The 144,179-nt window shown below is 44.2% G+C and overlaps 1 protein-coding gene across 2 annotated transcripts; it reads right to left on the bottom strand.

Annotated features, from left to right (window-relative positions):
• Nucleotides 1-19,257: 19,257 nt before the first annotated feature.
• On the bottom strand, nucleotides 19,258-79,861 carry LOC129819086 (neurogenic locus notch homolog protein 1-like). 2 transcript variants are annotated; one of them, XM_055875636.1, is made up of 34 exons: nucleotides 79,587-79,861; nucleotides 77,711-77,792; nucleotides 65,873-66,135; nucleotides 55,047-55,385; nucleotides 46,758-46,880; nucleotides 46,379-46,612; nucleotides 45,879-46,034; nucleotides 45,367-45,552; nucleotides 45,011-45,124; nucleotides 43,625-43,738; nucleotides 43,010-43,243; nucleotides 42,615-42,725; nucleotides 41,277-41,469; nucleotides 41,048-41,193; nucleotides 39,090-39,203; nucleotides 38,130-38,249; nucleotides 37,861-38,013; nucleotides 37,530-37,758; nucleotides 36,607-36,808; nucleotides 36,166-36,319; nucleotides 34,194-34,378; nucleotides 31,070-31,202; nucleotides 30,431-30,688; nucleotides 30,161-30,273; nucleotides 29,162-29,733; nucleotides 28,405-28,845; nucleotides 28,003-28,148; nucleotides 25,930-26,143; nucleotides 25,755-25,845; nucleotides 25,428-25,590; nucleotides 23,350-23,648; nucleotides 22,914-23,061; nucleotides 21,914-22,011; nucleotides 19,258-21,636 (listed from the first exon to the last, which is right to left on the bottom strand). In XM_055875636.1, the coding sequence occupies exons 1-34, from the start codon at nucleotides 79,642-79,644 to the stop codon at nucleotides 20,365-20,367; spliced, it is 7,458 nt and encodes a 2,485-aa protein (XP_055731611.1). In that variant the 5' UTR covers nucleotides 79,645-79,861; the 3' UTR covers nucleotides 19,258-20,364. The 2 variants fall into 2 exon arrangements, with proteins under 2 accessions (XP_055731611.1, XP_055731612.1); XM_055875637.1 differs by lacking the exon at nucleotides 39,090-39,203.
• Nucleotides 79,862-144,179: the final 64,318 nt, after the last annotated feature.

Consider the following 144,179-nt stretch of genomic DNA (forward strand, 5'->3'; position numbering starts at 1 on the left):
ATCAGACCAGAGAATCTTATTTCTCATGGTCTGCGAGTCCTTTAGGTGTCTTTCGACAAACTCCAAGCAGGCTGTTGTGTGCCTTTTACTGAGTAGTGGCTTCCGTCTGGCCACTCTACCATAAAGGCCTGATTGGTGGTGCTGCAGAGATGGTTGTCCTTCTGGAAGGTTCTCTCATCTCCGCAGAGGAACTTTGGAGCTTTGTCATAGTGACCATCGGGTTCTTGGTCACCTCCCTGACAAAGGCCCTTCTCCCCTGATTGCTCAGTTTGGCTGGGCGGACAGCTCTAGGGAGAGTCTTAGTGGTTCCAAACTTCTTCCATTTAAGAATGATGGAGGTGACTGTGTTTTTGGGAACCTTTAATGCTGCAGACATTTTTTGGTACCCTTTCCCAGATCTGTGCCTGGACACAATACTGTCTCTGAGCTCTATGGACAATTCCTTGTACCCCATGTTTTTTTTTTGCTCTGACATGAACTGTCAATTGTGGGACCTGATATAGACAGGTGTGTGCCTTTCCAAATCATGTCCGCATGATCAAGGATGATAAATGGAAACAGGATGCACCTGAGCTCAATTAGCAAAGGGGTCTGAATACTTCCACTACCGTTCAAAAGTTTGGGGTCACTTTGAAATTCCCTTGTATTTGAAAGAAAAGAACATTTGTTGTCCATTAAAATAACATCAAATGGATCAGAAATACAGTGTAGAGATTGTTAATGGCACGTTGTGTTAGTGTCACGCCCCTACCTATCTTTTTTATTATTTGTGTTTCTATGTTTTGGCCGGGTAGGGTTCTCAATCAGGGACAGCTGTCTATCGTTGTCTCTGATTGAGAACCATACTTAGGTATCCCTTTTTCCCACCTATCTTTGTGGGAATTTGACTTTGTTTGTGGCACTTAGCCTTAAGCTTCACGGTTTGTTTTGGATTGTTTATTGTTTTTGTCGACGTCATAATAATAAAGTAATATGTACGCTCATCACGCTGCACCTTGGTATACTTCATTCAACAGCCGTGACAGAACTTCCCACCACCAAGGGACCAAGCAGCGTGGTAAGGGGGAGCAGCGCTATCTGGAGAAATGGACAGGGGAGGAGATACTGGACGCTAAGGGACCCTGGAGGCAGGCTGGGGAGTATCGCCGTCCACAGGAGGAACTAGAGGCAGCGAAAGCAGAGCGGCAGCGTTACGAGGGAACATGGCTAGCAAGGAAGCCCGAGAGGCAGCCACCCCCCCCCAAAAAGAATTGGGGGGCACATGGGGAGTTTGGCTGAGTCAGGTTGGAGACCTGAGCCAACTCCCCGTGCTTACCGTGGCGAGCGTTGTACAGGTCAGGCACCGTGTTATGCGGTGGAGCGCACGGTGTCTCCAGTATGCGTTCTTAGCCTGGTGCGCTACATTCCAGCTCCCCGCATCTGCCGGGCTAGGGTCAGCATCCAGCCAGGAGGGGTTGTGCCAGCACTGCTCTCCAGACCTCCAGTGCGCCTCCTCGGCCCAGTATATCCTGCGCCAGGTCTGCGCACTGTGTCTCCGGTATGTCTGCACAGCCCAATGCGTCCTGTGCCAGCGCCCCGCATTTGCAGGGGGAAGATAACCACCCAGCCAGGAAGGGTTGTGCAGTCTCCAAGCTCGAGACCTCCAGTGCGCCTCCACGGCCCAGTGTATCCGGTGCCTCTGCCAAGGACAGGGCCTCCTGTATGTCTCTCCAGCCTGGTGAGTCCTGTGCCTGCGCCCAGAACTAATCCTCCTGTATGTCTCCCCAGCCTGGTGAGCCCTGTGGCAGCTCCACCTACCAGACTACCCATACGTCTCCTCACTCCAGTGATGATCCATGGCAAGAAGCCTCCAGTGATGATCCATGGCACGAAGCCTCCAGTGATGATCCATGGCACGAAGCCTCCAGTGATGATCCATGGCAAGAAGCCTCCAGTGATGATCCATGGCACGAAGCCTCCAGTGATGATCCATGGCAAGAAGCCTCCAGTGATGATCCATGGCACGAAGCCTCCAGTGATGATCCATGGCAAGAAGCCTCCAGTGATGATCCATGGCACGAAGCCTCCAGTGATGATCCATGGCACGAAGCCTCCAGTGGTGATCCATGGCACGAAGCCTCCAGTGATGATCCATGGCAAGAAGCCTCCAGTGATGATCCATGGCAAGAATCATCCAGTGATGATCCATGGCACGAAGCCTCCAGTGAGGAGTCATGGCACGAAGCCTCCAGCGACGGTCCCCTGTCCAGAGCCTCCAGCGACGTTCTCCAGTCTGGAGCCTCCAGCGACGTTCTCCAGTCCGGAGCCTCCGGCGACAGTGCCCAGTCCGGGGACCGCAACGAGGGTGCCCAGTCCGGGGCCCGCAACGAGGGTCCCGGACTGGCGTCCCGCACCTGAGCCGCCACCGCGGATAGATGGCCACCCAGACTCTCCCCTATAGGTTCAGGTTTTGCGGCTGGAGTCCGCACCTTTGGGGAGAGGTACTGTCACGCCCTGACCTTAGAGATCCTTTTTATGTCTCTATTTGGTTTGGTCAGGGTGTGATTTGGGGTGGGTATTCTATGTTCTATTATTTGTATTTCTACGTTTTGGCCGGGTAGGGTTCTCACCACCATTTTTCACCGGATTGGGTCGGCTATGGATCAGATGATGGAGAGGATGGACCGATGGGAGAGGAGTGGCCTTCCCACCTCTCCTCCAGCACCCCTTCCACCAGCACCAACTACCCCTGCTTCTGCGTCCGTCTCCGGTGCCCTGCGTCTGGCACTCCCCAGGGAGTACGATGGGACGGCGGCTTGGTGGCAGGGATTTCTCCTACAACTGAAGTTGTACCTAGCTACCGTTCGTCCGACTCCCTCAGGAGAGGAGAGCGTGAGCGTCCTCGTCTCCTGTCTGACGGGGCGAGCCCTGGAGTGGGCCAACGCAGGGCGGGGTGGAACGACAGGGCTTTGATGAACCACTACCGTTGTAGCCTCAGGGAGGACGTCCGCAGGGAGCTAGCGTGTCGGGACACCACCATCTCCCTGGATGAACTGACTGACATGTCCATTCGTCTGGACAACCTGCTAGCTGCCCGCGGGTGTCCAGAACGGGCCCTGTCAATTCCACTTCCAGGCCCTCCTGCTCCCATCCCCATGGAGTTAGGGGGGGCTGCATCGAGGGGGACCGGATGGGGAGTTTCCTCCTGCACCAGTTGTGGTCAGCGGGGAGTAGGGAAGGCAGGCGGAGCACTACTCGTTCACCCCAGGTGAGTCAGCACCAGACTCACCCAGAGCTTCCTGTCGGCCATATGTTTTTGCTAACTTCTTTTCCTGGGTTTTCTTCCTCTCTACAGCATTAGGCTCTAGTCGATTCAGGCGCAGCTGGGAACTTTATGGATCGTGGGCTCGCGCTAAGGCTAGGGATTCCCCTGGTGTCGTTAGACCAACCTTTCCCCGTGCAGGCCTTAGATAGCCGGCCATTAAGGTCAGGGCTGGTCAGGGAGGCCACGGTTCCACTGGACATGGTAACACAGGGGGATCATAAGGAGCGGATTAGTCTCTTCCTTATTGATTCGCCTGCGTTTCCAGTGGTGCTGGGAATTCCCTGGCTGGCTTATCACAATCCGGTGATTTCATGGAGACAGGGGGCTCTTCGAGGGTGGTCAGAGGAGTGTTCAGGCAGGTGTATAGGAGTTTCCATAGGTGCGACTACGGTGGAGAGTTCAGACCAGGTTTCCACTGTGCGCATTCCCTCTGAATATGCCGATTTGGCTATAAAGGCGACCCAATTACCACCCCATCGACGAGGGGACTGCGTGATAAACCTCCTGGAGTTTGATAAACCTTGTGGTTGGGTTGGTCAGTGTTTTCCGCCCTGTGTTTGGGCATGACCGTTTGTGCCGGAATAAAAGTACCTATTTTTCTTGAACCCTCTGCTCTCTGCACCTGACTCCTACCTTCCACTCCTATTCATCCGTGACAGGCATTGCAACATTTTTTACCAAACATGAAACTTTATTCCGGTATTAATCAATACAGGAAACCAATACTTTCATTGAAAATCCATCTATGGACATTCTCCAAAAAGTAGGATCTTTGTCCCCATGTGTAGTTGCAAACCGTAGTCTGGCTTTTTAATGGTGGTTTTGGAGCAGTGGCTTCTTCCTTGCTGAGCGACCTTTCAGGTTATGTCAATATAGGACTCGTTTTACTGTGGATATAGATACTTTTGTACCTGTTTCCTCTAGCATCTTCACAAGGTCCTTTACTGTTGTTCCGGGATTGATTTGCACTTTTCGCACCAAAGTACATTCATCTCTAGGAGACAGAACGCGTCTCCTTCCTGAGCGGTATGATGGCTGCGTGGTCCCATGGTGTTTATACTTGCGTACAATTATTTGTACAGAAGAACGTGGTACCTTCAGGCGTTTGGAAATTGCTCCCAGGAATGAACCAGACTTGTGGAGGTCTACAATGTTTTTTTCTGAGGTCTTGGCTGATTTCTTTTGATTTTCTCATGATGTCAAGCAAAGAGGCACTGAATTTGAAGTTTGGCCTTGAAATACATCCACAGGTACACCTCAAATGGACTCAAATGATGTCAATTAGCCTTTGAGAAGCTTCTAAAGCCATAACATAATTTTCGGGAATTTTCCAAGCTGTTTAAAGGCAGAGTCAACTTTGTGTATGTAAACTTCTGACCAACTGGAATTGTGAAACAGTGAATTATAACCTAAATAATCTGTCTGTAAACCATTTTTTGAAAAATTACTTGTGTCATGCACAAAGTAGATGTCCTAACCGACTTGCCAAAACTATAGTTTGTTAACAAGAAATTTGTGGAGTGGTTGACATTTTTAGAACTGATAATTGATCGCCTGGTGTAAGAATGAATGCAATTAATTAATTATTGAATGTTATCGATGGACACAATTTTGTAGAATCAAAACATAGGCTACACAGGCTGCCTCTGCTCAACACTCAAAACTCGAGAAGTCTCAGTCACAAATGACAGCTTCAATAAGTCCCCTATGGTGAACCAGAATCATAACTCTTTTGAGTTTTCAATTCATTGTTTGCTGGTAGGCGGTCCTGCATTCTCTGGGCATTACTGAATCAAATTAACGAAATGAGTCGAAATATTCATTATTTTTACTGAACGAGCTGAAAAGATCAGAGTCAGTGAAAAGATGTAATAATGCCTGTGTGTAGCTGGTGTAGAGGAGTCAGGCGCAGGACAGCAGATATGAGTAAAAATCGTATTTACTCAAGATTCCACAAATACAACACAAAATATTCGAGCCCACAATAACGGACCGTATTACAAAACAAACAATCACTCACAAACAAACATGGGGGAACAGAGGGTTAAATAATGAACAAGTAATTGGGGAATTGAAACCAGGTGTGTAAGACAAAGACAAAACAAATGGAAAATGAAAAGTGGATCGGCGATGGCTAGAAGGCCGGTGACGTCGACCGCCGAATGCCGCCCGAACAAGGAGAGGGACCGACTTCGGTAGAAGTCGTGACAAAAGAGCCAATCTTCCCATCCAATGCAGCCTTTGGCTACCTGTTAACTGCAAATGGTGACAAATCTAATTAGGAAATAATTCAATAATTTATTTTTCATAATTGCAGCTATTTCCAACAGCTGTCAATCTTTGTTGTCATTGCCATTGAATTAGATAATCCCAGATTTCTTCGCAGTCCCATTGTAATTCCTTTTCTGTATGGGGAAGTGTGTATAATTTTTTGTCACAACCACTCAGCAGCTGAGGCCCAGGGCCTTTACAAAGTCGTAGAGAGAGAGAGAGAGAGAGAGAGAGAGTGTGTGAGAGACACACAACTATGACAAAACAACCAACAAAAACAGGTCACAACTCCTGCAGCTCTGTTGCATGCTGGGTCTGTACATAGTCAATGGTAGGCTTTAAGGAGACTGGTAGGTACACCTACAGATCATCCCCTGGCAGTAATACTGTGGATTACTTCATCACTGACCTCAACCTAGAGTCTCTTAGAGTGTTCACCGTGCTTCTACACCTGCATTGCTTGCTGTTTGGGGATTTAGGCTGGGTTTCTGTACACCACTTTGAGATATCAGCTGATGTAAGAAGGGCTATATAAATACATTGGATTTGATTTGATTTGAGGATTCACAGTCAGCCCACTGACACCCTTATCAGATCCCAGAAAAATCACAATCTACTTGAACAGAGCAATACTCAATCATGAGGCATCAAAGCTGAAGGAGGTGCATAATATTAAGAAATGCTATAGATGGAAGGAAAGTAGAGTGGAAATCTAGCAAAAAACAATTAGGCAACAACAAATCCAATCCCTTCTAGACAACTTCCTGGACTAAACATTTCACTGTAATAGTAAAGGTGTAAACTTGGCAGTAGAAAGCCTAAACAGTATATTTGACCTTTCAGCTTCTCTATCAAATCTAAAGATTTCAAGCAGACAACCCTAAGAAAATAAAAAACAATGACAAATGGTTTGATAAAGAATGCAAAAACCTAAGAAAGAAATTGAGGAACCTATTCAACCAAAAGACTCAGAAAACCTGAGCCTACGCCTTCACTGTGGTGAATCACTAAAACAATACAGAAATGCAATATTGAAAAAGAAGGAACAGCACATCAGACACCAACTCAATGTAATTGAAGAATCCATAGAATCTAACCACTTCTGGGAAAATTGGAACACACTAAACAAACAACAACACGAAGAGTTACTGTATCTATCCAAAACAGAGATGTATGGATAAACCACTTCTCCAATCTTTTCGGCTCTATAACAAAGAACAAACAGCAAAAGCATACACATGATCATTTAAATCAAATCACAATCAAATTACATTTTATTGGTCGCATACACGTATTTAACAGGTGTTATTGCGGGTGTAGCGAAATGGTTGTGTTCCAGTGCAGTAATATCTAACAATTCACAACAATACACATAAATCTAAAAGTACAAGAATGGAATTAAGAATTAAGAAAACGTACTGAGCAAGTGTCAAATTGGCTCTTTACCAAATTATCGTACGACAGACCACATTTCACCCTGCACACCCTAATTGACAAACAAACAAACCAAAGCAGAGGCAAAGTATTCTCATGCTTTGTTGATTTAAAAAAAGCTTTTGACTTAATTTGGCATGAGGGTATGCTATACAAATTGATGGAAAGCAGTGTTGGGGGAAAAACATACGACATTATAAAATACATGTACACAGTTAAAATTGGCAAAAAACACACATTCCTTTATACAGGGCCGGGGGGTGAGACAGGGATGCAGCTTGAGCCCCACCCTCTTTAACATATATATCAACAAATTGGCGAGGGCACTAGAACAGTCTGCAGCACATGGCCTCACCCTACTAGATTCGGAAGTCAAATGTCTACAGTTTGCTGATGATCTGGTGTTTCTGTCCCCAATCAAGGAGGGCCTACAGCAGCACCTAGATCTTCTGTACAGATTCTGTCAGACCTTGGCCCTGACAGTAAATCTCAGTACGACACAAATAATGGTGTTCCAAAAAAGGTCCAGTTGACAGGACCACAAATACAAATTCAACTTACACACTATTGCCCTAGAGCACAGAAAACTACACCTACCTCGGCCTACACATCAGCGCCACAGGTAACTTCAACAAAGATGTGAAAGACCTGAGATACAAGGCAAGAAGGTCCTTCTATGCCATCAAAAGGAACATAAAATACTTAAATCAGTTAAAGAACCCATTGCCCTTTATGGTTGTGAGGTCTGGGGTCCGCTCACCAACCAAGAATTCACAAAATGGGACAAACACCAAATCGGACTCCGCATGTAGAATTCTGCAAAATATCCTCAGTGTACAACGTAAAACATCCAATAATGCATGCAGAATTAGGCCGATACCGGCTAATTATCAAAATCCAGAAAAGAGCTGTTAAATTCTACAACCACCTAAAAGGAAGCGATTCCCAAACCTTTCCACAACAAAGCCATCCTCTACAGAGAGATTAACCTAGAGAAGAGTCTTGTAAGCAAGCTGGTCCTGGGGCTCTGTTCACAAACACAAACAGACCCTACTGAGCCCCAGGACAGCAACACAATTAGACCCAACCAAATCATGAGAAAACAAAAAGATAATTACTTGACACATTGGAAAGAATTTACCAAAAAACTGAGCAAGCTGTAATGCTATTTCGCCCTAAACAGAGAGTACATAGTGGCAGAATACCTGACCACTGTGGCAGAATACCTTACCACTGTGACAGAATACCTGACCACTGTGGCAGAATACCTGACCACCGTGACAGAATGCCTGACCACTGTGACTTACCCGAAATTAAGGAAAGCTTTGACTATGTACAGACTCAGTGAGCATAGGCTTGCTATTGAGAGAGGCCACCGTATTCAGACCTTGCTCTTAAGAGAGGACAGGCTATGTGCACACTGACCAAAAATTTGGTGGAAACTGAGCTGCACTTCATATCCTTCTGCCAAATGTATGACCATATTAGAGACACATTTCCCTCAGATTACACAGACTAACAAAGAATTTGAAAGCAAATCCAATTTTGATAATCTCTCTGTATTGGGTGAAATACCACAGTGTGCCATCACAGCAGCAAGATTTGTGATAGGTTGCCACAAGAAAATGGCAACCAGTGAAGAACAAACACCACTGTAAATATTACCCATATTTATGTTTATTTACTTTCCCTTTTGTACTTTAACTATTTGCACATTGTTATAACACTGTACATAGCCATAATATGACATTTGAAATGTCTGTATTCCTTTGAAACTTTTCCGAGTGTAATATTTACTGTTCATTTTTGATTGTTTATTTCACTTTTGTTTATCTATTTCACTTGCTTTGGCAAAGTCAACGTACGTTTCTAAGCCCAATAAAGCCCTTTGAATTTAATTGAATTGAGAGAGAGAGGGAGAGAGAGAGGGAGAGAGAGAGAGAGAGAGAAAGAGAGATAAAGAGACATCTATTTGGAGATTTATCTATTTATTTATTTAACCTTTATTTAACTAGGCAAGTCAGTTCAGAACAAATTCTTATTTACAATGACAGCCTACACCGGCCAAACTCTCCCGTAACCCGGACGACGCTGGGCTAATTATGCGCTGCCCTACAGGACTCCCAATCATGGCCGGATGTGTTGTCACTGACAAATACTGTCGGCTGCAACTGTCGGCTGCACGGTTAAAACAGTGCACAGTAGTGGAGGCTCCTCAGAGGAAGAAGGGGAGGACCATCCTCCTCGGTGAATTTCATAAAAATAAGTGGCGCCAACTCCGTAGGTTAGCACCATGGTGTAGCCGGAGGACAGCTAGCTTCAGTCCTCCTCTGCGTACATTGACTTCAATACAAAATCTAGGAGGCTTATGGTTCTCACCCCCTTCCATAGACTTACACAGTAATGACTTCCCGAGGACGTCCTCCAGCCTATCAGAGCTTTTGCAGCATGAACTGACATGTTGTCCACCCAATCAGAATATCAGAGAATGAATCTAGTACTGAAAGCATAAGCTACAGCTAGCTAGCACTGCAGTGCATAAACTGTGGTAAGTAGTTGACTCAGAAAGAACATTTTTGAACAAATTACTCCCTAGATCAGCTAGATGCAGGAAAGACTGTATTGAATGTGTCACTGTCACCTTGAGTACTCAAAATTCTGTTGTAAACTTTTCATAGTTTAGGTTGTAGCAACCACATGATGGGTAGAGGGAACATATTAGTATCATGTAGTGGCCTTAACCTATCGATGTTACATTGAGCTGAGTGAATGGAATATGAATGACTCATCAAAATATGCTGTAATAGAAATAAGGCCATGCTCATAAAAACAAAAATGATCCTCCCTCATCTTAAACGACACTGACCGCCACTGGTATACAGTAAGTGTGTATTTTGCATTTGTGAAAAGTGCTTTATGTTTCTAGAACCGTATTGCAATTGAGAATCAATTCACGTTTAAGCTTTAGGGCCTATCTGTACGAGCGCCAAATACAAGCAAATTATGAAAAGCTTTTGTAATCTTGGGCAGAAAGAGTTAACATCATCCACTCAGGCAAAAAGGACAAAGTCGGAGATCAATTCAATAAGAGAAAAACTGCTAAATGGAGATTTAATGATGGGGCAAGTGTCGGAAGCAGATGCAGGTGAAACATTTTAATAAAACAAAACCAAGAACACGACGCTAACATAAGGGAGAATGCCGATACACAAGAACAATACCACCTGGTGAGTGAACCTGGGAGAGTGACATATAAAGGGGAGGATATTATGAAGGTAATGGAGTCCAGATGTGTATCATAATGATTCACAGGTGCGCGTAATGATGAGTGCCAGGTGTGCGTAATGATGAATCCCAGGATCGGTGGTTAGTACTCCAGCGACGTTGTATGCCGGAGGGGAAGAGCAGGAAAGGACGTGACAGGAGAGTTGAAAATTAAGAGAAGGAAGGGCCAGAACAGTAGCCTAATGTTTGGGAATTATGTTGTGTGATGATTGTGTAGTGCTACACAAATTAGACAGTCACAAGACAGGGACTTCAAATATGTTGCGTCAAGGGAACTGTAGGCTACTGTTCAGATAAGTTAAATGGAATAGTAGCCTAACTGAAAACTGGATACTGACTGTGGTTCTATAATCTCTTACATAGCCTAATATAATATTAACTCTTGTAGAATTAAGCACTTCTTGCAGTAAAATTATAGGCCTACACCAAATGTACATTTTTACTAGGGAACATAATTGATTAATTTACTTCAGCATCTTGAGAGAATGAATGCGTGGTTAGGGACCATCTGTAAAGGTGCTATCTTTATCGGCATCATAAAAGCTGATAAAATATGCATCCAAGCCAACTGAAAGCCAACTGAAATTATATAAGAAACATGTTTGGTCATTTTCACAGCTTTTAGTTCCCTTAAAAATCGGTCAAACTCATTCGGAAATTGTGCACGGAAAATGTTTAAGTTATTGCATTTTCTTCCTGGTCCTTAAACGTCTTTGCTGCAGGAGAACTTTACCAATGAACTTTACCAAGCATTCTTCTAAGGCAACAAGTAGCCTAATAACAGAAGGGAAGGATTATAGACAAGTTGACTAAGAAATGTTGTAAATTATAAGCAGAAACATTCGCCTATCAATTTTTTTTATCCCGCACCTCCTGTCAAGAAATCTTTCTGGCATGTACAGCATTTTCTATAGCGCTATTTGCGGGTTAGGGTCAGGTGCAGGTCTCAGATATCACATACAGTCTGGCGGTTTGGGGTGGGTTATTAGCTTTTACAGCTGACCTGTGCATCACTAGTAAGTGTAGTGAAAGTGTGGCAATAACAGTGTTTGCTTTCAAAGTCGAGTTCACTTCCCCATTTGGACCTTACTCAAAGCATTATCCTCACGTACATGTAGGTGTGTACAGTCGTGGCCAAAATATTTGAGAATGACACGAATATTAATTTTCACAAAGTCTGCTGCCTCAGTTTGTATGATGGCAATTTGCATATAATCCAGAATGTTATGAAGATTGATCAGATGAATTGCAATTAATTCCAAAGTCCCTCTTTGCCATGCAAATGAACTGAATCCCCCAAAAACATTTCCACTGCATTTCAGCCCTGCCACAAAAGGACCAGCTGACATCATGTCAGTGATTCTCTCGTTAACACAGGTGTGAGTGTTGATGAGGACACGGCTGGAAATCCCTCTATCATGCTGATTGAGTTTGAATAACAGACTGGAAGCTTCAAAAGGAGGGTGGTGCTTGGAATCATTGTTCTTCCTCCGTCAACCACGGTTACCTGCAAGGAAACACGTGCCATCATCATTGCTTTGCACAAAAAAGGCTTCACAGGCAAGGATATTGCTGCCAGTAAGATTGCACATAAATAAACCATTTATCGGATCATCAAGAACTTCAAGGAGAGTGGTTCAATTGTTGTGAAGAAGGCTTCAGGGCGCCCAAGAAAGTCCAGCAAGCGCCAGGACCGTCTCTTAAAGTTGATTCAGCTGCGGGATCGGGGCACCACCAGTACAGAGCTTGCTCAGGAATGGCAGCAGGCAGGTGTGAGTGCATTTGCACGCACAGTGAGGCAAAGACTTTTGGAGGATGGCCTGGTGTCAAGAAGGGCAGCAAAGAAGCCACTTCTCTCCAGGAAAAACATCAGGGACAGACTGATATTCAGCAAAAGGTACAGGGATTGGACTGCTGAGGACTGGGTTAAGGTCATTTTCACTGATGAATCCCCTTTCCGATTGTTTGGGGCATCCGGAAAAAAGCTTGTCCGGAGAAGACAAGGTGAGTGCTACCATCAGTCCTGTGTCATGCCAACAGTAAAGCATCCTGAGACCATTCATGTGTGGGGTTGCTTCTCAGCCAAGGGAGTGGGCTCACTCACAATTTTGCCTAAGAACACAGCCATGAATAAAGAATGGTACCAACACATCCTCCGATAGCAACTTCTCCCAACCATCCAGTAACAGTTTGGTGATGAACATTGCCTTTTCCAGCATGATGGAGCACCTGGCCATAAGGCAAAAGTGACTAAGTGAGTAAGGGGCTCGGGGAACAAAACATTGATATTTTGGGTCCATGGCCAGGAAACTCCCCAGATCTTAATTCCATTGAGAACTTGTGATCAATCCTCAAGATTGACACGTATGAAATGCATGTAATTATACTTGAGTATTCCGTAGTAACATCTGACAAAAAATATCTGAAGACACTGAGGCAGCAAACTTTGTGAATATTAATATTTGTGTAATTCTCAAAACTTTTGGCCACAACTGTAGAATGTGGATTGTCAATATAGAAGGGCTCTTGTGATAAGAAAGATACTGTCAGGGTTGGGGCACAGCCTGAGCCAGAACAGGCAAGCTGGGTTTAATTTTTCTCTCTAATGTATTGTATTGGCATTGGTCACAATCATAAGACTAATTTCCATCTCCCCCCACTAGGTGGCACGTGTTTACCACAAATCAAGGCTTTTTTTCTGACACACACAGACACAAAGGATGATAAGCACATGTTTTCGTTCAAGATCCTAATTGATTGTTATAATTACTACACTGTTTGAAGCAGCTGGATAAATGTATATAAGCCATTCATTTGTAAACAGATTCACATTTTCTTAAGGCGTATGCAATCCTGTTTTCTCCACAATGGTCCACACTGCAAAATTCTACTGTCTGTCTGTCAAACTCCCAACATATCTCTCAAAGGACAACACAGAAAAATTGCCAATATTGCATAGCTGTTCAAACAACTACAAAGAGTCACCCCACCTCTGTTTTGATAAAAAGCTGAGGGATCTGGCTGGAGAAATGTAAGCACTCTCAAATGTATAGACAATGCTATGGATGCAAGGACTTACCATCAATTGAGATGATTTGGGATGAGTTGGACCACAGAGTAAAGGAAAAGCAGCCAACAAGTGCACAGCATATGTGAGAAATCCTTCAACACTGTTGGAAAAGCATTCCAGGTGAAGCTGGTTGAGAGAATGCCAAGAGTGTGCAAAGCTTCCATCAAGGCAAAGGGTGGCTACTTTGAAGAATCTCAAGTGTAAAATATATTTTGGTTTGTACAACACTTTTTTGGTTACTACATGATTCCACATGTGTTATTTCATAGTTTTGATGTCTTCACTATTATTCTACAATATAGAAAATAGTAAAAAATTAAGAAAAACCCTTGAATGAGTAGGTGTTCTAAAACTTTTAACCGGTAGTGAGAACACCCTGTTCATGAAAATGTATCATTCCTACCTTTTTTGGGGGGGGGCTTGCCTGTTTTGGATGTTATTTTGGCATTAATGTGTCACATATCAGTTTGCAAATATATATCATTGAGTTAATAAAGTTGCATACAAACACGGTCTCTTTTTTGTTTTCTTGAGTAAAGCATCTCCAAAATGCAGGTGTTTCAGCCTAGCTATAAAAACGTTATATGCACAGTAGTTTTGATTGGACTGACCATGGCAACCACATACTTAAAAAATCTTAGCTAACAGTCATCATCATGTATCAAGTCAACAATCTACTGGCAAATCCTTTTTAATCCTTGTCATATGAAGAGAAATAACGAAGAGAAATTATAGATAAAACGTATTGGTGCTCATCGGCCATTGGACATCAAGTTGGAAATCGCAAATTCAACAATGAGTAGTTTAGAAGGAATCAGTGACAGTGGCTGTGTGGTCCCAAATCGGGGATAAAAAATTTTCTCCCAATTTTAAAATGATAAACATTCAACATTGGCCATGCTGTCAATGAATAATGATTTGTGTCGCGCAGAAAAACAACTGTTAACTTGGAACAGCGTAAACTTGACTTCAGTGAGTTCAAGACAACTGGGAAGACAACTGTGAATAAACGAGCTCTGACTGGGAAATTCAACTCGGAATTGTAAATCCGGCCTCTTTCTAGAGCTATGACCTGAAGATCAATGTCATCATCATGATTCGACGAGTTCCCAGTTGTTTTGAAAGCACCATAAATCCAGAGAATGCCAGGCTTTGATGACAAAATTTGCCCACGAAGGACCACCGCGCCACCTTCCTGATCAAGTGAGCACAGCACAACAAAGTGAGTCCAAAAATGTATTGTATGCTGCGGCATAAATTATATAATATGCCAGGGAGATATGCATACTGTAGATAAGAAAGTAATACGTATGTTGTGTAGTAAGATGTGTAGCCCATATGCCTCACTCTAATAATTTGGTCTATTTACCCCTCTTAATTTCACCTGCTGTTTTGACTTGGTGGTGTACATGTAGCCTATAGGCTGTTTTAGAGAAATGTAATCATCGAATATTGTATGAGCTTTCATTGTCTGCTTATATGCCCCCTTTACTTATCCTACAGTTCTGACTTGGTGTACAGGGAAAACACTGTAAAAACAGCCCATGTTCTGAATTATGTTGCTGTACATTTCAAAAGTGCTATATATATCGTTATATTGACTATGTCCATCCTAGCTCGCTCATTAATGTCTCAATCAAAATGACGGATTGCCTCTTATCCGCTTGTTTAAGCATGTCAGCCATATCAGCTATGTTTTTTTAAAAGGCAGTAAATTAGGCTGAATGAACTGTTAAACTGCCAGACAAGGCTCCGGTGATAGCCAGGTGTAGCAGTGGTAAGATGTTGGGACTGCTGTTGGGACTCTGCTGTTGGGACAGCTTTATGTAGGCCCTAACAGTTTGTGGACACTGTTTGTCACCGTATTAGCGCAATTAATGTATTGTTTAGTGTTGTGTTGTGGCTTTGCTGGCATGCATCCCACTTTTTTTGTTTGTTTGTTGCCCCACAAAGATTTACATGCTAAAATTCCCCCTAGTTCGTACAGACAGTGAGTCCCGTGGCTGCTATAAAAAAGCAGGCAGACAGGCATTTAGGCATTCAGTTACTGTTCGATTGAACGTTAGAATGGGAAAAACAAGTGACCTAAGCGACTTTGAGCGTGGTATGATCGTCAGTGCCAGGCGTGCCCGGATCCAGTATCTGAGAAACGGTCGCCCTCCTTGGCTTTTCACGTACGACAATGTCTAGGATTTACAGAGAATGGTGCGACAAACAAAAAACATCCAGTAAGCGGCAGCCCTGTGGGTGAAAACAGTTTGTTGATGGGAGAAGTCGAAGGAGAATGGCAAGAATCGTGTAAGCTAACAGGCTGGCCACAAACAGACAAATAATGGCACAGTACAACAGTGGTGTGCAGAAGGACATTTCAGAAAGCACAACTCTTCGATCTTTGTCCCGAATGGATATTGCAGCACACAACCACACCGGGTTTCTTTCCTATCAGCTAAAAACAAGAAGCAGCTCCAGTGGCCCCGCGATCACCAACACGACAATTGATGAGTAGAAAAACATTGCCTGGAACCAGTGGCTTGTATTCATGTATACAAAGGGAAGCCAGGCTTCCCCAAATATAAAAAATAAATACAAATAAAAAATGTATTTCGTCTCTCTGTTTTCATCATTTTCTGTCAATTCGCAAGTGACTGAATCTCACCAGAGAAATCATCTGAGCGAGGGAAACAGCGCCTCTCTGTCTCAGTATGTGTAGCCCATGTATCTGATGCTGTGTGGAACAAAAGACTATGACATATGCCAGCAAGCATTTAGCTTCCCTTGATAAAAACAATAAAACAATAATTAGCTAAGCTCAACTGTGGGTTGTCCTGGCACAGCAAAACGCCCACCAAATGCCCCCCCATACACCAATCAAATTGGTGAGCAAAAGGTCATCATTGTCAGAAAAACGTGTCTTAATTATCTGTACTGGCCAATGATTACGATGGCGATTCTGACCTAACCATAAATGAATATGTTGCGCAACTGGCCTGAGACAATTGAAGTTCAATATGTAGCCTAGTAGGCTCACGTTAACTAGCTAGCGAACTTAGCTGATTCATTCTAAGAAGTTAGGCTAGTAAGCATTTTAGCTAGGTAGCCTATGAAAATGAAAAGTAAAAGGGTACAGACCGTTTTGACAACATGAGAGAGGAGGACAGCTTTGTCGTTCAACTAGTCTACAAGTAGGGTGAGTCCCCCCAAAATGGTTTTCACGCACACACACACACACAGATAGACAGAAATCAGTATCATGGACAGCCACATGATATTTAGCAACACCGATTGGGCTAAATTGTTTTTGGTATATTGAAGTTTTTCTGCAGTGTATTAAACTAAGTACACTGCTCAAAAAAATAAAGGGAACACTTAAACAACACAATGTAACTCCAAGTCAATCACACTTCTGTGAAATCAAACTGTCCACTTAGGAAGCAACACTGATTGACAATACATTTCACATGCTGTTGTGCAAATGGAATAGACAACAGGTGGAAATTATAGGCAATTAGCAAGACACCCTCAATAAAGGAGTGGTTCTGCAGGTGGTGACCACAGACCACTTCTCAGTTCCTATGCTTCCTGGCTGATGTTTTGGTCACTTTTGAATGCTGACGGTGCTTTCACTCTAGTGGTAGCATGAGACGGAGTCTACAACCCACACAAGTGGCTCAGGTAGTGCAGCTCATCCAGGATGGCACATCAATGCGAGCTGTGGCAAGAAGGTTTGCTGTGTCTGTCAGCGTAGTGTCCAGAGCATGGAGGCGCTACCAGGAGACGGGCCAGTACATCCGGAGACGTGGAGGAGGCCGTAGGAGGGCAACAACCCAGCAGCAGGACCGCTACCTCTGCCTTTGTGCAAGGAGGAGCAGGCCACAAATGTGCATGTGTCTGCTCAAACAGTCTGCAGAAACAGACTCCATGAGGGTGGTATGAGGGCCCGACGTCCACAGGTGGGGGTTGTGCTTACAGCCCAACACCGTTCAGGACGTTTGGCATTTGCCAGAGAACACCAAGATTGGCAAATTCGCCACTGGCTCTTCACAGATGAAAGCAGCTTCACACTGAGCACATGTGACAGACGTGACAGAGTCTGGAGATGCCGTGGAGAACGTTCTGCTGCCTGCAACATCCTCCAGCATGACCGGTTTGGTGGTGGGTCAGTCATGGTGTGGGGTGGCATTTCTTTGGGGGGCCGCACAGCCCTCCATGTGCTCGCCAGAGGTAGCCTGACTGCCATTAGGTACCGAGATGAGATCCTCAGATCCCTTGTGAGACCATATGCTGGTGCGGTTGGCCCTGGGTTCCTCCTAATGCAAGACAATGCTAGACCTCATGTGGCTGGAGTGTGTCAGCAGTTCCTGCAAGAGGAAGGCATTGATGCTATGGACTGGCCCGCCCGTTCCCCAGACCTGAATCCAATTGAGCACATCTGGGACATCATGTCTCGCTCCATCCACCAACGCCACGTTGCACCACAGACTGTCCAGGAGGTGGCGGATGCTTTAGTCCAGGTCTGGGAGGAGATCCCTCAGGAGACCATTCGCCACCTCATCAGGAGCATGCCCAGGCGTTGTAGGGAGGTCATACAGGCACGTGGAGGCCACACACACTACTGAGCCTCATTTTGACTTGTTTTAAGGACATTACATCAAAGTTGGATCAGCCTGTAGTGTGGTTTTCCACTTTAATTTTGAGTGTGACTCCAAATCCAGACCTCCATGGGTTGATAAATTTGATTTCCATTGATAATTTTTGTGATTTTGTTGTCAGCACATTCACCTATGTAAAGAAAAAAGTATTTAATAAGAATATTTCCTTCATTCAGATCTAGGATGTGTTATTTTAGTGTTCCCTTTATTTTTTTGAGCAGTGTATATAGTCGATTTGATTATGTTTAAGTTGAAATGGTGCTGAAATAGCAGAGGCAGTGCTCCTGTTGTGGTTCTAAATCAGTAGATTTTTGTTGTTGTTGAGTAAACTGTCAAAATCGTTAACTTGACCATGCTGCAGGTCATATAACAGTTTTTTTTACATGCAATATTTGCTTCGTGGACTTCACTGGACAGATGTTGCTCTCCGGTTTTGTCAGGAAACAAACATGTGTACTTTATGTGTCTTGTACATTTCTCTTTTTTTGTCATGGCCTTATTGTATATCACGATGGCGTATGAACGATTGGGTTATAGAGCCAAAAACGGTTTATATCAAAACATAGGCTGTAATATTGCTTTTTATACTGGGATTGGCTTACCTAATGATTTTTACCCACGCACCGTTCTAGCCTGGAACATGACAGCGAGTTCAGTTTACTTGAGTGCCTTGTGCAGTTCCCAGACCTCAACCCAAAAGAGCATCTTTGGGATGAGATGGAACGGGCTGTTCACATCATGAATGTACCGCCATCCAATCTGCAGCAACTGCGTGATGCCATCATGGACCAACATCCCTGTTGAACGTTTCCGAAATCTTGTAGAATGCCCCGAATAATTCAAGCTGTTTATGGAGGCAAAGGTGGGTCCGACCCAGGTACTAGATGGGTGTACTTACTATGACTGTGATATGTGGTTGTCCCCCCTAGCTATCTTAAGATGAATGCACTAACTGTAAGTGACTCTTATACAGAGTGTCTGCTAAATGACTAAAATGTAAAGGTAAAAAAAAAAATCCATAAATTGATTTCATATCTATAGGCTACAATGAGATTTTTCTGCATTTATTAAAGTCCCATCAGGTAGCCTGATTTCAGATGTGTCCATGTAAACAGGATTAATAGGGAAATCATTCCGTTGCAAAGCATGGAAACGATCGAATCAAACTGTAATATTCATCTATTGTGGTTAGTCAATCACATTAGAGTGTGAATGTAACCATTAATAAATCATAAAACATGTAATCCATAACTGCAAGCTTAACAGTGCCCTTTATTGAATCAAGAAGATATTTGACAGGAAATACTTTTTGTTTGCAAACATTGCATGTACATACACCTTTGAATGACATTTCTTAAAACACTTATCTCTGATCTAGTTTATAAAATGTGACATAACAGACACCTATGCCATGCTCCCCACAAAGCGCAGGTGATGTCATCAAACACACAAGAAGAACTTCCTTCTTTCTCTCATACACACACAAAAAGCATCCTCGATTTAGAGGACACTCACTGGGAATCTCACCAAAGATGACATTTTTGCCTTCAAATGAGCAAAATAACAGTGACAACACCATTGTAGAATAAGGCATGTGTAAAATGTAATTTGTCTTTAAGTTTTATCTCATGTCCTGGATGAACTTACCGTTGCACTTTCAGTCAACACAGTTTCCCAGCGGGACTCATCTGGTCCCATTCTAATCCCCCAAACTCATTTTACCGCAGACATCAACCGTTAAACTGACAGGGGTGGCATTTTGGACACACTTTAAGACACAGGTTTGATCATCCATCCTCTAGCGCATACTCAGTGTTAAGACTTAATGAATTGTCGTTCAGTAACAAACTTGCTTCAGTTAAAAAAGATGAGGTTATACATCTAATCCATTAATACTGGAACTTTTACAACAAACATTCCCCTGAAAAATATATTATACAAAACATCATAATGACAATGCACTCCCAAAATAAAACGGTGAAAATTGGTGCACGATCCAGTGATGAGAGCAACATAAGACACCAATAAATAGCCAGTGTTCGCACAGTCAGTAGCCTCTGCGTCACGGTAGATAGACATACTCCTTTCCTGACGCCCTGTCCCCAATCTCCCCGCACACACAGCCCAGGTTCCCTTCCAATAAAATAAAAAAAGCAGAAATATAAAAGCATCTTCTTTATATCATGTCAAAAAAGTACATAAATAAAAAATTTAAAAAACAGTTCTTGTCGTTAGTATAAAAATTGGTAATAAAAAAGGAGAATCTTCCGTCAGGTCAGATGTTCTTGTCCATTGTCCATTTAAAAGTATTTTTGATTTAGTTTTCCTATTGATGAGTTCTTCTGTCCACTCTACTTAAACTGGTTAGGGATAAGGCCCATCTGAGAATGCAAACTCATTGGAGGACTGGAGATGCCCTCTGACCAATCAGACATATTGGAATGTGGAGAGGAGCTGGACCATTGGTCAGGGGATCCGGGGGAGGGAGTTAGAAAGGGGTGGTCAGGCACCTGAAGCTGGTGATTGGGTGTGTTGTCTATTGGGCCGGAATAGCTGTGCTGGGAGGGTGGGGTGAGGAACTGTGTGCCGAGAATCTGGGTCTCCTGGGGGAGGATGGTGTGGATGGGGACCGAGCGACCCGCCCCGTTGCCCTGCTGCAGGTCCGAGCCGCTCAGCTCGCTGCTCAGGAAACTCTGGCTCAGGACCTGGCCGGCCGTGGTGGAGTTGGAGTTCTGGTGCTGGAGCTGTGGGTTCTGCCGGGAGTGCATCTGCTGCATGAGGTGGGGCGGCGTGCCCAGATGGCTGGTCTGCAGGCCCTGGTAGCCCATGATCCGGGACAGGGTGGCAGTGGGGACCCCGCGGAGGGGAGCCATCATACCGTGGGACATGGGAAGACCTTGGTTGAAGCCACCCTGCTGCCCGAGACCCGGGTGCATCCTGGAGTGCCAATCACACTGTCCTCTTCCCCCAGCTCCGCCCATGGCCATAGTGATGGTTCCCTGGCTGCTGGGGCTAGAAACAGGCAGGTGGGACAGGCGGGGAGGGTTCGGGTCAAAGGGCATACGCCCCATGTCCTGCCCCTTGCCCATCTGACCCAGGTGGCTGTCTCCACTGCCTTGCAGGTGGTTGAACGACATGGGCGGAGACTGCTGGAATGGCGATGTCATTGGCGGCGACGCCACGTCGGACAGGTACCCGTGGGGCGACTCCAGGGAGTCGACGGGCGAGAGAACGGCTGAGCTGTCCAGCAGACTGCCCTTCCCGTCCAGGGACTTCTTCTTCCGTATCCTCATATCTTTGCCACCATCCTTCCCTCCAGAGCCTGGCTTGCGGACCTTCTTGCCTGGGGCGGTGGGCTTGAGGCTGCCCAGGTATCCGTTGGGGGAGCACAGAGGAGGGGACAGGCTGGTGGCGCTCAGGGTCCCATTATGGAGCCCTGGGCTCCTCACCAGGTTGTATTCATCGAGCAGACGGATGATGTCATGGTGCATTCGCTCCTGGGCGATGTCCCGGGGCAGCTGGTCCAGGTGGTCGGTGATCTCACGGTTGGCAAAGTGCTCCAGCAGTACCTTGGCCGTCTCATAACTGCCCTCTCTGGCTGCCAGAAAGAGAGGAGTTTCCTCCTAGCGAGACAGAAAACAGTGCGTGAGAAAATGTTTATACAATACTTTATTTTACATTCGATTGTGATTATTCTTCGATCCCTTGAACAATGGTGGCATTTACTGGAATGGCATTGCACAATCAGCGTTTAGTATTTTTTTCTCAACATTTCGAAATACACCATTGCGCATGTAACAATTACACACATAACTACACAAGTTGGCAGATAGTAGTTTCAATAGTGTGTCAACTAGTGTGATATGTAAGAGCCATGTTTGTGTGACCCATGTTTTTCACCTTGTTGTTCTGCATGTCTTTGTTGGCGCCATTCTTCAACAACACCATGGCAGCATCCACGTTGTTGACAGCTGAAGCCCAATGAAGGGCAGATTTACCTGGAGAAAAAAATTGAAAATACATAAAAGGATGATTTAATACAAAAGCAAATAACCTGCACATTCCTAGACCATGAGGGCCATAGTCCATGAAGATGGGTCAGCCGGTTAAGGGCAAATCTCAAATGACACCCATTCCCTTAGTACACTGTGTGGGAGATATGTGAATTTGAATAGAACCAAAGTAAATTCGGTGTAACACGGAACCCAAACCGGCTGCGCGCGTGCGCCATCGTGCATAAATGTATTTTGTCCCCCCACACCAAACGCGATCACGACACGCAGGTTAAAATATCAAAACAAACTCTGAACCAATTATATTAATTTGTGGACAGGTCTAAAAACATTAAACATTAATGGCAATTTAGCTAGCTAGCTTGCACTTGCTAGCTAATTTGTCCTATTTAGCTAGCTTGCTGTTGCTAGCTAATTTGTCCTGGGATATAAACATTGAGTTGTTATTTTACCGGAAATGCACAAGGTCCTCTACTCCACCAATTAATCCACACATAAAACGGTCAACCGAATCGTTTCTAGTCATCTCTCATCCTTCCAGGCTTTCTCTTCTCTTGACTTTATATTGCGATTGGCAACTTTCATAAATTAGGTGCATTACCGCCACTGACCTCGTCCGTCTTCAGTCACCCACGTGGGTTTAACCAATGAGGAGATGGCACGTGGGTACCTGCTTCTATAAACCAATGAGGAGATGGGAGAGGCAGGACTTGCAGCGCGATCTGCATCACAAATAGAACTGACTTCTATTTTAGCCCTTGGCGACGCAGATGCTCGTTGGCACGCGTGAGCAGTGTGGGTGCAATAATTTCATATTATAGATTTCTAAATGTATTTTGCAACGCTCATGCACGCGACGTGAACGGTGTAGTCAGCCTGTAACCTACCAAAGTCATCGATGGCGTTGGCATCAGCATGGCAGTTGATAAGCTCATCCACCATGCCTTCCACAGCCAATCGGGCAGCCAGGATCAGAGGAGTCGTTCCATCATGCATGCGGGCGTCAAGATCAGTTGCCCGGTTCCGGATCAGAATCTGAACGAAAAGACAGACACCTTTAGTGAACATGTACAGTACAGGCTAAATCTGAGAGCAAAGTCCAAATGCTTAACTGGTAATAGGGAATGCTACATATGGCATTGTATATAATAGCATTTTCAATTCACGTAAATGCACCTTTTTGCACACGCTTTAGAAAAGCATTTTGATCGTCCACAAATGAAAAGTGGCATATAAAATGAATGTATTTATTAATTCAGAGTAGCACTATGCTAATTATGTAGCACTACTAGAGTCCTGTAGTAGTTTAGAGAACTCTGGTACCTGGAAGACTCCCTGTGCGTCTGCAGCCACAGCGGCGTGCAGTGGAGTGCGCCCCATGTTGTCCTGGACGTTGGCGTCGGCGGTGGACTCCAGCAGTCGCTTGGCGGCGTCGGAACGGGCGTAGCGGGCGGCAAGGTGAAGAGCGGTCTCGCCTGTGCGGTCCGTCTGGTTGTGCAGGTTGGCTCCCTGGTAGATGAAGTCAGAGATTATCTCAGCCGAAGGGTCCTCCTCCTCCTCACTGTTCCCCATCTCCAAGCCTCCCCCGCTGCACGATGCGATCATTAGAGGAGTGAAACCGTCTGAGAGATGGATAGAGAGAAAAAACATACATTAGGACAAAGGGCAAATACTTGATTTAAACTGAGTGGCACTCCAGTCTCCTTTTCTTCTCATTTAACACCTGGTTTACTTAACAATAAGTGGGCATGGGGGTGTTGGCCTTTGCTTTAGTTATTGCTCCTCTATTGTCCCTCAAGCAAGGGGGTGTTAACTCGAAATGACACAACGACAAGGTTCCAGTTTAACAAAGTTTACTCTACTATATGAACACACTACAAGTAGCCATTACACTCAAGGCCAGGTCCATCAACGACAAGACTTCCTGCGCATGCGCACTCTTGACTGAGTGATAGCCCCGTAATAACAGAAATATAGGGGTACTTAAAACATGAACTTAACAGGGGGGAGGCCAATATCATCACAAATTCCATTTTTTTAATCACTGGAGGACGTCTTTAATGTTACTTCTAAACAAGTCATGTGACAGGGGGGTATGACAGAGACACTATATAGGCCCCCCATATCAGACGTCCTCCAGCTACTCCACCCAAGAGGGGGAGATCAACAATTTGTGATTGTGGAGGCCAGGTCATCTGATGAAGCATTCCATCACTCTCCTTGGTCAAATAGCCCTTACACAGGCTGGAGGTGTGTTTTAGGTCATTGTCCTGTTGACAAACAAAATGGTAGTCCCACTAAGCGCAAACCAGATGGGATGGCATATCGCTGCAGAATGCTGTGGTAGCCATGCTGGTTAAGTGTGCCTTGAATTCTAAATAAATCACTGTCACCAGCATAGCACCCCCACACCATCACACCTCCTCCTCCATGCTTCACGGTGGGAACATCACATGCAGAGAGATCATCCATTCACCTACTCTGTGCCTCACAAAGACACAGCGGTTGGAACCAAAAAATCTGAAATTTGGACTCCAGACCAAAGGACAGATTTCTACCAGTCTAATGTCCATTGATCGTTTTCTTGGCCCAAGCAAGTCTCTTATTCTTATTGTTGTCCTTTAGTAGTGGTTTCTTTGCAGCAATTCGACCATGAAGGCTTGATTGACGTAGTCCCCTCTAAACAGTTGATGTTGAGATGTGTCTGTTACTTGAACTCTGTGAAGCATTTATTTGGGCTGCAATTTCTGAGATTGGTCACTCTTGTGAACTTATCCTCTGCAGCAAAGGTAACTCTGGGTCTTCCTTTCCTGCGGCGGTCCTCATGAGAGCCAGTTTCATCATAGCGCTTGATGGTTTTTGCAACTGTACTTGAAGAAACTTTCAAAGTTCTTGACATTTTCTGGATTTACTGACCTTCATGTCTTAAAGTAAGGACGGACTGTCATTTCTCTTTGCTTATTTGAGCTATTCTTGCCATAATATGCACTTGGTATTTTACAAAATATCTTCTGCATTCCACTCCTACCTTGTCACAACACAACTGATTGGCTCAAACACATTAAGGAAAGAATTTCCACAAATTAACAAGGCACACCTGTTAATTGAAATGCATTCCAGGTGACTACCCCATAAAACTGGTTGAGAGAATGCCAAGAGTGTGCAAAGCTGTCATCAAGGCAAAGGGTGGCTACTTTGAAGAATCTCAAATATATTTTGATTTGTTTAACACTTTTTTGGTTACTACATGATTCCATATGTGTTATTTCATAGTTTTGATGTTTTCACTATTATTATATAGTAGAAATAAAGAAAAACCCTGCAATGAGTAGGTGTGTCCAAACTTTTGACTGGTACTGTATATAGAGAGAAAGAAAGAGCAGAGGGAGATCCTCACACACCTGGGCCTCGGACATTGACGTCCATGCAGTCATTCTCGATCTCTCCCTGGGGAGGCGTGGGGGCGTTGGAAGGGATCCGTAGATCAGCCGCGTCCAGGTGTTGCTGGGTCCACTGTCTGTGGTCAGTGCGGTCATCTAGGTCCAACATTGCCTGCTCCTCAAACTAACACAGAGACAAACATGGTCCATCAACTATCGTACAAAAGATCCAATAAACGAATACAGGGCAACACAATCTCTGTGACCACACAATACACATTATGTGTACACTATTTTATACATTTAGTGGTTGTACATGGTCTGTGTAGGTTTCAGATGCTCTCTTACCCTAAAGCGTCTCGAGTCTGGCTCCTCCTCTCCCCACAATCCATTCTGGCTGTCGTCCATCAGAGAAATGTCCAAAATGTTCTTCAGTGGCCTGATGGACATAGGAAAGACCAGTTAGATAAGCCACACATGAAAAGACACACACACACACATAAACACGCACGCACGCACTTACTTGAGTCCCACAGAGTCCTCTCCTACGGGCTCTCTGCGTTTCTTCTTGCTGGGCTCAGACACTTTGAAGCCCTCAGGGAACCAGAGCTGTCCGTGCTCCCGTCGGCGTTTACGTGACACCAGCACCCCCAGGCAGATGAAGCCCAGTACAGCCAGCCCCAGGAACACCACGTACATGGGGTATAGCTCAGAGGATGCAGGGGTGGGCTGCACACCTGGGAGAGAGGGGCAGGGAGAGTACAGCATGTCAGAATGAGGACACTACCGTTGTACTATGTATGTAATTCTTACAGTTGAAGTCAGAAGTTTACATACACTTAGGCTGGAGTCATTAAAACTCGTTTTTCCAACCACTTCACAAATTTCTTGTTAACAAACTATAGTTTTGGCAAGTCGGTTTGGACATCTACTTTGTGAATGACACAAGTAATTTTTCCAACAATTGTTTAGACAGATTATTTCACTTACAATTCACTGTATCACAATTCCACTGGGTCAGAAGTTTACATTTACTAAATTGACTATGCTTTTAAATAGAAAATTCTGTCATGGCTTTAGAAGCGTCTGATAAGCTAATTTACATAATTTGAGTCAATTGGAGGTGTACCTGTGGATGTATTTCAACGCCCACCTTCAAACTCAGGGCCACTTTGCTTGACATCATGGGAAAACCAAAGAAAAATAGCCAAGTCCTCAGAAAAAAAATTGTTGAACCTCTGGTTCAGCCTTGGGAGCAATTTCCAAACGCCTGAAGGTACCATGTTCATCTGTACAAACAGTAGTATGCAAGTATAAACACCATGGGACCACGAAGCCGTCATACCGCTCAGGAAGGAGACGCGTTCTGTCTCCTAGAGATGAACATACTTTGGTGCGAAAAGTGCAAATCAATCCCAGAACAACAGCAAAGGACCTTGTGAAGATGCTGGAGGAAACAGGTACAAAAGTATTGACATAACCTGAAAGGCCGCTCAGCAAGTAAGAAGCCACTGCTCCAAAACCGTCATCAAAAAGCCAGACTATGGTTTGCAAATGCACATGCGGACAAAGATCGTACTTTTTGGAGAATTGTCCTCTGGTCTGATGAAACAAATGACCATCATTATGTTTGGAGGAAAAAGGTGGACGCTTGCAAACCGAAGAACACCATCCCAAACGTGAAGCACGGGGGTGGCAGCATCATGTTGTGGGGGTGCTTTGCTGCAGGAGGGACTGGTGCACTTCACAAAATAGATGGCATCATGAGGGATGAAAATTATGTGGATATATTGAAGCAACATCTCAAGATCAGTCAGGAAGTTTAAGCTTGGTCGCAAATGGGTCTTCCAAATGGACACTGACCCCAAGCATACTTCCAAAGTTGTGGCAAAATGGCTTAAGGACAACAAAGTCAAGGTATTGGAGTGGCCACCACAAAGCCCCGACCTCAATCCTATAGAAAATTTGTGGGCAGAACTGAAAAAGCGTGTGCGAGCAAGGAGGCCTAGAAACCTGACTCGGTTACACAAGCTCTGTCAGGAGGAACGGGCCAAAAAGTAGGAATGGGCCAAAAAGCTTGCGAAAGGCTACCCGAAACGTTTGACCCAAGTTAAGCAATTTAAAGGCAATGCTACCAAATACTATTTGAGTGGATGTAAACTTCTGACCCATTGGGAATGTGATGAAAGAAAGAAAAGCTGAAAGAAATCACTCTCTCTACTTTTATTCTGACAATTCACATTCTTAAAATAAAGTGGTGATCCTAACTGATCTAAGACAGGGAATATTTACTAGGATTAAATGTCAGGAATTGTGAAAAACTGAGTTTAAATGTATTTGGCTAAGGTGTATGTAAACTTCCGACTTCAACTGTATGTGCCCTACGTCTGTCTATGTGAATATCTGTATATTGGCATGCTGTATGACACCCATTTTTCCTAATGGATGCATATAAAGTCCCCATCATCATCTAAATCACAAGCATTAAAGTAGTTCTTAGCCTATTTTCATCATTTCATAGTCATATTTTATGACGGAGAGACATTTTTTAATGGAGAATATTTCAACTGGAGAGATACTGTATGTTGGTACTTACTGGTGACTGCCTCGATGTAAGGAACATTGAGATTCCCGCTGGAGGCCAGTGCTCCCAGGAACGCGGCGACGTCGGTGGCGCTCTGGAAGCATTCCGTGGACTGCTGGTAACACTGGCGGTTATCAATCTCCAGGTATACCACCGACCTATCAAAGAAGGGGAGAGTTAAGTCAACCAATAATAGGGAAGGAACGGATTCACTTGACCAATCAGGTCAACTTCTGACACTCCTCTCGAATATCAAATCGAAGGAAAATTCTTTGGAAAGACTCAACAAGGAATGTCTGAGTGAGTGTTTTGTGTGAGTGAGCGAGCGAGCGACTATGGGTGCATTCGTGTGTGCATCATTGAATGCGTGTGACTGAGCAATGTATAACAAAATGAACAAGTGTGTGTACCTACCCTTTGACCTGCATGAGGTCCAATTCTCGGCGCTGGCGGGGCAGGTTCACCATGGATCCCACGCTCTCCTTCACCTGGCCCAGCATGTTGGCCGGCACGACCGCCCAGTCGGGCCAGCTGTCGGTGGAACGCTTCACGTTGTGCTTGGCCAGCTCCTGCTCGCTGCCATAGTAGGGGAACACCATGGGCTCTCCGTTTGCGTCGCGCCGGAACACCACGTTGGTGTGCAAAACGCTGCTGAGCTCACGGAGGAACGTGGATAAACCATTTTTTAGCTGCTCGGGGGGGATGTGGACCACAAGGACCAGGTGGCCGTCAGCTAGCTTCTCGGGCATGTTGTTGGCGCAGTCCAGGCCGTCCCACTCGCACTCTGCGTTGTTACAGCCCTGGTCGCAGTGGCCGTCCGCATAGTGGTCCTTACAGTACTGGTCATACAGCGGGCTGGGGAGAGGGAGCATTAACATGGTCAATATTAGGATTAGCACTTAAGTTAACTGAAGACTTGGATGAGGTCGCAATGTAGATAGAAAAGTCGGTAGGTTAGAAAAAATTACTTGCATAGGTAGACTTGAAAGGAGTTGGAAGGTTGGAAGTAGACAATGTTCATTATTCTTACAAACACAACATATCATCCTTCTTACATGGTTGAATATGTTTTAATAATCATCTGAGAGTGAGACAGGTTTGAGACTGGTCATAGTGAGATAGGATGAGATGGAACATAGGATATAGGAATTCGAGCCCGACTGAGACTCACTTGCACTGTCCCTCCTGTCCCTGGCAGTCGAAGCCGTCGTAGAGACACCCGGGGCTTTTGCACTGCTCGTCGCACTTCCCGTCATTGAAGTACCGCCAGCACTGCAGAGCCGCCGAGCAGTTCTGCCACGGGTCATCGAAGTTGAGTGAGCAGTCGCCGCCGTCCCAGCCGCAGGCGTGGTTGTTGCACAGCGAGTCACAGATGTGGTTGCCCGCCCACTCGTCGCACTGCGGGATCTCGCAGCTCACCTCTACCTCGGGTGGTGGTGTGATGTCCCGGCCGAACCCACCGGGAAAGGAGTAATCAAGGATGTGGCAGAGCAGGCCATTGAAGTTGTTCGGGCAGCTGCAGTGGAAGAAGGGTGCATCGGAGGTTCTCTGGCAAGTGCCCCCGTTGTAGCAGTGGTTGACGTTGCAGGGGCTGTTCGTGGGAGTCTGGCACTCGGGGCCGGTAAAAGCCGCGGGGCACAAGCAACGAGGGCTCAGGTGGCCGGAGACACAGGTGCCACCATTTCTGCAGTTGAGGCTACCACAGAAGTGTGAGTCGTATTCGCAGGAGGAGCCTGTGTAACCCTGGATAAGACAGAGATAGGCGAGATGAGGTTGTGCCTCAAAACAGTCTGTTGGCACGTACATTTACTTTGCGTCGGCAAACCGCTCCCTTTCCACAAAGATATACAGAAAAAGAGACTGAAAGTTAATCAAAACACATGAATAATGATGCTTAATTGTGGCTAGAAATACAGAGGGAACTAGGGGCTCTCTAAATGTCTCCCTATTCCCTTTTCTCTATATGGGGAACATGTTGCCATTATGGCCAGGGTGAGGTCCACAGTTTGTGGTTTGGTCAGTGGAGTGTGGCTCAGTCGGTAGAGCAAGGCGCTTGCAACGCCAGGGTTGCAGGTTTGATTTCCACGGGGACCAGTACAAAGATGTAAGCACTCATTTACCGCTCTGGATGAGAGTGTCTGTTAAATGACTAACATGTAAATGTGCTCACCGGTGGGCATTTGCAGATGAATCCGTCGGGGTTGTTACTGGCCACTGCACACATTCCTCCGTTCCTACACGGTCTCCCCTTACAGCCATCAAACACCTTGTCACAGCGCTGGCCTGGAGTTGAGAAGAGAGAGGGAGAACGCTGTGTGTTATTTATGTACATTGCAAATGTGTGGACAATGTTTTTTTGTTTTTTTTGCATTGCTGTGTCAATCGGTCATAAACACAGAACAATCCAATTTATTTGAGGTGCGTAGGGTACGGTCAGTACCTGTGTATCCAGTGCGACACTCGCAGCGGTAGCTGTTGGTGAGCTGAACACAGTTGTAGGAGCCTCGCAGGTCGCAGGGGTCCGACAGGCACTCGTTGACGTCACCCTCGCAGCGCTCCCCTACGTAGCCAGCGGGGCACATGCAGTGGTAGCCCCCCACTCTGTCCACACACTGACCCTTGTTGAAACACTTGGGCTCATTGGTCAGAGGGTCCGTAGAAGGGTTACAGTCATCCAGGTTGATCTCACAGTGAATGCCTGGGGAAAGGGTGGACTGAGGATTAGCATTCAGGATTAGACCCACCCGTTGTATAATATCAAGTGTATGGACCAGTAGGGTTGCGCAATTCTGGAAACTTTCAATATATTTCCAGATTATCTTGACATCCAGGTTGGAGGACTCCCGGGAATCAGGAGGGAATAAGCAGGAAATACGGAAGAACAGTATTACATCTAATTCTATGTAATTTAGCATAGAGCTCCACTTAGTCTACTACTGCATGGTTCTACATGACTAATATGCTGCTACTAACTGTTCTGTGCTTGTTTTTCAGTGGTAGACTGTAGACGGATGAGAGCTTCATAGAGATTTTTTATGAGATGGCTGGTGTGTGTGTGTGTGGGTGTGCTAATGTGTACCTTGTGTTCCTCTGGGACAGGAGCATTTGTAGGTGTTTATGAGGTCGATGCAGGTGCCCCCGTGCTGACAGGGCTGAGACAGACATTCGTTGATCTCCTTGGAGCAGTTCACCCCGTGGTACCCAGGAAGACACTGACAGAGACAAACCGGACCAAAACCATTCAAATACCAGAGAAATTAAGTACTATCTTAAACACGATTCAAGATACCCAGCATTGCTCTACTTTCACACTGTTCTAATATCAAGTGTATGGACCAGGTTTCCCTTGAGTAGGGTTGCACAATTCTGGAAACTTTCAATAAATTCCCAGATTTTCCCAAAATCCTGGTTGGAGGATTCTGGATTTCCAACCTGGATTTCTGGATAATCTGGGAATTTTTTGAACATTTCCAGAATTGTGCAACCCTACTCAAAAGGGAAACCTGGTCCATACACTTGATTTTATACAACGGGTGGGTCTAATCCTGAATGCTGATTGATTAAAATGCCAGCGCATTTCAGCCGGTGTCTATTCCACAAATTACCACTTGCTAAATCTGTGACGTTAAAATGCTTGTCTCATCAGCCCAGCCAGGCAACTTATAAACTTGACCTCCACTATAAAAAGCATCTAGTCATTATCTCACATTTCATTTAAACCAACATTTTGCTAACAACAGCGGATATTTGAATAAACCTTGCTATCTATCTCTCCAACATTTGCAACACTGTTTCAATATTGAAATTCGATCTCCTGCTCTCCCATAGTAATGAACATGTCGGGAGTCAGGACGAGACAGACAGGAAGACAGCTTTTCTCAGCCAGTCAAAATCTGGAATCAGCTGGCATCATTTTTATGGATATATACAAAAAAATATATATTGAAAAAAGTCATTTGCAGTCTTTCCAGCTTCAGTTTGAAGTGATTGTGTTACTGTAGCCTTGTTGTTGGCTAGCTCCTCTGAACAACAGTGTCCTGACAAGGGTTCACATTTTCTAGGCCAGGCGAAATAGTGCCTCATTAGCTCATTGTGATGGATGTATCCAAATAAATGTCAATAGAAAAACAGCTTAAACAACCGCAAATGCAGCTACTTTGCTGTTATTCTGGCTGCACTTCTGACGTGACTGTAAATTAGCCGTAGTTGGCTAGCTAGCAAGTAAGGGATAATAACGTTGCCAGCCAGTATGGCAATGGAACATTTAGAACGAACGACTGGGCCACGTGAATAGATACAGAACAAAAAGACTGAACGACTGGGTCGCGTCTCTAGCAACCCTAGATTTGTGTTGGGACTACAGTTGAAGTCGGAAGTTTACATACACCTTAACCAAATACATTTAAACTCAGTTTTTCACAATTCCTAACATTAATCATAGTAAAAAGTCTCTGTCTTAGGTCAGTTAGGATCACCACTTTATTTTAAGAATGTCAAATGTCAGAATAATACTATAGAGAATTATTTATTTCAGCTTTTATTTTGGTCATCACATTCCCAGTGGGTCAGAAGTTTACATACATTCAATTAGTATTTGGTAGCATTGCCTTTAAATTGTTTAACTTGGGTCAAACGTTTCAGGTAGCCTTCCATAATAAGTTGGGTGAATTTTGGCCCATTCCTCCTGACAGAGCTGGTGTAACTGAGTCAGGTTTGTAGGCCTCCTTGCTCGCACACGCTTTTTCAGTTCTGCCCACACATTTTCTATAGGATTGAGGTCAGGGCTTTGTGATGGCCACTCCAAAACCTTGACTTTGTTGTCCTTAAGCCATTTTGCCACAACTTTGGAAGTATGCTTGGGGTCAATGTCCATTTGGAAGACCCATTTGCGACCAAGCTTTAACTTCCTGACTGATGTCTTGAGATGTTGTTTCAATATATCCACATAATTTTCATCCCCCATGATGCCATCTATTTTGTGAAGTGCACCAGTCCCTCCTGCAGCAAAGCACCCCCACAACATGATGCTGACACCCCCGTTCTTCACGGTTGGGATGGTGTTCTTCGGTTTGCAAGCTCTCCCCTTTTTCCTCCAAACATAACGATGGCCAAACAGTTGTTACTATTTTTGTTTCATCAGACCAGAGGACATTTCTCCAAAAAGTACAATCTTTGTCCCCATGTGCAGTTGCAAACCGTAGTCTGGCTTTTTTATGGCGGTTTTGGAGCAGTGGCTTCTTCCTTGCTGAGCGGCCTTTCAGGTTATGTCGATATAGGACTCGTTTTACTGTGGATATATATACTTTTGTACCCGTTTCCTCCAGCATCTTCACAAGGTCCTTTGCTGTTGTTCTGGGATTGATTTGCACTTTTCGCACCAAAGTACGTTCATCTCAAGGAGACAGAACGCGTCTCCTGCCTGAACGGTATGACGGCTGTGTGGTCCCACGGTGTTTATACTTGCGTACTATTGTTTGTACAGATGAACGTGGTACCTTCAGGCGTTTGGAAATTGCCCCCAAGAATGAACCAGACTTGTGGAGAACCACAATTTTTTTTCTGAGGTCTTGGCTGATTTATTTAGATTTTCCCATGATGTCAAGCAAAGAGGCACTGAGTTTGAAGGTAGGCCTTGAAATACATCCACAGGTACACCTCCAATTAACTAAAATGATGTCAATTAGCCTATCAGAAGCTTCTAAAGCCATGACAGAATTTTCTGGAATTTCCCAAGCTGTTTAAAGGCACAGTCAACGCAGTGTATGTAAACTTCTGACCCAAAGGAATTGTGATACAGTGAATTCTAAGTGAAATAATCTGTCTATAAACAATTGTTGGAAAAATGACTTGTGTCATGCATAAAGTAGATGTCCTAACCGACTTGCCAAAACTATAGTTAATTAACAAGAAATTTGGTTGAAAAACAAGTTTTAATGACTCCAACCTAAGTGTATGTAAACGTCCGACTTCAACTGTATATCTTGTGGAAGGATGAAATAGCAACGGTTTCATCTTGAATTTCGACACCCTACCACCCTTGAAAGAAAGAGAGATTATACTGTAGCTCACCAAGTGGCGGAGTTGTCGTTTTTGTTGTGCTTGGAATTATGGAGTGGGCATTTAACTGCGTAAATGAATGATAACAAACAAATAATAATTGATGTTTTGTGTTGATTCCGTTTTGCTAGCTAGAGCATATATACCTCGCAACTGTACCCTCCCAGGTAGTCTGTGCAGGTGGCACCGTTCTGGCAAGGGTTGGGGGCGCACTCGTCCACCTGTTCCTGGCAGTAGCTGCCCATGTAGCCCGCTTGGCAGCGGCAGTAGTGGGTGTTGCCAGCATCCAGACAATGGCCCGAGTTACGACACAGGAGAGCCACCTCCACACCTTCAGACAAGAGGGGGTGGGGGGGGGGGGGGAGATATTAGCTATACAGTAACATATATACACTCACATAGCATACAAAACACACAAACATGCTCTTACCATCCCCTAACCATTCTGTATTGGTCAATTTTACATGCAAAACTGGATCTTTGTCTGCTTGGCCTAGAGATGGTCATACAGTGTGTGCGCAGAACAATTTGTGCTCTGTCTCGCCTAAATTAACAGTCTAATAGTTACATATAATGTCTTCAGAAAGTATTCATACTCCTTGACTTATTCCACATTTTGTTGTGTGAATAAAAAAGTATATATATTTAAAAAAATACATCTCACATATCTACACACAATACATCTAAAAATGTAATGGATTTTTTTGAAAATGTTTTGAAAATGAAATACAGAAATATTTCATTTACATAAGTATTCACACCAGAGTCAATATACGTTAGAATAATCTTTGGCAGTAATTACAGCTGTGAGGCTTTCTGGATAAGTCTATAAGAGCTTTGCACACCTGGATTGTACAATATTTGCCCATTATTATTTTCAAAATGCTTCAAGCTCTGTCAAATTGAACATTTCTAGACAACCATTTTCAAGTCTTGCCGTAGATTTTCAAGCAGATTTAAGTCTAAACTAACTCTGACACTCAGGAACATTCACTGTCTTCTTGGTAAGCAACTCCAGTATAGTTTGGCCTTGTGTTTAGGTTAATGTCTTGCTGAAAGGTGAATGAATTTCCCAGTGTCTGGTGGAAAGCAGACTGAACCGGGTTTTCCTCTAGGATTTTGTCTGATTAGCTCCATTCCATTTCTTTTTTATCCTGAAAAACTCAGTAGTCTTTAACAATTACATGCATACCCATAACATTATGCAGCCACCACTATGTTTGAAAATATGGAGAGTGGTACTCAGTAATGTGTTGTATTGGATTTGCCCCAAGCATAAAACTTTATATTCAGCACAAAAAGTTAATTGCGTTGCCACATTTTTTGCAGTACATTTAGTGCCGTGTTGCAAAAACAGAATGCATGTTTTGGAATATTTGTATACTGTACAGGCTTCCTTCTTTTCACTCTGTCAATTAGGTTAGCATTGTGGAGTAACTACAATGTTGTTGATCCATCCTCAGTTTTCTCCTATCGCAGCCATTAAACTTTTTTAAAGTCACCATTGGTCTCAAGTTAAAATGCCCGAGCGGTTTCCTTCCACTCTGGCAACTGAGTTAGGAATGACGCCTGTATCTTTGTAGTGACTGGGTGTATTGATACACCATCCAAAGTGTAATTCATATCTTCACCATGCTCAAAGGGATATTTAGTGTCTGCTTTATTATTATATATATTTTTTAACCCATCTACCAATAGGTACTGTTCCTTGCGAGGCATTGGAAAACCTTCTTGCTCTTTGTGGTTGAATCTGTGTTTGAAATTCACTGCTCTACTGAGGGACCTTACAGATAATTGTATGCGTGGGGTACAGAGGTGCAAATATTTTACTTCTGAACTTATTTAGGCTTACCATAACAAAGGGGTTGAATACTTATTGACTCAAAACATTTCAGATGTTCATTTTTTATACATTTGTAAAAATGTCCAAAAACATAATTCCACTTTGACATTAAAGGGTATTGTGTCTAGGCCAGTGACCAACAATCTTAATTTAATCAATTTCAAATTCTGTCTGTAACACAACAACAACAAAAAAGTTAGGGGGGGGGGGGGTGAATACTTTCTGAAGGCACTGTATACTTTGAATTGTTTTTACTCTGTGTGCTTTGTGTTCACCTTGCTGTTTGGCGGCCACCTCGCAGGAGACACTGGGGACATCACAGTAGAGGCCGGTCCATCCCGTCTGACATTGACAGGTGTACGAGGAGCCCTGCTGCCAACACGAGCCTCCGTTCTTACAGGGAGATGAGTCACACCACCGCACCAGGTTCTGCAAGCAGAGCAGGAACACATTAACACACAAATAAACCCATGCGTAACACACACACACACACACCACACGCTGTTGAGCGCACTACCACTATTACGTCTCAGTTGTTTCTAAGATGTTTTTTTAAAATTATATAAATAGAAATAGAGGGAAAATAATTATATACAAACACACACATAGAATTCCATGAAGCTCTGAAAATCAAATGCACTCAGGAGATATGGCAGCCTAGCCAGAACACATAAACCCACAGCCCTTAGTCAAGATGGCTGCCGCTCTGCCCATACCTGGCAGTTGACTCCAGTGTAGCCATGAGGGCAGGTACACTTGTAGGTGCCGTAGCTGTCCAGACAGGTGCCACCGTTGAGGCAGGGCTTGGAGTCACACTCGTTGATGTCGTGCTGGCAGTAGCTGCCTGTGAAGCCTGGCAGACACAGGCAGGTGAAGGTATTGATGCCGTCCACACAGGTGCCACCGTTGAAGCAAGAGCTAGAGAAAACACACACAACAACGGAAGAGTTTTGAGACTATAAGTATAGTAAACAAATGAGTTAAAGGGATGTTAAAAGGATAGTTCCCCTTTTTTAAATTTATTTTTTACTTTAGCTTATTTTAAATGTTTATGTTTCTTCCAATCTGTTTTTAAAATTATTAGCTGGTTATTTAGCAACGTCCAGAATAATCTGGTCAGCATTTTACTTCATATTTTTATTTATTTAACCGTTATTTAACTAGGCAAGTCAGTTACAAACAAATTATTATTTACAATGATGGCCTAGGAACAGTGGGTTAACTGCGGATTAACAGTGGGTTAACTGCAGAACGACATGTTACTTGCCCAACGCTCTAACCACTAGGCTACCCGCCGCCCCGAGCTTGAATCAAGCAATGTGGAAAGGGATTGTTTCTCTTAGGATGTATTCAAAAGCATTTTACATTTACATTGAGTAATTTAGTAGACATTCTTATCCAGAGACACTTAACAATTAGTCCACTCATCTTAAAAGATAGCTGGGCGAGACAACCACAACAGTCGTAGAAATTAAGTTTTCCCTCAAAGTAGTTCAGCAAATTCAGCACGAGTAGGAAAAGACATGGGATTCATTTAAGATACTCTGAAGAGGTATGGTTTCTTGCAAAAAAGGGTCTCTTTCTCCGTGCTCTTGAATTGCAACTAATCAAAACACAGTATGTGAACTGCTCTCTGTACCTCTCTGTGCAGTCGGGGGTGTTATTCTCGCAGTTGATGCCACTGAAACCGGGTGGACAGGTGCAGGTGTAGGAGTTGACACAGTCGGTGCAGTTGGCCCCGTTCTTACACGGGTTGCTCTCGCACTCGTTAATGTCCTGCTCACACCTGCCACCACGGAACCCTGGCAGACAAGTGCACACAAAGCTGTCCACTCCGTCTCTGCACAGACCTCCATTACTGCAGGGGTCTAGAAAGAGAACGCGAGAGAGATATGTAATCAGGTAAGCGATACAGTTGGGCCAAGTTCACTTTACAAGACAGAGGGAAGAGTTGATGTTTAGTTCCTTACTGGGCTTGCAGTCGTCGATGTCCGTCTCACACTTCTGGCCGGTGTAGCCCGGACGGCAGCTGCATCGGTAGCTGCCCACCATGTTGTGGCATGTGGCGCCGCTGCGGCAAGGACTTTTCACACATTCGTTGATGTCTATCTCGCATGTTTGACCTGAGAGAAGAGGGGGGCAGTCAGTCTCTCGAAGAACACCCCTCGATTGGATGGATGGGTGGACAGATGGAGGAATAAGCAGAACAGATGGATGGAGGAAGATATGAGTAGTTTACCTTGCCATCCCTCCGGACAGAGGCAGGAGAAGCTCTGGTAGTCCTCTGACTCATGACACACTCCACCGTTCTTACAGGGCCGGGGGCTGCATGGGGCCAGCAGTGTCTCACACGTCTCACCTGGTAGGGATAGGAACACAACACACCTCAAACAAATGCCCTCAAGTGCTACAGGGAACCCATCACAGATCATTAATATGTCTGTACGCTGTTTGAGTAAGAGCCATAAATGTTTGTTCCATTCATACATGTTTCGTTCATGTTACATTTTTATTTCACTCTCCACTTCCCTTTTGCAGTTAGACAACTTTGGAGAAGTACTACATCACGATTCAATGCTTTTAAACTCTTGGTAGAGTTGACTTCTTCAAAGTTGTTTTACAGCGAAATGAAAATGGCTGCATTGCATGATATTTCCCTTTTCTAGTCACATACGGAGGACTTTCCCCCATCAGTTTTTAAAGCCCACTTTTCCGTCCACTTCCCTATCCATCTCCACAGTAACCAGAGGCCAGGCAGGAAGCTGCTTCCTGTTTCCTGCTATTGTTTAGACCCAAAGACAGGAAGAGGAAGTGGCCACGGGCTCCAGTTCCTAGTCCTCACGGTCTATAGCATGTTATTCCCACACACACACACACACAAGCGTGCATGTGCGTGCAAACACGCACACAGTTATCACAACATGGTAGACAGGGTGGATTTTCCCACAAATGATAGAGAGAAACAAATCATAAGGCCTGTTTCCACATAGTTAGTGGGCACTAGTCAACCTATTTTTTCCTAAAATAACACTAAAAGTCTTCCCGAAATGTATTTTTATACCATTGTTCAAGAAGTCTTCTATTCTGGAGCCCCACAGGGCTTTCTGAGTAGAGGGCCAAACCAAAACCAGCCATAAGGCTACTGTACACATCTCGTTAGGCCTATAATGGCGCCGGGAAAATCCATGCGTTATCGTACCGGTATAGGGCAGTAAGCAGTTGCACTCGTAGCCGGCCACGTCGTCAATGCAGGTGCCCTGGTTCAGGCAGGGGTTGGAGGCACACTCGTTGATGTTAGTTTGGCAGTTAGGTCCTAAGGCATGGCCGGGGATTAGAGAACACACGCGGGTTAGAGTCGCAGGTGTACGAGGGATGATATCCGCCACACACAAACTCAGAGTTGCGGCATTGAGAGGGTTTTTATTTTTTATTTAACTAGGCAAGTCAGTTTAGAACAAATTCCTATTTACAATGACGGCCTACCAAAAAGCAAAAGGCCGCCTGCGGGGACGGGGGCTGGAATATAAAAAATAAATAAAAATATAGAACAAAACACACATCACGACAAGAGACACTACATAAAGAGAGACCTAAGACAACAACATAGCATGGCAGCAACACATAACACAGCATGGTAGCAACACAACATGGCAGCAGCACAAAACATGATACAATATTTCCCTTTTCTAGTCACATACGGGCACAAACAACAGCACAAAGGGCAAGAAGGTAGACACAACAATACATCACACAAAGCAGCCACAACTGTCAGTAAGAGTGTCGATGATTGAGTCTTTGAATGACGAGATTGAGAAAACTGTCCAGTTTGAGTGTTTTTTGCAGCTCGTTCCAGTCGCTAGCTGCAGCGAACTGAAAAGAGGAGTGACCCAGGGATGTGTGTGCTTTGGGGACCTTTAACAGAATGTGACTGGCAGAACGGGTGTTGTATGTGGAGGATGAGGGCTGCAGTAGATATCTCAGATAAGGGGGAGAGTGAGGCCTAAGAGGGTTTTATAAATAAGCATCAACCAGTGGATCTTGCGACAAGTATACAGAGACGCCCAGTTTACAGAGGAGTATAGAGTGCAGTGATGTGTCCTATAAGAAGCATTGGTGGCAAATCTGATGGCCGAATGGTAAAGACAATCTAGCCGCTCGAGAGCACCCTTACCTGCCGATCTATAAATTACGTCTCCGTAATCTAGCATGGGTAAAATAGTAATCTCAATCAAGGTTAGTTTGGCAGCTGGGGTGAAAGAGGAGTGTTTACGATAGAGGAAACCAAGTCTAGATTTAACTTGAGCCTGCAGCTTTGATATGTGCTGAAAGAAGGACAGTGTACCATCTAGCCATACTCCCAAGTACTTGTATGAGGTGACTACCTCAAGCCCAAACACCTGTGGCGAGAGGGGCATTCTTCTTACCAGACCACATGACCTTTGTTTTGGAGGTGTTCAGAACAAGGTTAAGGGCAGAGAAAGCTTGTTGGGCATTAAGAAAGCTTTGTTGTTGAGCGTTTAACACAAAATTCGGGGAGGGGCCAGCTGAGTATAATACTGTTTTATCCGCATATAAATGGATGAGAGAGCTTCCTACTGCCGGAGCGATGTTGTTGATGTAAATTGAGAAGAGTGTGGGGCCTAGGATCGAGCCTTGAGGTACTCCCTTGGTGACAGGCAGTGGCTGAGACATCAGATGTTCTGACTTTATACACTGCACTCTTTGAGAGAGGTAGTTACCAGGACGATAACACCCAGGAACAGTCAACAAGGAGCTATTTGAAAGTTTAATGCTTAAAATTGTTTGGGGACAGACTTGGTAGAGACAACCGAGCACTGAAGGTGTTCCTTGGTAAAGATTGCCACTCCACCACCTTTGGAAGATCTGTCTTGCCGAAGAAGGTTATATCCAGAAAGGTTAACATAAATGTCCAAAACACTCTTCCTTAAGCACGTCTCAGTAATGACCAACACATCTGGATTGGAGCTGTGAACCCACATTTTCAATTGATCCATTTAGGTAATAAGTTTCCAGTGTTAACTTGCAAGGTGTAAGAAGGTAGAGAAGAGCGAGAGAGGGAGGGGGAAAGGGAGAGAGACACGGAGATGATAGGGACAGTGAGAAACAGTAAGGGAAGACACGTTGAATTGAACTGACCACTGAAGCCGGCTCGGCAGCTACAAACATATCCACTGGTCATATCCTTGCAGGTGCCACCGTTCATACACGGGTTGGACTCACACTCGTTGTTGTTGATGTCACAGTTAGGCCCACCCCAGCCAGAGTCACAGAAACACCTGTAGCTGGAATACAGATAGAGAAAGGTGAGTGAGTGAGTGAGTGAGTGAGTGAGTGAGTGTGTGTGTGTGTGTGTGTGCGTGCTCACCCATTGACCAGATCCTGGCAGCGGCCATGGATGCAGGGGTTGCTGCCACACTCGTCCACCTGCAACAGACAGGTGGCATCACTGTAGCCCTCTGGGCACAGGCATGTGAAGCTGTTGATGCTATCGATGCAGGTGCCACCGTTGTGACAGGGGTTGATGGCACACTCGTCGGTATTGATGTTGCACATGGCGCCTAAAAATCCAACACAGCAGGGGGTGAGTTTTGATTCATTTATGGCCATTGTTTAAAGAAACCACAGCTGGACATACTGTTTCCTTCTCCCTCTCTAATCCTTTGTTCGTTGCTGAGGTGATGGGGGGAGTCTGCACAACACACAGGGCCACATTACTAAAGGGTATATAGAGGCCGGGTGAGGCTGCCTGGCTAGCCGCTGGAGATTAGCAGTGAGGCCTTTCCCTCTCCCTACCCATTGAATAATAAGATGTGCTCTGGTGAGGAGGGAGAAGGAATGTTTCAGCTGGATCTGAGGGGGTGTAAGCTCAGATATTTTATACCAGTGACAATGGGACACACAAAGCCTCTCGCCACCCCCTCCTCCTCGCCTCATAGGGGGATCTGTGGAGGAGGGAGGGAGGGCCACCTTAACCCAGGGCTGGTAAGGAGAAACAGAATGGCCAGGCCCCATTTCACACGCCGGTGAGCAACAATTACACCCCCCCCCCCATCAATCAGAAAGGGGAGGGCCCAACTGCCTGCTCTACAACTACAATGGCCCTCTGTCTGTGAGCCCTGCCCCTCGACACTCACACAACAGAGGAAAGAGGACAAAAAGGCAGAGGAGCAAGGGGGCAGCAGCAGCTTGCCGCGACCCTCCCAACCTAAAAGTTTATTAAATATTCACAGACACACACACACACACAAATGTGACACGTACGTGCACACACACACACAAGTAGAGAAAACAGGTCCTACAGGGTTTTGAAACAGGAGCCTCATGGGAAGAAGTGGACTGGAATTGTTATTCCACAAATGGTTTGGGCTAAATAATCCACCTTTTCTTCACTGACACCGGGAAACGTATAACAGGGTCCGCTGCTTAGGTGTAAAAACACACTTCATACAGACCAGGTGCACATGCAGCAGATGTGTGTGTCTGTGTGTGTGTGTCTGTGTGTGTGTCTGTGTGTGTGTGTGAGAGAGAGAGAGAGAGTAGTTGCATGTGTGTGTGTATCAGGTTTGGGGCTGCCTCTCCGTTCTTCCGCCTTGTCCCACACAGGGAATGTGACACCACTCTTCTTTTTCAGTCAGCTCACTGGCCCCCTCCCTTCCCCCTTTCTCCCACCTGCCCCAGATTCTCCCGTCGACCCAGTGCTCACCTGCGTAGCCCGGCTCACATGCACACTCGTAGCTGTTGATCTTGTCAATGCACCTCCCGTAGTCACAGGGCTTGCTCATACAGTCATCCAGATTCACCTCACAGTTAAAGCCTGTCAAACAACCAAAGTAGGGGGGTAACAATGTTAGTAACAATGTTAACAGCTACGAGTCAACAGCTAATCAACAGCTACGAGTAACAATGTTACTAACACTGGAAGAGCTTCGCACATATGCCTGAATGTGGCTGCCTGTGTTGGAAAATGTGTAGGATTGTGGTATGGTGTGTGCATGTGTGTGTCTGCCTGCCTGTGTGGATGCGTATCTCTGTGTGTCTTCCTGCATGCGCGTGCGTGCGTGTGTGTGTGAGTGTGAGAGAGAGTCTGAGTTTTTGTACCTGCAGTGCCTTTGGGGCATGTGCAGATGTAAGTGTTCTCCCTGTCCTGACAGGTGCCTCCGTTCTGACATGGCTGGCTCAGACACTCGTTGATGTTGGTCTCGCACAGGCGGCCCGTGTAACCAGGGTGACAGTAGCAGGTGAAGGTGGCCAGGCCGTCCTTACACGTGCCATAGTGACAGGGGTCCGAGTAACACTCGTTGATGTCAGTCTCACAGTGCTGTCCAGAGTAACCTGGAAAGGAGGAGAAGATAGTTCTAAACCTTTCTCCAGAAGTGTGCCCTCGTTCACTCCCCCCTCGTGCATTTCAAAAGCATTGGATTGGTGCAAGCATAGCTGGAAGGAGTTTCCACCATATTCCTCACACCAATCCATGTATTTTAAATCCATGAAAGGGAGTGTATGAGTGCACATTTCAGAATAAGGGTAGTCAGAACATAGCTTATGTTCTAGGATGAAGAGGTCTTATAGAGGGGGAAATTCCGCCGGACCAAAGGAAGCCTATCGATGAACCTTGGCTTGGCCTTGGTCCATGTAACCACCTTATAAAGTGTATTAATTTAAACACAAGAATTGAGCCTCAAACCGTTCTGACCATGTGCCAGCCGACTGTACCTTCAGTGCATTCACATGAGTATTTGTTAGGGCCGTCGGTACACTTGGCTCCGTTCATGCAGGGCGTGCTGGCACACTCATCGATGTCAACCTGACAAAGACCACCAGAGAAGCCTGGACAGGGAAGAATATATATATAATCAGCCATATACCTTTTTGTTGTCGTTTTCTGTGCTGTTTTGCTATTCTTACAGTTTTGTTATTTGTCTCGTATCGAATCCAAGTTTATGTACATCTAACATGGGTCGGCAGCGTAGCCAAGTGGTTAGAGCGTTCGACTAGTAACCGAAAGGTTGCAAGATCGAATCCCCGAGCTGACAAGGTACAAATCTGTCGTTCTGACCCTGAACAAGGCAGTTAACACACTGTTCCTAGGCTGTCATTGAAAATAAGAATGTGTTCTTAACTGACTTGCCTAGTTAAATAAAGGTAAAATCTAAAAAAAATATTTGTGGGATACACATCTGGGGACAGTTTTATTTATTTTTGTACCCCCTTTTCTCCCCAATTTCGTGATATCCAAATTGGTAGTTACAGTCTTGTCCCATTGCTGCAACTCCCCTACGGACTCGAGAGAGGCGAAGGTCGAGAGCCATGCCGCCTCCGAAACACGACCCTGCCAAGCCGCACTGCTTCTTGACACACTGCTCGCTTAACCCGGAAGCCAGCCGCACCAATGTGTCGGAGGAAACACCATCCAGCTGGCAACCGAAGTCAGCTTGCAGGCGACCGGCCTCTCACAGGAGTCACTAGTGCACGATGGGACAAGGACATCCTGGCCGGCCAAACCCTCGCAAATTGTGCGCTGTCTTATGGGTCTCCCGGTCACGGCCGGCGGTGACACATGCCTCAAGCACTGTGCTGCAGTGCCTTAGACCGTGCATGAGTTAGAGGGGAAAATGGAAAAAGGTTAAACTAATTTGCATCTAAAGTAGGTCTGGAGGACCCTGGACTTTATAACGATACCCCCGCTCAACACACACACAACCCATATAGCAGGAGCTCCAAATACACACTTGCACACCCCACCACCCCTTATACCCCCCCCCTCTTTGGGCGCTAAGGTCTTACGCAAACTGTTTTGCCTGATAATTATGCTGATGTCCAGGTGACCTTGTTATTACCACCCTCCCTGCCCTCATCAGAAATGCCTACACTAGTTAACCTCAGAAAATTATTAATCACACACACACTATGGTAATCATTCACTTTGCTTCACCCTCCAGTGACCCCACTTCCACCCAAACCTATCAGGAGCTGAGGACCCCCACCCTCCATCTACTCTTCCAACTCTCCCCCTCCCTGTACACCTTCCTTCCTCCATTCCTCCTTTCATTCATCAATTCCTTCCTCCCGCCAACTCTCTCTCTGGGCCATCTCTCTCACCTTTGTGGCACTCGCAGTGGAAGGAGTTGATCCTGTCGATGCACTTGCCGTTGTTCAGACAGGGCATGCTGGCACACTCGTCAGTGTTGATCTGGCAAAACACCCCCTCATAACCTGAACACACACGTTTATGACAATATTACAGAAACAGTTTCAGGTAACATTACTTTGAGTTCACAGGCTCAAATATTTTGCAATTTTTAGATAGCCAGTATTGTCTTGTGTAGCAGGGCCAGAGAACTGAACTCCAATCATGAACAATTATTCTTACAACATGTCAAAGTGTCTATGTCAGTAAGACAGTGTTACAAACCGAAATATCCCCCTAAATGGTACATTTCAATGTGTCATCATACCTGGCATGCAGATGCAGTGGAATCCTCCAATCTGGTCCAGGCATGTGGCATCGTTCTGACAGGGGTTGGACATGCACTCGTTGACGTCCATCTCGCACCGCGGGCCCTCGTAACCCTGGAGACACTTGCACTGGAACGAGCCTTTAGTGTTCAGGCAGCGCCCACCGTGCTCGCAAGGGTTGGCGCCTGAAACGTCAAACACAGGATATACATCACCACTTATACCCCCACTTTCACCCTGTGCAATGTCTCTATCGTTAACACACGAGGTAGATATAAAGATCCAGTTCCCATAGAGAGCACTTCAGTGTTCTAATGCCAAAATATTACCAAAATGCATAAACAATTATTTATTTTTATTTCACCTTTATGTATCCAAGTTCGTCTAATTGAAAATCTCTCAAGGGAGTGTTTGGCAAATAGCACATTGGCAGAGTTTGTCATCCTGAATGTTCAGAGACAGGTACCTTTCTATAGAGAATGAGAGAGGGGCAGAGAAAGAAGTCACTCACCTAAGGAACACTCGTCAATGTCCTGGTTGCATGCAGAGCCGGTGTAACCTGGAGGGCAGGTACAGATGGCTTTCCCGTTGACAGGATTGGTGTCACAGTTAGAGCCTTTCTGACACGGGTTACTGATGCAGGCGTCGTCAAGATGGCACAGTAAACCTGAGGAAAGACAAATGATGAGGAATGGGATTTGTATAGGTAGTGCATTTCCAGGGGCACAAAATGCGTTCTATTGTAAAGGGGGAGAATTGACTCCCCTCATCAACTAACATTGTGAAGCACCAACCTGAAAATAGTCTCTCAATATTGTCAAGCAACTATCATGGGGGTGTAACCAGGCCACCTCAGTTCAGCGTGGCCTGGTATGCAAAGCTCTCAACAGTTTCTTATTTTTAATCTTCCTCCAATGTGTGTGTGTGTGTGTGTGTGTGTGTGTGTGTGTGTGTGTGTGTGTGTGTGTGTGTGTGTGTGTGGTTAGTGTGGGACAGGCGAGGTCGTAGTACCTGTGCGCCCATGTGGACACTCGCAGAAGAAGGAGGCGACGCGGTCGTGGCATGTGGCACCGTGATAACAGGCTGCGCTGGCACAGTCGTCGATGTTCTCACTGCAGTCGTCGCCCGTCCAGCCGTTGACACAGACACAGTGGAAGCTGCCATAGGTGTCGTGGCACGTACCGCCGTTCTGGCACGTGTTTGGCATCATCTCACACTCATCCACATTCTCGGTACAGAACTGGCCTGGAGAGCAGAGGGCAAGGATTACATTATGCAGGGGGCCATAAGAGATTGATATAAGGCCAATGTGGGTGGAATCTCAAGTTCATTTTTTTTTTCTAGAGACCATGTCCATCTTGAAGATCGGAGGGTTTGGTATAAAGGTTACCTGTAAAGTGAGGGGGGCACTGGCAGTTGTAGGTGTTGACCCCATCCACACACAAGCCACCATTCTGACAATTGTGGCCTGGGCAGTCATCAATGTTGTGATCACAATTCTGACTTGTAAATCCTGAGAGTGAGTGAGAGAGTGAGTGAGAGTTGAGAGAGGGGCAGAAAGAAGAGGCAATAGGGAAAGAAAAGGGAAAAAAAGACATGTCATTCATAGAAACCAGTAACAATTTCACTACACATAATTCAGACCCACCTGTCTTCTTATTGTTTACAATCCTTTATAACCAGAGATGAGATCAGCATATTCCCCTGGCCATCCGCTTGAATCTACAGCCTACCTCCTTGCACGCTTCAAAGGCTCCCTGCGTAGCGTGTAGCCATTTTACAAATCAAAACTCAAAGCTTAACGATCAACCCAAAGCGGCGTAGGTTTCCTGCTCGCCTCACTCTCTGTCTGCGTTCTATCACAAAGGCACACGAGAGCGGCACGCCGCGGGTTACATTTGAACTCTTAGTTAAATGTTAAAATGCACGCACACACACACACACACACATTTATCCAAACCGTCCTTCACTCAGAACCTTTGGGATTGGTCTACAGGTGACTCAACTTTGATTCCCGCTGAAACCTCAACGTTTAGGCCGACAACACCAACCGCATGCTTCACTATCATCAGGGGGAAGGGATTGATAAGGGCACAAATGAAGGAAAAAATTCGGAGAGTCTGTTTCCGAGCTGCTGGGAATGAGGGAGTCTCGGCAGCTGCGTGCAGAACTCCACAGCAGAGCCACAAACAGACACAACCACCATGCATGAACCGCCATTAGGGATGTGGCGGTCATGACATCTTGTCAGCCGGTGATTGTAATGCAAATAACTGCTGGCCTCGCGGTAATTGACCAATAATTACCATAAACACATTTAGCATCTCGTCTTCCATGCATAGCCTATAAACCACTGATGCAGACCATTGGAACAATTACATGAATCCATTTAATATAGACTACACCGTCACAATAAATCAATGTTTTTTTTTTGACGGATCTAAAGAAACATGAAATGAAGAAAATGGTGTCTATTTCAGAAGAACAGAATATAATATTCTGGGCTGTCCTTATGTTAGGCCCTGATCTGGCTATGCCATATGGCTGTGGGCTAAACAGGTCATTTAACAGACAAGATTTGTTTCGAATTGTATATTATTTTATAGGATGAAGAACACAGTTGAACATAGATGAATAAAATAGAAAGGACATTTTCTACAAAAGATTTCCGAGGGAGTGTTGAGCAGTTAACAAAGAAACAGGTCCTCCTACATGCCTACGTTTTTAATGTGCAAGCATAAGCAGCGAGTCCATAAGGCTAGGGGAATTCAATTGCCAAAATTACAGTGCATTCGGAAAGCATTTAATTTTTCCACATTTTGTTACGTTACAGCCTTTTCTAAAAATGTATTCAATATACAGTTGAAGTTGGAAGTTTACATACACCTTAGCCAAATACATTTGAACTCAGTTTTTCACAATTCCTGACATTTAATCCTAGTAAAAATCCCATGTCTTAAGTCGGTTAGGATCACCACTTTATTTTAAGAATGTGAAATGTCAGAATAATAGTAGAGAGAATGATTTCTTTCAGCTTTTATTTCTTTCATCACATTCCCAGTGGGTCAGAAGTTTACATACATTCAATCAGAATTTGGTAGCATTGACTTTAAATTGTTTAACTTGGGTCAAACATTTTGGGTAGGCTTCCACAAGCTTCCCACAATAGGTTGGGTGAATGTTGGCCCATTCCTCCTGACAGAGCTGGTGTAACTGAGTCAGGTTTGTAGGCCTCCTTGCTCGCACACGCTTTTTCAGTTCTGCCCACAAATTTTCTATAGAATTGAGGTCAGGGCTTTGTGATGGCCACTCCAATACCTTGACTTTGTTGTCCTTAAGCCATTTTGCCACAACTTTGGAAGTATGCTTCCATTTGCGACCAAGCTTTAACTTCCTGACTGATGTCTTGAGATGTTGCTTCAATATATCCACATCATTTTCCTCCCTCATGATACCATCTATTTTGTGAAGTGCACCAGTCCCCTCTGCAGCAAAGCACCCCCACAACATGATGCTACCACCCCTGTGCTTCAAGTTTGGGATGGTATACTTCGGCTTGCAAGCATCCCCTTTTTCCTCCAAACATAACGATGGTCAATATGGCCAAACAGTTCTATTTTTGTTTCATCAGACCAGAGGACATTTCTCCAAAAAGTAAAATGTTTGTCCCCATGTGCAGTTGCAAACCGTAGTCTGGATTTTTTATGGCAGTTTTGGAGCACTGGCCTCTTCCTTGCTGTCGATAAAGAACTTGTTTTACTGTGGATATAGATACTTTTGTTCCGGTTTCCTCCAGCCAGCATCTTCACAAGGTCCTTTGCTGTTGTTCTGGGATTGATTTGCACTTTTCGCACCAAAGTACGTTTATCTCTAGGAGACGGAACGCGTCTCCTTCCTGAGCAATATGACGGCTGCGTGGTCCCATGGTGTTTATACTTGCGTACCATTGTTTGTACAGATGAACGTGGTACATTCAGGCATTTGGAAATTGCTCCCAAGGATGAACCAGACTTGTGGAGGTCTACAATTTTTTTCTGGGGTCTTGGCTGATTTCTTTTGATTTTCCCATGATGTCAAGCAAAGAGACCCTGAGTTTGAAGGTAGGCCTTGAAATACATCCGCAGGTACACCTCCAATTGACTCAAATTATGTCAATTAGCCTATCAGAAGCTTCTAAACTTAGTGTATGTAAACTTTTGACCAACTGAAATTGTGATACAGTGAAATATAAGTTAAATAATCTGTCCTTTAAAATTGTTGGAAAAATGACTTGTGTCATGTACAAAGTAGATAGTTTGTTAACAAGAAATGTGTGGAGTGGTTGAAAAACAAGTTTTAATGACTCCAACCTAAGTGTATGTAAACTTCTGACTTCAACTGTATATTTTTCATCAATCTACACACAATACCCCATACCGACAAAGGAAAAACAGGTTTTTAGAAATGTTTGCAAATGTGTTAATCATAAAAAAACAGAAATACTGTAAGGACTGGGTGTCGGAGTGGAAGTCAAGCGCAGGCAACAGCAGGTGCAATAACCAAATGTTCTTTAATGAACATGAAGAAAACTAGGCCACCCAACTAACACACTGGGTGACCACTTCAATAACCCCAGACACGGGGAATACGAAAACAGTACATTAAATACGATGCACGAAACAAACACCACCACTTACAAACAAACAATCCCGCACAAAGAAACGTGTATGCCGGCTGATTAAATAAGCCCAACTAATTAACCCTCATACAAAACAGGTGCGCCCAATAAACACATAGGGAGGGGGAGAAAAGGATCAGTGGCAGCTAATAGGCCGGTGACGACGACCGCCGAACGCCACCCGAACGGGAAGGAGAGCCTGCCTCGGTCGAAGTCGTGACAAATACCTTATTTACATAAGTATGCAGACCCTTTGTTATGAGACTTGAAATTGAGCTCAGGTGCATCCTGTTTCCATTGATCATCCTTGAGATGTTTCTACAACTTGATTGGAGTCCACCTGTGGTTTATTTAATTGATTGGACATGATTTGGAAAGGCACACACCCGTCTATATAAAGTCCCACAGTTGACAGCGCATGTCCGAGCAAAAACCAAGCCATGAGGTCGAAGGAATTGTCCGTAGAGCTCTGAGACAGGATTGTGTCGAGGCACCGATCTGAGGAAGGGTACCAACACATTTCTGCAGCATTGAAGGTCCCCAAGAACACAGTGGCCTCCATCATTCTTAAATGGAAGAAGTTAGGAACCAGCAAGAATCTTCCTAAAGCTGGCCACCCGGACAAACTGAGCAATCAGGGGAGAAGGACCTTGGTGAGGGAGGTGACCACGAACCCAATGGCCACTGACAGAGCTCTAGAGGTCCCCTGTGGAGATAGGAGAACCTTCCAGAAGGACAACCATCTCTGCAGCACTCCACCAATCAGTCCTTTATGGTAGAGTGGCCAGATGGAAGCCACTCCTTAGGAAAAGGCACGTGATAGCCCACTTGGAGTTTGTCAAAAGGCACCTATAGGACTCTCAGACTGTGAGAAACAAGATTCTCTGGTCTGATGAAACCAATATTGAACTTTTTGTCCTGAATGCCAAGCGTCACATCTGGAGGAAACCTAACACCATCCCCACAGTGAAGCATGTTGGTGGCAGCATCATGCTGTGGGGATGTTTTTCAGCGGCAGGGACCGGGAGTCTAGTCAGTAATCAGGATCGAGGGAAAGATAAACGGAGCAACAGGACAAAGACCCTGAGCACACAGCCAAGACAACGTACGAGTGGCTTCGGGACAAGTCTCTGAATGTCCTTGAGGCCCAGCCGGAGCCTGAACTTGAACCCGATCGAACATCTCTGGAGAGACCTGAAAATAGTTGTGCAGCGACGCTCCCCATCCAACCGGACAGAGCTTGAGAGGATCTGCAGAGAAGAATGGGAAAAAACTCCCCAAATACACGTGGCTAAAATAGGCTACTAAAGCATGATTTGGATCAGTAGCTTCTTAAAAAAATACATAGTGGATTGTTTTAAATCACAGTGCCTACAGTCAGAAGGAAAGGCAGCTCGTGCAATTTGGGAAGATTATTCTTGAGTTGCGTCTGAAAAGTTGAGCGGCAAAGCTCATATCGCAATATTTCATAATACAATGCAGGAAAACATAATTTGGTAAGCAAATGGTTATTGCTGTAAAGAGAACACAATAAAAATACTAATCTGTCTTTTAGTTATCAAAATTCTCAACTTAATTGACCGAACAACAGTATAGCCTATATAATTGGAACAGAACATATTCCCTATCCATCATTGTTGGGTCAGTGCTACTTAAAGGTTTGTCTTTTTACAATTTCCTCCTCCAGTTTAGATGAACGTCATATTCTGTGTCTCGCCTTCTCTTAGGCCTATTATATGGTCGCTTTTATTGTATCTATTTGTCAGTATCAGTCGAGTAGGCTAACTTGTAATTTGTTGAATAAAAAAATATTATGCTAATGTACCCAGTCATATAAGCTATGTGAGAGACTGATCAACAACTACAGGAAACACTGGTAAGCAGTCATTGCAGCTAAAGGTGGAAAAACCAGTTATTGAGTATAAGGGGACAATTACTTTCTCACAAAAGGGGAACTTGATGATGCATAACTTTGTTAATTAAATAAATCAAATAAGTATACTTTGTTATCTCAGGTTCCCTTTATCGAATATGAGGTTTTGGTTGAAGATCTGATAACGTTCAGTATAAAAAAAAAATTGAAAATCAGAAAGGGGGCAAATACTTTTTCATGGCACTGTACATTTGGAGGTATTTTGTCACTTTAGTTGTGATACAAACCTTAATAACACATGGAATCATGTAGTAACCAAAAAAAGTGTTTTTTGAGATTCTTCAAAGTAGCCACCCGTTGCCTTGATGAAAGCTTTGCACACTCTAGGCATTCTCTCTTCATGAGGTAGTCACCTGGAATGCATTTCAATTAACAGGTGTGCCTTGTTAAAAGCTAATTTGTGGAATTTCTTTCCTTCTTAATGTGTTTGAGCCAAATCACTTGTGTTGTGACAAGGTAGGGGTGGTATACAGAATATAGCCCTATTTGATAAAAGACCAAGTCCATATTATGGCAAGACAGTCCATCATTGCTTTACATGAAGGTCAGTCAATTTGGAAAATGTCAAGAACTTTGAAAGTTTCTTCAAGTGCAGACGCAAAACCCATCAGGCACTATGATGAAACTGGCTCTCATGAGGACCGCCCCAGGAAAGGAAGACCGAGAGTTACCTCTGCTGCAGGAGATAAGTACATACGAGTTACCAGCCTCAGAAATTCCAGCCGAAATAAATGCTTCACATAATTCAAGTAACAGACACATCTCAACATCAACTGTTCAGAGGAGAATGCGTGAATCAGGCCTTTATAGTTGAATTGCTGCAAAGAAACCACTACTAAAGGACACCAATAATAAGAAGAGACTTGCTTGGGCCAAGAAACACGAGAAATGGACATTAGACCGGTGGAAATCTGTCCAAATATGAGATTTTTGGTTCCAACCGCCGTGTCTTTGTGAGATGCAGAGAAATTTAACAGATGATCTCCGCATGTGTGGTTCCCACCATGAAGCATGGAGGAGGAGGTGTGAAGGTGCTTTGCTGGTGACACGGTCTGTGATTCATTTAGAATTCATGGCACATTTAAACAGCATGGCTACCACAGCATTCTGCAACATTACGCCATCCCATCTGGTTTGCGCTAAGTGGGACTATCATTTGTTTTTCAACGGGGCAATGACCCAAAACACACCTCCAGGCTGTGTAAGGGCTATTTGTCCAAGAAGGAGAGTGATAGAGTGCTGCATCAGATGACCTGGCCTCCACAATCACCCGACCTCAACCCAATTGAGATGGTTTGGGATGAGTTGGACCACAGAGTGAAGAAAAAGCAGCCAACAAGTGCTCAGCATATGTGGGAACTCCTTCAAGAATGTTGTTAAAGTATTCCTCATTAAGCTGGTTCAGAGAATTCCAAGAGTGTGCAAAGCTGTCATCAAGGCAAAGGGTGGCTACTTTGAAGAATCTCAAATATATTTTCATTTGTTTAACACTTTTTTGGTTACATCATGATTCCATATATGTTATTTCATAGTTTTGATGTCTTCACGATTTTTATACAATGTAAAAAAAGAAAAATAAAGAAAAACCCTTGAATGAGTAGGTTTGTACAAACTTTTGACTGGTACCGTATGCGTGCAATTATTTTTGATTTAGAATAGACCAATATCATGCACCTGTCGGAACAAGGTCAGGAAGAAAAAATGCACTGAAATAGCGAATGGGGGACGCTTTTCCAGTGGTTCCTTTTCATGCCAACCAGGAAGGCTATACTTCTGTTGTAAAGCGAAAGCAATGTGCTTAATATGAGGAAAGTTGAGAAGTAAATATAGAAGGCCTAGCCTGCATAAAGCTGATGGGATCCTCTTATTAGTAGAGGCCATCAAAACTCTGTTCTCACTCAATTGCATAGTCTATATAAATGCTGCGCAACATGAGCTCATGGGCTCTCATGAAGTGTTTGATTTGATTTTCGATTGCATTTGTGTTGCTGTCAGAGTGATTAGAGGGACAATAGATCACGGAGAACCAGGCCATTAGCAACTGGCAGTTAGCAAGCACTAGTAGGCTACTAATGACCACCAGTAGCGTCAGAGCACAGTTTTGGAGAAGCCTAGTTACTGTGACTAAACAGTCAGGTGTAATTTGACTGCGACTTTCACCATAACAGCCCTAACCACCATTAATCACTATCTTACAAAACAGCTCTACAACTGTAGTTCTCCCACCAAGGGGGTATCACAATTGGCTTGTCAACCCGTTTGGAAACAGGAAACCTGTGTGATGTGTGTGTGAGTAGTTATCAGGGGGAACCCAGCTAGCACATAGCGTTCGTAGAACCATATGTTTCTTAGAGATTGGTGAGAGCGTGCTTGTCCTATGATTATTTTGCATACAACCTTTGCACAACTGGGAATGGTGCAGGATAGTTGCATGGCCTTAGAACATTCTCAGCACATTTAAGGAACTTGACAAAAAAAAGAAAAGATTCTCTGTAATTCATTACTTTCGTAAACATTCAAACATGGTTACATTTCATTTAAATTTTGGTAATATTCAAGGAACGTTCTCCAATTGGTATGACTTTGAGAATGTTCTAAAATATTTCAGAGAATTCTGTGGGAATTTCAGTACTTCACCATAACGTTTCCTACAGGTTTCCTCGTGGTTCTACTTAAAGGCATGTTTTCAGAACCTCCCAGCAACTTATAAATTAACATTCCCAGAACAGGCAAAATTTTCCCTTCCGTTTACAGAACATTTTAAAAAGGTTCAGTTTTGCAGGTCAGGAAACTTATAGTTTTGGTCCCAGAACCAATGGGAAACCAAAAACGTACGTTCCCACAACTTCCAAGGAACTAAATGTGTTAGCTGGGAAACGTCTGCGGAATAACATCCTGCCAGCAGAAACCAGAGACTAGCAATGCCCTATATCCACCAATCACATCCAAGCTACAACAGCTCTCTATTAATCAATTCCTTACAGTACCTCTTTGGTATACACAAATGATTGAAAAGTCAACGCCAGGCAGGCTCAAACAGGCACAGATAAAGTATTTTAATAGATTTGAGCAAAGGGGTGAAGGGTTACCTGGCAGGCAGCTGCAGTCATAGGTGGTGTCCCCCTTCTGCACGCAAGTGCCCCCATTGTGGCAGGGAGAGGGGCTGCAGGGCATGTAGGGGGTCTCGCAGTTGGCACCCGTGTACTCCTGGGGGCAGCGGCAGTGGTAGGAGCCCACCTCATTCACACACATGCCCCCGTTGCGACAGGGTGACGACATCTGGGCACACTCATTGACGTCCTGCTTGCAGGTCTGGCCATGAAAGGTGGGCAGGCACGCGCAGATGTAGTGGGACTCGAAGGGTGAGCATTGTCCACCGTTGGCACAGGGGTTGGATGCACAGGGGTTGGCAATCTGGCATGTCTTCCCTAGAGGAGGAGGATAGGATAACAACAAAGAAAAACAAACAATGAAATAACATCAAACATACCTGCATGAACAAGTACTTCATTTGGTTACTTCATTTAGGCCATACCCAGCTAGCACATAATGTTCTGAAAACCATATGTTAGAGCTTGGTGATAGCATGGTTGTCCTATGGTTATTCTGCATAACAACCTTCCCACAACCTCCTGGGAATGGTGCAGGATAGTTGATTGGCTTTTGAACACATTTAAGGAACTTGAAAAAGTATACGTTATTTTCTTGGTATCTCATTAGCCCGGTTGCAGTCTCTGTTCAGCTACTACATTCCACTCATATCATTTCCCAAGGAGACTGGCCTTTCGGCAATCTTCAAATATGAACATTGTATCATTAATGAGCTCGAGGAGATCAGAGGATTTGATCCTGATTCAATAACCCTCACAGCTATCATCCAATCACAATATTTATGCAAAGTCAATTGATAGGAAAACTTAAAAACTTAATTTATACATTTGATTGGAAACATTGTAACATTGGGCATGCTGACAAAATACATGTGTTTGTAAACATAAACATTGGGCGTGTGGAGAACAGAAGATACCAGTTGATTGCATTTTTACCACCAGCCAATGTGATCACATCACACCAGAGAAGCTCTTGCCATTCAAACTTCCCTGACAGTTCATTGGGAAAGCAGTATCCTATTTTATATCCAGCAAGCAAGATGCCTCTTTCCTCAAATCAATTTAATTGCTCAAAATAAGTGACCAAACTATATTGCTACTTCTGGGACAAGAATTGGGCTAGGCTACTGGTTCAATAGCTATAAGGCTAGGCTACTGGTTCAATAGCTATTTGTCTGACGCCCGTTTTGTGCCAATTAATTGATCTCCAAATCATCAGTTTAATTAAATGTGCAATAAAAAAAAGCATAGTGCCTAGGTCTATTTAATGAAACTGGCTGACAGTGGCTGTTGACGTAGGCAACAGATTGCAAAGCAGGGAATCCCCGATTCCTCACTGAGCTCGTCTGATTCAAAAATTGCATATCAAACGCAAGTGCCCTGTCCAGCAGCTCACGTCAGCAGGATCGAGAGCCTTTTGACAAGGAGGGAACGTCTAACGTGGATTGCTAAAATAATTATCATAATCACATGTCCTCAATTTAAATACTAACCCTATGGGGACACCTATACTTTGGCAGCCAAGCACGACTGATCAGTGTAGCCTTTTATCATTTAGACATGATGTTGAAATATCCTTCCGCCTAGAATAAAAAACCACCAGGCTTCCGGCATAGAGCCAGCAGCATACCACCCTGCATACCACTGCTGGCTTGCTTCTGAAGCTAAGCAGGGTTGGTCCTGGTCAGTCCCTGGATGGGAGACCAGATGCTGCTGGAAGTGGTCTTGGAGGGCCAGTAGGAGGCACTCTTTCCTCTGGTCTAAAAAAAATATCCCAATGCCCCAGGGCAGTGATTGGGGACACTGCCCTGTGTAGGGTGCCGTCTTTCGGATGGGACGGTAACACGGGTGTCCTGACTCTCCGAGGTCATTAAAGTTCCCATGGCATTTATCGCAAGAGTAGGGGGTGTTAATCCCGGTGTCCTGGCTAAATTCCCAATCTGGCCCTCAAACCATCACGGTCACCTAATAATCCCCAGTTTACAATTGGCCCCCTCCTCTCCCCTGTAACTATTCCCCAGGTCGTTGCTGTAAATGAGTCAACTTACCTGGTAAAATAACGGATAAAAAAAAATCATAATAAAGAATTACATGAGGCATTTTGGAAAAACTAATCCAATGCAAATCTTCCTCTGGAATAAGGCACATGCTGGGGTAATCATGACATCACTAGTAATACTATAGCTGTCTCTCCATCTCCCACTTCAAACTTTCCGTGTCAATTCATTTGATATGCTACATTATTTAAGCATCACACTATAGGCCTAATCTAAAGTTTCCTAAAATAGCCTGTCTGGACTCCATCTCTTAATAAGAGAGGAAGGACAAATAATAGAACTGACATGAGCATAACTAAATGTTAAAAAAAGTCATGGTGATCAGTATATCATCAGCATATCAAAAGGTTAGCTGGATTTAGCTAAAGACCCATAGATCAACAATTCAAAGTTTACCTAGTAACAGTGCAAATATCACGGTACAGTTTATATGGACACTCAATCATTATGGTACTTTTTAATGGTAAGTTTATAAACATATATAATGATAAATATAATTTCAACTTGTATCTCATTATGGTAAATGGTGAAATAAGCATTGCCATTTATAATTGCAGAAAATAAGAAAAGATGATCATTACCTGGCTAAAAGAGAAGGAATATAATATATTTTGTTTACAGGAAACTCATTCAACAAATTTAGATGAAATTGTGTGGAAAGGGGACTGGGTGGGGGGTGAAATATACGACTACCATTGGAAAAAGGGGTGATGATATTAATGAACAATAATTTTGCAAATTGTTCAAACAGATCCACAAGGTAGATGGTTTTAAATATATTACTGGACTATAAACAGAGTGTTTAGTTTGAGAAACAGACGCCTCACAAGTCCTCAACTGGCAGCTTCATTAAAACTTCTTGTCAATAGGGGGAGCTGTTAGCACTATGTTTTCTTGACGTTCCCAAATTAAACTGCCTCGTACTCAATTCTTGCTCGTACAATATGCATATTATTATTACTATTGGATAGAAAACTCTCTAGTTTCTAAAACCGTTTGAATTATGTCTGTGCGTGAAACAGAACTGGACTTAGAGCAATTTCCCTATGTGGAGTTGAGAATGCAGAATTTTCCAACCTGTTCTCAGACCTGTGTATAACTCTGCCTGTCTTCTATTGGTTGAGATGCACTGCATACGGCTTCCCCTGGGTGTCAGTGAATAGAGGGCCTTGAAATGGAGTCTCTAGGCAGATCCAAAAGTCTATAAATTGATTGGAATCAAAGTGTCCTCTCTTTTGATTCTTCGCTCTGACGCAGGGAGGACCTTGGCATGTCGTTTTAGAAGCTCCCGTTTTAGCTCCTAGATATATCCGGCCCTGTTTTTATTCGATATAGGCTTTAGACATCATAATCTTGTTATTTTAAACCAAGTTATATCAGTTTATGTCAGTATATTGCGATTTTCGGGTATTTCATTTTCTGGCATTGTAGGAAGTTGGGTATCTCTCTCTCGCATGCTATTGTTTACTGCTAATTGCAACGTGGAAGATGACTTTCTCCAACCCAGCAACGATTCTTTTGGACAAAGGACACCTATCCCAAGATTCTGATGAGAGGTCATCAAAAAATAAGAACTATTTATGCTGATAATTCATTGTTCTGTTGAAAAAAGTCAAATGCATAAGACGCCATTACTTGCAGTGTAGCCTTGCTTTATCGCACGTTGTATTGCGCAGTAACGTTAATTTTAAAAATGTAATTCAGCAATTGCATTAAGAACTAATTTGTCTTTCAATTGCTGTCCAACCTGTATTTTTTTAGTCAAGTTTATGAATAGTTTTCGATTAGAATAGGTGCCTCTCCAAGATGGCGCCGGACAGATTGCTTGAGGTTTTGGACACTATTCTCATTGTATAAGCACGATTTGTGCCGCTAAATATGCACATTTTCGAACAAACTCTACATGCATTGTGTAATATGATGTTACAGGACTGTCATCTGAAGAATTCTGAGAAGGTTAGTGAAAAAATTAATATATTTGTGGTTTATACGTTATCGCTATTTTTGCCTTGAATCAATGCTGGTGTGATGTTTGCTATTGTGGTAAGCTAATATAACGCTATATTGTGTTTTCGCTGTAAAACACTTAGAAAATCTGAAATATTGTCTGGATTCACAAGATCTGTGTCTTTCAATTGCTGTATGCTGTGTATTTTTAAGAAATGTTTTATGATGAGTAATTAGGTAATACACGTTGCTCTCTGTAGTTATTCTAGTCGCTTTGGTGAGAGTTGTGATGGTGGCTGCAATGGTAAACTATGATTTATACCTGAAATATGCACATTTTTCTAACAAAACATATGCTATACAATAAATATGTTATCAGACTGTCATCTGATGAAGTTTTTTCTTGGTTAGTGGCTATTTATATCTTTATTTGGTCAAATTTGTGATAGCTACTGATGGAGTAAAAAACTGGTGGAGTAAAAAAAGTGGTGTCTTTTCTAACGTGGTTAGCTAATAGATTTACATATTGTGTCTTCCATGTAAAACATTTTAAAAATCAGAAATGATGGCTGGATTCACAAGATGTGTATCTTTCATCTGGTGTCTTGGACTTGTGATTTAATGATATTTAGATGCTAGTATTTACTTGTGACGCTATGCTAGGCTATGCTAGTAGCTTTTCTACTGATGGGGGTGCTCCCGGATCCGGGTTTGGGAGGTGTTAGAGGTTAAATAGTACCCGCAAAACACCAGTCTCATCGTCAACAGTGAAGAGGCGACTCCGGGATGCTGGTCTTCTAGGCAGTTGAGGTATACCAAACCTTTTTTGATGTACACAGAGCACCATTATAAGCATGTTTTAACCAGTCCATAAAAATGGTAGATTATCAGATTCTCAACAAGAAAGTCTGATTTCATTATTACTGAAACAGGCCCAAGTGTTAAATCTAAAGATCCAGTACATAAAAGAAATAGGGGGCCCCTTACACTTCAGTGTTGTGATGCAAAACTTCTAGCAAAATGCATAGCAGAAAGACAAAAAAAAGTTGTCGGATATTATTCATCCTAATCAGACAGGTTTTTTACATGGACGATACTTTGGAGATAATATAAGACAAGTACTGGAAACAATAGAACACTATGAAAAATCTGTGAAACCAGGCCTGGTATTCACAGCTGACTTTGAAAAGGCTTTTGACAAAGTACGACTGGAATTTATCTATAAATGCCTGGAATATTTCAATGGGTTAAAGTTATGTATAGTAACCCTAGTTGTAAAATAGTAAATAATGGCTACTTCTCAGAAAGTATTAAAACAAGGTTGTCCACTATTGCCATATCTATTTGTTATGACCATCAAAAATGTCAGCTATTCAAATCAGATCCAACAATAATATCAAGGAGCTAGAAATCCAGGGCTTAAAAACAAAAGGTGTCATTGTAGGCTGATGATTCTTTAAAAAAAAAATGTATCCACAATTTGGATCCGTCCACAGCCTTAGAGGATCTACATATTTTTTTAATGATAAGTGTACTATACTACGTATTGGATCACTAAAATATACAGCTTTTACATTACCGTGTAGTTTACCAATAATATCCTGTGTTCATATGCCAAAAATTAACAAATGATCTCAATAAAATACATTTTAATAGAAAGTTAGCAAAAATAGATAAGATCTTGCTACCATGGAAAAGAAAATACTTGTCTACGTGAAAGAAAAATCACCCTGATGAACTCCTTAGTCATATCTTAGTTCACCTACTTGCTTATGGCCTTGCCTACACCTAGCGACTTGTTTATTTATTATATGAGCAAAATATATTCTATTTTATTTGGAATGGCAAGCCAAACAAAATTAAATGGGCCTGTAAATATATACAGTTGAAGTCGGAAGTTTACATACACCTTAGCCAAATACATTTCAACTCAGTTTTTCACAATTCCTGACATTTAATCCTAGTAAAAATTCCCTGTCTTAGGTCAGTTAGGATCACCACTTTATTTTAAGAATGTGAAATGTCAGAATAATAGTAGAGAGAATGATTTATTTCAGCTTTTATTTCTTTCATCACATTCCCAGTGGATCAGAAGTTTACATACAGTCAATTAGTATTTGGTAGCAATGCCTTTAAAATTGCTTACCTTGTGTCAAACATTTTGGGTAGCCTTCCGCAAGCTTCTCACAATAAGTTGGGTGAATTTTGGCCCATTCCTCCTGACAGATCTGGTGTAACTGAGTCAGGTTTGTAGGCCTCCTTGCTCGCACACGCTTTTTCAGTTCTGCCCACAACTTTTCTATAGGTTGAGGTCAGGTCTTTGTGATGGCTACTCCAATACCTTGACTTTGTTGTCCTTAAGCCATTTTGCCACAACTTTGGAAGTATGCTTGGGGTCATTGTCCATTTGGAAGACCCATTTGCTACCAAGCTTTAACTTCCTGACTGATGTCTTGAGATGTTGCTTCAATATATGCACCTAATTTACCTCCCTCATGAAGCCATCTATTTTGTAAAGTGCACCAGTCCCTCCTGCAGCAAAGCACAAAGTAGATGTCCTAACCAACTTGCAAAAACTATAGTTTGTTAACAAGAAATGTGTGGAGTGGTTGAAAAACAACTTCAACTGTATATAATGAATATGAATTCAGAGGGCAGAAATGATTAAATATTAAATCTCTCACTACGGGCTTCAGTCATACAAACGTTATACTTAAATCGAACTGGTTCTCCAGTAGATTAGTAAGAATTTCTCACCCCATGTCCAAGAATGGCCATTTCACCCTTATAATACCCCTCTCACTTTTTTATTTGAAAATGAAATAATCTCCAAAATATAGCTATTTTTGAAACAAGCCATAGAAAGCTGCTTGTAATTTCAGTTTACTCCACCCGAAAATACAGAACAAATATTACAACAAATACTATGGTTAAACTCAAATATACTAAATGATTTTTTTTAAATCATTATTTAAAAAAATAAATAATGGTATAATCTTTGTAAACAATATCATAAACAGGACTAGTGGAGTTGTCACACATGTAGCTAACAAAAATACACTGCTCAAAAAAATAAAGGGAACACTAACATAACAGATCCTAGATCTGAATGAATGAAATATTCTTATTAAATACTTTTTTCTTTACATAGTTGAATGTGTTGACAACAAAATCACAAAAATTATCAATGTAAATCAAATTTATCAACCCATGGAGGTCTGGATTTGGAGTCACACTCAAAATTAAAGTGGAAAACCACACTACAGGCTGATCCAACTTTGATGTAATGTCCTTAGAACAAGTCAAAATGAGGCTCAGTGGTGTGTGTGGCCTCCACGTGCCTGTATGACCTCCCTACAATGCCTGGGCATGCTCCTGATGAGGTGGCGGATGGTCTCCTGAGGGATCTCCTCCCAGACCTGGACTAAAGCATTCGCCAACTCCTGGACAGTCTGTGGTGCAACGTTGCGTTGGTGGATGGAGCGAGACATGATGTCCCAGATGTGCTCAATTGGATTCAGGTCTGGGGAACGGGCGGGCCAGTCCATAGCATCAATGCCTTCCTCTTGCAGGAACTGCTGACACACTCCAGCCACATGAGGTCTAGCATTGTCTTGCATTAGGAGGAACCCAGGGCCTACCGCACTAGCATATGGTCTCACAAGGGGTCTGAGGATCTCATCTCGGTACCTAATGGCAGTCAGGCTACCTCTGGCGAGCACAGAGGGCTGTGCGGCCCCCCAAAGAAATGCCACCCCACACCATGACTGACCCACCGCCAAACCGGTCATGCTGGAGGATGTTGCAGGCAGCAGAATGTTCTCCACGGCGCCTCCAGACTCTGTCACATGTGCTCAGTGTGAACCTGCTTTCATCTGTGAAGAGCACAGGGCGCCAGTGGCGAATTTGCCAATCTTGGTGTTCTCTGGCAAATGCCAAACGTCCTGCACGGTGTTGGGCTGTAAGCACAACCCCCACCTGTGGACGTCGGGCCCTCATACCACCCTCATGGAGTCTCTTTCTGACCGTTTGAGCAGACACATGCACATTTGTGGCCTGCTGGAGGTCATTTTGCAGGGCTCCGGCAGTGCTCCACCTGCTCCTCCTTGCACAAAGGCAGAGGTAGCGGTCCTGCTGCTGGGTTGTTGCCCTCCTACGGCCTCCTCCACGTCTCCTGATGTACTGGCCTGTCTCCTGGTAGCGCCTCCATGCTCTGGACACTACGCTGACAGACACAGCAAACCTTCTTGCAACAGCTCGCATTGATGTGCTATCCTGGATGAGCTGCACTACCTGAGCCACTTGTGTGGGTTGTAGACTCCGTCTCATGCTACCACTAGAGTGAAAGCACCACCAGCATTCAAAAGTGACCAAAACATCAGCCAGGAAGCATAGGAACTGAGAAGTGGTCTGTGGTCACCACCTGCAGAACCACTCCTTTATTGGGGGTGTCTTGCTAATTGCCTATAATTTCCACCTTTTGTCTATTCCATTTGCACAACAGCATGTGAAATGTATTGTCAATCAGTGTTGCTTCCTAAGTGGACAGTCTGATTTCACAGAAGTGTGATTGACTTGGAGTTACATTGTGTTGTTTATAAGTGTTCCCTTTATTTTTTTGAGCAGTGTATATACATTCCCTTCTCAGCATCAACATAACTCTGTCCTGTTAAGTGTTTTCGGGTATGTTGGTCGAGCCCACTAATTGGCCACACCTCATCTTAATGAGTGCTTTTCTCCTTTGAAATGGGGTCTGTTTGAATAGACTAACATTAACAGCTTTGTATGAGTAAAAAAAAAAACATGGCATGCTAGCTCCATCCTGGTACTTCCATTGGATTTGAGAACAGAAGAGGTTAAGGTTTGAATCTCATTGACGGCATGTCACAAAGAATTGTGTGCATGATTAATGTCTAAGCAAAAATAATTTACACATGTCATATCTTCAAAACAACTCAAACTAAGCTAGCAGTGTTATTAAAAGTCTTATTGAAACATTCAGTGGAAGTTAGGGACGTTATTTAAAAACCTACAAATAACCTAAAATATCCATTCTCAGAATGTTAATAAAGCATCCCAGGAAAACTTTCGGGTAGTAAAATATTATCAGAACCTCCCTGCAACTGAAAAATTAAGGTTCCTAGAACAGGAGAAATGTTCATTTCCCATCTCAGAATAAAAAATAAAAAATATCTGTTTTTTGGAAAACCCAAAACGGAAAACCCAAAACGTACATTCCCACAAACTCCAAGGAACCAAATGTGCCAGCTGGGTGCACTCCAACGACGAGCATCAAATTACTCCAGAGGGAATAATCAAGTTGTGAATTCAATACCATGTGATCTGACCATGAAAGTGTCCTGGCCCCTAACACAGCGTCTTAAAACCCTATCTGTCCTGGCTAGACCTAGTGGTAATGCTGCAGCCTCCGGCACGTGTCTACAGTGTCGGCATTAGTTCGAATCCAGCCTATTGCCCTTTGACACAACCTACACTACATTACCAAAAGTATGTAGACACCTGCTCGTCAAACATCTCATTCCAAACTCCTGGGCATTAACAAGGAGCTGGTCCCCCCATTGCTGCTATAATAGCCTTCACTCTTCTGGGAAGGCTTTCCACTAGATGTTGGAACGTGGCTGCGAGGACTTGCTTCCATTCAGCCACAAGAGCATTAGTGAGGTCAGGCATTCATGTTGGACGATTAGGCATGGCTCGCAGTCGGCGTTCCAATTCATCCCAAAGGTGTTTGATGGGGTTGGGGTCAGGGCTCTATGCAGGCCAGTCAAGTTCTTCCACACTGATCTCGACAAACCATTTCTGTATGGATCTCGCTTTGTGCACGGGGGCATTGTCATGCTGTAACAGGAGGGGGGCCTTCTCGAAACTGTTTCCCCCCCCCAAAAAAGGCTGAAGCACCGAATCTTCAAGAATGTCATTGTATATGCTGTGGCGTTAAGATTTCCCTTCACTGGAACTAAGGGGCCTAGCCTGAAGCATGAAAAAGAGCCCCAGACCATTAATCTTCCTCCACCAAACTTTACAGTTGGCACTACGCAGTCGGGAAGGTAGCGTTTTCCTGGCAAATCTGGCCAAACCCAGATTTGTCCATCAGACTGCCAGATGGTGGAGCGTGTTTCATCACTCCAGAGAACGTGTTTCCACTGCTCCAGAGTCCAATGGCGGCAAGCTTTTCAACACTCCAGCCGCTGCTTGGCATTGCACATGGGGATCTTAGGCTTGTGTGCGTGCGGCTGCTCGGCCATCGAAACCCATTTTTATGACTTTCCCGACGAAAAGTTCTTGTGCTGACGTTGCTTCCAGAGGCAGTTTGGAACTCAGTAGTGAGTGTTGTAACCGAGGACAGACGATTTTTACACACTTCAGCACTCAGCGGTCCCGTTCTGTGAGCTGTGTGGCCTACCACTTTGCGGCTGAGCCGTTGTTTCTCCTATACGTTTCCACTTCACAATAACAGCATTTACAGTTGACCGGGGCAGCTCGAGCAGGGCAGAAATTTGACGAACTGATTTGTTGGAAATTTGTCATCCTATGACTGTGCCACGTTGAAAGCCACTAAGCCCTTTAGTAAGGCGATTCTACTGCCAATGTTTGTCTATGGAGATTGCACGAATGTGTGCAAGGGCTGTGGCTGAAATAGCCAAATCCACAAATTTAAAGGGGTGTCCACATATACTTTTGTATATATAGTGTCTCTATCTTTCCCTACTGTCACCGTCTCCCAGTATCTGTTCACTAAAATCAGAAATTACCTTAAAAATATACATCTTAATATTTTACCTGACCATCCGGGCGGGCAGCGGCAGCGGTAGTCGGAGAGCGTGATCAGGTCACAAGTCCCTCCATTGCGACAGGGCGAGCTCATGCAGGCATGGTTGGTAGGCGTCAGGCACAGCTGGTCGGAGAAGCCCAGTCGACATTTGCAGTGGAACTCAAAAGTGTTGCCGTGGGATACGGCGCGGCACTCGCCCCCGTTGCGGCATGGTGAGGGATTGCAGGGGTTGGAGTACTGGCAGCGGCTACCCACGTAGTCACTTGTACACCTGGAGAGAAAGGAGACCAGTGACAGAGGCTGTCGAAACAAGTGGACAGCAGTCTAAAACTGTCTAAAGCAGTCACAAATTGTATAAAGCAGAGGAACCACTTCTTTTATATAGAGAATGAGGATAGAATATGGTGGAATTCCATTGCAGTTTCTCTTGCAGTACAATAGAATTGTATCTCCCCAAACGCTATATCAACACATGATACTAACGAGCCAGGAGTGGAGGGAAGCAAAAGGATGGGTGTGGATAGTGGCCCTATCAGTTTCCCGCTCAGCAGAGGCCCACCGGAGCCCTGCAAGGGAGGGAGGGATGGAGCGAGAGCCAGGCCAGAGTGGGCTGTTTTCCTAGTGTGTCTCCCTGGATTAGATGTCCCTCAGAACTTTGAAAACACACTCTGCTGGGACAACAGACGGCACCAAAAAACAGGCTTTGGGGACAGTCTCGCTGTGCCGTCCCGTTCCCAGCTACCTTTTCTAACCCAGGCTGTCCACCCTCATCCCGTCATGACCCTAGAGATCAAGGGGCCCTGATCGGCCCAGCTGCCCAGACACGGAGCACCACATTAAGGCTACTAAGCCCCTCTGTGCCCCTCCACACTCCCACCACAGACACACAGCAACAGACTCCTAGTCCAACCCCCCCCCCCCCCCCCCACATATCACATCATGAGACACCCTCTTTATTCCCAGAAAGACCCTCACCCCCATCCAAACCATGGCAGCAGATGTGGTTGGCAGGGGGAAACTAGTCTGACTAGGCATCACTGTAATAATCTAACGTTTATACTAAAGAGATCTAGACTGCGATCTAGAGAATCTGTGTGTGTGTGTGAGTGAGAGGGAGAGAGATAGAGAGAGTGTAAGTGTGTCTATGCATGTCAGAGAGGGCATCTGTTGGCCTCGTAGAATCTCCACAGGGAGCAGGTGCGCATGTTAATGAAGGCAGCTGTTAGGCACACCTCCTCCCCCTCTCCCCTCCTCTCTGTCCTCTAGAGGGGGATGCTGTCCTCTAGATGGCGGATGCATTTTGTCACGAAAGGAGGTCTCCTTGCAGTAAGCACAAAAGCAACATATAATTCCTTGCACAACCGTGGGGGCAGTGTTGTGTAGGCAATTAAGCTGTATTTTACCACCAAACTCGCTTGGTTCCTTGATCTGATCTTTATAGGATATGTATTGATAACCAAATATAATCTCTGGGACAGCTCAAATAATAAACCAAACAACATTGTAGCCTTATTACCCCAAAAAGGTATTTTGTTTAGAAGTATAACTACACGATTCCAGGCTATTTTCAAATGGTAAAAACAGCTACTAGCCATGTGCTTTTCTCTGTGACCAAACATGATGACATTCTATGTTTAGCTTATATCAAATTGGGATACTGTTGTAGGTTACACTGGTAAGTATAATCATTTTTGCCAGGGCATATTATTTAATTATAAATCAGATTATTTCACATGTGGGAAGCTAAAAGGCGAGCTTGCGTGCTGTTTTTAGCCAGCTAGCTAGCAAGCTGCTAGAGGAGTAGCCTACAGCCAACTGCCAGGCACAAAAAAAGGTCATGTAAAAAGCAGTGCGACACAAACAGAGTTACACATGGGATAAACAAATGTACAGTCAACAACATAATAGAAAAAAATCTATATACAGTGTGTGCAAATGTAGTAAGATTAGGGAGGGAAGGCAATAAATAGGCCATAGTGGCAAAATAATTACAATTTAGCATTAATACTGGAGTGATAGATGTGCAGATGATGATGTGCAAGTAGAGATACTGGGGTGCAAAGGAGCAAAAAAAAAATATAATATGGGGATGAGGTAACATGATAAGTAAACAAAAAAACTCAATACGTCATGCAGGACAACCAAAAAAGTTGTGTCAGGGGCTTGCTCACACTACAATTGCTACTATATGTTTGGAGAGAGTTGTGTTTGTCCTTCTCTTTCTTTGTCTATTTCACACAGAGGTGGAGTCTGTATGTGCGCGTGTGTCTGCCTATGCGTGTTCCCCATCCCCTCACTGTAATGGATCTTCTTTGTCCTAAAGTCAGTCCCCCCCCCCCCACGCTGTAAAACCATCAGGCCTCAGCAACAGACCCCAGCAACAGGTCTCTCCCAGCAATGCAATGTCCCCTCAGGGCCAGAGCAGATGCTTCCCTGACCCCTGACCCCAAACACATTTGTGACTTTGGGCCAGCCCCCTCTCCTCCCCTCCCCCTATAGGGCCTGATCTGCCATCTGCCACTGAGAGTGACTTCAGCCTCCTACACAAAAACAGCCCCCAACTCCCACCTTTTTTTTCTCTTCTCCTTTACACAACGTAGTGCACTGGGCCTTTACTAGTCCTTTATTAGCGGGCCGATATAGCAGTCTGTAGCGCGGATTTAAAAAACAACAACATTTGGGTGTGTATGCCTAGTTAAATAAAATAAATAAAATAAAAGTACATGTCTGTGCATGAAGAAGTGTGACACTTGTGGCTTTAAACTTCATGCTGTTTGTTGCCACTGCTTAGGTAAACTCCGTCCTTTCCCTCTCCCCACACCACCACCCCCTTTCTTACTTGATCAACCTCTGCTCATATTTTTCTCCGCCCTTTCAGCATTATGTTTGTCTTCAAATAACATTTGATTTGTCATATTTGCCAGCAGCGCACCACCCTGCATCCCACTGCTGGCTTGCTTCTAAAGCTAAGCAGGGTTGGTCCTGGTTGGTCCCTGGATGGGAGACCAGATGCTGCTGGAAGTAGTGTTGAAGGGCCAGTAAGAGGCACCCTTCCTCTGGTCTAAAAAAATATCCCAATACCCCAGGGCAGTGATTGGGGACATAACATTGCCCTGTGTAGGGTGCGGTCTTCCGGATGGGATGTTAAACAGGTGTCCTGACTCTCTGTGTTCACTAAAGATCCCATGGCACTTATCGTAAGAGTAGGGGTGTTAACCCTGGTGTCCTGGCTAAATTCCCAATCTAGCCCTCATATGGTCACCTAATCATCCCCCTTCCTCTCGCCTATATTCCCCAGGACGTTGCTGTAAATGGGGCGCAAGGTAGCCTAGTGGTAAGAGCGTTGGGCCAGTAACCGAAAGGTTGCTAGTTTGAATCCCTGAGCTAATAAGGTAAAAATCTGTTGTTCTGCCCCTGAACAAGGCAGTTAACCCAATGTTCCTAGGCCATCTTTGTAAATAAGAATTTTTTCTTGCCCAGTTAAATAAAGGTTAAAAAAAAAGAGAACGCGTTCAGTCAACTTACATGGTAAAATAAAGAAACATGCGCCGAATACAACAGGTGTAATGCTTACATATGAGCCCTTAACCAACAATGCAGAGTTTTAAAAAAAGTAAGAAACATTTGCTAAACAAATGGAAAAATAGTAACAATAACGAGGCAATATACGACGGGCACCAGTACTGAGACAATGTGCAGGGGTACGGGTTAGTCGAGGTAATATGTAGGTAAGGGTAACGTGACTATACATAATAAACAGTAGCAGCAGCGTGAGTGTACGTCGAGCATGTGCAAGAGAGTTAGTGCAAAAAAAGGTCTGAATTAATCAAGAAATCAGTCATTCATTTTGATTGTTTTTTTCCGCATAGATCTTAGTTTTGAAATTGTACACCTAGCTAAGATGTTTGGTGCAAGTGAAAAAAAATGTGCATGAAATCTAGTTGTCTCTCACTGAATGACAACACTTCATGTTCCCACTGCTACTAGGAGTAGTACTGTTGATCAATCACTGACGACGGGGCGTAGAATAAGCTACCATTTTGAGCGAGCGTTGCTCCTTTTTATTTTCTATTAAAATATTGATTACCTATTTATTTGTCTCCATCTGCAAATCGTCGTTCTAAAAGGCAGGCTATATCCTACATGTAAATGGAGCTCAAGAGAAAGTGCTAGTGTCCGCTCTCATCATTCTTGCTGCTTTAAATTCAGTAGCCATATGGTTATGAATAGCTGCGTGTGGTATTCATTCAAATTGTATTCTATACCTTATGCATGGATGGAGAGCATGGGGCAGCTATCTTTCCAAGGAAATTAACTTCCTCAATATGATTAGGACATAGTTTACTACATCGTCTAGAAATACATATTGATCACTTATATTTGTCTCGGTCTGAAAATCGCCCCACTCCAAAAAAGTTGTCTATAAAATAGCTCAAGAGAAAGTGCAAGATTCCGCTCTCTCATCTTCAAACTACGTCTAGCCTATTGGCTGATATAGCACAGCAATAACCTAATATAAATGGGCAATGTGAAAATCTATGGTAATTTAACCAATGTCTTTGGTTATTTGTGCACATTTTGATATTGCCTATGGGGCACACAATTGCTGGGACCATGGCTGACTAGTGACTGCGATTGAGTTTGGGACCAGTTCTTGTGGTAGTGGGTGGGCGTCGGACAGAAGGTATGAAAAGCTGCGGGTGCAGGCGGGATGAAGAAATCCATCCTGCCCAGACCTCTAGCTCGGGGTAAAACTTGGGGTGAATCTCCAATGGAAATTCAGCACTTGGGAATGGTTCGGGTCGTGAAAGGAGTGCTGGCCCTTGAGACTTAAAAGCCAATAAAAGCCCAACACCTGCCCACACGCTTGGCGCTTGACCCTGGGCCGCACTGGCCGGCTACTGATACGGCCTTAAGCCTCAACTATGAGTTGAGCTTTGCCAGAGAGCACGGAGTAATCCTATAGGAGGACAAATGAAGAGCAGCATTCGCATACATTGCAGGCAGCATTCCTTGAATCGTGGAGGAGCATCGCAGAGGCTAAACACGTTCCTCTGAACTATCTTAGAGGGGGTTTCGCATACTCCCTTAATTAATAGACCTTGGCTTATTTTATTTTTTTATAGAAAAGGCAGCAATAGTACTGCTTGTCCATCTTGAGACACCGTAGCCAGTATACAATTCCTAAAAAAAAGTAAAAGATAACTCAATCTGTAATTCATTTTGATGTTTTTGCCGAGAAGATCTTTGTCGTGCAATTTTATATCTAACAAAGATGTTGGGTGCAGTATTTCTCAAGTGAAAAATTTGCATGAAAACGAATTGAATGACAACAAACACTTCATTGAAGAATCCCTACTGTTGACCAATGAAGGGGCATAGACTTCAGTTTGCATCAATCATTTTTTGTGTGTGCATTAGCAGTCGAAAAACCCTATGACAAAGAACAAAATGAACAAGAACATCAAAATGTCATCATAATAAACTCAGCAAAAAAAGAAACGCCCCTTTTTCAAGACTCTGTCTTTCAAAGATAACCAAATAAATCCAATTAACTTCACAGATCTTCATTGTAAAGGGTTTAAACACTGTTTCCCATGCTTGTTTAATGAACCATAAAAAATGTATGAACATGCACCTGTGGAACTGTGGTTAAGACACTAAAATCTTACAGACAGTAGGCAATTAAGGTCACAGTTATGAAAACGTAGGACACTAAAGAGGCCTTTCTACTGACTCTGAAAAACAACAAAAGATGCCCAGGGTCCATGCTCATCTGCGTGACCGTGCCTTAGACATGCTGCAAGGAGGCATGAGAACTGCAGATGTGGCCGGGGCAATAAATTGCAATGTCCGTACTGTGAGACGCCTAAGACAGTGCTACAAGGAGACAGGACGGACAGCTGATCGTCCTTGCAGTGGCCAACCACATGTTACAACACCTGCACAGGATTGGTACATCCGAACGTCACATCTGCGGGGCAGGTACAGGATGGCAACAACAACTGCCAGAGTTACACCAGGAACGCACAATCCCTCCATCAGTGCACAAAGTGTCCTCAATAGGCTGTTAGAGGCTGGACTGAGGGCTTGTAGGCATGTTGTAAGACAGGTCCTCACCAGACATCACCGGCAACAATGTCGCCTATGGGCACAAACCCACCGTCGCTGGACCAGACAGGACTGGCAGTGTTCATCACTGACGAGTCCCGGTTTTGTCTCACCAGGGGTGATGGACAGATTCGTGTTTATCGTCGAAGGAATGAGCGTTACACCGAAGCCTGTACTCTAGAGCGGGATCGAGGTGGAGGGTCCGTCATTGTCTGGCACGGTGTGTCACAGCATCATCGGACTGAGCTTGTTGTCATTGCAGGCAATCTCAACGCTATGCATTACAGGGAAGACATCCTCCTCCCTCATGTGGCACCCTTCCTGCAGGCTCATCCTGACATGACCCTCCACACAAGGTCTTGAGATAACTGCTCACTTTGCAGAATCCCTGCTACTGAGGCCTTTCCCATGAGGGCACACTGATGTGGTCTGTATGTAGTGCCACAAATGGTAAATTGGCACACCACATTTGAAGAGGTGGAACAAACAAAGAGAGATTCCACTGACTTTCCCTACAATGACTCAGTCACACCTGAGATTGAGTGGAGGCAGTGTGAGTGACCAGGAGCCTCATTCATAAATTGGGTAGCTTTGACAATCAAATGGGTGGGTATAAAAAGGCATGCAATTACAATGTGTAATGATGCACAATGGCTGCTTGGCACTGTTGGAAGAATTGGCAAATGGAAGAATTCGGAGAGAGCGAATTTTCAGAGACCAGACAGTTTTACTGGCCAATGATGAGTGGCTTATGAGTCGGTTCCGATTACCAAGCTCTGTTCTCTTGGATCTCTGTGCTGTAGAGGGCCCAGCTTTACAGAGAAGCACGCGCAGAAACCAAGCCGTGCCTGTCCCACTTCAACTCCTTGGCAACCTTGTTAATAGCGTCGATGGTGTCTCTTTGTGTTTGCGGGACTGCATCTGTGAGGACGCGGCCGATTGGAGGGTTGTGACGCACGAGGTGCACTGGAGACGCCAGGGCTGGGTGCACCCAGCTCCTGCTCAGCTGCAGCACCACCGACCTCGCTGGAACAAGCAGCGACTAAAAACAATAGAAAATATCAAAACGTTTAATCTAAATAATTGTTGAAACAACTTGAATGCATTTGGTTTACTCTTTCCAAAACGAGGGAATACTAATTACATACCTGGATCATCCGGTGTGTCTGCATGTCCGTGTCCCTCTCCGTCACTACTCCACTCAGAAGGGATTCCCCTATAATACCGGCAAGTTGCTCATCACGGGGGTTGAGCTCCGGTGTCCCCTTTCCCCCGCCCCGTGGCACAAACACTGTCTGTGTAAGGCTATGCGCCTTTTGGCCTCCATTTTTATGTCAGACTACTTCTTTTTTTATTTTCCGAGAGGGTCCGACCTTCTGAGCCAGCAGCATTCACAGCGTCCGCCACATGCTGCCACTCTAATGCCTTTTTGGCATTTGTAATGCCCACACTGTCACCCAAACAATATATTTTTTCTTGCTTCAACCTCCCCTACAAGAACTTCCATTTCTTTTTTAGTCTTCCTGTCGGGATTTGCCGTCATTGTCGTTATGCAGTCAGTATGGATGAATATTAATTAGGAGCGTTTCACTGACTATTTATAGGCAACTATGAACATTAAAAAGGTGGGACAAGACGCTCGCTCACGTGCGCCAAATTTCGAGTTGAATGTGATTTATAAAGAGAAACCGTTATGAATGTTATGAATCACAATATTTTTGTGCATAAGCGCCGTCTGTGTTTCGTCCGTACGCCACCTTTTGACGCGAATCCTCCGCGCACAGTTTTATAAATGAGGCACCAGGTGTGCTTCATTCAGACCAAACTCCTTAGTCAGACACAACTCCCTCAGACCAAACTAATATCGATGCAAGTTGAGGGAAGGATGTGAAGCCATAAGGTGAGAATTCTGTTTTGGGGATGATCCATGCCGAAAGGCTTCAAATAAAAGAGCTATTCTTGGAACCTGAGGTGGAGGACAGAACACATGGGCGACCCCCACCCCCAAAAAAGTACTTCCTGTTTTAGAGGAGGTGAGGCAATCCTGCAGGAAGGAGCAGCGTAAACAAGTCAGTAAAACCATGTCCTGTTCTAAACCCAAACCTAATCCCTAATAGTTTGATCCAGATGCGTTTTAGCTTGGTCCTCTAAACCAACCTATATAGAATTTTGACACCAGTTGATCCATCATAAAACACTGACTTGAATGGGAATATGTTCTATTAATTTAGCTGAGAAGTTAGCGGAACTAAAGTATGCATATCTGGACCAGGCTAAGCCCCTATCATGGTCCATTCTAACTCTCTCGAAACCTTTAACCTGTCAGTTCTCAGGCAGATTTGACAGACAGACTCTATCCCAGTATATTTGAGTCAAACTCCACCTCATCATAATTGCCATCTGTGTCATGGGGCCCAATCTCTGGATCACTTTATCTAGAATGACTTGAGTCATTTGTAAATTCCTCAAAATAAGTAAAAAGGTGATCAGATGATGTGCTAAATGCCCTTTGACATTTCTGCTGCTGACACCTGCCCACCTCTGATGGAACTCAGCACCATCACATTAATCAAACCACACACTGAAACTAGGGCACACTTTTCCCAAGACAATCTAGCTACTTTGGGTAATTCCACATAAACAGCTGGGGGTCATTCCATGTCATTTCAGCAAACCATAATACCCACCATTTTGTTCTCTGAAAACATTTCTGTAGTTAAAAAGAGATACGATTAGCATTCGTGCAACATCATTTTGTTGGAATATAATTTGATCTCTGAGAAATTAAACCGAGTTAGACATGAGGAATCCAAAGAAACGGTCAAAAGCCACCCACGCCAATCCTAACCCAACGAGTGTACAGTATTAGTTCTATGTATGGAGTAGTACGGAGCTGCAGCTCTGAGTAGTTCTTCATCCCTTGTAATGTATTCTCAGTGAATTTGGTGATGTTTTTCCCCTGTTCAGAGATATTGGTAATTGAAATTGCTAGGTTTACATCCTGATATTACCAGGTTCTCATTGCATCGATGGTGTCTCTCTGTCAGGTCTCTGAAGGAGTCTATCTGAACTCAATGATATTAATTATACATTCTATGGAAATGGAGCATGAAAATACAAATATAGGTACCACCCCCCCCCCCCCCCCATGTTAAAGGGATAGTTCACTCAAATGACAAAATGTCACATTCGTTTTGTTTACCTAGCCTCTGTTTCAAATGCTAACTTTTTATGTGGAACAAATCCAAAGCAAGTCAGTGGTACCTATATTCATGTTTTTTCAAGCTCCATTTCCAAATAATTTATAATTAATATCACTGAGTTACATAATTTAAATTTGGAGATACTTTAGTATGATTTTAAACAGCACCATCTAGTCGTCCCAATCTGGTAATATCAGGATGTAGGATGGGACATAAAAAAAAACATTTTAAATTGAACCTTTTGTTTAACTAGGCAAGTCAGTTAAGAACAAATTCTTACTTATAATGACGGCCTACACCGGCCAAACCCGGACGACGCTGGGCCAATTGTGCGCCGCCCTATGGGACTCCCAATCACATCCGGTTGTGATACAGTCTGGAATCGAACCAGGGTGTCTGTAGTGACGCCTTAAGCACTGAGATGCAGTGCCCTAGACCGCTGCGCCACTCGGGAGCCCAACATAACTTCAATGACAAAATTCTCTGAGCAGGGTGAAAAAACATAACCAAATTCACTGGGAATACATTACATGCAATGACGAAACAATACTCCAAGCCGCAGTTCTATACTACTTGTTAAACAGACTGATACTATATACCTGTTGTTGGGGTGGGATATGCGTAGGGTGTCCATCAGTGATTTTTGACCATTCCATTGGATTCCTCATATCTAACTCATTGTTAGAAAAAAGTTTAGTCCAAATCGGATGTTAGGTAATATATTTATTGAATACTATAAATAAAATAGACAATTTGGGTTCAATCAATTAGCTTAATTTCTCAGATATCAAATTATATTTAAAAAAATAATAATAATAATCTTGCAGGAATCCGTATCTTTTCTGTTTCTAACATAAACGAATTCAGAACAATCTGAAATGGTGGGGGTCGAAATCCTCTTGTGTTTTTTTGCGGTGGAACGAGATGTGTGCGTGTGTGAATAATAAACTTTATAAATAAACATGAGCTTGATAATCAATACCCTCCCAGATCCTTCCCAGTGACGCTCCACTCGGACCCCTGGATATTGACACTGACACACCTACATGTCGAGTATGATTGATGGTTGTTTGGCTTGGTGAGGAAAGGAGAGATACACGATGAATGAGAGGAAGACTGAAATTGCGTTTTGACAGGCAGCCCAATTCTGATTTTTTTTTGTCACTAATTGGTCATTTGAAAATATCAGAATTGGGCTGCCTGTGTAAATGCAGCTTAAGGAGAGAGTGGACAGAGACATCCGCATCTCTATCTGATGAGGCCCACTAGATGCCCCTATCCTGTGCTGGCAATCCAGTCTCCTTTTAACCTAATTTAACACCTGACTTACTTAACAAAAGGCACTTCTAACTCAGATGTAATTGAGTTGTGGCCCACGGGCTAGCATAGGTCCCTTTGGGGACAGAGTGGGGCCTTCCACAAATGCCTTCAGACCACACCCACCCAGTAGCCCACACCCACCCAGTAGCCCACCACTGAACTCCTTCAGAGGCCACCAGCACCGTGGTGATAAAAATATTTTCAGGGATGAACACAGGTCATGTGTATATTTGTTTTTACAGCAGGTCTTTAAATTCAAATGTAAAAATACTAAGTACATAAATACACAATATTTTGTAACATATACTGCCCATCCGTGCACCAGGCCCAGGCTAGAGAGCCCTCACCTGCTCCACTCACTCCCACTTGTTTGCTTTCAAAATTTCTTCAGTTTACTCCAATTAATCTCACTCCACCAATAACATCCAATCTAATTACATTTCAGCGCCATCTGGCCCTCTACTGGAGGTCATAAGGGGGTAGAATGCCTATTCAGAATTCAGGAGAAGAGCTCTCGAACGGGGTACGGCAAGAGTTTTAGGGTGTGTTGTGGCGGTTTTTTGGGGGGGGGGAGGGGGGTTAGTAGTTGTAGCGTTCTTGGGAAGCCCCACTCTGATTAGTCACACAGCATTGCTCTGACTAAGGGACAATGGTCGCCGGGCGGCAGGCGATCCCCAGCTGTCGCCCCATGAAAGAGCAGAAAAACCAGATTTAGGACTGGGACGCGTCCCTCGCGCCGCCGGGGAAGTGTCCTGCATTCATAAGCGGAGGGGGAGGGGGACTTCTCTTTCAATCTTTTCTTTTGGAGTGCAGACGCGCAGGGCTCTGCGGCTACAGGAAGGACCTTGCTCAGAGGAAAGTTGAGGGCCTCTGGTTGCTGAGCAGAGCTGCCTCTCAAAGGCTGGAATGAGGGGAAACAAGGCCTCTTGCCTCTATAGCCTACCAAAGAACACTCTAATATGTCTAGTACCACACACTATTATCAAAACCTTACAACACCCGTAACACTGCACCATGCACCTTACAAAATACCCACGGATAACTTCAGAGTTCCAATAACCCAACTTTGAACTCCAGTGCTTAGAAACAGCCAAACTCAAAATCCTGATCACGGTTGTAATAATTGGCGTGGTATTGTGGAAAAAGTTCCGAGGTTGATATCAGACAAGAAAAGCCATTCGGCAAAGTGTTATCAATATGTGGACTATTTACCTGCATTCTCCGTTTCTGTCAGAGGAGGCCTCACACCTCCCTCCATTCAGACATGATTCAGTAGTTAGAGAGCATCTTAGACCTGTAGAGACAAATGTGTTATAAAGGAGCAACAAATAACACTCTCACAAAAAACAGTCATTCACACAAAAACACATTCAATTATTGTGTTATTAATTATTATTATTAGGCCCACTGTAAAAACGTTATTTTACCGTAAGACATAGGCTGCAGAAAGTGGAACTTTAAAAGCCAATTCACATTATTAACACTTGCGCGATAACCATTTTTGCTAAATGCCAACTGAGATGTGTGCTTTGAAACGAATCATGTTGTGTGCAAGCTGTGGTTTGGGGGACAATGTAGGCCTAGACGACTTGTTGGCCGATGAGGCTAGCAGCATGCATGGCGGGGGCTAATACTACTTCCTGATGTTGCCCCCACATCAAAGAGGAAGAGAGAGGCCAAACTCATCCAAAAATGTGTCAATTCAATTTAAGGGGCTTGATAGGCATGGGAAACATATGTTTACACTGTCAAAGCCATGTCTGTCTCCCTCCAGCAGGTGGCATGTTTTTTGTTGGTGGCGTTCAAATACATTTTCCCCAGTCGGAACTCGTTTTTTCTCTCGAGTTTCGACTTGTTTTGGACCCACTGAAGTCGGGTGGCGTACATTTCCGAGTTCCCAGTTACTTTGAATGCAGCATCAGCCAGGGGTAAACAATAGACTGCTGCAACCAGATTGACTTAACGCCACACGCAACATCCGTGACTAGCATTCCTAGACATTAGCCACTCTAGCATGGTGGTGGGAAATTGTGTTTCAGAAAGAAAGTATGCATATTTTCCGCCTTCTTGCCATTGAATCGAGTTAAGGAGGAAATCGAAGCCTTTTTGCAGCCTGAATGGAGAGTGCTTTATGCACGAACCAGTCGCCGGGGGGACACGAGTGTATTACCGTCTGGGCACATCAAGCCCAGATGACATTGGAGATCCATAGTACCCACTAGCGGCTCTCAAGGCTAACTTTGCGCGGAAAGCGCAACAGCTGCTGAGCTCAGACGTGTGAACAAAAGAAATCACAGCCCAGCACGAGTCATAAAACAAGCCAGTAACCCCCACCTCCTACGGGACTCACACGCTCTCCCATAGAGAGAGAGTAACACCCTCTCACCAACGCCCCCCCGCAACACACGCCTTCCATACATAGCCTACCACGAAACTATCGCTCCACAGACGAAATACAGTTTAGTCAGGCCCAGGCTAACCTTAGCCAACTTCATGAGAAATAAAACAAAATGGATCTAATTTTAAATCTAGATATAGCCTAACTAGACGAAATCAAGTGCACGTTTAAAAAAAAAAAAAAAAAAAAAGGGGACACATCAACAATTGCCTACATGCTCAGTGGGATAAACGTTTTACATTGCAAATATGCTGAAGTCTACTAGTCTAGAGTCTATACAGTTTAAGTTATCGTCATCACTTCGAGTTGTGAAGTGTGTAAGACCGATGTGCCAAGGCACAGGGGGATGAGTTCCCATGATTTGTTCGCACTGAGAAAGACGCAGAAGATCAGAGATCCGTAATAAAGCAAATCAAATAGCCAACACGACTTCTAAATCCTATTACAGTACCACTTCACATCCCTAGACTACAGAGGCAGAGCACCAGTAGCCTATTTTTCAAACATTAAAGCCTCGTTTACTGAAATGAACGAAACGTGATCTTGCAGCACTCAACAAAATCAAACTCAACGTAACAGTCATTCAACTCAACTTAATAATATTGATTTGAATTAAAACATTCAGTCTCTAATTGTTTAAATCCTTAGAAGAAATAACTTTACAGTAGCTTTTTTCCCCGGGCACTTTACCTTGTGTTATGACGATGACTGGAATAAGAAACGTTAGTTTCACAAAGAAACGATACATTCCTCCTCTCTTCAACTTCAAAAAAGCCCTACAATTCCAACGATTTGCATAGATCCACAGTGTCGTTAGCTGCAGACGTGGTCAAATGGTTTTAAATAAATATCCTTTGTAAATAAATAAATTCGACTGACAGACGACACACTCCGGAGAGAATAGTCTCCGTGAGAACTCAATTTCGTGAGATGTCGACGCATACGCTTCTGAGTTCGGGAATGAAGAGAAGTCTATCGCGCAACTCTGAAAGTTCCTCCTCCCCACCCCAATGTCCTCAGCCAATGGGGGTTACCCTTCACTCAGGTAGACCAACGGCTGCTATGAACTCAACTCATTCGTTATGGTTTCACTGTCATTATCAAAATAGCAGATACTGTATGTATGTACAGCACGTGTAATGAAATGTGTACAATAATACATTGAAAAGGAAACCCCTACCCTCCACTTGTGAATGTAGCCTACATAATACACGTTGTATCTTGTTGCTGTATCATGTCCTGTTTATACATTTGTATTTGTTTGAATGTAATGCAGTTTGGCCCTATTCAGATTTGGGAAATGCATGCATTTCCTACACATGCCTTTTCTATGTGTAGGGGAGTTAAAATGGTTATTCCATCACACTTCAAATGATTAGAATAGTGCACAATGCAGAACAGAACAACCAGGTTAACATCTTCGGGTTGTATTTCATTAAAATGCATTTTATTTCATCTGGGTGCTTACGTCACCTACTAACACCCTGGTACTACCCGTAGCTCCCGTTCTCCTCAGTCCGAGAAAACACAGAGAGAAAGGTATCAAATCCAATTTATTTATTTATATAGCCCTTCCTACATCAGCTGATATATCAAAGTGCTGTACAGAAACCCAGCCTAAAACCCCAAACAGCAAGCAATGCAGGTGTAGAAGCACGGTGGCTAGGAAAAACTCCCTAGAAAGGCCAAAACCTAGGAAGAAACCTAGAGAGGAACCAGGCTATGAGGGGTGGCCAGTCCTCTTCTGGCTGTGCCGGGTGGAGATTATAACAGAACATGGCCAAGATGTTCAAATGTTCATAAATGACCAGCATGGTCAAATAATAATAATCACAGTGGTTGTCGAGGGTGCAACAAGTCAGCACCTCAGGAGTAAATGTTAGTTGGCTTTTCATAGCCGATCATTAAGAGTATCTCTACCGCTCCTGCTGTCTCTAGAGAGTTGAAAACAGCTGGTCTGGAGCAGGTAGCATGTCCGGTGAACAGGTCAGGGTTCCATAGACGCAGGTAGAACAGTTGAAACTGGAGCAGCAGCACGGCCAGGTGGACTGGGGATAGCAAGGAGTCATCATGCCAGGTAGTCCTGAGGCATGGTCCTAGGGCTCAGGTCCTCCGAGAGAGAGAAAGAAAGAAAGAGCGAAAGAGAGAATTAGAGAGAGCATACTTAAATTCCCACAGGACACCGGATAAGACAGGAGAAATACTCCAGATATAACAGACTGACCCTAGCCCCCCGACACAAACTACTGCAGCATAAACACTGGAGGCTGAGACAGGAGGGGTCGGGAGACACTGTGGCCCCATCCGATGATACCCCCGGCGGACAGGGCCAAACAGGCAGGATATAGCCCCACCCACTTTGCCAAAGCACAGCCCCCACACTACTAGAGGGATATCTTCAACCACCAACTTACCATCCTGAGACAAGGCCGAGTATAGCCCACAAAGATCTCCGCCACGGCACATCGCAAGGGGGGGGCGCCAACCCAGACAGGAAGACCACGTCAGTGACTCAACCCACTCAAGTGACGCACCCCTCCTAGGGACGGCATGGAAGAGCAGCCAGTAAGCCAGTGACTCAGCCCCTGTAATAGGGTTAGAGGCAGAGAATCCCAGTGGAGAGAGGGGAACCGGCCAAGCAGAGACAGCAAGGGCGATTCGTTGCTCCAGTGCCTTTCCGTTCACCTTCACACTCCTGGGCCAGACTACACTCAATCATATGACCTATTGAAGAGATGAGTCTTCAGTAAAGACTTATAGGTTGAGACCGAGTCTGCGTCTCTCACATGGGTAGGCAGACCCTTCCATAAACATGGAGCTCTATAGGAGAAGGCCCTGCCTCCAGCTGTTTGCTTCGAAATTCTAGGGACAATTAGGAGGCCTGCGTCTTGTGACCGTAGCGTACGTGTAGGTATGTACGGCAGGACCAAATCGGAAAGATAGGTAGGAGCAAGCCCATGTAATGCTTTGTAGGTTAGCAGTAAAACCTTGAAATCAGCCCTTGCCTTAACAGGAAGCCAGTGTAGGGAGGCTAGCACTGGAATAATATGATCATTTTTTGGGGTTCTAGTCAGGATTCTAGCAGCCGTATTTAGCACTAACTGAAGTTTATTTAGTGCTTTATCCGGGTAGCCGGAAAGTAGAGCATTGCAGTAGTCTAACCTAGAAGTAACAAAAGCATGGCTAAATTTTCTGCATCATTTTTGGACAGAAAGTTTCTGATTTTTGCAATAGTTCAAGAAGAGTAAGGTAGTTCATTGAAACTTCATACTGCCAGTGAACTTCCTGCCCGGTGGGACAGACGAGATGTCCACAGTCGTCTCTACTGCTTCAGAGGAGGGCATAAACACAGACAGCGGTGACGAAAGACTGGTATTCGATGTGGATGAGGATTCAGAGGATCGAAGGACTGCTGCCTGGATTCCCGAGGGCCAGAACCCCCGAGGGGCCTATGGAAGCTGAAGCTCAAAAATCTTTGGGACTGAAAGATGGAGTAAACATGAGAGAAGCTGCTCCTCAAAGCCCACGAAAGGACATGATCTCCGGAGAAGCAGCTAGCTCCGGTACAGGAAGTTCCTCAAGGATGCCTAGTGATGATTCAAGTGATCCTTCTGAAGATGACATAAGTAGAAAAGGGACTTCAGTGAGCAGTCTATATGGCATGAGCAGTAGAAGTGCATCAGTCAGCGGCTCTAGATGCATAAGATCTACTAAGAAGAGAATGAGTAACCAGAGAGAGGAAGAGCACAGAAACAGACGTCAGAGGTCACTGACACAGTCCTGAGACCCAGTGAAGGCACCTTGAGAACTCGAACTGGAAGAGTTGTGAAGCCTGTCAGAAGACTTTTAGAGTCAACGAGTCAAGTGATTGCTGAGCCTGACAAAAGAGAGCATCTATCTGCCCTGATTCAAGCCCTATCTATTACCCCTGTGGAGGAAGAACTCTTACCTTATGTCTTAAAGTTTGCTGAAATTAAGAAGGAGTATATGTTGCAGATTATTCCTTTGTAGGAGTCCATAACGTGAAATAAATAAAAGGTTAAAAGAAATAAAGAAAAGGTTAATGCTGTAGATATTGTTATAAGGGAGTGTGAGAATATTGAAACATGTAACTTTCAGAGTTTTATTGTTGTTATTGATATAGTTTACAGAGTGCTAAAAAGTATTGCTGTTGCTAGCTAGCATGCCTTTCTGTGATGCAAACGGTTAGCTGAGCTGCCGACTGATGCTAGCGTTGCATTATGGGAGATATGGTTTTAGCACTCTAAGGTCTGAATGGGATAAAGGCGATTTCACGTTGTAACTTGTTTGTACTTAAGTGTTTTTGTCCATGAGTTGTTGTATTTTAATACTGTCAACACAGAAAGCACCTAGCAATGTATTGGGGATGTGAGACAGGATATGTGTTTTGCCTTTCTTCATGCTCCTGTGTAGAACAACTTGTCAGATGGTGCATTGGAGACTGATGTGTTCCTGTCCTGTCTTTTCACAATACTATTGCAGGTATGGTTCTACTGTCTAAAAATGAAGATTATACATTCTTTGTATTAAGGACTGGTTATTATTTTATAGTATACATTATGGCTTTATGTATGAGTGTGATTGTGTGAGTCCGAGAAAACACAGAGAGAAAGAACAACTTGTCAGATGGTGCATTGGAGACTGTTGTGTTCCTGTCCTGTCTTTTTATAATACTATTGATCGACATAAAAGCCTAAAAGACAGCCGTGGTGTCGCTTTTCATTTCTTGGTTCCCCTGTGGTACATATAAAGGCCGCTACATTTTCACTTCTCAGTAGCTGGTATTCAGACTTACCTTATGCAGGTGCATAACAGGGTTTGCAGGCGTGGTTCCCTTGCATGCTGAATAAATGCCGTTCAACAGCTGAAAACCTTTTGGCTGGCTACCTACACTCCTCGCTCCGGCCAAATGCTACTTCACGCCCACGGACATTTGTTTCTTCTCTGCAATGAGTCTGGATCGGATTAGATACCCAACGATTTCTAGAATGCAAACACATTCTGAACGTTCTGATTGGTCCCAGAAACCGATGGGTTGGGCCAGAGTAGAACACACGTGGGTAAAGTGGCCTTTTGAAAATTCGTTTTTTGGCTTTGATACTCTGATTGCTTAGAAATGATGAAACGGTTTTGTACAACACCCCTCATTTTGACCTCACCACAAATTACTTCAATGATGGCAATCTCTGAAGCATGTTGTGAAAGATGGAGCAGCAGAATAATTCAGTTTGAGTCATCTAGTAAGAAAACCCTACACCTTGCTGACAACACATTTTCTCGTGGAGTTTGCATTCAATAGGGTTTTCAGTGCATTTATCTTAAGCCATCCCTTTAAATTCACATTTTGTCAACAGCCTCACTAGAATACATCAAGAGAACACAGGTTCCGAATATAGAGATGGATCAATTAAATGGTGAGTTTGTAAATTCAATCTGGAGTGCCAAAGTGTGCTCAGAGTGCCCTCTGGGCGTTCTTAAATTCAGAGCGTTTCCTTCTCAGAGCGTTCAGAGCGCACACTGAAAACTCTGGACGAATTGGGTTGATCCGAGCGTTCTGGCCCCACAACTGCAGTCAAGCACCCAAGGTAACAGGCTAACGTTGGCTAGCTTGCTGGCTACTTCAAATCAAATTATTATTGGTCACATACACATGGTTAGCAGATGTTATTGCTAGTGTAGCGAAATGCTTGTGCCTCTAGTTCCATCAGTGCAGCAATATCTAACAAGTAATATCTAACAATTCCACAACAGACACCGAATACACACATATCTAAGTAAAGGAATGGAATAAGAATATCTGAATATACCACGAAATTGGGGGATAAAAATAAAATATGAAAAAAAAATTAAAAGATGGGACCTGTAGTGAATCGATGGTTGAGGTCCGAGAACGCCCAGTCAGCAGCTGGAGACAACGTGAACGGGACCTTGGGAGAGGTGAGTGCTGAAAGGGGGGGAAGCCAGGGTGCTGCAACACTGGATGAAATGGCAGTAGAAATGACCAAACCCCAGGAAGTGTTGCAGCTGCAATCTGGATGTGGGTTGAGGCCAATCCACCACCGCTCTCACCTTGTCAGAATCCATCTGCATATTCCCTGCCGCGATGATTTATCCAAGGAAGGAGATGGTGGAGCGATGGAGAAAGCTGTTTCTCCAGGACACGCTGGAGGACCTGTCGGACGTGTAGGACATACTTTTGTGCTGAGCAGGAAAAGACGAGGATGTCATCGAGGTAGACAAACACGAACTGGTTCAACATGTTACGGAGAACGTTGTTAACCAGGGCCTGGAACACTGCAGGAGCGTTGGTCAGTCTGAATGGCATCACAAGGTATTAGTAGTGCCCACTAGCCGTGTTAAAGTCTACATTCCACTCGTCTCCTTCCCGTATCTGCAACAGATGGTAGGGGTTCCGAAGATCCAACTTCGAGAAGATCGTAAACCCCTGGAGAGGCTTGAAAACGAGGAGATGAGTGGAAGCGGGTAACGTTTTTTAACTGTGATGTCATTAAGGCCCCAGTAGTCGATTCGCTGGCGGGGGAAGCAGATGGATGGATACACCCTGCAGCCAGGGAGTCCTCAATGTACCTTTCCATCGCCTTGGTCTACAGCCCGACAGGGAATAAAGCCGCTCCCGAGGTGGTGTAATGCCAGAGAGAAGGTCAATAACGTAGTCGTAGGGCCGATACGGAAGAATCCCTGTGGCCTTGGTCTTGTTGAAAACATCCCGGAGATCCTGGTACTCTGCGGGACGGCGGAGAGCTCTGAGCCTTTTCCCAAGACGTCCCGGGGCATGCTGTGCCGACTTCAGACAATGAGCGTAGCAGAATGGACTGCAAACCTTGATAGAACCAACAGTCCAGTCGATAAAGGGATTGTGCCTCTGGAGCCACGAAAACCCCAAAACCATGGGTACTTGAGGAGATTCGATGAGCAGAAATTGCATAGACTCACTGTGGTTACCTGACACTCGCTGGTTGATAAGAATCTTATTGTGGGTGACTCTGCCAATAGAGCGCCCATCCAGTGCTCTGACATGCATGGGAATGGAGAGGGTTTGAGTGGGGATTCCCAGCTCTGACACCAAGGTAGCGTTCATAAAACTGATGGCCGAATGGTAAAGAACATCTATTGCTCGAGAGCACCCTTACCTGCCGATCTATAAATTACATCTATGTAATCTAGCATGGGTAGAATAGTCATCTGAATCAGGGTTAGTTTGGCAGCTGGGGTGAAAGAGGAGCGATTACGATAGATGTAACGGATTTCCTCCTCCTCTTCATTCGAAGAGGAGGAGCAGGGATTCGACCAAAACGCAGCGTTGTGAAATGACATTATATTTATTTTAAACAAGACAAAAAACGAACTATACTTGATACTAAACAAAATAACAAAACGAATGTAGACTGACCTGAACGTAAGAACTTACATGTAACGAAGAACGCACGAACCGGAAAAACAGAGTACACAAAAGAACGAACGTACAAACAAACCGAGACAGTCCCGTGTGGCGCGACAAACACAGACACAGGAGACAACCACCCACAACAATCAATGTGAAAACACCTACCTTAATATGGCTCTCAATCAGAGGAAATGAAAACCACCTGCCTCTAATTGAGAGCCATATCAGGTCACCCTTAAACCAACATAGAAACACATAACATAGACTACCCACCCAAACTCACGCCCTGACCGTCAAACACATACAAAATAACAGAAAACCGGTCAGGAACGTGACAATAGAGGAAACCAAGTCTAGATTTAACCTTAGCCTGCAGCTTTGATATGTGCTGAGGGAAAGACAGTCTACCATCTTGCCATACTCCCAAGTACTTGTATGAGGTGACTCCCTCAAGCTCTAAACCCTCAGAGGTAGTAATCACACCTGTAGGGAGAGGGGCATTTTTCGTACCAAACCACATGACCTTTGTTTTGGAGGTGTTCAGAACAAGGTTAAGGGTAGAGAAAGCTTGTTGGACACTAAGAAAGCTTTGTAGAGCATTTAACACAAAATCCAGGAGAGGGGTCAGCTGAGTATAAGACTGCATAATCTGCATATAAATGGATGAGAGAGCTTCCTACTGCCTGAGCTATGTTGTTGATGTAAATTGAGAAGAGCGTGGGGCCTAGCATCGAGCCTTGGGGTACTCCCTTGGTGACAGGCATTGGCGGAGACAGCAGATGCTCTGACTTCATATACTGCAAACCAGGCCAAAGACCCCTCAGAGACACCAATACTTCTTAGTCGGCCGACAAGAATGGATTGGTCTACTGTATCAAAAGCTTTGGCCAAGTCATTAAAAATAGCAGCACAGCATTGCTTGGAATCAAGGGCAATGGTGGCATAATTTAGTACCTTTTAGATTGCAGTGGCACATCCATAACCTGAGCGGAAAACCAGATTGCATACCAGAGAGAATATTATAGACACGAAGAAAGCCAGTCAGTTGATTATTGACAAGTTTTTCCAACACTTTTGATAAACAGGGCAAAATAGAACTTGGCCTATAACAGTTAGGATGAGCTTGATCTCCCTCTTTAAATAAAGGACGCAACGTGGCTGCCTTCCAAGCAATGGTAACCTCCCCAGAGAGGAAAGACCGGTTAAAAAGTTCAGTGATAGGCTTGGCGAGGATAGGGGCTGCAACCCTAAAGAAGAAAGAGTCTAAACCATCTGACCCAGATGTTTTTTGTGGTCAGGTTTAAGGAGCTCTTTTAGCAACTCAGACTCAGTGACCGCCTGCAGTGAGAAACCTTATAGAGGGGCAGGGGAAAAAGAGGGAGGAACATCGGGGCTAGTCACATTAGAAGGAGTGGGAGATTAGGAAATGTTGGACAGGCAAGGAGGCATGGCTGAGTCAAATAGGAATCCTGACCTAATGAAGTGGTGATTAAAGAGCACAGCCATGTCAGTAACAACCACATCATCAACATTAACTTCTTCGGGCTAGGGGGCAGTATTCAGAAGTTTGGATGAATGAGGTGCCAAAAGTAAACTGCCTGTTACTCAGACCCAGAAGCTAGGGTATGTATATAATTGGTAGTATTGGATAACACCTTCTAAAGTTTCCAAAACTATAAAAAAAATGTCTATGAGTATAACAGAACTGATATGGCAGGTGAAAACCCGAGGACAATCCATCCAGAATGTTTTCTCAGCTCACCCTTGATTACTATGGCTGTCAAATGAAATATAAAAGGAATACCTCCCCGAATGCAGTTCCTAGAGCTTCCACTAGATGTCAACAGTCTTTAGAAAGAGTTTCAGGCTTGTGTTTTGAAAAATTAGCTAGAATTTGTAGTTTTAGTAAGTGGCTCCCATTTTGGCTGTAGTGTTTGTTGCGTGTTCTGGTGAGGGCGCGTACTTCGTTATTTATCTCCGGTAATGGTCTCCGGTATTCTCCGTATTAAATTTGATAGTTTATTTACATATTAGGGTACCTGAGGATTGATTAGGAACGTTGTTTGATATGTTTGGAAGAAGTTTATTGGTAGCTTACGGGATTCATTTGTATGTATTTTGAACGAGGGAAACCGGTGGATTACTGAGTCAAACGTGCCAATGAAACAGACTTTTTTGGGATATAAAGAAGGACTTTATCGAAGAAAAGGACTATTTGTTATGTAGCTGGGACCCTTGTGATTGCAACCAGATGGAGTGATTTATTTTATCGCTATTTCTTACTTTCGTGACGCCTCTGCTTGGTTGGAAATGTATGTAATGTTTTTGTGTGCGGGGCGCTGTCCTCAGATAATCACATGATGTGCTTTCGCCGCAAAGCCTTTTTGAAATCTGACAAAGCGGCTGGATTAACAAGAAGTTAAGCTTTTAGATGATGTATGACACTTGTATTTTCATGAATGTTTAATATTACGATTTTTGTAATTTGAATTTCGCGCTCTGCAATTTCACCGGATGTTGTCGAGGTGAGTCGCTAGCAGCACGTCTAGCCCAAAGAGCTTGGGACATGGGCAGCTGTGAGGAGTAGGTTTATTCTCCAGGTCTTTAACCGTTTTCCATAACTTCTTGGGGTTAGACCCAGAGAGAGAGAACGACTCCTTAAAGTAATTAACTTTAAGTAATTAACTTTGGCCTTCCGGTTAGCCTGAGTGCACTTATTTCTCATTTGCCTGAACGAGAGCCAGTGAGCCTGAGTATGCATGAGCCGAGCCTTTCGCCAAATGCAATTTTTGAGGTGGAGTAACTCTGCAAGATCACGGTCGAACCAGGGGCTGAACCTGTTTTTAATTATATTTTTCTTTATAAGGGCATGTTTGTTAACAATACCACTGAAAATATTTTTTAAAAAGGTCCAAGCGTCTTTGACAGAGGGGATGAAGCTGATTTTATACCAATTTGCAGAGTCCAGGTCATGAAGGAAGGCTTGCTCATTAAAGTTTTTTAGCAAGCGTCTATGACAAATCAGGACAGGTCATTTCACTGAGCAACGATTACGAACACAGGCTGTAAAACAGTGATCACTAAGGTCATTACAGAAAACACCAGACTGATACCCATCAGGATTATTTGTGAGAATAACATCAAGGAGAGGAGCCTTTTCTGGGTGTTTGGAGTCATGCCTTGTGGGATTGGTAATAATCTGAGAAAGATTTAGGGAGTCCCATTGCTTTAGGACTTGGTCAGGTGGTTTAAGCATGTCCCAGTTCAGGTCACCTTAAAGGACACATTCAGACTTAGTGTAGGGGCCAGGAGAGAGCTTAGGGCAGGTAATGTACAAGCTGGTGCTGATGGAGGACAATAGCACCCAGCAACACTCAACAAACAACTATTTGAAAGTTGAATGCTTAAAACCAGCAAATCAAATTGTTTGGGGACAGACTTGGTGGAGACAACCGAGCACTGAAGGTGTTCCTTGGTAAAGACTGCCACCCCACCACCTCAGATTTAAAAATGCAACATTAACCAATTAATGCAACATTAACCGCCTATGCAACATTAACCAATTAAAAACAGTTCTGTAGCAATGAGGTTAGTCCAGCAAGCTATAAGCCCAATACATTATCACTGCATATTGGCTTTGCTTGAATTGCCACGCCAATGCATTTAAAATAATTATATTTCCACATTTGAGGTAGCCTATATGATCACACCCGTTGTTGTATTATATATCCGTTGTTGTATTACTGTTGTATTACTTGTGAAGCACAGCTGAGTGAGCATACATTTAAATCAAATTTTATTTTTATTTTACTGGGCTGACGGTCAGTCTCAGTGGAGGGAGAGAGCAGCAGATTGAGGGTCCGCCTCTCAACATCCCTCCCCTCTCCCTTTCCTCCACTGACACTGACCAAAAAGGGAAACCGTCTTCCAGCTGATGGCGAAACTGAAGTCGCACCGCATTATTTCTGCCTCATGTACGAATTCATGTTGTTACTCCTATGAACAAAGAAAGTGAAATATTCCTTGATATTAAAAAAGACCCAAGCCTAAAGATACACTTTCCTCCTAAATTAATTACTGCTGCAGTGCTTGTTGTAGCGCTGAGTGGAAATAGGAAGAACGCCCGTTTAATGACTTGTAAAAGTGTTGAATACAAAGTGTTGACAGCGCCGAGTAAGAACTTAAACATGAACTCACTCATAAAAACAGCAGCTCTTTGCTGTATTCGTTGACAGTATATTTCTAGTCATGGTTTTAAACATTTTGAAATCTCACAGTGTCAACTTTGCTGTAGCTTTCGTTGATGCCTGCTACGTTACTGCAGACACAGTAATCTGAACCATCCGATTGGCCAGAGGTAGGCATATAGTGCACTTGATTTGCTCCCTGGGCCTGCCGGGAAGGCAGAGATTGTGCCTTCAGAAACATGAAATGGTTCAAAATGGCAGTTCGCCTTCCTGAATCAGGTGCACCTACCGCCAACAGCCTGAGACAAATAAATATATAATAGGAATAGAAGGCTTTATCGTTGTTGTTTTTTTTACAGAAATGCTTGGCAATTGACTAGGAATGCCTTGGAGATCATCCAGTCGATCGGGTTAGTGACCACTGCTTTGGAAAGTTGAGTAAAGTTCAATCTCGTGCTTCTCTCTGTGGGTGGATATTTCGTGACCTCGGGGCTACTGCAACGCAGTTTAGAGGGAACATAGCTCTAGACCACCAGCAAACTCTGACCACAGGCCCAATCTCACTTCCCTTTCAATTTACAGTCAAATTCAAGTCGACCCATGATCTTATAGACAACAGTCTTGCCAGTCATGACACAATTGTCTAACACCGGACTATTATTCAAAAACCCAACATTTTAAAAAACTTCCCTCCTCTGTCTGGTATGTTATAATATTGCTATAATACATTTAAACATACAGTTGAAGTCGGAAGTTTAGATACACCTTAGCCAAATACATTTAAACTCAGTTTTTCACAATTTAATCCTAGTAAAAATTCCCTGTCTTAGGTCAGTTAGGATCACCATTTTATTTTAAGAATGTGAAATGAAAGAATAATAGGAGAGAGAATGATTTATTTCAGCTTTTATTTCTTTCATCACATACCCAGTGGGTCAGAAGTTTACATACAATCAATTAGTATTTGGTAGCATTGCCTTTAAATTGCTTAACTTGGGTCAAACGTTTCAGGTAGCCTTCCACAAGCTTCCCACAATAAGTTGGGTGATTTTTGGCCCATTCCTCCTGACATAGCTTGTGTAACTGAGTCAGGTTTGTAGGCCTCCTTGCTCGCACATGCTTTTTCAGTTCTTCCCACACATGTTCTATAGGATTGAGGTCAGGGCTTTGCGATGGCCACTCCAAAACCTTGACTTTGCTGTCCTTAAGCCATTTTGCCACAACTTTGGAAGTATGCTTGGGGTCATTGTCCATTTGGAAGATCCATTTGCAACCAAAATGTAACTTCCTGACTGATGTCTTGAGATGTTGCTTCAATATATGCACATAATTCCCCTTCCTCATGAAGCCATCTATTTTGTGAAGTGCACCAGTCCCTCCTGCAGCAAGCAACCCCACAACATGATGTGGCCACCCCCGTGCTTCACGATTGGGATGAGGTTCTTTGGCATGCAAGCATCCCCCTTTTTCCTCCAAACGTAATGATGGTCATTACCACCAAACAGTTCTATTTTTGTTTCATCGGACCAAAGGACATTTCTCCAAAAAGTATGATCTTTGTCCCCATGTGGAGATACATCCAAGATTGCGTAGCAGTCAGACGTCTTTGTTCTGTTGTGTCCCTTGTATATATCTTTTTACAACTTTTTCTTCACATATCTTTTAAAAATATTTTCCTAAACATCAACTTCTAAATACTCTCCTGCAACCCGCCTCACCCAATGTGGCGTGGATCGGCTTTTTTCTAAAGTATTTCTATATACTTTGGATCTGGAATCCCTCAACTGAAGCTAGCCAGCTAACTACCTACCAGCTAACAGTTAGCAAACCTTTGCTAGCGGTCATCAGCTAACCTTTAGCTCGGAAAGCTGTCGCCAGTTCGAACAACTTGACTCAAATCAGAGCATAACGGAAATATTTCTCTCCATATCCCTGGATTCTTACCGCAAACTCTGAACATTTTCATCTGGATCTTTGCAACTAGCTAACCACAATCCCGGGTGACCACTCCTGGCTAGCATTTCCATCCCGGAGCAAGCACCAATTAGCCTGAAGCTAGCCCGGCCAGGGCTCCTGTGCTACCACCGAAGCCCACTCCTAGGCTACAATATCCGGACCCCTTCTACTGCCGGTACGGGGCACGGAACCCCGCCGATCCTCTACGATTGGAATACCGACATAATCTGCCCGAGGATTCCAACAGGCCCCTCAGGCGCGACGCCCGCTGAAGGCTCATTCTGCTAACCTGCTAGGCCTGCTAGCTACCTAGAGCTACTTGGAACCCTACTAATTCCACGACTGGTCTATCGACGTCACCGCACGAAGAGGCAAAAACAGACTTACCCCCATCGCGACGTTCCCCAAAGGCTAGCTTGCCTGCCCCGGTCTGCTAACTGCTAGCTTTCCTGCCCCGTTCTGCTAACTGCTAGCTTGCCTGCCTCGGTCTGCTAACTGCTAGCTTGCCTGCCCCGGTCTGCTAACTGCTATTCCCTGTTAACTGCTTGCTTGCTAACCCGGTCTGCTAACTGCTAGATTGCCAGCCCCGGTCTGCTAACTGCTAGCTTGTTTAGCCCTGGCCTACTAACTGTTAGCGTGTTAGCATCGGCCTGCTAACTGTCTGAATCGCCGTGTCCCCATTCAGCCCAACCACTCACTGGACTCATATGTTCACTAGGCTACTCATGCCTCTCTCTAATAAAAATATGCCTCGTCCATTACTGTCCTGGTTAGTGATTACTGTCTTATTTCACTGTAGATCCTCTAGCCCTGCTCAATATGCCTTAACCAACCATGTTGTTCCACCTCCTACACGTGCGATGACATCACCTGGTTTAAACGTCTCTAGAGACTATATCTCTCTCATCATTACTCAATGCCTAGGTTTACCTCCAATGTACTCACATCCTACCTTACCTTTGTCTGTACACTATGCCTTGAATCTATGCTATCGAGCCCAGAAACCTGTTCATTTTACTCTCTGTTCCGAACGTGCTAGACGGCCAGTTCGTATATAGCATTTAATCCTCGGGCCGACTCTCTTCTCTGTATACATCAATGATGTTGCTCTTGCTGCTGATGATTCTCTGATACACCTCTACGCAGACGACACCATTCTGTATACTTCTGGCCCCTCTTTGGACACTGTTAATTAACTAACCTCCAGACGAGCTTCAATGCCATACAACTCTCCTTCCGTGGTCTCCAACTGCTCTTAAACGCAAGTAAAACTAAATGCATGCTATTCAACCGATCACTGCCCGCACCTGCTCGCACGTCCAGCATCACTACTTTGGACGGCTCTGACGTAGAATACGTGGACAGCTACAAATACCTAGGTTTCTGGTTAGACTGTAAACTCTCCTTCCAGACTCACATTAAGCATCTCCAATCCAAAATTAAATCTAGAATCGGCTTCCTATTTCGCAACAAAGCATCCTTCACCCATACTGCCAAACATACTCTCGTAAAACTGACCATTCTACCAATCCTCGACTTCGGCAATGTCATCTATAAAATAGCCTCCAACACTCTACTCAACAAACTGGTACCATCCGTTTTTGTCACCAAAGCCCCATACACTACCCACCATTGCGACCTGTACGCTCTCGTTGGTTGGCCCTCGCTTCATACTCGTCACGAAACCCACTGGCTACAGGTTATCTACAAGTCTCTGCTTGGTAAACACCGCCTTATCTCAGCACACTGGTCACCATAGCAGCACCCACTCATAGCACGCGATCCAGCAGGTATATCTCACTGTTCACCCCCAAAGCCAATTCCTCCTTTGGTCGTCTTTCTTTCCAGTTCTCTGCTGCCAATGACTGGAACGAACTGCAAAAATCTCTGAAGCTGGAGACTCATATATCTCCCTCACTAGCGTTAAGCACCAGCTGTCAGAGCAGCACACAGATCACTGCACCTGTACATAGCCCATCTGTAAACAGCCCATCTATCTACCTACTTCATCCCCATACTGTATTTATTTATTTATCTTGCTCCTTTGCACCCCAGTATCTCTACTTGCACATTCATCTTCTGCACATCTATCATTCCAGTGTTTAATTGCTATATTGTAATTACTTTGCCACCATGGCCTATTTATTGCCTTAACTCCCTTATCTTACCTTATTTGCACTCAATGTATATAGACTTTTTGTTTTCTTTTGTTCTACTGTATTATTGACTGTAAGTTTTGTTTATTCCATGTGTAACTCTGTGTTGTTGTATGTGTCGAATTGCTATGCTTTATCTTGGCCAGGTCGCAGTTGCAAATGAGAACTTGTTCTCAACTAGCCTACCTGGTTAAATAAAGGTGAAATAAAAAAATATATTTTAAAAAGTTGCAAATCGTAGTCTGTCGTTTTTATGGCGGTTTTGGAGCAGTTGCTTTTTCCTTGCTAAATGGCCTTTCAGGTTATGTCGATATAGGACTCGTTTTACTGTGGCTATAGATACTTGTGTACCTTTTTCCTCCAGCATCTCCACAAGGTCCTTTGCTGTTGTTCTGGAATTGATTTGCACTTTTCGCACCAAAGTACGTTCATCTCTAGGAGACAGAACACGTCTCCTTCCTGAGCGGTATTGCATCTGCGTGGTCCCATGGTGTTAATACTTCCGTACTTTTGCTTGTACAGGTGAACTTGGTACCTTCAGGCGTTTGGAAATTGCTCCCAAGGATGAACCATCCATTTTTTTTCCTAAGGTCTTATCTGATTTCTTTGGATTTTCCCATGATGTCAAGCAAAGAGGCACTGAGTTTGAAGGTAGGCCTTGAAATACATCCACAGGTACACCTCCAATTGACTCAAATTATGTCAATTAGCCTACCAGAAGCTTTTAAAGCCATGACAATTTTCTGGAATTTTCCAAGCTGTTTAAAGGCACAGTCAACTTAGTGTATGTAAACTTTTGACCCACTGGAATTGTGATACAGTGAATTATAAGTAAAATAATCTGTCTTTAAACAATTGTTGGAAAAATGACTTGTGTCATGCACAAAGTAGATGTCCTAACCGACTTGCCAAAACTATACTTTGAATGTGTGGAGTGGTTGAAAAACGAGTTTTAGTGACTCCAACCTAAATATATGTAAACTTCCGACTTCAACTGTATGGTGTCTTGATTGACAGTAGGTATAGGAATATTGTTGAAAATATAAATTGCATTGTTCTTTTTGTGTCTTATGTATTATGTTCCTGAATTCAAATATTCTTTGCTGCTCCACTTGATTTTTCGTAAAACAGTGGATTACACTTCCCATTAATTCATTTAATTACTTTTTCAGGCGTGGGCCGAATTAACAGTGCATTCGACATTTTGTTACGTTACAGCCTTATTCTAAAATGGATTAATAATTTTAAAAAATCCTAATCAATCTACACACAATACACCATAATGACAAAGTGTTAACAGGTTTTTAGGAATGTTTCTCTATGTAAAAAAACATCAACGTATAAGTACTATAAGTACCGTTTGCTATGAGACATGAAATTGAGCTCAGGTGCATCTTGTTTCCATTGATCATCCTTGAGATGTTTCTACAACTTGATTGGAGTCCACCTGTGGTAAATTCAAATGATTGGATATGATTTGGAAAGGCACACACCTGTCTATATAAGGTCCCACAGTTGACAATGCATATAAGTACAAAAACCAAGCCTTGAGTTCGAAGGAATTGTCCATAGAGCTCCGAGATAGGATTGTGTCGAGGCACAGATCTGGGGAAGGGTACCAACAAATTTCTGCAGCATTAAAGGTCCCCAATAACACAGTGGCCTCCATCATTATTAAATATAAGATGTTTGGAACCACTAAGACTCTTCCTAGAGCTGGACGCCTGGCCAAATTGAGCAATCGGGGGAGAAAAAGGCCTTGGTCAGGGAGGTGACCAAGAACCCGATGGTCACTCTGACAGAGCTCCAGAGTTCATCTGTGGAGATGGGAGAACCTTCCACAAGGACAACCATCTCTGCAGCACTCCACCAATCAGGCCTTTATGGTAGAGTGGCCAGACGGAAGCCACTCCTCAGTAAAAGGCACATGGCAGCCCGCTTGGAGTTTGCCAAAAGTCACCTAAAGGACGCTCAGACGATGAGAAACAAGATTCTTTGGTCTGATGAAACCAAGATTGAACTCTGGCCTGAATGCCAAGTGGCTTCTGGACAAGTCTCTGAATGTCTTTGAGTGGCCCAGCCAGAGCCCGGACTCAAACTTAATCAAACATCTCTTGATAGACCTGAAAATAGCTGTGTATTGACGCTCCCCATCCAACCAGACAGAGCTTGAGAGAATCTGCAGAGAGCAATGGGTGAAACTCCCCAAATACAGGTGTGCCAAGCTCGAGAAAACTTGAGGCTGTAATTGCTGCCAAAGGTGCTTCAACAAAGTACTGAGTAAATGGTCTGAAATCTTATGTAAATGTGATATTTCAGCTTTTATTTTTAATACATTTGCAAAAAAAAAAAAAAACGTTTTTGCTTTGTCATTTTGGGGTATTATGTGTAGATTAATGAGGATTTTTAAAATACATTTTAGTATAAGGCTGTAATGTAACAAAATGTGAAAGAAGTCAAGGGGTCTGAATACTTTCCGAATGCACTGTATATTGCACATGTAGACACATTGGGATCATCGTCTGAGCGCCCTTTAGGTGCCAAACGATCCTTGCCAAAAGCTTACAGGGTGCAGCCTTTTTTCCCTCCTCTCAGGGCAAGTGAAACTGCCAGAGAGTAACTGTGCAGTTTCAGCACCCGGGGGCACGGCTTATTTTGTTATTACAGCACTACTCCTTTTTATTATACTGTGACAGCTAAATGGACATGTGCCAGGAAAGGGAGATCAATGTACTACTGCACAAGGTGTGTGGGAACTGTTGGGTAACTGGAGAAAGAGAGAGAGAGAGAGACAAGATTGAAGCGGAGCGTGAAGCATATTCGACATGAAAGTAAATGTGTACGGACATGTGGGACCAGCGGTGCATTCGTATCGCCCCAGCGTGAGAATCTGTCAAATCACCCTGACACACGCTGTAATTGTCATGCTAACGCTGTTAGCACATGTCCCTCTACACTTTTCATGCTCGGTGACTGCGATGTGCCCCAGTAAATTTGTCTTTAAACTTAAGTAACAGGTCTGAAAAGTGTTAACTTGGTGTTAGCTGACTGACACTAGTGAAATCTGAACTCCCCAGGATCTCTTTGCTGACTTGGGATGCTTGTTTGTTTGTGTAGAGCTTAGGGACTATGAGAAAATGTGGTGTAAGGGATTCACATGGACGGAAAGGAGCGGAGAGGGTTGGATAATTTTTAATAAAACATTTCTTGATATAGTACACATGGTTATCAAAACGTTGATAGAGTTTATAATGGAATTACATCAGATAGTTATTGTAGAGTGCTCATATTGGGGAGTGCTGTGACCCTGTCTTTGTCTATTTCTGCTCTGAGGGAGAAAGGAGGGGGTCCAGAGGAACGAGGAATTGTTATTGGCTACGAGTCAGATTCCATTGTTCCTAGGGAGGACAACTATTGCCATACGCATATTTCAGCACCCAAAAAATGCATATTTTTACTTGACGTTCGTTTTACAGCTGTGGTCTGCATGTGTACTATATCAAGAAATGTTTAAAAAAAAATATCCAACCCTCTCCGCTCTTCTCCATCCATGTGAATCCCTTACACCACATTTTCTCATAGTCCCTAAGCTCAGAGGAGAAGTCAATGTTTGTGGTTAGATAGAATTCAATACACCCAGGAAATTGATGTAGGCTCTAAATCAAATGTACTGCCGTCATGTGATTGCCCTTTATGTTAGCTAGTCACCAATTGGCATTTTATTGATTCAATGATCAGATTTGCAACACATTTATAGGCATAAAGCCATTAACATGGTAGGAGTTTGTACAGTGGCTTTATTATCAGTGGCTTAAGCTGATGACTCAGGACTACCTGGCATGATGACTCCTGGCTGTCCCCAGTCCACCTGGCCGTGCTGCTGCTCCAGTTTCAACTGTTCTGCCTGCAGCTATGGAACCCTGACCTGTTCACCGGACGTGCTACCTGTCCCAGACCTGCTGTTTTCAACTCTCTAGAGACAGCAGGAGCGGTAGAGATACTCTCAATGATCGGCTACTCTCAATGATCGGCCTCTCTCTCTTTACACTGAGTCACTTGGCTCCCTCATGTTCTCACATGGTCTCTTATCATTGCTATGCGGATGACAGTCAACTACTTTTCTCCTTCCTCCTTTCTGACACCAAGGTGGCGATATGCATCTCTGCATGCCTGGCAGATATCTCCGCTTGGCCTGCCCGCTCAAAGACTTCTCCATCACGGTTGACATCTCCACGGTGTCCCCCTACCAGAGTCCAAAGAACCGTGGCTTGAACCTGGACAACACCCTGTCGTTCTCTGCAAACATCAAAGCAGTGACTCACTCCTGCAGGTTAATGCTCTGCAACAAATGGCAAGGATCCACTTTCTCCAAAGAATTCAATCCTAATGGACCGGTTCGGTTTCCAAACTCTTTCCAAACTCTTCACCACAGGTTCCACCTCGCTTAACTCGCCCTCATTCACTTCTATTTCATTACCAGAACTCAGTCTGGCACACGGCTCACTCTGTTTGCACTTGACACCAATCTTCTTCGACATCCCATCTCCATTTTTATTGGCATCTTCCTCAAATTAAAATCCAACCTCTGTTTTCCTTATTCTCTTCGACCTCTTCTTCCTCTTTTTTTTACCTTCCATTGCTCCTCAAAATTCTACCTTTCTGTGTCCCTGCCCCAATATTCCTCTTCTCCTGACTTTGCTTGTGGCCCGGTGGCATCCCGATGTAACTCCATCTCATAATCATCCTGCTCACCTCGGAGCAGTGCACCTCCGGGCGGCAACATTTTGAGAGCATGAGCAGTGGCCACACACAGAAAAACGACCCCCTAACTCAACTCTGTTCTACTCCCGTCCTCTGTTGTCTGTGTCCGTCTGGATCCCTTGACTGAACTGAAGGCCAAACTTTTATAGCAGGGGACACGCCCTTAAATTGTTAATGAATAATTAGAAACACCTGGAAGCAGCCATGAGATTGAGTTGAAGAGCTCGTGCCTGTTACATTCATAAAATGAAGCCTGGTTTGTTCTCTAGAAATATGCTGAAGTTTTAATGTCTAGCTGCTATAGTTCAGCCAGTTGGTAGCTAATGTTAGCATTCAGCTAACTAGTAGCACATCATTTCTGCATCCGCTTCTCATCATTGATTATTTAGTTTAGTCTGATATCTAGCTCTGTATAATAAAAATGACACTATATGATAACGTTACTGTACTTTTATATTTATATGAGAGGTGTTTTGATAGGCTAACAATACTTGCTGAAGCATATGTCTTGTAATTTTATAAGTTTATGGATGAGAAAATCAAACATTTAATTGTCTGTACCTTGTGAATTTTTGTGCTATTCAATAGTGTAATATAGTTTAGATGAGATGTTGCTCACATTTAACACTCCAGTTTACTTTTCAGCTAATTTAGAACAGATTGAAAGGACAGCCTGAAAAGTCTACCTGTTTTGGTGGGATGGAGTTTTGGCCTGCCTGGTGACATCACCAGGTTGTAAATTAGTTAATAAACCAATAAGAAAGAGAGTTTAAACCGCTCTGCCAATAACTGCTAGTTTTCAGTTTTCCTTTTTGTCCATTTGAACTGAAAACAGTCCCAGGAAGGTATTTAATTGTTACCCAGAAATGATTTGATATTGAGATAAAAAGAGCTGCATTGGACCTTTAACAAAAAGAACATTAGAAACACCCGGAAGGTGGGTAGGTATCCTCATGAGGTGGCACAATTGGGTTATGGACCTTTCCTCTTTTCTTCTCTATTTCTCCTGCATTGTTCCCGCAGGCAAGCTGGGAGGCCAATGACATCAGAGGGCACCATCAGACCAACTCTTTGAATGGTAAAGTACGCCTGGAATTTACGTATAAATGCCTGGAATATTTCAATTTAGGAGAATCTCTTGTAAAATGGGTTGAAGTTATGTATAGTAACCCTAGGTGTAAAATAGTAAACAATGACTACTTCTCAGAAAGTATAAAACTGTCAAGAGAAGTAAAACAAGGTTGTCCACTATTGGCATATCTATTATGGCCATCGAAATGTTAGCTAGTAAAATCAGATCCAACAATAATATCAAGCGGTTAGAAGTCAAGCGTTTAAAAACAAAGGTGTTATTGTACGCTGACGATTCATGCTTTCTTTTAAATCCACAATTTTGATCCTTCCACTTTTTCTTCATAATTACAACCAAATTATGATATGTACTATATTATGTATTAGATCACAAAAAATTACAACTTTTACATTACTGTGTAGTTTACCAAGAAAATGGTCTGACGGTGATGTATACATATCCTGAAAGAAAGAAATTGTCACGCCTGCTCCCGCTCCCGAGCGCCAGGCTGACCATCATTACGCACACCTGTCACCATCGTTACGCAACCAACGCTTCATTGGACTCACCTGTACTCCATCACGTTTTTGATTGCCTCCCCTATATCTGTCTATTCCTCAGTTTCATCCCTGTGTCAGCATTTTTGTCATTATGTTTCCCTTCTCCAGACGCTGTTTCGTTTCATGTCTGCTATTCATTAAATGTTCACTCATACTTGCTTCTCGTCTCTCAGCGTCTGTCCTTACAGAATGCTGACACCACAATTTAAGCATCAGGGATTTTTTTTTTTTTTGTTGTTGTTGGTGATATTGGGTCCAGGTGCCGCTGCCGATGGAACTGGGGGTGCCTCAGCTGACTTCTTTGCCTCGGTTGGCTCGGCAGGCTCCCATCCCACGTCATGCCTCAGGTGGCTCGTCAGGCTCCCACGCTTCAGCCGGCTCGTCGGGCTCCCAGGCCTCAGCCGGATCGTCGGGAACACCCGACGTGAGAAACGAGCATCTACGTGAGAATGCTTTTCATTGACTACAGCTCAGCGTTCAACACCATAGTGCCCTCAAAGCTCATCCCTAAGCTTAGGACCCTGGGACTTAACACCTCCCTCTGCAACTGGATCCTGGACTTCCTGACAGGCCGCCCCAGGTTGTAAGGGTAGGTAACAACACATTTGCCACGCTGATCCTCAACACAGGGGCCCCTCAGGGGGACATGCTCAGTTCCCTCCTGTACTCCCTGTTCACCCATGACTGCATGGCCAAGCACAACTCCAACAGCCTATAGGGAGGAGGTCAGAGACCTGGCAGTTTGTTGCCAGGATAACAACCTCTCCCTCAACGTAATTAAGACAAAGAGATGATTGTGGACTACAGAAAAAGAAGGACAGAGCACGCCCCCATTGTCATCGACGGGGCTGTAGTGGAGCAGGCGGGGAGCTTCAAGTTCCTTGGTGTCCACATCACCAACAACCTATCATGGTCCTAACACACCAAGACAGTCGTGAAGAGGGCACGACAAAACCTATTCCCCCTCAGGAGACTGAAAAGATTTGGCATGGGTCCTCAAATCCTCAAAGTTCTACAACTACCATCGAGAGCATACTGGCTGATTGCATCACCGCATGGTATGTCAACTGCATGGCCTCTGACCGCAATTCACTACAGAGGGTAGTGCGTACGGCCCAGTACATCACTGGGGCCAAGCTTCCTGCTATCCAGGACCTCCATACCAGGCCGTGTCAGAGGAAGATCCAAAAAATTGCGAAGATTCCAGCCACCCTAGTCATTGACTGTTCTCTCTGCTACCGCATGGCAAGCGGTACCGGAGCGCCAAGTCTAGGTCAAAAAGGCTTCTTAACAGCTTTTGCCCTCAAGCCATAAGCCTCTTTAACAGTTCATCAAATGTCTACCTGGACTATTTGCATTGTCCCCGCCCCACCCCCCATTTTTACATTGCTGCTACTCTCTGTTTATTATCCATGCATAGTCACTTTACCTCTATCTACATGTACAGTAGGTATTATCTCAATTACCTCAACAATTACCGGGTTGGCGGCCCCCTTAGGTTCGTGCTGTGGGGGAGATCTTCGTGGGCTATACTCAACCTTGTCTCAGGGTAGTAAGTTGGTGGTTTGAAGAAATCCATCTAGGGGTGTGGGGGCTGTGCTTTGGCAAAGTGAGTAGGGTTATATCCTGCCTGGTTGGCCCTGTCCAGGGACCACAGTGTCTCCCAACCCCTCCTGTCTCAGCCTCCAGTATTTATGATGCAATAGTTTGTCATGGGTCTAGGGTCAGTCTGTTATATCTGGAGTATTTCTCCTGTCTTATCCGGTGTCCTGTGTGAATTTAAGTATGCTCCCACTAATTCTCTCTCACCCTCTCCCTCCCCTCCCGGAGGACCTGCGCCCTGGGATCATGCCTCAGGACTACCTTGCCTGATGACTCCTGGCTGTCCCCAGTCCACGAGGTCGTGCTGCTGCTCCAGTTTCAACTGTTCTGCCTGCGGCTCTGGAACCCTGACCTGTTCACCGGAAGTGCTACCTTGTCCCGGACCTGCTGTTTCTCTGACTCTCTCTCTCTACCGCACCTGCTGTCTCTAACTCTGAATGCTCGGCTATGAAAAGCCAAATGACATTTGTGACTCACCACCTGGATTCGGGCTTATGAAGCAAAATTTGAAATTGGGTTTATAACATTGGTGAAAACTAGAGACTCAGAGCTACGAAATGGTATATCATACACTGCATTTTTGAGTAAGAATGGAAAAGTTATTCTGCTTTGAAAGTTGATAAACTTATGAAGTCACTTTTGATAAAAGGGCCTTTGAATATTTTGGTACCTACTCGAGAGCTCTCCTTTGTCTACACCCATTCAACATTGTTTACACCCTCTTAAGCCAGCCCCACCAATCTCTTTACGGATTCACATGTGAGGTCATGTGCTAAACAGTGAGTAGTGTAGTAAAGATTAAGACTAAAAGTGGTAGTAGCCTACAATTAGGAAAAATTCCAGGTAAACAGAAAGTGTCCAGATGTAAAGATACCTTAATAGAAAATGACTAGTAAAAGTCACCCAGTAAAATACTACTTGAGTAAAAGTCTAAAAGAATTTGGTTTTGAAAATACTAATATCAAAAGTAAATGGAATTGCTAAAATGTACTCTAGTATCAAAAGTAAAAGTATAAATCATTTCAAATTCATTAAACCAGACGGACCAATTTTAATTGTAATTTTTTATTGGCGGATAGCCAGGGGCACACTCCAACACTCAGACATAATTTAGAAACAAAGCATTTGTGTTTAGTGAGTCTGTGTGGTATGTCACAAAATCATGTTACAACCACACATATCAATATAAATTTTATATATCAATATTTCATATCTAATTCTTGCTAAGTGGATGGGTCTCTACAGAATGTGTAAACGGTACAGCCAAATGGTTACTTGCATAGTAGCAGTATCAGAAATAGTGTCAATATAAATAAAATAATATACAGTATGTACACGAACAATAACGATAGTGACGAACGAGGTAGTTGTATGCCTACAATCAGGGGTAAAGGGGCTGATCAGCAGGATAAAAAAATTACAGTAGCAGCAACGTATGGCGTGTGTGTTAGGAGAGAGTCATTTGAATAGAGGCACTGCAGATAGTGCTGATGACTGGTCTGTCCGAACCACGCATGAACAAGGGAATCTATATGAATCCCAAGATGGCGTAGCAGTGCAAACTTTGTTTGTCGTTCTCCCGTGTAAATTTTGTATTTTTCGTCTTTTTTGTATATATTTCAATATATTTTCAATCTTTTTTTCAATTATTAAATCAAATCAAATCAAATCAAATTTTATTAGTCACATACACATGGTTAGCAGATGTTAATGCGAGTGTAGCGAAATGCTTGTGCTTCTAGTTCCGACAATGCAGTAATAACCAACAAGTAATCTAACCTAACAATTCCACAACTACTACCTTATACACACACAAGTGTAAAGGGATAAAGAATATGTACATAAAGATATATGAATGAGTGGTGGTACAGAACGGCATAGGCAAGATGCAGTAGATGGTATAGAGTACGGTATATACATATGAGATGAGTACTGTAGGGTATGCAAACATAAAGTGGCATAGTTTAAAGTGGCTAGTGATACATGTATTACATAAAGATGGCAAGATGCAGTAGATGATATAGAGTACAGTATATACATATGAGATGGGTAATGTAGGGTATGTAAACATTATATTAAGTGGCATTGTTTAAAGTGGCTAGTGGTACATTTTTACATAATTTCCATCAATTCCCATTTTTAAAGTGGCTGGAGTTGAGTCAGTATGTTGGCAGCGGCCGCTAAATGTTAGTGGTGGCTGTTTAACAGTCTGATGGCCTTGAGATAGAAGCTGTTTTTCAGTCTCTCGGTCCCTGCTTTGATGCACCTGTACTGACCTCGCCTTCTGGATGATAGCGGGGTGAACAGGCAGTGGCTTGGGTGGTTGTTGTCCTTGATGATCTTTATGGCCTTCCTGTGACATCGGGTGGTGTAGGTGTCCTGGAGGGCAGGTAGTTTGCCCCCGGTGATGCGTTGTGCAGACCTCACTACCCTCTGGAGAGCCTTACGGTTGTGGGTGGAGCAGTTGCCGTACCAGGCGGTGATACAGCCCGACAGGATGCTCTCGATTGTGCATCTGTAGAAGTTTGTGAGTGCTTTTGGTGACAAGCCGAATTTCTTCAGCCTCCTGAGGTTGAAGAGGCGCTGCTGCGCCTTCTTCACGACGCTGTCTGTGTGGGTGGACCAATTCAGTTTGTCCGTGATGTGTACACCGAGGAACTTAAAACTTTCCACCTTCTCCACTACTGACCCGTCGATGTGGATAGGGGGGTGCTCCCTCTGCTGTTTCCTGAAGTCCACAATCATCTCCTTTGTTTTGTTGACGTTGAGTGTGAGGTTATTTTCCTGACACCACACTCCGAGGGCCCTCACCTCCTCCCTGTAGGCCGTCTCGTCGTTGTTGGTAATCAAGCCTACCACTGTAGTGTCATCCGCAAACTTGATGATTGAGTTGGAGGCGTGCATGGCCACGCAGTCGTGGGTGAACAGGGAGTACAGGAGAGGGCTCAGAACGCACCCTTGTGGGGCCCCAGTGTTGAGGATCAGCGGGGTGGAGATGTTGTTACCTACCCTCACCACCTGGGGGCGGCCCGTCAGGAAGTCCAGGACCCAGTTGCACAGGGCAGGGTCGAGACCCAGGGTCTCGAGCTTGATGACGAGTTTGGAGGGTACTATGGTGTTAAATGCTGAGCTGTAATCGATGAACAGCATTCTCACATGGGTATTCCTCTTGTCCAGATGGGTTAGGGCAGTGTGCAGTGTGGTTGCGATTGCGTCGTCTGTGGACCTATTGGGTCGGTAAGCAAATTGGAGTGGGTCTAGGGTGTCCGGTAGGGTGGAGGTGATATGGTCCTTGACTAGTCTCTCAAAGCACTTCATGATGACAGAAGTGAGTGCTACGGGTCGGTAGTCGTTTAGCTCAGTTACCTTAGCTTTCTTGGGAACAGGAACAATGGTGGCCCTCTTGAAGCATGTGGGAACAACAGACTGGGATAAGGATTGATTGAATATGTCCGTAAACACACCAGCCAGCTGGTCTGCGCATGCTCTGAGGATGCGGCTGGGAATGCCGTCTGGGCCTGCAGCCTTGCGAGGGTTAACACGTTTAAATGTTTTACTCACCTCGGCTGCAGTGAAGGAGAGCCCGCAGGTTTTGGTAGGGGGCCGTGTCAGTGGCACTGTATTGTCCTCAAAGCGGGCAAAAAAGTTGTTTAGCCTGTCTGGGAGCAAGACATCCTGGTCCGCGACTGGGCTGGTTTTCTTTTTGTAATCCGTGATTGACTGTAGACCCTGCCACATACCTCTTGTGTCTGAGCTGTTGAATTGCGACTCGATTTTGTCTCTGTACTGGGACTTAGCCTGTTTGATTGCCTTGCGGAGAGAATAGCTACACTGTTTGTATTCGGTCATGCTTCCGGTCACCTTGCCCTGGTTAAAAGCAGTGGTTCGCGCTTTCAGTTTCACGCGAATGCTGCCGTCAATCCACGGTTTCTGGTTTGGGAATGTTTTAATCGTTGCTGTGGGTACGACATCGTCAATGCACTTCCTAATGAACTCGCTCACCGAATCAGCATATTCGTCAATATTGTTGTTGGACGCAATGCGGAACATATTCCAATCCGCGTGATCGAAGCAGTCTTGAAGCGTGGAATCAGATTGGTCGGACCAGCGTTGAACAGACCTGAGCGCGGGAGCTTGTTGTTTTAGTTTCTGTTTGTAGGCTGGAATCAACAAAATGGAGTCGTGGTCAGCTTTTCCGAAAGGGGGGCGGGGGAGGGCCTTATATGCGTCGCGGAAATTAGTATAACAATGATCTAGGGTTTTTCCAGCCCTGGTAGCACAATCGATATGCTGATAGACTTTAGGGAGTTTTGTTTTTAGATTAGCCTTGTTAAAATCCCCAGCTACGATGAATGCAGCCTCAGGGTGTGTGGTTTCCAGTTTACAAAGAGTCAGATAAAGTTCGTTCAGGGCCATCGATGTGTCTGCTTGGGGGGGAATATATACGGCTGTGATTATGATCGAAGAGAATTCCCTTGGTAGATAATGCGGTCGACATTTGATTGTGAGGAGTTCTAGATCAGGTGAACAGAATGACTTGAGTTCCTGTGTGTTGTTATGATGATCACACCACGTCTCGTTAATCATAAGGCATACCCCCCCGCCCCTCTTCTTACCAGAAAGATGTTTGTTTCTGTCGGCGCGATGCATGAAGAAACCAGCTGGCTGCACCGACTCCGTTAGCGTCTCTTGAGTTAGCCATGTTTCCGTGAAGCAGAGCACGTTGCAATCCCTGATGTCTCTCTGGAATGCTACCCGTGCTCGGATTTCATCAACCTTATTGTCAAGAGACTGGACATTGGCGAGTAGTATGCTAGGGAGTGGAGCGCGATGTGCCCGTCTCCGAAGCCTGACCAAGAGACCGCTACGTTTGCCCCTTTTACGGCGTCGCATAGGGTCCCCGGCTGGGATCAGATCCATTGTATTGGGTGGAAGGCAAAACGCTGGATCCGTTTCGGGAAAGTCATATTCCTGGTTATAACGATGGTGAGTTGACGTTAATCGTATATTCAGTAGTTCCTCCCGACTGTATGTAATGAAACCTAAGATTACCTGGGGTACCGATGTAAGAAATAACACATAAAAAAACAAAATACTGCATATTTTCCAAGGAACGCGAAGCGAGGCGGCCATCTCGGTCGGCGCCATCTTTAAATATACCTTCCGGAAACCCGCCTCACCCAATGTGATACGGATCTGCTATTTTTGGACCTTACAGCCAGAACCTCCATCAGCAGCTAGCCATCAGAAGCTAACCAGCTAATTAGCTATTATCTATTTAGTCATTGCTTGCCACTACTAAAGGCAGGCGGCCTTTACCTTTAGCACATACACCAGCCGCTTTTAACCTGGATAATACTTGCCAGCCTGCCAGTCTGCACAGCTCGCTATCAACGCTGTGCATATCGGACTGTTTTTCTCCACTATAACACCTGATTCCTGCCGTAAGCCCTGGACCATTACTCTTGATCCCCGCAGCTAGCTAGCTGCCACCGAGTGGCCCAGCCCCGAAGCTAGCCATGAGCCATTCCCATCTCCCAGCCTGCTCAGTGGATCCTATGATCACTTGGCTACACAGCTGATGCCTCCCGGACTCTTCACTAACACGACTAGAATCCACTACACCACTGGATTCTTGCCGTGAGCTCTGGACCTTTGCATCGGATCATCGCTGCTAGCTAGCTGCTACCGAGTGGCTAAAGTGGCTAACACCCTTGTCCCGAGGCTAGCACCAATTAGCCGCATCTCCCAGCAAGCAAACGAAATTACTCCATTTACAATACCTCTTTTGTCAACTGGCATGGACCCTTTGTCAACACGGAGCCCCACCGTTCCATCACGACTGGTCTGCCAACGTGATTCTATTCGTTGTGCCCTCAACCGGCCTTTGCCGGACGTCGGAGCAGATGCTTCTACTATCCACGGCCTGCTAACTTTTTTTGTTTAACGCCGTGTCTCCCGCTTGCTAGGGTAGTAACGACTACGTAGTGGCTTCCCTGTTTCATCTATTGCTGTTCACTGGACCCTATGAGCACTTGGCTACATAGCTGATGCCTGCTGGACTGTTCATTTATCACGGTACTCCATTTAGTTTATTTAGTTTATCTGTCGGTCCCAGCCTCGAACTCAGGCCCTGTGTGTAGTTAACTGACCCTCTCTGTCCATTCATCGCCATTTAACCTGTTGTTGTTTTCTTAGCTGATTAGCTGTTGTTATTTTACCCGTTGTTGTCTTAGATAGCTCTCCAAATCAACACGTGTGATTGCTTTATGCCTCGCTTTATGTCTCTCTCTAATGTCAATATGCCTTGTAGGATAGTTTAGGATAGTTATCATTGTTTTAGTTCACTGCGGAGCCCCTAGTCCCACTCAACATGCCTCAGATACCTCTTTTGACCCACTTCCCACACATGCGGTGACCTCACCCAGCATAACTAGTGCGTCCAGAGATGCAACCTCTCTTATCGTCACTCGATGCCTAGGTTTACCTCCACTGTACCCGCACCCCACCATGACCCTGTTTGTACATTATGCCCTGAATCTATTCTACCACGCCCAGAAATCTGCTCCTTTTATTCTCTGTCCCCAACGAACTAGACGGCCAGTTTTGATAGCCTTCAGCCGTACTCTCATCCTACTCCTACTCTGTTCCTCGGGTGATGTGGAGGTTATCCCAGGCCCTGCGTGTCTCCTGGCGCTCTCATTTGTCTACTTCTGTAACCGTAAAAGCCTTGGTTTCATGCATGTTAACATCAGAAGCCTCCTACCTAAGTTTGTTTCACTCACTGCTTTAGCAAACTCCGCAAACCCTGATGTCCTTGTCTGAATCCTGGCTTAGGAAGGCCACCAAAAATTCTGAGATTTCCATCCCCAACTACAACATTTTCTGTCAAGATAGAACTGCCCAAGGGGAGGAGTTGCAATCTACTGCAGAGATAGCCTGCAAAGTTCTGTCATACTTTCCAGGTCTATGCCCAAACAGTTAGAGATATAATTAAAAAAAAATCTCTCAGGAAATAAGTCTCTCACTGTTGCCACCTGTTATAGACCCCCGTCAACTCCCAGCTGTGCCCTGGACAACATATGTGAATTGATTGCCCCCCCATCTATCTTCAGAGTTTGTTCTGTTAGGTGACCTAAACTGGGATAGGCATAACAATCTCACACAAATTATCAAGGAACCCACCAGGTACAACCCTAAATCCATAAACATGGGCACCCTCATAGATATTATCCTGACCAACTTGCCCTCCAAATACACGTCTGCTGTTTTCAGGATCTCAGTGATCACTGCCTCATTGCATGCATCCGCTATGGGTCCGCGATCAAACGAACACCCCTCATCACTGTCAAACGCTCCCTAAAACACTTTAGCGAGCAGGCCTTTCTAATCGACCTGAACCGGATATCCTGGAAGGATATTGACCTCATCCCGTCAGTAGAGGATGCATGGTCCTTCTTTAAAAGTAATTTCCTCACCATCTTAAATAAGCATGTCCCTTTCAAAAAATGTAGAACTAAGAACAGATATAGCCCTTGGTTCACTCCAGACATGTCTGCCCTCGACCAGCACAAAAACATCCTGTGACGGAATGCACTAGCATCGAATAATCCCAGCGATATGCAACTTCTCAGGGAAGTCCGGAACCAATACACGCAGTCTGTTAGGAAAGCAATGGCTAGCTTTTTCAAACAGAAATTGGCATCCTGTAGCTCTAAATCCAAAAAGTTTTGGGACACTGTAAAGTCCATGGACAATAAGAGCACCTTCTCCCAGCTGCCCACTGCACTGAGGCACCAATAAATCCACGAATATCGAGAATTTCAATAAACATTTCTCTATGGCTCGCCATGCTTTCCTCCTGGCTACCCCAAATTCAGCCAACAGCTCTGCACCCCAAGCAGCTACTTGCCCAAGCCTCCCCCTTCTTCAAAGGGGGTGACACTCTACACCCAAAATGTTACAGACATATATCCATCCTGCCCTGCCCTTCTAAAGTCTTCAAAAGCCAAGTTAAGAAACAGATCACTGACCATTTAGAATCACACCATACCTTCTCCGCTGTGAGATCCGGTCTCCGAGCTGGTCACGGGTGCACCTCAGCCACGCTCAAGGTTCGAAACGATATCATAACTGCCATCGATAAGAGACAGTACTGTGCAGCCATCTTCATCGACCTGGCCAAGGCTTTCGACTCTGTCAATCACCGTATTCTTATCGGCAGACTCAAAAGCCTTGGTTTCTCAAATGACTGTCTCGCCTGGTTCACCAACTACTTCTCAGATAGAGTTCAGTGTGTCAAATCGGAGGGCCTGTTGTCCAGACCTCTGGCAGTCTCTATGGGGGTACCACAGGGTTAAATTCTCGGGCCAACTCTTTTCTCTGTATATATCAACGATGTCGCTCTTGCTGCGGGTGATTCCCTGATCCACCTCTACGCGGATGACACCATTCTGTATACATCTGGCCCTTCTTCTCACTGTGTTAACAAACCTCCAAACGAGCTTCAATGCCATACAACACTCTTTCCGTGGCCTCCTAATGCTCTTAAACGCTAGAAAAACCAAATGCATGCTTTTCAACCGATTGCTGCCCGCACCTGCCTGCCTGACTAGCATCACTACTCTGGACGGTTCTGACTTAGAATATGTGGACAACTAACAATACCTAGGTGTATGGCTAGACTGTAAACTCTCCTTCCAGACTCATATTAAACATCTTCAATCCAAAATTAAATCTAGAATCGGCTTCCTATTTCGCAACAAAGCCTCCTTCACTCACGCTGCCAAACATACCCTCGTAAAATTGACTATCCTACCGATCCTCGACTTCGGCGATGTCATTTACAAAATAGCCTCCAACACTCTACTTAGCAAACTGGATGCAGTATATCACAGTGCCATCCGTTTTGTCACCAAAACCCCATATACCACCCACTTCTGCGACCTGTATGCTCTCGTTGGTTGGCCCTCGCTACAAATTCGTCGCCAGACCCACTGGCTCCAGGTCATCTATAAGTATTTTCTAGGTAAAGCTCCGCCTTATCTCAGCTCATTGGTCACCATAGCAGCACCCACCCGTAGTACGCGCTCCAGCAGGTATATCTCACTGGCCATCCCCAAAGCCAACACCTACTTTGGCCGCCTTTCCTTCCAGTTCTCTGCTACCAATGACTGGAACGAATTGCAAATATCGCTGACGTTGGAGACTTATATCTCCCTCACTAACTTTAAGCATCAGCTATCTGAGCATCTTACCGATCGCTACAGCCCATTTGTAAATAGCCCATCCAATCTACCTACTTCATCCCCATATTGTTTTTATTTACTTTTTTGCACACCAGTATCTCTACTTGCACATCATCATCTGCACATTTATCACTCCAGTGTTAATTTGCTCAATTGTAATGACTTCGCTACTATGGCCTATTTTTTGCCTTACCTCCTCACGCCAGTTGCACACACTGTATATAGACTTTTTCTATTGTGTACGTACGTTTGTTTATTCCATGTGTAACTCTGTGTTGTTGTTTGTGTCGCACTGTTTTGCTTTGTCTTGGCCAGGTCGCAGTTGTAAATGAGAACTTGTTCTCAACTGGCCTACCTGGTTAAATATATATATATTTTTTTTAATATTCGGAGAGCCTGTTTCTGTCCTGCCCTTTACTTTGGTGAGGGCATATGATGTCCATAGCCTCTTCGTCGCAAAACTCCCTGAACTTCTCAGAAATATAAGTTTGTCTAGCTGTGTCCAGTCCAGGTGGTGTTTGTACAAGCAGACCATCTATGGGAGGAAGGATGTCAGCATTGCACAGCAGCTGAAACCTGGTCCCGACTGAGTCCGAACGCTCCTTGGCAACAACAACACCAGGCTCCAGAGCATCGAAGCTGTAAAACAGGAAATAACAGCCTTTTTTTGACATTACATCCTTGCACAACGTCAATTCACCTCCCAAATTTAGATACGAAGAATAACCCCATACAATGCAATGAAAATGATATTCACCTGAAGTGCTGGTACTGATTGATCTGTGGCAGCGGCTTGAAGTACGGAGTCAGGTGTTGTTGCCAGCCATAGCTCTCCACCAGCACCGTACCATGCTTGATGAGGCCGAAGCACCAGTCGGGAACAAACTCAATATAAAGGAGGAAATCAAAGCTGTAATGCATCCTGATGTCTTTGCTTGCTGGTTCAGTAGGGGCCCCCAGAGGCAACTGCAGGTATTGACAGGTGGTCTTGCAGTCAGCAAACATCTTCTGGTAGACAGACCACTCACTCTGAACAAGCAGGAGATGCTGCTCTTGTTTCTTCAGCTTGGCTGACTTAACAGCTTCTGGCAGATTGGCAGATCTGAAGACCTGATAGTTGTTCCTCTGTCACTGCCAGCACAGGTCTGTCCTTGGCTTGGTGCTTGAGATGGGGGGCAGCAATATTCTCCACCGATTCCTGAAGGAAGACAGCCTAACTACACGTACCTCTGGAAAATACAAAAAAATGCGAGAACAGTAAATGTAGTGCCCATCATATTGGAGGTCAATTAAATAATAAATGTGTTTATGCTTTAAATACCAAGTTTTGTCATCAATTCCTTGTAGAGACTCCACACTGCTGCTTTTGTCACATGGGATGGCAGCAGCTTTCCACCAAAGTGTTTTGGGTTCTGGGTGGCGTCCTGGTAATGCAATTGCATTATCCTCTGCGTAGTTGTTGAAGTTCACCACTTGCTGCAAGTCCTCATGCTTCAGGTGTAACCTGTGCTTGCTTGGGCCATTTCTCTTTTTGATGGGATGCATTAGACCATTCTCCTTGTATGACTGGTAAAGGAGAGTCCGGCGTGTTCTACTGATGCTGAAAGACAAATTCCAGATACTAACCTTACACACACTTCATACATGTAAGTTAATGTTAGCTAGCAAGCCAGCCATCTAACCTCCGCTAACAGCGAGCTTTAACTTGGGGTCTTTTGTTTAGACATGAAACGTTAACGTTAGCTAGCTAGCTAAAAAATGAAATAAAATCCAAATCCATAGAGTAACGTTAGCAAGTCAGCCATCGAACTCCATTTGGCAAGCTAACAGCAATTTTTAACTAGCAAATACACACCGATGGTCATAGCTAGCTAAAGTTAACCAAAATAGGTTCAATATTAGATTCTGACCTGTATACATGGATGAAAAGCTTCATGGCAGACTGCAACCCCTTTTATTAAATAAGACGTCCTGTGTCGTTTCCGTTTTGTTTGTACAGCTTGCTTGACCTGTTGTGTCAAGTCACTCTGGTTCACACTGACCGTGTGCAATGCCATAAGAATCATCAGATCTTTCTTCTTCTCTGTCACCGATGCCATGGTTGCCCTTAGTTTGAAGATGCAATCCGGAGACAGGTGTTTTATACAACAGCCTTCTGTGTTCTCTTTTCGACTCCCTATGCATTTGCAATCAAATGGCAGAATTCTATTCATCTCCTTATCATACTCTGCTTCTAGCAGACATTCTACAGATTTCAAAACTCGGTCAACTTCTTCCGTGACAACAACACTGTTGATTTTCTCCATCACTGTCATCAGAAGACTCTTCAATGTCTTCTTCAATGAACATGTTTTTATCTAAATCAGGGATTTCCTCATCGTCTGATACATTTTCAGAGTCAGAGAGAGTCATTATGGCACAAAAGTAGTCCATCACAACTTTTTCCCACTGACCTTTGTCGATAGCGCCTGATAAATTCAGGGCAGCAATGTTATTGAGAACTGTAGCAACATATTTGCAGTTCTCCATGGCTAAGGTTACACCTTTTGAAAAAAACTGCAGTAGAAAGGACTATCTACGCATTACGAGCAGCTAATTTTATAGACTATAAAAGATGCTACACCTGAGACCAATTAAATCAAATCAAAGTTTACTTGTCACGTGCGCCGAATACAACATTTCACCTTATAGTGAAATGCTTACATACAGGCTCTAACTGATAGTGCAAAAAAGGTATTAGGTGAACAATAGGTAAGTAAAGAAATAAAACAACAGTAAAAAGACAGGCTATATACAGTAGCGAGGCAATAAAAGTAGCGAGGCTACATACAGACACCGGTTAGTCAGTCTGATAGAGGTAGTATGTACATGTAGATATGGTTAAAGTGACTATGCATAATTGATTAACAGAGAGTTGCAGTAGCAAAAAAGAGGGGTTGGCGGGTGGTGGGTGGCGGGACACAATGCAGATAGATATTCCGGTTAGCCAATGTGCGGGAGCACTGGTTGGTCGGCCCATTTGAGGTAGTATGTACATGAATGTATAGTTAAAGTGACTATGCATATATGATAAACAGAGAGTAGCAGCAGCGTAAAAAGAGGGGTTGGGGGGGTTTGGGGGGGCACACAATGCAAATAGTCCGGGTAGCCATTTGATTACCTGTTCAGGAGTCTTATGGCTTGGGGGTAAAAACTCTTGAGAATCCTTTTTGTCTTAGACTTTGCCCCCTGGTACCGCTTGCCATGCGGTAGTAGAGAGAACAGTCTATGAATGGGGTGGCTGGCATGTCCAGCCCACTCATTATCTCAGCCAATCATGGCAAGCGGGAAGGTTGCTACCTTTTTCTGTGGCTAAACCAACTAGGCTTGTAATTTAACAATTTTATTTGTATTTACAGATGGCATACAAATTTGATATTAAGGCATATGAAAGTTCACATGTTCGAGAAGGCATTTCTGGCAAAAAAATGCATTTTGAAGATTTTTCTTTTTAGTTCAAATGGCTCTCCTGTGAAGTTGTGACTAGCGACATACGCCTAGTTTCCTGAATCGGGTCACATTTACTCCTGAGGTGCTGACCTGTTGCACCCTTTAAAACCACTGTGATTATTATTATATGACCCTACTGGTCATCTATGAACATTTGAACATCTTGGCCATGTACTGTTATCATCTCCACCCGGCACAGCCAGAAGAGGACTGGCCACCCCTCATAGCCTGGTTCCTCTCTAAGTTTCTTCCTAGGTTCCTGCCTTTCCAGGGAGTTTTTTCTAGCCACTGTGCTTCTACATCTGCATTGCTTGCTGTTTTGGGTTTTAGGGTGGGTTTCTGTATAGCACTTTGTGACATCGGCTGATGTAAAAAGGGCTTTATAAATACATTTGACTGACTAAACGGTGCCCCTGCACATTGACTCTGTACCGGAACCCTCTGTACTGGAACCCTCTGTATATAGCCTCTCTACTGTTATTTTTTTGTTGCTCCTTAATTATTTGTTATATTTCTATTTTTATTTTAAAACTGCATTGTTGGTTAAGGGCTTGTAAGTAAGGATTTCACTGTAAGGTCTTGACAGTATGTACATTAATGTATAGTAAAAGTGACTATGCATACAGTTGAAGTCGGAAGTTTACATACACCTTAGCCAAATACATTGAAACTTCACAATTCCTGACATTTAATCCTAGTAAAAAATCGTTAGGATCACCACTTTATTTTAGGAATGTGAAATGTCAGAATAATAGAAATAATTATTTATTTCAGCTTTTATTTCTTTCATCACATTCCCAGTGGGTCAGAAGTTTACATACACTCAATCAGTATTTGGTAGCATTGCCCTTAAATTGTTTAACTTGGGTCAAACATTTTGGGTAGCCTTCCACAAGCTTCCCACAATAAGTTGGGTGAATTTTGGCCCATTCCTCCTGACAGAGCTTGTGTAACTGAGTCAGGTTTGTAGGCCTTGCTCGCACACGCTTTTTCAGTTCTGCCCACAAATGTTTTATAGGGTTGAGGTCAGGGCTTTGTGATGGCCACTCCAATACCTTGACTTTGTTGTCCTAAAGCCATTTTGCCACAACTTTGGAAGTATGCTTGGGGTCATTGTCCATTTGGAAGACGCATTTGCGACCAACATTTAACTTCCTGACTGATGTCTTGAGATGTTGCTTCAATATATGCACACAATTCTCCTCCTCATGATGCCATCTATTTTGTGAAGTGCACCAGTCCCTCCTGCAGCCAAGCACCCCCACAACATGATGCTGCCACTCCCGTGCTTCACGATTGGGATGGTGTTCTTCGGCTTGCAAGCATCCCCCTTTTTCCTCCAAACGAACAATGGTTATTATGGCCAAACAGTTCCATTTTTGTTTCATCAGACCAGAGTACATTTCTCCAAAAAGTATGATCTTTGTCTCCATGTGCAGTTGCAAACCGTAGTCTAGCTTTTTTATGGCGGTTTTGGAGCAGTGGCTTCTTCCTTGCTGAGCGGCCTTTCAGGTTGTGTCCATACAGGATTATTTTTTACTGTGGATATAGATTATTTTGTACCTGTTTCCTCCAGCATCTTCACAGGGTCCTTTGCTGTTGTTCTGGGATTGATTTGCACTTTTCGCACCAAAGTCAATCAATCAAGTTTATTTTATATAGCCCTTCGTACATCAGCTAATATCTCGAAGTGCTGTACAGAAACCCAGCCTAAAAAGTACGTTCATCTCTAAGAGACGGAACGCATCCCCTTCCTGAGCGAAATGACGGCTGCGTGGTCCCATGGTGTTTATACTTGCGTACTATTGTTTGTACAGATTAACGTGGTAGCTTCAGGCATTTTGGAAATTACTCCCAAGGATGAACCAGACTTGTGGAGGTCTACAATGTTTTTTCCTGAGGTCTTGGCTGATTTCATTTGATTTTCCCATGATGTCAAGCAAAGAGGCACTGAGTTTGAAGGTAGGCCTTGAAATACATCCACAGGTACACCTCCAATTTACTCAAATTATGTCAATTAGCCTATCAGAAGCTTCTAAAGCCATGACATAATTTTTCTGGAATTTTCCAAGCTGTTGAAAGGCACAGTCAACTTAGTGTATGTAAACTTCTCACTCACTGGAATTGTGATACAGTAAATTATAAGAGAAATAATCTGTCTGTAAACAATTTTTTGAAAAATGACTTGTGTCATGCACAAAGTAGATGTCCTAACCGACTTGCCAAAACTGTAGTTTGTTAACAAGAAGTTAGTTGTTGAAAAATAGTTTTTAATGACTATAACCTAAGTGTATGTAAACTTCAACTGTATATGAGAGTAGCACCAGCGTAAAAGTGGGGTTGGGGGGTGTGGGGGAACAATTGAAATAGTCCAGGTAGTCATTTGATTACTTGTTCAGGAGTCTTATGGCTGGGGGGTAAAACTGTTGAGAAGCCTTTTGGTCCTAGACTTGGCGCTCCGATACCGCTTGCCATGCGATAGTAGAGAGAACATTCTATGACTGGGGTGGCTGGGGTCTTTGACAATTTTTTTAACCTTATTCTGACACCGCCTGGTGTAGAGGTCCTGGATGGCAGGCAGCTTAGCCCCAGTGATGTACTGGGCCGTACGCACTACCCTCTGTAGTGCCTTGCGGTCGGAGGCCGAGCAGTTGCCGTACCCTGCAGTGATGCAACCAGTCAGGATGCTCTCTATGTTGCAGCTGTAGAACCTTTTGAGGATCTGAAGACCCATGCCAAATCTTTTTAGTTTCCTGAGGGGGAATAGTCTTTGTTGTGCCCTCTTCACGACTGTCTTGGTGTGTTTGGACCATTCTAGATTGTTGGTGATGTGGACACCAAGGAACTTGAAGCTGTCAACCTGCTCCACTACAGCCCCGTCAATGAGAATGGTTGCGTGCTCGGTCCCCCTTTTCCCATAGTCCACAATCATCTCCTTTGGCTTGATTATGTTGAGGGATAGGTTGTTATTCTGACACCACCCGGCCAGGTCTTTGACCTCCTCCCTATAGGCTGTCTCGTCGTTGTCGGTGATCAGGCCTACCACTGTTGTGTCCTCTGAAAACTTAATGATGGTGTTGGAGTCGTGCCTGGCCATGCAGTCGTGGGTGAACAGGAAGTACAGGAGGTGACAGAGCTATGGGTCTGTAGTCATTTAGGCAGATTTCCTTAGTTTTCTTGGGCACAGGGACTATGGTGGTCTGCTTGAAACATGTTGGTATTACAGACTCAATCAGGGACATGTTGAAAATGTCAGTGAAGACATCTGCCAGTTGATCATCACATGCCCGGAGCACACATCCTGGTAATCCGTCTGGCCCCGTGGCCTTGTGAATGTCGACCTGTTTAATGGTCTGACTCACGTCGGCTACAGAGAGCATGATCACACAGTCATCCTGCACAGCTGGTGCTCTCATGCATGCCTCAATGTTGCTTGCCTTGAAGCGAGTATAGAAGTGATTTAGCTCGTCTAGTAGGCTCGTGTCACTGGGCAGCTTGCAGCTGTGCTTCTGTAATAATTTGCAAGCCCTGCCACATAAGACGAGCGTCGGGGCCGGTGTAGTACGATTCAATCTTAGCCCTATCTTGGCGCTTTGCCTGCTTGATGGTTCGTCGGAGAGCATAGCAGGATTTATTATAAGCTTCCAGGTTAGAGTCCCACACCTTGAAAACGGCTGCTCTAGCCTTTAGCTCATTGCGAATGTTGCCTGTTATCCATGGCTTCTGGTTGGGGTATGTACGTACATTCACTGTAGGGAAGACGTCCTCGATGCACTTATTGATAAAGCCAGTGACTGATTTGGTGTACTCCTCAATGTCATCGGAAGAATCTCGGAACATGTTCGTCTGTGCTAGCAAAACAGTCCTGTAGTTTAGCATCTGCTTCATCTGACCACTTATTTATTGACCGAGTCACTGGTGCTTCCTGCTTTAACTTTTGTTTGTAAAACAGGAATCAGGAGGATAGAATTGTGGTTAGATTTACCAAATGGAGGGAGAGGGAGAGCTTTGTAGGCATCTCTGTGTGTGGAGTAGAGGTGATCTCTATTTTTTTCCCTCTGGTTGCGCATTTAACATGTTGATAGAAATGAGGTAAAACTGATTTAAGTTTCCCTGCATTAATATACCCAGCCACTACGAGTGCCGCCTCTGGGTGACTGACTTCATGGAATTCAGAAGTACAATTCTAGTCTTTCATTATTTGGTCAGATATACTTGGATATGTAGTGTCAGCGTTTGTTGCTGGCATGTCATACCTAAGTTTGCTTATCTTGCCATTGAAAAAAGTACATGGCAAGATCAGTGGGTTTTGTGATGAATGAGCCATATGATTCAATCAACGATGGAGTCTAGTTTGCCTTTTTTCCTAAAATGGTGCTCCAAATCTTTTACTCTCATTCTTTATATAATTTATTTTTGTTTCATAGTATAGTTTTATTTTTATTTAGTTGAGTCACATGTTTTCTTAATTTGCAGTATGTTTGCCACTCAGTTGGGCTGCCAGACTTATTTCCCATACCTTTAGCCTCATCCCTCTCAACCATATTCTTCAATTGCTCATCAAGGGGATTTAACAGTTTTTACAGTAATTTTCTAAATGAGTGTGTGCTTATTGTTAACTGGAATAAGCAATTTCCTAAATGTGTCAAGTGCAGCGTCTGGTTGCTCCTCATTACACACCACAGACCAGCAAATATTCTTTACATCATCAACATATGAATCACTACAAAACTTATTGTATGACCTCCTATACACTTTATTTGGCCCAGCCTTTGGAACTTTGATTTTCCTAGATATGGCTACTATATTGTGATCACTACATCCTATGGATTTGGATACTGCTTTAAAGCAGCATTGGTAAAGATGTGATCAATGCATGTTGATGATTTCATTTCTGTGCTGTTTGCAAATATCCTGGTAGGTTGACAGAATGAATCATTCATCACAAAACCCACTGATATTGCCAATTACTTTAATGATTTTTTCATTGGCAAGATTATCAAATTTAGGCATGACATGCCAGCAACAAACGCTGACACTACACATCCAAGTATATCTGACCAAATTATGAAAGACAAGCATTGTAATTTTGAAGTCCGTACAGTAAGTCTGGAAGAGGTGAAAAGATTATTGCTGTAAGGACCGGACGCTGGAGATGAGAAGCAGGTAACGGAAATCAACATTTAATAAGGAACGGACGTGAAACAAGACAGGTACAGCGTTAGCACATGGGCAAAACAACAACATTCGACAGTCAATGCAGCATCGGGGAACAGAGATGGGGAACTGACAAATATAGGGGAGGTAAAAAACAGGTGATTGAGTCCAGGTGAGACCAATAATACGCTGATGCGCGTGATGGGGAAAGGCAGGTGTGCATACTGATGGTGCAGGAATGCATAATGCTGGGGAGCCTGGTGCCTTCGAGCGCCAGGGAGGGGGAGCGGGAACGGGAGCAGGCGTGACAATTGTCTTTCAATAATGATGAGCTACCGGGGTCTTGCAACTTAGATGGAAATTACCATCTAGATAAGATAATTGAAATTGATGATAAAATGATTGTGGAGGCTGTTTTGTTAGACTTCAGTGCGGCTTTTGACATTATCGATCATAGTCTGCTGATGGAAAAATGTGTTATGGCTTTACACCCCATGCTATATTTGTTTTTGTGTTTATTAGGGATCCCCATTACCTGCTGCTTGCAAAGGCAGCAGCTACTCTTCCCGGGGTCCCAACATATTAAGGCACTTACATTACATATAAAACAAAAGATAAAACTGTGTATCATACAACAATATTACACCACTACATAGCTACAATACAAAATGTATAATACCACCATATTACATGTGTGCGTATGCAAATTTTTATTTTACCTTTATTTAACTAGGCAAGTCAGTTAAGAACAAATTCTTATTTTCAATGACGGCCTAGGAACCGTGGGTTATCTGCTTTGGGGGGCAGAACGACAGACTTGTACCTTTTCGGCTCAGGGATTAGATCTTGCAACCTTTCGGTTACTAGTCCAATGCTCTAACCACTAGGCTACACTGCCGTTTGTGCGTTTGTGTGTGTCTCTTCACAGTCCCACTGTTCCATAAGGTACATTTTTATCTGTTTTTTAAATCTGATTATACTGCTTGCATCAGTTACCTGATGTGAAATAGAGTTACCTGTAGTTATGGCTATAAGTAGTTCTATGCGCCTCCCATAGTCTATTCTGGATTTGGGGATTGTGAAGAGACCTCTGGTGTCATGTCTTGTGGGGTATGCAGGGCTTGATTATGGCAGGGCTTGATTATGGAACAGGTTGCAGCTGGTGGGGATCCTCTTTGCCTCCAGCACGCCTGTCTCCACTCACACAATCACATACACCCACACAGAGAGGGAGAGAGCACTGGGGGAGTGGCGGCAGGTTAGGGAGACACAGGATGAGAAGTAAAGGGAGTGGCAGGAGCAGATGTCATAAGACTAGCGTGTAATAGACTTTAGCACGGGTACATACTGTTTGAGTTTCTGCCTATAGGAAGGGAGGAGCTGAATGGAGTCGTGATCTGATTTGACCGAAGGGAGGGCGAGGGAGGGCCTAGTAGCCATCCTGGAATGGAGAGTTACAGTGGTCGAGAGTTTTTGAAGTGCGAGCACTACAGGCAATGTGTTGATAGAATTTTGGTAGCGTTTCCCTCAAATTTCCTTTGTTAAAGTCCCCAGCTACAATAAATGCAGCCTTAGGATATGTGGTTTCCAGTATGCAGAAAGTCTAGTGTAGTTCCTTGAGGGACGTCGTGGTATTGGCTTGAGGGGCAATATACACGGCTGTGACTATAACCGAAGAGAATTCTCTTGGGAGGTAATTAGGTCGGCTTTTGATTGTGAGGTATTCTAGGTCGGGTGAACAAAAGGACTTGAGTTATTGTATGTTATCACAATCACACCATGAGTAGTTTATCAAGAAACATACACCTCCTCCTTTCTTCATCCCGGAGAGTTCTTTATTCCAGTCTACGGGATGTATTGAGAAACCAGCTGGCTGTATGGATGGGGACAGTATATCCGGAGAGAACCATGATTCCGTGAAACAGATTATGTTACAGTTCTTGATGTCTCTCTGGAAGGAGATCCTCACCCTGAACTCATCTACTTAATTGTCCAGGGACTGAACATTAGCGAGTAATTGTCACGAATACTACCGAAGGTGGCTCCCCTTCCTGTTCGGGTGGCGCTCGGCGGTCGTCGTCGCCGGTCTACTAGCTGCCACCGATCCCTTTTTCCTTTTCGTTTATGTCTGTCTAATTGTTTTCACCTGTTTCTTGTTGGGGTTTTGGGATGGGTGCTATTTAGGTTCGTTTTGCCCGCTAGTGTTTGTGCGGGCTTATTAGTTGTTACGTGTGGTGATGTTTCGTGTCTGTTTTGGTTTTTTCGCTGTCCAGTGTTTGAAACAAGGTTTGGGGTTTGTTTAGCGCCAGTGTTTTGGGCATTCACCCATGTTTGGACCTGTTACGTTTTCGAAGGACATTAAAGCGTTTTCCCGTATATTTCGCTCTCTGCAGTTGACTCCTCATTCATTTCACTCACCTGTTGTTACAGTAATATACTCGGAAGAGGTGGATGGTGTGCATGCCTCCTGAGTCGGACTAGAAGTTCACTTCGAATACCTCTTCTCCGCCGACAGCATTTTGGAGGAGCCTCTGGGATAAGTTCAATTGCATTTGGAGGTACAAACAAAGGAACCAATTCGGGAAAGTCCTAATTCTGGTCAGAATGCTGGTGAGTTACCCTCGCTCTGATATCCCAAAGTTATTTCTGGCTGTATGTAATAACACAAAAAATGTTCTGGGCTAATAGAAATAACTGACAAAAAAACTAAATACTGCAAAGTTGCTTAGTCTAACGAGTGCGGTGAGAGTCAGGAAGCAAGTTCAGGGAGTGAGTGTCTTAATAAATAAACGCAACTAAATACTAAACAAGAAACACGAACAAGCACAGACATGACACAGAAACAATGACGCCTGGGGAAGGAACCAAAGGGAGTGACATATATAGGGAAGGTAATCAGGAAAGTGATGGAGTCCAGGTGAGTCTGACGACATGCAGGTGCGCGTACCGATGGTGACAGTTGTGCGCCATAATGAGCAGCCTGGTGACCTAGAGGCCGGAGAGGGAGCACACGTGACACTTAGGAGCTAGAAGCAGAACTGCCATGTCTGTTGGTGCCATCTTACTTCAAATCAAATTTTATTTGTCACATACACATGGTTAGCAGATGTTAATGCGAGTGTAGCAAAATGCTTGTGCTTCTAGTTCCGACAGTGCAGTAATATCTAACAAGTAATCAAACAATTCCCCAACAACTACCTAATACACACAACTCTTAATGGGTGAATGAGAATATGTACATGTAGGGATATGGATGAGCAATGGCCGAGCGGCATAGGTAAGGTGCAATAGATGAAATAAAATACAGTATATACATGTGAAATTAGTCATGTAAGATATGTAAACATTATTCAAGTGGCACTATTTAGAGTGCATTGTATAAAGTGACTAGTGATCCATTTATTGAAGTGGCCAGTGATTGGGTCTCAATCTAGGCATCAGCCTCTCTGAGTTAGTGATTGCTGTTTAGCAGTCTGATGGCCTTGAGATAGAGGCTGTTTTTCAGTCTCTCGGTCCCAGCTTTGATGTACCGGTACTGACCTCGCTTTCTGGATGGTAGTGGTGTGAACAGGCAGTGGCTCGGGTGGTTGATGTCCTTGATGATCTTTTTGGCCATCCTGTGACCATATCTGTAACTGGAAAAAGTAATTGCACTGTTTGTGAAGCCATTGCTCTAGAAAGATCTGATGCAACTCTTCAATATAAACATAAATAATAGTTGTACTTGTAGGTTCATGGAGGGCAGGTAGTTTACCCCCGGTGATGCGTTGTGCAGACTGCACCACCCATGGAGAGCCTTGTGGTTGTGGGTGGTGCAGTTGCCGTACCAGGCTGTGATACAGCTTGACAGGATGCTCTTGATTGTGCATCTGTAAATATTTGTCAGGGTTTTGGGTGACAAGCCAAATTTCTTAAGCCTCCTGAGGTTGAAGAGGCGCGGTTGTGCCTTCTTCACCACACTATCTGTGTGGGTGGACCATTTCAGTTTGTCTGTGATGTGTATGCCGAGTAACTCAAAACTTTCCACCTTCTCCACTGTTGTCCCGTCGATGTGGATAGGGGAGTGCTCCCTCTGCTGTTTCCTGAAGTCCACGATCATCTCCTTTGTTTTTTGACACCACACTCTGAGTGCTCTCACCTCCTCCCTGTAGGCTGTCTTGTCGTTGTTGTTAACTTCTTGACGCATGGATCCCTTTAGCGGGATCATTTTCGTAAACAACCGCTGAATTGCAGAGCGCCAAATAAAATTTAAAATACTAAAAATATTTATAATCATGAAATCACAAGTGAAATATACCAAAACACAGCTTAGCTTGTTGTTAATCCACCTATCGTGTCAGATTTTGAAAATATGCTTTACAGCGAAAGCAATCCAAGCGTTTGTGAGTTCATCAATCACTAGACAAAACAGTAAGAACAGCTAGCCGCAAATTAGCTTGGTCACGAAAGTCAGTAAAGCAATAAAATTAATCGCTTACCTTTGATGATCTTCGGATGTTTGCACTCAAGAGACTCCCAGTTACACAATAAATGTTATTTTTGTTCGATAAAGATTATTTTTGGTTTGGTTTGCGCGTTATGTTCAGAAACCACAGGCTCGTTCCGGTTCTGAAGGGCAGACGGAAATTCCAAAAAGTATCCGTAATGTTCGTAGAAACATGTCAAACGTTTTTTATAATCAATCCTCAGGTTGTTTTTAACATACATAATCGATAATATTTCAACCGGACGGTAAACTATTCAATACTACAGAGAAAGAAAATGTCGAGCTACAACTCTCGGGCGCATGAACTAATCAAAGGACACCTGACGCGTTTTGATAAATCTCGCTCATTTTTCAAAATAAAAGCTTGAAACTATGTCTAAAGCCTGGTCACAGCCTGAGGAAGCCATTGGAAAAGGAATCTGGTTGATACACCTTTAAATGGAAGAGGGGCAGGCAATGGAAAAGGGATTTTTCCAAATAAAAGGCAAGTCCGGGTTGGATTTCCTCAGGGTTTCGCCTGCAAAATCAGTTCTGTTATACTCACAGACAATATTTTGACAGTTTTGGAAACTTTAGAGTGTTTTCTATCCTAGTCTGTCAATTATATGCATATTCTAGCATCTGGGCCTGAGAAATAGTCTGTTTACCTTGGGAATGTTATTTTTCCAAACATAAAAATAGTGCCTCCTTGCTGAAAGAGGTTATTCAAGCCTACTACTGTTGTGTCATCTGCAAACTTGATGATTGAGTTGGAGGCGTGCATGGCCACGCAGTCGTGTGTGAACAGGGAGTACAGGAGGGGGCTGAGCACGCACCCTTGTGGGGCCCCAGTGTTGAGGGTCAGCGAGGTGAAGATGTTGTGTCCTACCTTCACCACCTGGGGGCGGCCCGTCAGAAAGTCCAGGACCCAATTGCACAGGGCGTTGTTGAGACCCAGGGCCTCCAGCTTGATGATGAGCTTGGAGGGTACTATGGTGTTCAATGCTGAGCGGTAGTCAATGAACAGCATTCTTACATAGGTATTCCTTTTGTCCAGATAGGATAGAGCAGCGTGCAGTGTGATGGTGATTGCATCATCTGTGGACCTGTTGGGGCGGTATGTAAACTGAAGTGGGTCTAGAGTGGCTGGTAAGGTGGAGGTGATATGATCTTGACTAGTCTCTCAAAACACTTCATGATGACAGAAGTGAGTGCTACGGGCCGGTAGTCATTTTGTTCAGTTATCTTTGCCTTCTTGGGTACGGGAACAATAGTAGACATTTTGAGGCATGTGGGGAACACAGACTGGGATAGGGAGCGATTCAATATGTCTGTAAACACAGGATGCGGCTAGGGATGCCGTCTGGGCCAGCAGCCTTGCGAGGGTTATCATGATTAAATGTTTTACTCACGTCAGCCACAGAGAAGGAGAGGGTGGGGGCGCAGTCCTTATTAGCGGTCCGCGACGGTGGCACCGTATTATCCTCAAAGCGGGCAAAGAAGGTGTTTAGTTTGTCTGGAAGCGTGACGTTGGTGTCCCTGACGTGGCTGGATTTCTTTTTGTAGTTTGTGATTTCCTGTAGACCCTGCCACATACGTCTCGTGTCTGAGCCGTTGAATTGAGACTCCACCTTGTCCCTGTACTGGCATTTTGCTTGTTTGATTGCCTTGCGGAGGGAATAACTACACTGTTTATATTCAGTCATATTCCCAGACCTCTTTCCATGTTTACATGTGTTGATGTCACGTACGATGCTGGAAGACGACCAAAGTGCAGCGTGTTGAGCGTACATATTCCTTTTTATTTGAATGTCGCCAACAAAACAATAAACAATACAAAACGACCGTGTGTGTTATTTCATAGTTTTGATGTCTTCACTATTATTCTACAATGTAGAAAATAGTACAAATAAAGAAAAACCCTCGAATGAGTAGGTGTTCTAAAAATCTTGACCAGTAGTGTACATGAATGTGGCAGCCTCTGTTTTAAAACCTTTACATTCAGTCTATCATTCAGCACTGCGTTTTATCACTGTGGACAATTTTTCTAAACATCACTGCCTTTTGTATCGTTTTGTTGGCTGGGACTCCCTGACTACAAGAAGGGCCCAGCATTGGTTACTTTTTGTATATATAGCAGTTCTTCAGAAACTCCCCCACTACCTAAGCTCACGTATTAATAGGCAATCCATCAATTTTCAGACCTGCTCTCTGGACTGGCTGGTTCTGGAGGTTCTGCAGGTCTCCACTGAGCTGGAAAAATTACATTTTTTATGCCCCCAGCTCGTGGAATGGCCTTCAGGCCACCTTGAAGCTGAACTCGCTGGTTTCCCTTGGACAGTTTAGATCAATTTTGATATAATATTATAGTTGTGTTTGTTTAGATGAATCTTGTTGTATTTATTGCATTGTGTTAATGTGGCTATTTTGCTTAATGTTGTATTGAATTGTGTGTTCATGTTCACAGGCTCCCTTGAGAATGAGACCCTGGTCTCAATGGTGGCCTCCCTGCCTAAATAAACGTTTTAAATATATATACGTATACACTACCGTTCAAAGGTTTGGGATCACTTAGAAATGTCCTTGCTTTTGAAAGAAAAGCAACATTTTTTTGTCCATTAAAATAACATCAAATTGATCAGAAATACAGTGTAGACATTGTTAATGTTGTAAATTACTTTTGTAGCTGGAAACGGCAGATTTTTAGTGGAATATCTACATAGGCGTACAGAGGCCCAGTATCAGCAACCATCACTCCTGTGTCTCTCTATTATGTGTTTGTAATGATGGGGCGTTGAGTCGGAAGCAGGTGCAACGTTTTAAAACAAAACCAAGAACACTAAACTAACATAAGGCAGTAATCCAATACACAAGAACAATACCAACTGGTGAGTGAACATGGGAGAGTGACATAAAGGGGAGGAAATGATGAAGGTAATGGAGTCCAGGTGATTCACAGGTGCATGTAATGATGAATGCCAGGTGTGCGTAATGATGAATCCCAGGATTGTGGTTAGTACTCTGGCAACGTCGTTCATGACAGCATTGGAATACTTGGGAAAAAGATATCCAAAATTCAAATAACTGGTGTTTTTATAGTCTTTTATGTCCAACAATGAAAATTCAAACAAATAAAACATTTTTTGTATTCATTTTTGTCACGACTTCCGCCGAAGTTGGCTACCCTGCCTGTTCGGGCGGTGCTCGGCGGTCGTCGTCACCGTCCTACTAGCCGCCACTGATCCCTTTTTCGTTTGTCTGTTTGTTTTGTCTTATTAGTTTCACCTGTGTTTCTGTTGTTTTCGTAAATGAGCTTCGCGATATTTAGTAGGTAGACGCGCCCTTGTTTTGTGCGGGATTGTCTTTATGTTACGTGTGTGTGTTTTAGGTAGAGGTGTGTTATTTTTTCTATTTACTTGGTACCCTGTGTTTTGGGTCATCAAGTTGTTCTCTGCGCCCTGGATGTTTGGGCTTATCATTTTTTGTGCATTAGTAAAAGGAATATTTTTTTCCAAGTGGATCTCTCTCTGCGTCTGATTCCTTCACCCAACTAGTCCCGCGTGACAATTTCTTTGCTCAGAAAACTTTGTACCGAGGGCCACCAGTTGGGGAACCCTGGTCTAGGGTGTCTGGGATGATGGTTGATGTGTGCCATAAACAGCCTTTCAAAGCACTTCTGAGCCCTCTCCTGTACTCCCTGTTCACCCACGACTGCGTGGCCATGCACGCCTCCAACTCAATCATCAAGTTTGTGGATGACACTACAGTGGTAGGCTTGATTACCAACAACGACGAGACGGCTTACAGGGAGGAGGTGAGGGCCCTTGGAGTGTGGTGTCAGGAAAATAACCTCACACTCAATGTCAACAAAACAAAGGAAATGATTGTGGACTTCAGGAAACAGCAGAGGGAGCACCCCCCTATCCACATCGACGGGTCAGTAGTGGAGAAGGTGGAAAGTTTTAAGTTCCTCGGTGTACACATCACGGACAAACTGAATTGGTCCACCCAGACAGAAAGCGTTGTGAAGAAGGCGCAGCAGCGCCTCTTCAACCTCAGGAGGCTGAAGAAATTCGGCTTGTCACCAAAAGCACTCACAAACTTCTAAAGATGCACAATCGAGAGCATCCTGTCGGGCTGTATCACCGCCTGGTACGGCAACTGCTCCGCCCACAACCGTAAGGCTCTCCAGAGGGTAGTGAGGTCTGCACAACGCATCACCGGGGGCAAACTACCTGCCCTCCAGGACACCTACACCACCCGATGTCACAGGAAGGCCATAAAGATCATCAAGGACAACAACCACCCAAGCCACTGCCTGTTCACCCCGCTATCATCCAGAAGGCGAGGTCAGTACAGGTGCATCAAAGCAGGGACCGAGAGACTGAAAAACAGCTTCTATCTCAAGGCCATCAGACTGTTAAACAGCCACCACTAACATTTAGCGGCCGCTGCCAACATACTGACTCAACTCCAGCCACTTTAATAATGGGAATTAATGGAAATTATGTAAAGATGTACCACTAGCTACTTTAAACAATGCCACTTAATATAATGTTTACATTTACATTACATTTAAGTCATTTAGCAGACGCTCTTATCCAGAGCGACTTACAAATTGGTGCATTCACCTTATGATATCCAGTGGAACAACCACTTTACAATAGTGCATCTAACTCTTTTAAGGGGGGGGGGGGGGGGTTAGAAGGATTACTTTATCCTATCCTAGGTATTCCTTAAAGAGGTGGGGTTTCAGGTGTCTCCGGAAGGTGGTGATTGACTCCGCTGACCTGGCGTCGTGAGGGAGTTTGTTCCACCATTGGGGTGCCAGAGCAGCGAACAGTTTTGACTGGGCTGAGCGGGAACTGTACTTCCTCAGAGGTAGGGAGGCGAGCAGGCCAGAGGTGGATGAACGCAGTGCCCTTGTTTGGGTGTAGGGCCTGATCAGAGCCTGAAGGTACGGAGGTGCCGTTCCCCTCACAGCTCCGTAGGCAAGCACCATGGTCTTGTAGCGGATGCGAGCTTCAACTGGAAGCCAGTGGAGAGAGCGGAGGAGCGGGGTGACGTGAGAGAACTTGGGAAAGTTGAACACCAGACGGGCTGCGGCGTTCTGGATGAGTTGTAGGGGTTTAATGGCACAGGCAGGGAGCCCAGCCAACAGCGAGTTGCAGTAATCCAGACGGGAGATGACAAGTGCCTGGATTAGGACCTGCGCCGCTTCCTGTGTGAGGCAGGGTCGTACTCTGCGAATGTTGTAGAGCATGAACCTACAGGAACGGGTCACCGCCTTGATGTTAGTTGAGAACGACAGGGTGTTGTCCAGGATCACGCCAAGGTTCTTAGCACTCTGGGAGGAGGACACAATGGAGTTGTCAACCGTTGTCAAGTTGTCTCCTTGGAGATGGCCCACACCAGTTGAGTCTCCAGGCCTCTCACCCTACTAAAGTGGTGTTATCTTCACCACCACCTGCTGGGATCCCCCAGTTTACATACCCTACATTACTCATCTCATATGTATATATATATACTGTACTCTATATCCTCTACTGCATCTTGCCATCTTTATGTAATACATGTATCACTAGCCACTTTAAACTATGCCACTTTATGTTTACATACCCTACATTACTCATCTCATATGTATATACTGTACTCTATACCATCTACTGCATCTTGCCTATGCCGTTCTGTACCATCACTCATTCATATATCTTTATGTACATATTCTTTATCCCTTTACACTTGTGTGTATAAGGTAGTAGTTGTGGAATTGTTAGGTTAGATTACTTGTTGGTTATTACTGCATTGTCGGAACTAGAAGCACAAGCATTTTGCTACACTCGCATTAACATCTGCTAACCATGTGTATGTGACAAATAAAATTTGATTTGATTTGATGATTACAAATGTGAGTGCTACAGGGCAGTTGTCATTGTGGCATGAAGACTTAGAGTTCTTGGGAACAGGAATGATGGTAGTCATCTTAAAACACGTGGGGATTGGGGACTGGGACAAGGAGAGTTTAAAAATGACTGTCAGCTGATCTTCGCATGCTCTGAGAACGCGCCTTGGAATACCATCCAATTAAAGACCTTACTCGGCCTCAGAGTGCGAGATCACCCAGTCCTCTGGGTGGGTGGGGGTATGGTGTTATTGTCGAAGCATACATAAAAGGCGTTGAGTTTGTCTGGTAGAGAGGCATCGTTGGGCAGATCATGTAATGGACTGTAGCCCCTGCCACATGAGACGGGCGTTGGAGCCTTTGTAATATGATATGACTTTATTCCTAAATTGTCCTTTTGGTTTTTTGATGACTCTGCTGAGGTCGTAGCGGGACTTCTTGTACATTTTCAAGTGTATTTCCAAATATATTAAAATATTAAACTACTTGCCTTTTCAAATAAAGTATATGTGAATGCTTACTTTGAATATATGTGAAAGTAATTGAAATATTTGAAATAGTATTTGGACCAAGGTCTGGTTGTAGTCAGTCAAATATATTCACCTAACCAATATGGAAAATAGGCATTGGAAGATGACCATTCCGCAAGCTTCATCCCACCTCTCGTTATCCCAGCACAGCGATGAAGGGCCCTGGTGAGAAAGAGAGCCCATCAGGGTAGGGGAATGGGGAGGGGCAACACCAACTTATCTGAAAAGGAAACGGGACAGGCAGAGGATAGTCTGGGGTTCTTATCATTGAACCCAGTGAGTAGATGTAAGATGGCCAAAGATAACGGTTATGCTGTGGAGAGCAGCCCACTTAAGTGACACTGAGCACCTTCTTTTGTCTGCCAAGCTTTATTTGCATTTATATTGGTGATGGCAGGGACAATCTGAATAATCATGGCCGTTCTTCTGGAGTGTGTGTCTGTGTGTGTGTTTTTGTGTGTGTGTGTTGTCTTCTGTCCCACTGAGTTGTGAATTAGGGTGCATTTCCTGGGGTGAGTAAAGCCAAGGTGACACTCTTCTCACCATGGCCTATTTACAAAACAACAGTGTCAACTCCTTGGGGGGAAGGAAACACAATGAAAGCCCTGTTTGTGTGTGCCTTTGTTGTAGTCCCCATGGTCTGACTGGAGCCAGGTCCTTCCTGAGTTTCATTGTCCTGCAGCAGAAACATTGTTGGTCAGCTGATAAAAGACACACACAGACCCCCCCCCCCCCCCCCCCCCCCCCCCCACAGTCTTTTTTTACTAACATTGTGGGGACACACAATTGATTCCCCTATTTTCCCTAAACCCTAACCCTAACCCCAAAACCTAACCTTAACCCTAATTCTAACCTTAACACAAATTCTAACTCTAACCATAAAACCCCTGAAATAGTCTTTTTCCTTGTGGGTACCAGCAAAATGTCCCCAATTGGTCGAATTTTGGTTTGTTTACTACCCTTGTGGGGACTTCTGGTCTCCACAAGTATAGTTAAACATGTCCACACACACACACACACATACACGCGCAACACACACTTCACGACGCAAAGACACAAAGACACAAACAAACTGCAAAGAGCCTAGGGATGAACACTGCACATTGCTCTAATCAGAGTGGCGGGTGCAGACAGTCAGTCAGTCAGTTCGAAGATGTAGCCTACGCGCGGGCAGGCAGTTGGGCTTTAGTGGTCCAGTGAGCCATGTGTTAATGGCCGCCCGGCCGGGTCGGGGTCACACAGTTAGAGGTCTGTCCTCTCCCCCTGAGGACCGCCGGTGAGGCACGTCCTCCCCTCCCTCCCCGGCCTTTTGTGTGCATCTCTCCATCCCATGGGTCCTTCAAGTGGCACGGCGGTGTGCAGCTACCCTGCCAGCCAAACGCCACGGCCACACTGGACCCCCACTCATTGGGCCAAGGAACAAAGCTGCTCTCTGTCCTGCTGTAGAGACCAACCCCACCTCCTACCCACTCCTCTCCAACTCCCCCCCCCCCCTGAATCCACACTGAAAACACTCAACACTTTACACTCAGCCATTACACCAAGCCCTGCTCTCTGAGCAGCTCTCTGAACAAAGACTATGAGTTTGACCTGTGTACTTTAATTAGAAGGACATTGAGAGTGAGAGAGAGAGAGAGAGAGAGAAGGAGAGGAGAGGAGAAAAGAGAGAGAGAGAGAGAGAGAGAGCGGAAAGGAGAGCAAGGGAAAGAGACTTTTTTACCCCCAGCACAAATTACTAGCTGGAGACCTGCCAATCCACAGCAGAGAGGAGAACTGAACCAAGACCCCTATCTTTCTAAGTAATCAAAGCCATGTCTCACAAGCAGGGACAATTGATGTCCTGTTGATGGCTTATTGTGTGTGTGTGTGTGTGTGTGTGTGTGTGTGTGTGTGTGTGTGTGTGTGTGTGTGTGTGTGTGTGTGTGTGCGTGCGTGCGTGCGTGCGTGCGTGCGTGCGTGCGTGCATGTCTGTGCGTAAGCATGTGTGCATGCGTGTGTGTAAGGGGTGAGAATGTTCACTTAAGAAAGAGGAGATATTTGTTCAGCCGAAAACTGATGAGATTAGGCGTTGTAGTTCTGGTGGGTGGCGGAATGTAAACAAGAGACAAGCTGAGAGAAAGAAAGAGGGCTTCAGTTTAAAGTAGGTTCAGCTGCTCTCACTCTCTATCTCTCTCTCTCTCTCACACACACACACACACACACACACACACACACACACACACACACACACACACACACACACACACACACACACACACAGGTTGAACCCGGGTCTACTTGGAGCTAACACAAGCCTTCAGATGTCAGGCAAAGTTACTCATCACATAAGTGTCGTTCACTGAACCACCTTGTTACATTAGCTCCACAATAGCAAAGCCAGAGCCACAACACAGTCCGTTCCCTCTAGTGTTACATGCATATACCTTCAAACTATGTTTTGACCAGATGGCACTCTGATATTTTGAATGAAAAAGTTTTTTAAATTTCAATTAATGTGGTTGCTTTTACCTACTATAGTTGAATGCACTGACTAAAAGTCGCTCTGGATAAGAGTGTCTGCTGAATGACTAAAATGTACTGGCATTCTTCCCAGTATGTGTGTATATATATAGGTATGTATATGTATGTATTAAAAATAAAACACTGAAATATGACATTTACAGAAGTATTCAGACCCTTTACTCAGTACTTTTTTGAAGCACCTTTGGCAGCGATTACAGCCTTGAGTCTTCTTGGGTATCACGTTACAAGCTTGGCACACCTGGATTTGGGGAGTATCTCCCATTCTTCTCTGCAGATCCTCTCAAACTCTGCCAGGTTGCTTATAACCTGGCCAATATAATCCCAAAGGTGAAGCATGGGGGTGGCAGCATCATGCTGTGGGGATGTTTTTCATCGGCAGGGCCTGGGAAACTGGTAAGAATTGAAGGAATGATGGATGGTGCTAAATACAGGGAAATTCTTAAGGGAAACCTGTTTCTGTCTTCCATAATTTGAGACTGGGACGGAGGTTCACCTTCCAGCAGGACAATGACCCTAAGCATACTGCTAAAGCAACACTCAAGTGGTTTAAGGGGAAACATTTAAATGTCTTGGAATGGCCTAGTCAAAGCCCAGACCGGAACCCATCCAACTTGAAGGCGCTGGCGCAGTTTTGCCTTGAAGAATGGGCAAAAATCCCAGTGGCTAGACGTGCCAAGCTTATATAGACATAACACAAGAGACTTGCAGCTGTAATTGCTGCAAAAGGTGGCTCTACAAAGTATTGACTTGTTTTTTTGTCTTATTTCTTGTTTGTTTCACAATCAAAAATATGTTGCATCTTCAAAGTGGTAGGCATGTTGTGTAAATCAAATGATACAACCCCCCCCAAAAAATCCATTTCAATTCCAGGTTGTAAGGCAACAAAATGCCAAGGGTGTCCCATCTGTGTCCCATCTAGAGGAGGGATCTGATTTTGAGGGTGTCTGGTCCAGTTTCCCTGCTGTATATTTTAGGGTGCACCCTTGATACGATGCCTGACCACTGAGGAGCTGCGAAGCATGCAACCAGGTCTGAAGATGTTTACTCATCACCTCATAACCCGTAGGGAGTTTGTGTGAGCGTGTGTGTGGCTGGATGCAACAAGCTCGCAATAAACATGATTGGAAGAGTTATGGTGATGGGACGGTTGGGTCAGTAATGAGAGAACCACCTGAACGCTGTCCCCTGTCGTGTCTGGTATTTGGACATTCACAGAATTTATTTTCATGACTACTATAGACATGCAAGAAGGGTTATTTGCATAATGTACTTCTTACGAATGGCACTGTTCAGTTTTTTCAACGCGGAAGGTGAAAATCACAGTTTATAAGACTGTTTGTGTAGGAATATTATCAAAAAAAAATACATTGCCCCTACTAATTATCTCAGGTCAGTTTGTTGTGTTCTCCCCTAACTTCCCAAACTTTTCTCTTCTGGAGACCACAATATCACTGTCAAAAGCTCTTTAAGACCTCCATAAGAGGAATCGTTCATTTTCTTTACATAACAATGTTAGTGGTAGTCAAGATAGTTAGCTTATTATAGGCACATGGTCTGATGTATTTTCTCGTGTTTATTTCTATGTATTCTGTGTGTGTTATGTCCTGTTTTTATCCTACACTGAGAACCACGTTGGTTTTTTAGTGTCATCCTCTGAGATTATTTTACATTGCTTTTTACTGTGCAAAATGTTTTACCTAAAACTCAATCAATGTGAATGTGACTGATTATTAAAGGCCTATTATGTGCATTGTGAAAAGTTATGTAAAATTCCAACTATCTTTTGGAAAAAATTATAATTGTGGACCATGCTCCCTCGCAGACCGGATTGCAGGTTGGGAACTGCTGGCACATGGCTTTCCCCCACAGTGCGTTTTTCTCCATTTTGTTTTTAGTTAATTTGATGTTAGCTAGCTAGCTGACTAATATCAAGGGGCGTATTTAGCAGCTAAACATTTCAAATAAATTTGGTAATATATATTTTTTTATAAATCTGATTGTTCAAATCACATTTTATTGGTTGTGTTTAGCAGATGTTATTGCGGGTGTAGCGAAATGCTTGTGCATTTATCATCAAATACCTAATACACACAAATCTAAAGGAATGGAATTAAGAATACATAAATATTTGGACGAGCGATGTCAGAGCGGCATAGACTAAGATACAGTAGTATAGAATACAGTGTATACATATGAGATGAGTAATGCAAGATATGTAAACATTATTAAAGTGACTAGTGTTCCATTTATTAAAGTGGACAAGGATTTCAAGTCTGTGTATGAAGACAGCAGCCTCTCTGTGCTAGTGATGGCTGTTTAACAGTCTGATGGCCTTGAGATAGAAGCTATTTTTCAGTCTCTCGGTCCTAGCTTTGATGCACTGACCTCGCCTTCTGGATGATAACGGGGGAACAGGCAGTGGCTCGGGTGGTTGTTGTCCTTGATGATATTTTTAGCCTTCCTGTGACATCGAGTGCTGTAAGTGTCCTGGAGGGCAGGTAGTTTGCCCCCGGTGATGCGTTGGGCAGACCGCACCACCCTTTGGAGAGCCCTGCGTTTGTGGGCTGTGCAGTTGCCGTACCAGGCGGTGATACAGCTCGACAGCATCTGTAAAAGTTTGTGAGGGTTTTAGGTGACAAGCCAAATTTCTTCAGCCTCCTGAGTTTGAAGAGGCGCTGTTGTGTGGGTGGACCATTTCAGTTTGTCAGTGATATGTACGCCGAGGAACTTAAAACGTTCCACCTTCTCCAATGCTGTCCTGTCTATGTGGATAGGGGAGTGCTCCCTCTGCTGTTTCCTGAAGTCCACAATCATCTCCTTTGTTTTGTTGACATTGAGTGAGAGGTTCAACCACACCTCCAGGTGTGAACTAGATTCACTTTTCGCCTTTTAGGGGTTTGAAAAATAATGGTACCATCGGGGCCATTTTGAAAGATGGCGGTGACGGCCCCAGGGGGAAAATCTGGGGTCCTCTATGTTCTCAGGGTCCATAAACCTACCTCTGTTCCAAATGTAGTGCCTTTATCCCAAACAGGCCAACATCTCAGGTGGCTCTACATCTAAAACCTACCTCTGTGCCAAACGTGGTGCTTTTATCACAAAACGCAGGTTGTTTCAGATTTTTCAGCTCAGCCGCCCCACTAAGCAGCTCCACTAACTGTACGACATAACAGCTTGAGGATTTACTACCGGTAGGGTGTTCTCACTTTGCATTTCACAGCCTACGCTCACAGCCTATACTCACAGCACCCTTGCCAACTTGACACTGTCCGTGTCATTTCCAATAAAGAGTTGATTTGAATTCAGATATAAAGAAAGTGCTTATTTGTTAAATAATGTATGTGTTCTAGTAGGCCTACAATGTGGTTAATAAAATCGGATTTTGTTTTATTTGGCTGTTTTCATAAAATAGTGTGAAATATACAGCCTAAATTGCCTAAATGTAGACTAATGTTTTTGTGCTGTAGAAAGACGAACCAATTGCTTACTAGGGGGATTCCACAAAACAATCTTGTGAAATCTCCCACAGAAAATTCCGACAGTCTAGTCTTTTGGCTAGGACGAATCGATGTTGTCCGTAGCCTGCAAATGCATTAAATCGGATGTTGTTGATCCTACCACACTGTGCGACTTGTGAGCTTCTGTTTTTCATGAACAACTTAATGTCCTAGATCTGTTCTTTAGGGCAACTTCTGCCCTGAGTGTTAGTATGCAAAAGAGAGGACTAGGGAGTAGAGAGACAGGGCAAGAGATAGAGATGGAAACTCACATACTCTCATATACCACCAGCCACATTCATTGCCAGAGAGAGTATGTAAAAACTGTCCAAATTAACCCTCAGAGCAACTCAGGGAGTGTCAGCTGTCTGCTGTGGTATCACTTTCCTTCCAAGTGGCATAGGGGGGATCTGACAACTGCCACCATGACCTTGGCCCCCCACCCCCCTGTGGTGGGACTGGACAAGGTTACCTGCGTTCACAATCATCTCACTTTCCGAAAACACTGTCCCCCTGCCGTCTGTCAATCAAAAAGTGATGATGTTGATATGACAGGGCCTGAACAGATGGCTAATGGTATGGCAGAGGCTAGCATGTTAGCATCTTAGAGACAGTGTTTCTGTGTGTTTGTCATAGGCGGAATGCAGACAGAGAGCATCTCCTTAGAAAAATACTAGACTGGTGCCTGAGTTTGCCTGAGTGAGTAACCCCACCAACTACAGTCCATATCTTATCCCCGCACCGGAGACCGGGGTTCACTTTCTGGTCCAGGTTGACCATTTCTGGCCTGCCTCTCTTCCCTCATCTGTCTCCTGCTCTGTAAAAAATGTATTTAAGACTTGATTTGCTAAATAACCATTTCGAAAACATGATGCAGTTTCAACCACAACAACCCTCATCTGACCGAACTCATTTGGTGTCAATCTGAATAATGGTGGAGAACGACACACAACAATCCAGGAATAAGTCTGATAACTTAAGTGACCGTTCCCTGAAGCCAAACCCACTACAGCACAGGGCTTGGAATGGAATCCAAGGTTGCATCCAAAATGGCATCATATTCCCTACATGGTGCACTACTTTTGACCAGAGCCTTATGGGTCCTAGTCAAAAGTAGTGCACTACATAGGGAATAGGGTGCCATTTGGAATGGATTCTAAATGTCTAAATGTCACAGATCATTTCTCACATACCTCCATCACATACCCCACCCCACCTCCTCTTCCTTATCTCCTTCTCTCTCTCCCTCTCTTTCCTTCTTTCTCTCTCTCCTTGTCAGGTGGTTAATTGAATTTTCCCCGGCCTGTGGCAGGAGTCCTTTAATTCTGAGGGCTGTTTTAGATTCTGTGAAGAGGTGACCTTGGTGTCACTGAGGACGAGAGCGCGAAAACTACTAATGACAGACAAGCCACTACTGTGCCGGCATACATTATCAGCTGCACCATGGACATTAGAACATGTTAGAGTGAGGTATGTGTGTGTGTGCGCCCCTGCACGTTTGCGTGTAATTCTGGACAATAAGTTGAAGAGCAAGAAATGCCTGGCTAGGGGGCCCATAATGGAAACAGAACTCCCCGATGATAGCTCCTGCTGTGTCTTCACATTAGGACTGATATGTGATCCCAAATGTACTGCTGTGCCTGACCTGGGGAAGGTCCTTGGGGATCCTTGGAGGGTGTGTGGAGCAGTGGCCTGCGTGCCGTCGGCTAACCGCCAGTGGGGAGGGCACATGGTGCCAACAGCTGCCACGCTATAACGCTAACTCCACTAAATGCTCATCCCAGGAAACACCGCTGGGTCGAAGCACATTCCAGTGGGTGCGGGGGATAGAGAGACACACACACACGCACACACTATCTATAGTGTATCATACCAATGGGGGGCAGGGGGGTGGACCAGCTGACGCCGTGGAGAAAGGAAAATCGACCCCTGTGAAATGGCCTATTAGAGTGTGGTCGGTATCCACGGGGTGAAAGGATAAGCGTGTAAAGGGAAACTCAACACCTACTTCGACATAAACAGAGCAGGCATAAATATCCAAAGGATATTTTCAGAGGACTTTTATTTCCAATGATGAAACTCCTTATGGGAATTAGGGAGGGAAGGGACTTATGTTATGTTATGTGTCCTGAATGTGGAATATGTGGGGGACATTTCTGACATGTTTCTGAATCCTGAACAGAAAAGCAAGGGATGTTTTACCTTTGCAGACCCTGCCCACTGGCCAGATACACCAATTCAACACCTGGTTTTGATATCTGACTGAGTTGTTAATTAATGTGAAGTCGATGTAAAAAAAAAAAAAAGAACTATCGTTGCAGTTCGGTTAAAAGATGGATGAAAAAAGTTTACAAAATTCCCTCTCACCCCTACCCTTCTCTATTCTCTTCCTTGTATGATAGAAGTACAGACAGTACTGCTGCCCGTTGCAGCCCATTGGATCTGACATAGTTTCCCATTCTCTAGGCCCCAGGTGAGTGGCGGGAACAAATGTAATGTCTACTCCCCTCCCTATGACATCCCTACCAGCGTCCTACTCTCCATCCTCCACAAAGCACACTAACTTTCAACTTTATTCTCCCTCTTCACCTCTACTTCATCATCTTACTCTCTCTCTCTCTTAGCATCACTAATATGAAAAGCGAAGACATGAAATTGCTGAAAATAATGTGTACTCAGACAATGCGATGTTTCTATCTGAAAATGTGCATGTGGGGTATCACAGAGAACTTTAAGGTATTAAGCACCCACTTAGTCTTTCTGCCTCTCCAGCCCCTCTCCCACACACACACACACACACACACACACACACACACACACACACACACACACACACACACACACACACACACACACACACACACACACACACACACACACACACACACACACACACACACACACACACACACACACACGAACCCAGAGGAGCTGTTACCTTTAACCCTATGTCCATCTTTTAACTTGCCTTTACCTTGACTTTACCTAGGTTTAAAAAAATATATAAGTGGGATATTATTATTACAATTGTTTTAAAGAATATTTAAAAAAAAACTGAACACTTGTAATGACTGATATCGTACTGTATGTTCAGAACCTTTGATTGTGCATCTTTCACTCCTAACTCAATCATGCAAAATCTATGTTTTTTGTGAAATACTATGAGAATTTGGTCAGATAATTATAGGCTCAGCGTTTAGTCATTTTCCTGATTTTTAGTACAATATCCAATTTTTTTCGAAACATACCTTTTTGAAGTGCTAAACAGAAGCTAGAATAGAATTTCGCGCTCTGCCTTTTCAGTGGAATGTGGGAGGAGTTCCGCTAGCGGAACGCCTGGGCGAGACAGGTTAACTCAATTGTGTTTTCAGACGTTTGCACACAGGTCAATTATTTTGAACCTGTGTGTAGTTTCAGGTGTTGAGATTGGTTTAAGGTGCTTGATATGCTCCAACAAGTGCAGAATCTATTTCACCACAGACAAAATTGGCACCGCTGGTCCCTTCTGAACCCAAGACAGAACTTTCTCTGCCCTTCTAGAAGGTTGAGCAACGGCAGAGGCCTTTTTGGAGCTCCCATGCAACAGGCAATGTATGATGGATGAAGATTTTGAGCTGGACAGAAGTCTAGAGACCTATGGAGCTGGTGGAGGGCTTGAGGTGGACAGTGGTGTCACGTTACAAGCAGCGACTGGAGACTTTTTCTAAGTAAGGGAAACAGTGGTTTACAAATATGAAAACATATATATGTGTTGTGTAGTATTATGTAGTAATAATCTGTATGCTCTATATAAAGGTTTAGTAATAAACATTAGTGTCATAGTTTCATATTGCTTCATATTGTTTAGTAATGTAATATGTATGCACAAATTGTTGGACACAAGGTTTTGAAGAGAATATACAACAACATGATCATGTTGAAACTCTTCAGGTTTTGATTTATCTTTAATGAAATACCTCTCTCTCTCTCTCTACAAAAGAGCCCTTGGTCATTTATGTGTCCATGAGCAAATTTATCTAGGAGGATGTCTGCTTGGGTTTAAAGGAAAGGATAGGTCCACAACGTTACTAATGACTTGGCCCCCCAAAACAAACAAGCATCAAACCTATCATCTATACTGGCTTTCACTTCAGCAGTAATAAATGCTTGAACTTCTTTGAGGAAAAGATCATGATCATTAGAAAGCAAATTACGGACTCCTCTTTAAATCTGCGTATTCCTCCAAAGCTTAGCTGTCCTGAGTCTCCACAACTCTGCCAGGACCTAGGACCAAGAGAGACACTTAAGTGTTTTAGTACTATATCTCTTGACACAATGATGAAAATAATCATGGCCTCTAAACCTTCAAGCTGCATACTGGATCCTAATCCAACTAAACTACTGAAAGAGCTGCTTCATGTGCTTGGCCCTCCTATGTTGAACATAATAAACGGCTCTCCATCCACCGGATGTGTACCAAACTCACTAAAAGTGGCAGTAATAAAGCCTCTCTTGAAAAAGTCAAACCTTTACCCAGAAAATGTAAAAAAACTATCGGCCTATATCGAATCTTCCATTCCTCTCAATTTTTTTTGAAAAAGCTGTTGCGCAGGAACTCACTGCCTTCCTGAAGACAAACAATGTATACGAAATGCTTCAGTCTGGTTTTAGACCCCATCATAGCACTGAGTCTGCACTTGTGAAGGTGGTAAATGACCTTTTAATGGCGTCAGACCGAGGCTCTGCATCTGTCCTCGTGCTACTAGACCTTAGTGCTGCCTTCGATCACCACATTCTTTTGGAGAGACTGGAAACCCAAATTGGTCTACACGGACAAGTTCTGGCCTGGTTTAGATCTTATCTGTGGGAAAGATATCAGTTTGTCTCTGTGAATGGTTTGTCCTCTGACAAATCAACTGTACATTTCGGTGTTCCTCAAGGTTCCGTTTTAGGACCACTTGTTTTCACTATATATTTTACCTCTTGGGGATGTCATTCGAAAACATAATGTTAACTTTCACTGCTATGCGGATGACACACAGCTGTACATTTCAATGAAACATGGTGAAGCCCCAAAATTGCCCTCGCTAGAAGCCTGTGTTTCAGACGTAAGGAAGTGGATGGCTGAAAACATTCTACTTTTAAACTCGGACAAAACAGAGATGCTTGTTTTAGGTCCCAAGAAACAAAGAGATATTCTGTTAAATCTGACAATCAATCTTGATGGTTGTAAAGTCGTCTCAACTAAAACTGTGAAGGACCTCGGTGTTACTCTGGACCCTGATCTCTCTTTTGAGGAACATATCAAGACTGTTTCAAGGACAGCTTTTTTCCATCTACGTAACATTGCAAAAATCTGAAATTTTCTGTCCAAAAATGATGCAGAAAAATTAATTAAAGCTTTTGTTACTTCTAGGTTAGACTACTGCAATGCTCTACTTTCCGGCTACCCGGATAAAGCACTAAATAAACTTCAGTTAGTGCTAAATACGGCTGCTAGAATCCTGACTAGAACCAAGAAATTTGATCATATTACTCCAGTGGTAGCTTCCCTACAATGGCTTCCTGTTAAGGCAAGGGCTTTACTGTTAACCTATAAAGCGTTACATGGGCTTGCTCCTACCCATCTTTCCGAGTTGGTCCTGCCGTACATACCTACACGTACGCTACGGTCACAAGACGCAGGCTTCCTAATTGTCCCTAGAATTTCTAAGCAAACAACTGGCCTCCTTTGCCACTGTTCCACGCCTTGTGTATTGCGCTGTCATGGTGTATTTGTTTCTCCTATAGATCTCCATTTTTATGGAATGGTCTGCCTACCCATGTGAGAGACGCAGACTCGGTCTCAACCTTTAAGTCTTTACTGAAGACTTATCTCTTCAGTAGGTCATATGATTGAGTGTAGTCTGGCCCAGGAGTGTGAAGGTGAACGGAAAGGAACAGCCCTTGCTGTCTCTGCCTGGCCAGTTCCCCTCTCTCCACTGGGATTCTCTGCCTCTAACCCTTTTACAGGGGCTGAGTCACTGGCTTACTGGTGCTCTTTCATGCCGTCCCTAGGAGGGGTGTGTCACTTGAGTGGGTTGAGTTACTGACGTGATCTTCCTGTCTGGGTTGGCGCCCCCCTTGGTTTGTGCTGTGGTGGAGATCTTTGTGGGCTATACTCGGCCTTGTCTCAGGATGGTAAGTTGGTGTTTGAAGATATCCCTCTAGTGGTGTGGGGGCTGTGCTTTGGCAAAGTGAGTGGGGTTATATCCTTCCTGTTTGGCCCTGTTCGGGGGTATCATCGGATGGGGCCACAGTGTCTCCTGACCCCTCCTGTCTCAGCCTCCAGTATTTATGCTGCAGTAGTTTATGTGTCGGGGGGCTAGGGTCAGTCTGGAGTACTTCTCCTGTCTTATCCGGTGTCCTGTGTGAATTTAAGTATGCTCTCTCTAATTCTCTCCTTCTCTCTTTCTTTCTCCCTCTCGGAGGACCTGAGCCCTAGGACCATGCCTCAGGACTACCGGGCATGATGACTCCTTGCTGTCCCCAGTCCACCTGGCCTTGCTGCTGTTCCAGTTTCAACTGTTCTGCCTGCGGCTATGGAACCCTGACCTGTCCACCGGACGTGCTACCTGTCCCAGACCTGCTGTTTTCAACTCTCTAGAGACCGCAGGAGCGGTAGAGATACTCTTAATGATCGGCTATGAAAAGCCAACTGACATTTACTCCTGATTATTATTTGACCATGCTGGTCGTTTATGAACATTTGAACATCTTGGCCATGTTCTGTT

Source organism: Salvelinus fontinalis, chromosome 21 (genome assembly GCF_029448725.1).
Source record: "Salvelinus fontinalis isolate EN_2023a chromosome 21, ASM2944872v1, whole genome shotgun sequence".
In the NCBI taxonomy this organism is placed as follows: domain Eukaryota; kingdom Metazoa; phylum Chordata; class Actinopteri; order Salmoniformes; family Salmonidae; genus Salvelinus; species Salvelinus fontinalis.

Bases quoted from the DNA above. Each gene is read 5' to 3' on its own strand.
- LOC129819086 (XM_055875636.1), bottom strand. From the start codon at position 79,644: ATGTATCGTTTCTTTGTGAAACTAACGTTTCTTATTCCAGTCATCGTC. The intron at 41,470-42,614 runs GTGAGCACTGGG...TTGGATTTTTAG, and splicing joins ATGTGAGCCGGGCTACGCAG to GCGCCATGTGCAACATCAAT. The intron at 38,250-39,089 runs GTACGATAACGC...TATCCCTACCAG, and splicing joins CTGCTTACTGCCCTATACCG to GTGAGACGTGTGAGACACTG.